The sequence below is a fragment of the Electrophorus electricus genome, chromosome 6, assembly GCF_041902795.1.
Source record: "Electrophorus electricus isolate QZ-2024a chromosome 6, ASM4190279v1, whole genome shotgun sequence".
NCBI lineage: Eukaryota > Metazoa > Chordata > Actinopteri > Gymnotiformes > Gymnotidae > Electrophorus > Electrophorus electricus.
The window spans coordinates 31,746,528-31,886,665 of NC_137502.1; the positions used below are offsets into that span (position 1 = coordinate 31,746,528).

Here is a 140,138-nt window from a genome sequence, read left to right on the forward strand (position 1 = left end):
ACATATTGGTATAATGAATCTGTTACCATAAAATATAATAAGGTTGTGGATTTTGGCATATTAAACAGCAGATGGTGCTATAGCTCTGATTTATCTGTGCACACTTCTCCAATGTGACAAGTCATTTTCTGCACATTGATAATTGCTTTGACACATAAACACACAGGATTTTTGGCTCAATAGCACTTTATATGTCTAAGGTACTTACTATCAGCTCTTGGTCGATTGTTAAATATTATTTGTTAAATATTGTTAAATGTTCTTGATTTATCTGTAGAGTTTCAGTGATTTGCCTAAAGAGATGAGGGACTGGTCAAAGGTCAACCTAGAGACAGACCCTTGTGTGGGCTTCACCAGGAAAGCTGTGGTGGGTTTCATGAACATTGTCACGGTCGAGGCCAACAAGCTTTCGAAAGCAGGTGTGTGCACCTGGAATAACTTTTGCTGGAATAACTTATGTTATTTGGGTGTCTTTGGGTGACTTTACCTGTGTTTAATCAATCTTTTAACACATGTTACAGAGGTGAGAAGGTTACAGAAATATTCAGGTATGTGTCATAATATTCACGTATTTTTGTGTCTTAACACCTATAATTACTGCATATAACAACTGCCACCTTTGTTATGGAATTGGACAGAATGACGCATCATGGCTGATTGCCTGTTGTCTTTCTTTATGAAGTTGAGGTGTCGATGAACCGCCACACTGCTCACCCCCACCTTGCTGTCTCGGAGGACAGGAAGGAGGTTCGGCATACCGGCAAGCTACAGGAGGTCCCCGAGAACCCCAAGAGGTTTGATCGTGTTATCAACATTGTGGCCAAGGAAGCCTTTAGCTCTGGCAGGCAGTACTGGGAGGTGGAGGTCGGAGACAAAACGGAGTGGGATCTGGGTGTGGCCAAGCAGTCTGTCAACAGGAAAGGGAGGTTCACGGTCAGCCCCGCCAATGGCTTCTGGATGGTCAGCCTGCGGAACGGGAGTCAATACATCGCCAACACGCTGCCGCCGACTGGTTTGCCCCTCGTGATCAAACCCCGAAAGGTGGGCATTTACCTGGACTACAACGAGGGCCATGTGTCCTTCTTTTGTGTGGAGTCGGGTGCCCACATTTACACTTTCACAGACACCTTCTCTGAGAAGCTCCATCCTATCTTCTGCCCCGGCCGACCACATGGAGGCAAGAACACTGCTCCACTTATCATCACGACCAGCTGCTGCAGCATATAAACCAATATGGCATGTTCAGAAAGCCTTGCTGTTTTCTGCTGTTCCTTTTTACTTGCTTCTGTCCTTAAAAAGCAAAAGTCAGAACTCTTGAGCATGTTCAAATGAAAAGCCTTTCTAATGACATTAAAATATTGTCTGAACATAAAAAAAATATAAATGATTTTTTTAAAACTTATTTATTTGATTGAATAGTTTTATTATATTATTTAAACTTATTTTTGTTTTTGAATTGTTGCATCTCTGTTTATTTTAGTGAGGCAAATTTATTAGTAATTTATTTTTAATGAATAATGCATAATAAGAAAATGAATAATATTTAAAATGTCTAGTATTCCAACAGAAGTAATTAAATAGATGCTGAGCTCTACTGTATCTAAGTTAATGTTCATTATTTATGCAAATGATTTGGTTTACTTATGAAGTGATTATTAATGGCAAATGAGCACAAATATTTTTGGAATGTAAGGAATACTGTCACTTTCGAAACACTGGAGCTACTGGTGAACTGAGGCAGTGAACAAAGTTAAGAAAAGGGGAGATGAAAGGCCCAAGTTCCCATCGAGGGGGTAAGAAGGCGAGATGAAAAGGGGGCAGGAGGAGACTGGAGAGGGCTGGGCGGGAGATCAGGAGCGCGAGGGTGACAGAACAGTGGCTCATTGTGCTGGACCACCAGGCACTGGGAGACACACACTCGGAAACATTCACGCATTCACAATGCGCTGGCACGAACGCGCACGCGAGCGCACGCTCCTGCCCACAGCCACACAGACCTGAGCTGGCATCGCAGAGGGCAGCTCCTCTCTCTCGTCTCTGCACTCCTGTGCTCAGCCTTACTGCAGCCCCTCGCGGCAAGCCGAGCTCCTCCGTGCACCACAGCGCACCGCCATCACCGCCTCCGCCTCCACCAGCGCTTGCCTCGGAGTGTTCCGAACCAGCGCAGCACCCAGACGTGCAGCCCTCAGTCTGGGGAGAGTTTGCAGAACGAACTGACTTTCAGACCATTATACCAGGTAACATTTTTCCTTTATTATACAACTTCCAAACTGGACACTGGTAATTATACCATTTTAAATGTACTAAATGTTCAGTGGCACCTCAGCAGACACTCAGTGGATATAGGTGGTAATGGTATTTTTATTGTTTGACAGCCTTGTCTCTCCTCCAATGTAGTAGCAGTGTGATAGAAGCCATTGTGAAGATTTGACGTGTGCATTAATGGCTTGAGGAGTGCCTCTTCTGAAATACTCCAGGGCCGGGTGCCGGACATTGAGAAAAGGCATAAACAGATGCTAGTTTGCCTGGCCCACTCTGGTCAGCACCCATGAAAGCTTCCTGTGTTCATGGACTCCTCTTGTTTTTCTGAGATAATCCACTCTCCCTGCCAGGCGTAGCTCAACACCCACAACAGTGTAAAAAGAATTCATTCTATCTGATGCCTACTGAAATCCAGCGATGCGCAGTGTTTACACCACACCCCTAAATATTTATAATGAGATGAGCATTGCAAATTGCCTGATGAACACAATGTGCTATGATTAATCAATTATAGATTTACAATGTATACATTTTTCAGACTAGCTCATATCATCATGGTTATATCATGATAAAGAAAAGTGATTTGCATGGTTGTGGCTTGGATGTTTGTATGAGTTTGAACTCTGTGCTTTTGTCTTTTTGTTCCATAGGTTCAGTAGTTCAGCATTTGGTCCTTTGGTGACAAACTGCAGAACAGGACTGCAGACTCTTGCTGATGTTGGAGGACTTGTTCAGCTTGTCAACTACTGAAAGTTACTCTTTGGACCATTTTTTGGACTTAACCAAGCAGCCATTTCTTGGCCAACACAACACCTTCTAATCCATCCTCACAAACACACGTCAGACGAAGAAAGTTCACCTGTTTTGCCATGGCAACGACAGGTATGCAGCTCCTGGGCCTTGTCCTCTCCATCATTGGCTGGGTGGGCGGCTTCCTCGTGTGCATCATGCCCATGTGGCGGGTGACCGCGTTCATCGGCAACAACATCGTGACGGCGCAGATCACGTGGGAGGGCCTGTGGATGAACTGCATCGTACAGAGCACCGGCGAGATCCAGTGCAAGGTGTACGACAGCCTGCTGGCCCTGCCCAGTGACATGCAGGCGGCGCGCGGCCTCACCGTGCTCTCTGTGCTGCTCTGCACCTTGGCGCTCACGCTTGGCGTGCTGGGGATCAAGTGTACCAAGTGCGTGGGCCTCCCGAGCCTGGAGGCTCGTCTGGCCCGCGTGGCTGGCGTGATCTTCGTTGTCGCCGGCTTCCTCTACCTCATCCCCATCTGCTGGACAGCCCACTCCATCATCAGGGATTTCTATGACCCCTACGTGGCTGCCCCACACAAGCGCGAGCTGGGCCCTGCCCTCTACCTTGGATGGGGCGGCTCCGCCCTGATGCTCATCGGTGGGTCTCTGCTCTATGCAGGATCAAGTCCCCCGGGGATCCCCTCCTCCCCCACCTTCAGCAGCGGTGAGAGCAGCCCTCGTAGGGCTGGGGGATCCACGCAGGTCAAAGGTTATGTTTAACAGCCCACAACAGCAGCACTCAATCCCCAAATCAACTCTGTTAGTTTTCCCCATCGTTATAGATCCCAGTTGATTTTTAATATATTTTTTATTACTTAGTGTCGTCAACCAGTTGTAGCTGATGTGATTGGGAAATGTGAAATGATTTTGTTTTCCTTTATGTTGTCATTCTATAACCCTGTCTGTGTATTTACCCATGTGTAAAATAATAAAGATATCAGCCCTCCAAAGCCTCCCCTAGAAACTGTGTATGTTCATATAAAACTCCCAAACATATTCGTATTGCATATATGAATATATTACATATTGATCCAAATATTTGATACAGGTCACTTCATAACCTTGTCATTGCTTTAATCAAGGCCACACCTTATGCCAGCAACCGAGATTGTAATTCTGAAAGAAAGCTCTGATGTGATGGGATTAAAAATATAAAATCCTAAAGGTCTTTCTGTGCTATGTAAAGACGAGAGCGAGCCAAGAATCACAGGAACCCATGTCCTCTCAGTGATTTTCATTCTGACATCATCTTGAACAGAAATCAGCTTTCCACCTCAGTATGCTATTTGGAATCTGGATGACAATAGAGAGCAATACTGAGAGCCATAATCCGTCCTTCAGAAACTCAGTGAATTCAAATGTGGAATGCAGAACACAGATTCTCATTGTGTACAAGAATGTATGTATGCATGCTGATGTGTGTCTGCAACACAGAAAATTACTACTTTTTGTGACAATTTATATATATAGATTATATTTTTGCTTTTTTCTTCTAAATTATCTCATGACCACTCCCTGTAGTATTCCTTTTTGATTATGCAACTTGGAAATGAAACCCTTTACATATTGTTGTATAATTATTCAAATCACAGTTACTTTCGCTATGCATTGTGTCTTTGAAGCAGATAGCCTTAGCTGTGAGAATTGTATCATTGTATCAATCCTGAAGTCCATGAGTGCACGCTCGGGTCCTGTCATCCCATATGACTGTATTTAACTGTAGGGCTGGGGTCTGCTGCTACGGCAGCGACACAATACCATTGTATGGGACATGGCAAGCACGGTAGCAACAATAGCACACAGTGTTTTGTGTTCGTGCTAGTGAGTCATGTGTGACCTAATGGTACTGAAGGAAGATGCGCGAGATTGAGAAATGCAAAAAAATCCTTCTAAAAGCGCAGGACACATACAGGAACCTCTGTTGTTCAGAGTGACACCAGGCTATGGTTACATTGCCAAATAACTGAAGGGTTATAATGCAAAAGAACAGTTTTACAGTAGTTTTAATGATCGCAGATGTGAGTCAAAAATTTCAAACGTTCCTTAACTAGTAAAATTCTTCCTTAGAAATTAAAAATCTTATTAAAAGGTGTCTTTTTACATCTTTTCAAATAATTTAATAGGTTTCCGATCACACACAATTACATGAATAATGTGAACAACTTGGTATTTTAAAGTATAATTTTTGCGACATTACATTGTAACTAACCAAATATATCGTAAAAACGGATTAACGAGTTTCATGCAAACATTGTATACAACATCTTTTTTAAATCATTTTTTTATTGTGAAACGAGAAACGTACTCGTACCAATTGATTAGGCAGCAGAAGTTATTTTGGACTTTTCCCAAGAGCTAAAGTTCAACCGGAAACGCATCTCACGTGATACAGCTCTACACAGGTGAAAGAAAATAGCCGTTTGGTTGACAAGAGTAGACTGTGTAGTCAAATCTAAAGCACGAAAAATAACCATGGGGAAAGGCGGCGGCACGTTTGAAAGACTTTTAGGTACGTTTAATATTTGTAAATGACGGGTGTAGAGATGTTTTATGCTGACATATTTCCATGAGCTGTTAGCTAGCGCTTTAGGTCTGTTAGCTAACAGCTAAAGCTAAGATGACAGCTAACGCGAACCACAGTCTGTGTCGCTGGTGTGTAGCAGAGGCCTCTGGTACGTCCCACAGTTAACTCCGCTAAACTGCAAAATGGTATTAGACTGACGGTGAAATTTCGACGGTCGTCATGTGGTGACGGTCCAGTTTGTTCCTTGGTGGCTATTACGAGCTGCATTAGCCAGGATCGCCCGATATAAGATGGCTAGTTAGCAACTTAGCGACCGACGATGTTTACACTGTCGCTATAAACGAGCCCTAGTTCGCTAACCGCTAGGACTGAGCCTGGCTAATGTGGCTGTCTTGTGTTTGAGCGTTTAAATACATAGTAATCCCTGATTTGTTATTGGTGCGCACGGATTGAATTTAAATCATTTTCAACAAATGGCGTCTGGTTTGCCACATATAGTTAGCTAGGTTAGCTATATGTTAGCTAGGTTAGCTAACTTGGACAGCTAACTAAATAGCTAATGTATCAAACGGGCTGCCTTGTCGACTAATTTTAAGTGTCATTGATTGATCTAAATGCCTATTGTTTTTTAAACATCATCGTTGATGGCACCATAAGGTAATAACATTGGCGTGCTTACAGAAAATATGCGTGTAAACTTTAAATAAACATTGTGATTAAGATTAGATCTATGTTTTCATTGCCTTCGCTGGTTGACATTGCTACCATTTCGCCATTTAACCTCCCATTTCCTTGATTGCGTTTAATGCTTCTTCGCGTCTAGCTAAATAAATTAGAAACCTTATATTCGGTATTTAGGTCACATCTGGCTACCTTGATATGATGGAAGATCAACTATCTGGACGAGACTTGCACGTCATAATCAATTAAGTAATGTGTTTATGTAAATGTTTTACGTCATAGCCGAGGTCCCCGTGTTTTCCTTTTTTGTATTTCCTTTTTAAATTTTTTTTTGGGTTTGTTTCGTTTTTGTTTACAAAAGAGCTATTTTGTCTTTGCGAATGTGGATTGCGATATTAACTTCAGTTTCCTGCATTGCACACTTTGTAAAGAGGGCATGAAGTCATTCTTGCTTAATGTTAGACCAGTTACTGTAACAAGAAAAGCTTATAGACTTATAAAGAGGTTAATTTGAGAGAACCCCATTTAAAAAAAAAAATTGCATGCCTGCAAACACACTGATGTGTTTTTACTCATAAAAAATGTGTATATTTCATGAACGTAGTGTAGCTCAGACAAACCAGTTTATCATGTCTGTTGGCATTGAGCCATAGTACTGAAAAACACAGATCATCTGTTATTTTTACATTAAAGTTTGTTTTACATTTTTGAAGTGTGAAAGTTTTATGGCAACAGGATTTCCATAAAATGAGTGGAAGTATTAAACAGCCCTTTGCCATCTTAAGAGGAGAAAAGTCACTTCAGCATAATTTATTTTTATAAATCAGACTCACACACAAACAAACTTAGTTGTAACATCATCAGATTAGAGCCTGACCCTGGCCAATACCAGGTCACCATCATGGATTATTGTGGAAAAACAGTACTCATAGTTCATGGTTGTTCTTGGCCAGTTTACTGAAATGAAGGCCTAAGTTCTTGAGGGGTCCTGCAGTACCTACAGATGTTCGTTTCACCATTTGTGGCTACTTGGCTCCTATATGGAGTAACAGTGACCGTGTCTTGGCACCTTGGTGGAGGTAATGTCATCAGTGTGATCATTGTCCACCACTTTTTTGCAGACAAAGCCACTAGCCAGCTGCTGTTGGAGACAGACTGGGAATCCATCCTCCAGATCTGCGACCTCATTCGGCAGGGCGACACACAGTAAGCACCAATGACTTTTCCTGTAGCCATGTTTTACACTGACTGTGTTCATGTGGGAAAATTTTCACGTGAGAGGTACAAGCTTCAGCTGCACACGTCAGAGGTACAAGCTCCGTTGTCTTGAATTCTGTTCTTCTCTTTTATTGTACTCTCTTCCACCCCCAGGGCCAAATATGCAATCGGTGCCATTAAGAAGAAACTTAATGACAAAAACCCACATGTGGCCCTTTATGCTCTTGAAGTAAGTGGCCAATACTTGCACTCAAAGACTGTATGATATGAATAAAAGTTTTGATCTAATCTTTAGGTGTTCTTGACATGGACTATGGATATTGACATGAAAATAGGCCAAAACAGCAGAAACCTGTCCAGTGTCTGTTGGTTTTGCTGCTCGTTTAATGGTGCAAGAACAGGGTTAAATGCTAATGCATATGCTAAATAGTTAAACCTCAGTGAGATTGTGATATATACTACCACTCTTCCTTTAACAGGTGCTTGAGTCAGTGGTGAAGAACTGTGGTCAGACGGTTCATGATGAGGTGGCCAGCAAGCAGACCATGGAGGAGCTAAAGGAACTCCTTAAGGTGGCATTTATTGTAATTTATTGTGGCCTCTGCTGGAATTATGATCCTGTTTCCATGTGGGTCAGAGTATGATGACTCGTATTGCACATTACTTCCTGGTTGTGTCATCATATCACATGTCCTCTTGGCTTCTAAAGTCCAGGCCTCAAAGTGAGGGACACCATAACACAGTTGCTTTAGTGCTTAGCTTTGTTGAAAATCATAAATCAAATTGTTGTAATAAGGTAATTTTGAAAAGGTGAGTTCTTCATTGATGGTAATACCTTCAAACATTTAAATATCAATTTTACAAATTGCAATGTTATTAAAAAACAAATTAAAAAATGTCATGTTTTTATATGTAAGGGATGTTTTAGATGATTTTAAGATTTAGCTGTTCCTTTGGCAGCCTTTAAGGGCTCTCAGAAGGCCTTTTGTAAGTGGTCACTTTGCTTTGATGTGCCTTTACCAACGCTGCTCCAATGCCATCAGAAGCAAACGGAGCCGAACGTCAGGAACAAGATCTTGTACTTGATCCAAGCCTGGGCCCACGCATTCCGCAACGAGCCTAAGTACAAGGTGGTACAGGACACATACCAGATCATGAAAGTGGAGGGTAAGTTCAGCACAGACCTCACCAGCAGGCAGACGAAAGGACTTAATTCATTCTGAATCATAGTATTTCGTATCATGACTTGTGCTGATCGATTGAGGGGTACTGGCATTTGATTTAATATTTATATTATTCGCCTGCACCCTATCAGGTCATGTCTTCCCCGAGTTTAAGGAGAGTGATGCCATGTTTGCTGCAGAAAGAGTGAGTTTCCCGGGCAGAGCGAGCGGGGCGGCTTCGTGGGCTGTGTCACGTGTGTCTCATATGACTGTCGTTGGACTACTGGTGACAGTGCGTGTCCTCCGCAGGCCCCCGATTGGGTGGACGCCGAAGAGTGTCACAGATGCAGGGTCCAGTTTGGAGTGATGACACGAAAGGTAGGCACTTCCAGCAACGCCTTGTCTGGTTAAGCCGCACCGTTTACGCTCGGACCACCTCTTCTGTTTTGTTAGTTTCAAATGCCGCAAGAGCACAGAGGGAACAGAGAAGAACTGTAGTATTTACACACAGGTTTGCTCACAAGACTTGTATTCTGAGAGCTATATTTGTTCGATGGTATTGTCTGTGTTCTTGTGTTGTATCCTTGCATAGGAATGTCCAGGTGTGTCCAAGGGATCAGAGTAGTGGAGTTGAGAAGCAGTTAATTGAAGAGAAAAGTGCACAAGGATCACCTCGAGCCTGGTTCCCACGCTTGACTCATGTGTCAGTTTTATAAATGACTTGTTGCTTTGGTTTTGGCAGAAATGGAGAAGTCTCATAAGTACATGGTTCATTTCTGCTGGTTTGAGGTCATGGTATGGGTTGTAGCTTGTGCATGTCTTAATGTACCAGCATGGCCCATCTCCAAGGCAGTCATACGTGTCTGGTGAGGTGTAGATTTGTGATGGCATGTAGCCAACAGCTATTGTTTAATTAGGGACACCAAAGACGGGGATTTTTCGCATGTTTTGAAACCAGCAGCCTGTCAGTGTGACTTGCTCATGTTGAACACTTTCAGCGCAGGGCTGCGGTTGTCTTGGAAATGGGTACATTTTCATGTTATAAGAAAATGGTGTAAATGAAAAGATGCAAATATGAAAACTTCTTCCCTTTGGCGTTTGGTGCCCTGACGTGTGGTCCCTCTCGCCTCCATCCAGCACCACTGTAGGGCTTGTGGGCAGATATTCTGCGGCAAGTGCTCATCCAAGTACTCCACCATTCCCAAGTTCGGGATTGAGAAGGAGGTGCGCGTGTGTGAGCCCTGCTTCGAGCTCCTCAACAAGTAAGTGGGTGGGGAGTAGAGAGCTGCCCCCCCCAGCATGTGGTTATGCTCAAAGAAGTTCATGTTAAAACAGTCCCTCTCTTTAGTAACAGCTGTATGTGATCGTATCCTTTACGGTTTATCTTTTATGGGCTTCCCCCCCCCCCCCCCCAATTCTTTGCTTTTTACTAAAGCTTTCATGAGGTCCAAGTTAATTGTTTGGGTTCCTGCAAAGTTTACTGTTCACTGCTGAAACACGGCAGACAGAAGCCCAGAGCCGTGAGTGTGTGGGGAGTGTGCGGTGCGAAGCAGTGTGGCATGACCGCAGGGCCGGACATGTCCGCCTGAGCCACTCTTCTGTGCACCGTACTTCACGTCTCTGGCCATTGATGTGTTGGTAGTCTTTGCTGTTCTCTGGAGATTTACCACTCTGCATGTGTCCCCCTGGTCCCTCCTCCTTACCAGCCAGCCCTCCCTCTCTCCCCCTCCTAGGAAAGCAGAGGGGAAGAGCAGCAGTGGTGGCGGGCAGACCGAGCTGCCCCCCGAGTACCTCACCAGCCCCCTGGCCCAGCAGTCCCAGGTAAGGCCAGCTACAGAACGGCAGCACGTGCTGTGCCCTGTGCTTATGCCCTCGCACTCGTACCTTCCCTTGCTAAAATGGCAAAAATCTCTGTGCATGCACAGACCATAAGGTGGTAGTATCTGTAGGGTTCATCGTGAAGCACGTGCAATAGTGAAAAGAGTTGGCAGGAGCCCATTAATCGCTTTGTTAAAACGCCGAGTCACAGTTCTCGAGGTTGCTGGCTGGCAGGCTCGTTTGCTGCCCCCTGCTGGCTGTATGTGTTCCGCACTGCAGGGCCCTCCCAAGTCCTGACACGCAGGCTGAGTGATTTTGGAGCTGCTGTTTGTGACCTTGTTCCAGCCCAGTGATGTCATATGGGAAGGATTAAATTAAAATGGAGAGGAGAGAAATCCTGAACAAATGTAACGTCTCAAACTCTGTCTCGTTGGCTGCTTTCCACTGGCCATAGCCGCAGTGTTGAGTATGTTGCAGCTGTTGGCGTTTTACTCTGCGTGGCCCGTCCTCGGCTGACGCTGCTGCATCGTCTGGTTTGTGTGTGTTGTGTTTCTCCTGTTCTCTCCTAATACGGCTGAGTTTTGCTCTGCTCTCCTAGATGCCCCCCAAGAGGGACGAGGCCGCCCTGCAGGAGGAAGAGGAACTGCAGCTTGCCATTGCCCTGTCTCAGAGTGAAGCTGAGGAGAAGGAAAGGATGGTAAGACAGTCATCCTCTGTCTCTCTGACACACACACACACACACACACCACCACTGTGGCCTGTTTACAGTGAAGGGTCCATGGTTAAAGGCTTTAATGCTACCGTATACCCACAGCGGCAGAAGAACTCCTATGCGGTGTACCCCAAAGCCGAGCCCGTTCCGGTGACCTCCTCTGCCCCGCCTGTCAGCACGCTCTACTCCTCCCCTGTGGTAAGGCTCTGGCCAGAAATGCACACACTTCGTCCCACATAGAAACGTTGCACGCAGGTAAAAGGCAAGAGGCAAAAAAAACATTCATCACTGCAGATGATACTCTTTATTAAATGTTTATACATTCTTAGTGTTGAACTAATGTCACGATGGTCTGTGTTCAGAACTCCTCTGCACCTTCAGCGGAGGACGTCGATCCTGAGGTAAAGTGTTTGCTCCTGTTCAGTACTGAGGAGTAGCAGGATGGAGGAGGTGACTCCATTTTACAGGGTGTGCTGCCTTTCTAGCTGGCCCGCTACCTGAACAGGACTTACTGGGAGAAGAAGCAGGAAGAGGTGCGCAAGAGTCCCACCCCCTCTGCTCCAGCTCCGGTGCCATTGGCTGAGCCTCTGCCAATCAGCCAGCCGGTGGAAAGCCACGCTCCAGTCCAGCCCATCAACATAGTGGAGGTACATTTGAGTGTGTTACCTGGTTTTGGTCATTCTCTCAGGGGTCATTTGTATAAAACTATTCATTATCCCAGAGTACAGGAAGCCAGTTATTTTCTGCTATGTTGAAATGGGATGTCCTATCTTTGCTGGTGCGTGACGTTCCCCTCCAGCAGCAATACCAGAATGGAGAGTCGGAGGAGAACCACGAGCAGTTCCTCAAGGCACTGCAGAACGCCGTCACCACCTTCTTGAACCGCATGAAGAGCAACCACATGCGTGGGCGGAGCATCACCAACGACAGCGCCGTGCTCTCCCTTTTCCAGTCTATCAACAACATGCACCCGCAGCTCCTCGAGCTCCTCAACCAGCTCGACGAGAAGCGCCGTGAGTCCCACCATCCCTTCCCATCATGTGCAGAGAGTGGGGCTCAGCCGGTGGAGGAACACTGTTTTCAGGGAAGGGTGACATGGGTCTTGCAGATAATGGTCACGATTACACAGATCCAGAATCGGCTGCCGTCAGCGATTTAGGTTCCACTCATTTCCGTATTGAAACTGTATCTGGAGTGTATGGACATGACATTAACTGGGATGCTTGGTGTTCTCTCCTTGCACAGTGTACTACGAGGGACTGCAGGACAAGCTGGCTCAGGTGCGGGATGCGCGGGCCGCCCTCAACGCCCTGCGGGACGAGCACCGCGAGAAGCTGCGACGCGCTGCTGAGGAGGCTGAGAGGCAGCGGCAGATCCAGCTTGCCCAGAAACTCGAGATCATGAGGCAGAAGAAGCAGGCGAGTCTGCCGCGCAATTGGGCAGTGTTGGGGCGACGGGGCTCTGTAATTGGATGTGGGGGAGCCACGAGAGCTTAGCTGTGGTTGGTTGCCCTTTCGCAGGAGTATCTGGAGATGCAGAGGCAACTAGCAATCCAGCGTCTCCAGGAGCAGGAGAAGGAACGGCAGTTGCGCCTGGAGCAGCAGAAACACACCATTCAGATGCGTGCACAGATGCCTGCCTTTTCCCTGCCTTATGCGCAGGTCAGAAATGCACAAAACCTGTCTTCCTGTGTAGTGAAACACCATGCCCTCATATGAACTGGGGAAGTGTAGTCTGATAAATCCACAGCACTGTCGTGTGTGCGCATGCACGTTTGACAGTTATTCATACAACAAGCAGGTTCATAACTAGTTCAGTCGGATATTTACTTTAGGTCGTGGCCCTGTAATACTAGCGCTCCCATTTGATCTCACGCTAATAAATAAATAACTTTTTTTTAAAAATCAAATACCGGTTTTGTTAAAGCAGGACTTTGAGCCAATGGTTGATGTGTGCATCATGCAATAGCAGTGAAACATGGTATTTCACCATGTTGTTTGGTGGGGTACTTGGTTCACTTGCGTGCAGATGCAGTCCTTGCCGCCTAACGTAGCTGGAGGGGTGGTGTATCCGCCTGCTGCTCCCCCCAGTTACCCTGGCACTTTCAGCCCTGCGGGCTCTGTGGAGGGCTCTCCAATGCATGGGGTGTACATGAACCAGCCTGGACAGGCCACAGCAGGGCCGTACTCGGCCATGCCCGTCTCTGCCACAGGTGAGCCAGACACTACCACATCCAGGCGTAGCGTCATGTCCCTGTGTAATGTTAAACTATTGGTTCACAGTTTGTTTTAATTGTTTATTTTCTCTGTTTTAATTTGAATTGGACCAATTATGTTTTTCTTTGGATATTATGGATATAGGTGCTGGGTGTATTTATATATAAAAAAAAAAAAAAAAAAAAAAAAAAAATTTAAAGTTTTTTAATTTTACCTTTATTTACTATCAGTAAATCCCTGTTGTGGTTAGTGTTTTTTCAAAAGTCCACAATGTGTGTCTTACATTTTGAGAGGTGATAAATGGAAACTTTGTTCCTTTCTCATAGATCCCAATATGGTGAACGCCTACATGTATCAGACCGCAGGTACGGGTGGGCAACCTGCAGCGCCAGGTCAGGCCCCGCCCACCACTAGTCCTGCCTACACTAGCTACCAGCCCACCTCGACACAGGCCTATCAAGTAAGCAAAGCGCAGTGGGGTTCAAGGCTATAGGTGAGACCAAGGCCAGGATCAAGATACCAGAGACTTGAGACTACTGCTAAATAAAAAATTACTTAATCCGTCACAGTTTCTTGCTAAAGTCTCTTGGCTTGGTTCTGTCATGATGTCCTAAAGTCTCCTAGTCTAAAGAGATTGGTTGTGGGTCTTGACCACAACCTTGGTGTGTCTTGGCGTGATGTGCAGAAATGTCGACTTGCTAGTGACATTTCGGTGTGTCTTCATTAGAACGCAGTGTCTCAAGCCCAGAGTATGCCCCCCATGTCCCAGATGTCCCAGTCTGCCCCCGCCAATGGCATGGCATACATGGGCTACCAGCCTTATAGCATGCAGGTGGGTGTTGTCACAGGAGAACAAGTTTTGGTGGGGTTTTTTGGGCCTACATGTTTCATTTTGGAATTTCTCAATGTCTCAGATTTCTCTTCTGCTTTCCCTGCTGTAGAACATGATGTCTGCTCTCCCAGGACAGGACCCCAACATGCCTCCCCAACAGCAGTATATGCCTGGTCAGCAGACCATGTACCAGCAGGTCTGGCCACATGCATGCCATCTTGTACAGTGCACTAAATTCTTTCTTTCTTTTTCATATCACTCGTCAACTTTGCCTTTATCTGACTCTGTGCAGATGGCTCCCCCTGGTGGTCCTCCACAGCAAGCACAACAGCAGCCTCAGCAGGCTCCTCCAGGCAGTGCAGAGGCTCAGCTAATCTCATTTGACTGATGATTCACCGTGTGACATGGGCCCCAACCTCACCGCCCTTTCCCCCTAGGTCCTGCACACTAGCCTCCCTCCCACTGAAGGTCTTCATCCTGCACAGTCAACCTACTTGCAATATTTTTGGAGCAATCAGGCTTATATAAAAAAAATAATAATAATAAAAAAAAAAAGTCCTGACTGTCAAAAATATTGTGAGATTCTTTTGCTGCCATTATGCACTCACATCTCTATCCCCACTGATTAGAGGTGAGGGAGAAGACAAGACATCTGCAGCGGTGGGAACTCTCGGTCACTCCTCGGTTCAGCCAGCTCTTAGCCTCTTACTGTCTGTGTCTTTGAAACGTATGTAGTGTTTCCTTAAGAAACAAATCTCAAATTCAGCTAGGCATTCTTATTATAGCATTTAAACGAGTCCCTGAATTCTGTCTGAATCAAAAAAAAAAAAGGGAACAAAATCTTGTCCTTTGCCTCGTATTTTTCTAAAGTCATTCTGCATGTGTTTCATTGTGCACAGGTGGGAATGAGTGTATGTGTAGAAATACCTTGCGTAGAAACATTTCGAATGAATGTTTTCTAAGAGGCCTTAGAATGGTTAACAGGTAGAGGTTGGCACAAAAAAACACAAGGACCATTAATTGTTTTGCATCTCAAAGCAGGAGAGATCCAGCAACAGGTCTGTTATCTTGTGTAGAAGTGTATTTAATAGAAGGCTAAAACCTGAGATTAGACTTCCTTTCTTACTCTGAAACTTGATTTAATAGGGACCTGGTTTCATTCAGTACTGATGCTCCTTAGCTTGCCAGTCTCTGAGTCTTCACACAGATTCACAACCTATCAAAAATGACCTTCTTGGCTAATAATTGTTGCAGTTTGACAGCATGGATCTCGGCTTCTGTAGAGGGGACAGCGACCTTGCTGCGCTTTTTCTTTTTACAAAAGAAATGGACTGTTATACTTATGGCATCTGAGAATAAATTCAGTGGTGGGCCCAGCTGGCTACAGGCTAGGGCTCTTACTGGTGTCACAGAATCAGGGCTGTCTTTTTCTCAGAGTTAGTGTCTGCCTGCATGATGCTCTCAATTTCAAGGTGATTGATGGCAATTGCAGACTGAATTGCCAGACCAATACCAGATAAATGAAAGTCCCCGGTTTCTCCGTTTGTATCTGTTTAAGGTGGTGGATGGGCACAGCTCTTGTTAGTTTTGTATAGAGAGGGCCGAGAGCAAGAAACTGCTTTTTATTGGTTCCACTAAAGGGTGTTGAGTACAAACCTAAGTAATGCATGTTAGTGGCATACCATCAACCAGTGACTTCTGTAACCCTTTATAATGCCATCTGTGGACAACCTTTGTTTCATTCTACTTATCTGGCTCCAAAATAATTTTATTATATTTAATAAATATCTCATTCTTTTATTGTGCACATTTTTGGTGTGGATGCTTCTTTTATCCTATCTGACTGAACCACATAAAAATTAATATCAACACGTTTTATTTCATTAAAATTGTGTGGAAAAAAAATATTGATATTGAACTGTAATTGCTCTGTTAAGTAAAAACGAGGACATTGGTGGAGGTCAGTCTGTGTTGTCTTATAAATTAATAGGCCTTGCCCTCCACATTGGCCCGCGTTCTTTCAGCGCAACGGAATTGTATGACATGTTCTACTGAAATAACTTTAATGAGACAAAGGTATTATTTAATTAATATGATACGTTTGTTCTTTAATTTACGAAAAACAATTTTAAACGATGGCGTGGCTTCAAATGTTTACTATATTGCCATATATATTGGGTAACTTTATGCACTCCATTCTAAGGATTCGAATTTAATGCCCCAAAATGATACTGAACTGAATAGCTGGTACCTAGAGAGTTGCAGTTCCACAATACTGTCAATTTACTGTGCAAGTTTATGCGCCCGAAAAGGGCATTAAGTAGTTGTCTGGCAACCCTGAGTCCAGCCTGGCGGTAGTGGTGCATTGTGGGTAGGTCAGGAACAGAGCGGAGGACGCCATGTGCCTTTGAGAGCAAGGGACCGACGAGGTTAGCGAGCTGTGTCGGTTATACGAGTGCTTTACCTGAACGACGAAGCAGAAAACGGTTGTGTGAGCTCCACCGACATGTACTGCACGTTGCATTGTATCCGGACCTCGCTGCGTGTGGCAGCGAAAACGCGTCGGTAAGCGCCGAGGAATGGTCACGTAGCTAACCAGCTAGCCGGGTGGTCTGGGAGCTGACTCGACGACAGTAGCTAGCTGGCCATCATGATAACTGTACAGCAGAAACACGAGTTATCTGTGCAATAAAAGGAGCTTCACGCAGCACCGCATGTCTTTTGTTGTGGCAAGAAGACAGGTCTGACTAGCTAGCTGTGCTAGCAAGATTCTAAGGTAGCTGGGGTAGCATTCGCAGCATCAGTTGTCCCCGCTACGCTCGTCACTGGTGTGTGATCGTAATTTTTGATTAGGCTTCTGTATTAAAATATTTCCATCAACTTTTTTGTCAAGTTGTTTCATACCCGAGAACACGACAGCACGAGTGTCTTATTATCTAGCAGGTTGGCCACGTTAGCTCGCATAAGCGTGAGATGCGCAGCCAAGGTCAAGTGTTGGGAGGTAGCGATAGCTATTGTTTTGATTTTGTCCTCTATCAATGCTGTCGTCCCATGTTACTGCATAATTGGTAAGGATTATCTCAGTCTTATGGTCATATAGGCTTAGATGATAAACGAGCTTTGTTTGGAATACATTTACATTTGCGACATTCGTCAGACTCTTATCCAGGAGTACATGTACAAGATGTATCGTAGATTACAGCTACAGTTGTCACTCTCATACTTTGTATACCTCACAAACTTTGCTTGCTCTGATGTGTGTATTGGGTGCTTTCTGCAGACGTCATCTTCCAGTACCAGCACTGTGTGCCCTGAGGACACTTAAGACCAGCCCGGCAAGTTTAAGTGATGCTATAGCCACACCGCCTTTGGACGGAGCCCCCAAGCAGTATTCTCCCAAAATCCAGCAGCTGGTCAATGACATATCCACTCTAACACTTTTAGAGGTGTCTGACCTCAATGAGCTGCTTAAGGTACTGCCAATGCGGAGGTGAAATGCAGTAAAACTATCACCATTTAATACAGTGGCCCTCATAACAGTTCAAAAACTTTGATTTATCTATTAATTTTCTTCTTTAGAAAACCCTTAATATTCAGGATATGGGAATGATGCCAATGGGGGCAATGGTTGCAGCAACATCTGAAACAGCAAGTCAGGTACAGTTTGGGTTGACCATGCAGATCAATATATGCTCTTGTGAAATTTCCTGCATTTCATGCTAATATTGTGTAAATGTATTGTATCTCGTGCTGCTGTTCTGTAAATGTGTTGTATCGTGAATTTATATATGCAGGCAGTGGAAGAGGAAGCAGTCCAAACAAAGAAACAGAAAACACATTTCACAGTAAAACTGACTGAGCTAAAGGCAGATGATAAAGTCAAGCTTATTAAAGAAGTGAAGAACTGTATTCAGGGTTTGAATCTCGTCCAGGTATGACTTGCACATGGAACATATCCCTTTGGTTGTCATGTGGAAACTCTTTAATTGAAACTGAATTTGATGTGCCAGTTAAATAGAGATTAGGAAAGGCTGAATCTAAATGTAAAAAAAATCTGTTCTTTTTCTGATATGAAATTTCCCCTTGGATTTTTATTGTTTTAAAGGCAAAGAAGCTTGTTGAGGCTTTGCCCCAGGAGATCCGGGCAAACGTATCCAAAGAGGAAGCAGAAAAACTGAAGACCGCACTAGAAGCAGCAGGGGGCACTGTGGTTCTGGAGTAGACACCATCCCACTCGTTCATCTTCATTGACGTCTTTTTTTTATATAGCAATGATAAAGGGAGCATTTGGCAGGAAAACGAATGTCTTTAAACATTACCACTCGATCTACTCAGTTGGGTGTCAGAACTCTCATACTGGTCTTGAGCAGGCTCCAGGCCTGCACATGGTTACTTACACCCTGTTACTATCCTGGCTGTCTGGCTAGTATTCCTAACCGAGGATGAGCTACGGATGTGCCAGTTCAGACTTAGAGGTGCCCATTTGCTCATCTGTGTTGTAGAGAATGGGGACATGAGGAAATGTGGTTCCATTGCCTGTGGTTGAATAAATGTCATGCAGTACTGTGCAAGTGGTGTCATGATGTGAACATGGGATAGTAGTTACCAGAATCAAAGTACAAGGCAGGTTGTTGCTTAGCAACACTTGTCTAACAACTATAAAAGTGAATTCTAACTCAATTTTTACATGCAGTGAGAAGTAAAATTAGTTATTTAAATATTTGTGTAAAGTTTGCATTTGCCTTCACTGGTAACTGAGTTCTACAACAATTAAGATTTCTCAGTGAACTGCAATCATTTATTGCACATTTGTATATTTTACTATTTAGCATTAAAATACAACATCACATTCTAAAGCCACTACCAGTAAGACCGAATGTGTTCAGAATAATGTACAACCAATCCATGTACATAAACTCTGACAATGCTTGTAAATGTGTTCTTAAGTTATGTGCCTAAATTTGCCCAGCTGACTACTGTCTGGAAATGTGGAACTGCTGAATAGGAATCTGCCTTAAGAGGGGGTGCCTTATATTACTGTTTTAGGCCCACTGCAAAAAATACAACAGACTTCGACAATGAAGTCATAATATTTTTGAAAAAGTTGTACGGGATGGCGTTTAGAAAATGAAGTAATATTCCAAGAATTAAATAATATTTTGAGAATAAAGTCATAAAATTACAACATTAAAGTGGTATTACTACCAGGAATTTGTGAGAAGATGGAACTGCCATTAAATAAGTGCAAGGCCAAGTCAGGGGTTACCTAGAGGACGCCCAATTCTGAAGGTCTGCATGCTGCAAATTTATGGTGCCAGGGAGGATAAACTCAAGTATGTTGGGACTGTCCCATATGGTTAACCATTTCCCTTATTCTAAACTAGCAGCATTCCCTGCAAATAGATTTACGATTATCTAAATATTATGACTATTGTCAAATCTACAATAATTTTTTTGAACAGTGGCCCTAAAATGTCATAGCTTTAGAACAAGGTTCACAATTCTAACAACAACAAAAACAAAAAACACATGCAATAAGGTGGGATTCACTACTATGAATCTGTTTAGATTAACAGTGAAAAGAAAATTGATGTGGAGTTATCCATGCTAAGAATCCAAGCTTTTTTCCGTCACATGCAGATTTGTCTAGCTGGCCATTAGCTACCATGACTATTTCAGCTTTATGACGACATTGCTTGCTCATAATGCTGCCTTCAGCAAGTGAATAGTACCTGGTCCAAGTTAGGTAAATTCACACCTGACACCATCTTAAGTTTACCACCCTAACGTTTTGTCTAATATGTTCTGAGCATGTATTTGTATTACCCATGGATTTCATAACTTATAAACTACCTCAAATATTTGTATCTCACCAAACGTTTGAAACTTTTTTTTCACGGCCGTGTGGGGAGTACAGAGATAGGAGACAACTAACACGGTGCTTCAAAGCATGTCGATCATTTACCACCGATGCTGAGCGAAGTTCCCCCACATAAGTATCTGCTCATGACTCATCCAGAGTTGTTCATTAATAGTTCTTGCCCTTCATCATATCATTTTAGATCCACGTGTTTCCATCCCTGATTTATATTTCACTACATGGGTAAAGACAAGATAGAACTGTGTCAGCTGTAAGCTGCAGCAGTCTTGTATCATGTGTTTTCACAGAGTTGCCTTTAGTGTTGATAAAACAGAGGTTTAGTAGTCATCATCTTGACTATTTGGTGATATATATATATATAAAACCCTATATTTTTGTCACGACTCGGCCATTCACGTTTCTGCTGAGGTCATGAATAGCTTGCTATTTTTGTTCGTCACATAGTCCCAGGTTGCACCAAGCTCTTGACGAGAAGAATTTGAATCCTTTCAAGCTCAGACTAGTTGATATCTTGTTCTGACCCAAACATGAGACGTTCATGCGTCTAATTACATAGCTTTACATTCGTTTAAAAGGACAGCGGTGGCTTAGTTACGTATCCATTACGCATAGGTCACCTGGACAGTTTGAATCGTCAAGATCAAATAGACCACTGTTTTCATTCTGCGGTCGATGTGCATAAATTCTAATATATCCATCGATCTAAAACAAGTTAAACCTCCACTTACTTTCCACAAGCACATAAAAACACGGGTCAAAACAGACTTTTACCCACGCGAGCCTTGCGAACTTAGGTACTTGAAGAACATGCACATATCCAGCACCAATGTTTCACTGGCACTTGATACTCCTGGCAGTTGTGTGTGTGCCACTTAAATTCAAAGCAACTGTGGCGGTGACAACTTTTTTCTCCAAAAGCGTGGACACGCCATGTCAGACGCTAAGGGCAGTTGCCAATTCAAGGAGGACCAGTGTCTTTTATCAAGTGTTATTTTAAGGATTATTTTTACGCAATTTGTTGAAACTGTAGTGGAATCTGGAATAGCCTACAAGTTAAACAGCGGTATTAAGTACCTGGAACAAAGACGGACCGACTGAGGGACGAAGGCTCTGTAAGGCCAGTGCTGCAACATCCCGGTGCTTGCAGTCTTGACAGGAAAACGAATTTCTCGCTGGTACTTCGGTGGAATTGCCTCATGTGGCGCCGCCTGCTGTACACACCCGCTGGACCTGATAAAGGTATCCCGTTAACAAAACTGACAAATGACAAACAAATGGTTACAATACCTCAATTTAGTGACATATAATACTCTGCCCGCCATACCAAATACGCAGCTTTCAACTAGAGTACAATTTTAGATAAATTGACAAATTATTATTTCTGTCCTGAATCAATTAATGAAACGAACGCCATATTGTTTTTCCCCTCACAAGCGATCTGCGAGCTCGGAGCATGTCAAAAGTCCTCGTTCAGATTCGTTGCGTCTGGCTTGTCGGAGATCTGAACCCTTCCCCGATTAGGTTCACTTGCACACGCAGCAGGAGGTGAAGTTGAGAATGACCGGCATGGCCTTGCAGGTGCTTCGCAGCGACGGCGCGCTCGCTCTCTACAACGGCCCGAGCGCCTCCACGTGTCGGCAAGTCGGCGCGCTTTTTCGAAAGGCACGTGCGCTCACACCACCTGCGCTTTGAACTGTTTTAGCGCGCACACTCGTCGCTCCAGCGATCGTTTTTCACAGAGCCCAGCATAGGAAAGTATCACGATTGTTTTCAAACCGAATCAGCGTGGGGTTTCGTAGTTCTGGTCGTTTATAGACACAGGTTTACCGAAGCTCATGTGTGTGGGGGGTTTCTAGCTGACGTACTCAATGACCCGTTTTGCCATTTATGAGACTGTAAGAGACATGATGACGGACAAAAAGCAGGAACCCATGTCCTTCTACCAGAAGCGCTTACTATCTGCATTTGGAGGTAAGTGAAGTGATACCCTGCAAAGATAAAAACATTACCCATGGTTCAGTGGTTTTCTTTGCGCTGAACCGCCTCCTGTAAAGTGTCATCTGATTGGCTGGTGGGGTGCGTAGGGTCGGAGAAAAGATGTGCAGCATTAGATCTTAATTAGTTTATATCCATATAAATTAGTACAGTGACAGTACTGGAGCTCTAATAGTTTGTATGCTGTAATCTAGAGCAGTGCTAGAACTCACCTGGTGTTAAATGCTATAATCTAGTTTGCATCTTATAATCAGTGCAGTGCTAGAGCTATTGCTCCACTGGTTTGTATGCTGTAAAATAGTGCAGTGCTAGAGCACCACTGGTTTATATGCTGTAATCTAGTGCAGATGTAGAGATTAACTAGTTTGTATGCTGTAATCTAGAGCAGTGCTCATGCTCTTGCTCTCCTGCAGCTACACTCATGGTCCTGATGGAGTCGTTCGTGTTTGGAGGAAAGATCAGAATGACTTTTTGTTCAAAGAAAAATCTGATTGCCAACACCTGTCTGCGGTATATTGACAGTGACAGTTGTGTTGTGGTCTGTACCATTCAGTTCCATTTTCAGCTCAGGAAATCCATTTTTAGTGGACCTGTTGGGTGCATTTAACTGGAATTATCTTTTTTTGGTCACGCTTGTAATTTAATTTCCCTTATGGATTGATTGTGCTTTCTTAACTTGTCCTGAACCCATGAGCCTGAAAGCAGAGCTGATCTTTAGACATGTCAAATGTTGTCTCCTTGCAGAAGGTGTTAGGAAACTGTTCTCTGGAGGGACCATGGCATCCAGCTGTGATCACCTTGGGGCAGGCATGCTCAACATCTGCCTGTTCACTCCAGTTTAAAAACTGACTGGAGCACAGTCACTTAAGTCCTCTTGTGGTTTGCTTAGCTCTCCTGCTATGACCAAGCCAAGCAGCTGGTGGTAGCCACTGGCCTGTTGACTAACAACATTGTCACCCACTTAATTTTGTTTTGTTCTCTGTTCTAAGCACAGCAAGTAGACTTAAAAAAAAAAAAAGATTTTTTTCTTTAGACTATCAGTAGTGCAAGTGTGGTTAGTTTAGTCGGTTGCTATGAATGCAATTCTTTTGCCCCCTTGCAACATCTCAAAGTATAATGTGACCTGGGAGGATGTGCTCTACCAGCTTTTGGATGTGGTGAAGACCAGGTAGATGAATACAGATGAATCCAAAGGCAAATCCAGGGTAAGAAGACATGTGGTTCTGATTGGTGTTTCCACATGTCTCCAGTACGCGTGGAATCTGGAAGAACCTTATTCGTACTTGACGCTGTTTCTGTGAGGGGGGGGTGATGCATTGTCTGAAGCACACTGCTAAACTTGGACCTAAAGCTTTCTACAAGGTGAAATAACCACATCTTTCAAAGAATCCTGCCACAAGTGTTTGATCAGGCAGTAATTATAGAGTAATCAGGCGCTCTCTCTCTCTCTCTCTCTCTCTCTCTCTCTCTCTCTCTCTCTCTCTCTCTCTCTCTCTCTCCTTTTTCACTCTGAGGCGAGCGCTGATCTTCCCTCGCCGCTTTCTCTCTAAATGGCCCTGGATGGGACCTTAATGGGGCCAAAGTGGCACTTCAGAACTGCCAGCCCTGCCTGTGAAGGGTTCACATGGAGCAGTGGCGCTACTCCGGTGCCACAGTGGTGTGCAACTTTGAAACGGCCTTTGCCTTAATACTGTGAAATGTTAAATTATCTTTGGAATTGATTGATCAAATACTTGGGTTATACTTGGGTGATTTGGCTTGTTTGTTTAGCTTTCAGGTCACCTGACTTTATGCAATTTATGATGTGTAAAAGCAGCTCTGTCTTCTCATCAGATCCAAATGTTAAGTAATTTAGATTTTGCAAAGATATGGACTTAGTACAACTACAGTGTCTGTTTTTATTTAGCTTTGTTTTTTGTAATTTTATACCTTCATGTGTAAATTCAATTGAGCCTGTTTGCTGGATGCGAATTAATCCGTTTTGAATAAATTACAGGGCTAATGGTGAATAGCCACCGGAATCTTTTTAGACTAGTTTTAGGTGTAGATTAGGTCTAGAGTATTGTCTGAGTACTTCCCAATTTCACCAGCAGGGGGCAGGGGTGTACCGCGCACAGGTTGGAGTGTCATGAGGCGCGCATTCGGCAGTGCTGCTTAATCTTACCCATGCTAAGGGCTGCTGTGCTTTTCTTCCAACCTGTGAACTCCATGGCATGTTCAGATAGTTCCAACGCTTTGTAGATTACAGTCATTGAATGGTAAGACTGGAGAACAAAAATTATGATTAGAGCCTCCTGCGGTGTGGTGAAACTGTTCACACTGCCAGTCTTCCTTTCCTGCTGTCAAGTGAACTTGACTTCATACTGTTTTATGATCTCATGCTCATTTTATTAAAAGTACAAATCTCACCCTTAAGTGTGTTTTATACTTGACTGTATAAATAATAGGAATGTCAAACACTGAGTTGAGTGATGCAAGAATCTGTACTCAAAAACTATTATTTGAAAGCAAAAAGTTGCCCAAGAAGAAACTTTGCATATGTTGCAATGAAAAGTAAGTCATACTTTCATCATCTAATTTGCAAACATCGTTTTCCTCAGTCCATACTCCCAAGCCGTATTCTATTTATACTGCAGGGTTATATCTGAACCCCCCAGAGCCTCATTAATACGGGTCTGCTTGTTCTCCCTAGATGTCTGTTCCCAAGGATTTGCCTGATTCTAATTCCATTCAGATGTATTGGGGCGTCCAGTATGTTTCGGTCGCCTTCCTCCATGTTCTACTGAGCCGCTGTCACCTTGTAATTGGCTATATTTTTACCACCACTGTGTTGCATCATGTAAACCTGTGCAAGTGTAACGCACTTCCCCCTCAGTCTATCATTTTAACATTTGTTTGCTGCCATTTTATTTATTGATCCTGAAACAAAATACACACATGTACTCTTAAGTGTATTACAAACATGGAGACCCTGTCATTGTTTTCTGTCACGATGCTCATCTGCATTATTATGCTCCTTTCTCAGGAGATGGCAGCTACACTATGTGTGGTGTGGAGAAGCCAAAATCTATTTTAAAACTCAGTCTGATCCCCACCCCATCCACTTCCTATGTTCTACAAGAGCCATCTTTGGGAAAAGCTTTCCAGTTTCATTATCTAAATTAACCTTTGATATTCAAATGCACTAAAATGAATAATTTAAACAAACTTCACAAAGTAGAGTAGTTAATCTTAACGACCTCCTTCTCTCTGTAATGCGGTTTTGGTCCTCTAATATATTCCTAGTCTGAATTTGCATGCACAGACCTCCACAAATAAAATATTCTTGCTCTGCTTTGTTTTAGTACATTAACCAGGAGGTTGATTTGGACTCATTTGCAGTTGGAGTTATGGCTTGGCAAACCGATGAGCTGGACTAAAGGTAGCTCACAGCTAACCAAGATGAGCACAATTATTCCGGTTCAGCACAAGACTACCTTAAACCCATTTAGCTCACAAGCCAGGTGCTTTCGGCCTCTCCCTAGCAAAACAGACCTTGAGAGCTTGTGCCTCTTTTAGAGAGAGTGCGGGACAAAGTGACTACGGTTAGCAGGACTACGTTTGTAAACTACACAAACAAATCATCCATTACAGCAGAGGGAGGGCAGTGTATATATCGGAATACAAAACAGGATAATTGCACAACAGGGTGATTTCATTCTTGATAAGCATTCAAATGGTCTAAAAGGAAAAGAGCACTTGACTGAGAGGAATTCTCCCACACCCCCTCCCTCTCGGCACGGGAGAGTGAACAAAAGAAAATCGACAGGATCGTGCTGACCAACACGACCGCCGCAGCGGTCCCCATTGACCTTTGACCTCCTCTTGCATAAGACCGACTCACCCTTACTCAATGCTCATAAGTAAGGGTAACTACGTAATGCTCCGTCGCTCCCCGCGTGTCTGTTGCTGCATGCTGCAGGTCAATTGTGTGCCTGTGTGCTGATCGGAGCGGAGATGACTGACCACGCCGCTCTCTGAAAGGAGGGGGGGGGTGAAGAAGGGAAGCAGAACTTTCTGTACCTGCCTCCTTCACTGAGAGCTGGTCCCTCCACGCCTAGCCAATAGAATGCCCTCACACAAAAGACATGAAGTGATTGGTATAGCCGTGAAAAGGTTGCTAGCACTGTCCCCCTGCCAAAGCCACTGAGCTGCAGTATCTCCTGTGTGTCTCAGTTCGTTTGGCTGGCTGAGTCTGGGAGGAACCTGAAATGTGTTCTCAGTGAGAAAGAACACTCTGTCGGGCGCATGTACATCTGTGTTGCCGTAGTGGTTCCGTTTAAGTCTCGCATGCCACGTATCACTTTGGGGCCTAGTAGCACTTATGAATTTTGCATGTTGATATGTGTTTGCATGTATAGATCAATAGTATAGATCAATTTCTTTAGGAGTAGCATGGTAATAGAACTATAGGAAGCCTTTGCTGCTTATCAAGAGTTTATTTTTACATAAACATGAGAATATTACATTTCAGAACACAATACCGAATCTGCATTCTTTTACAAGTGCTTAAAATGTGTCTGCTCTTAATGTCTTAGCAAAGTATTTCCATCTGAAGAAACATCTTTCCTCCAAAAAAAGTGTGTGTGTGTGTGTGTGTGTGTGTGTGTGTGTGTGTGTGTGTGTATGTATGTGTGTGTATGAAGCTAATAGGAAGCTCATTGATGAGTAACCATTAAATCTGTTACTTAATGCAGCATGAACCGGATTCAACAACTTTCAGATGAGGTGCAGCAGTCATTTCAAACACTGTCCTCTAGGCACTCAAAAGGAACCGCTGAAGAGCCAAACCGTGACTGACGGTCTGCTTCATTCCTTTATTGCTAACTGTCCTCCTGTCTTCGTAGTGATCTCTTTGCCAGCTTTTGGCTACTGTATTGCTTTAGCAGATGGTCACCCAGTCACAGTTACCATGCTCAACCGTCCTGCTAATGGTCTGTGGTGGGCTTTAGGACATTTGTGGCCATGCTGCTCATGATTGTGAAGGTGTGGCAAACTATCATTGCAATGTTTTCTAAATTGCTCTGTGCCACCACCATCATTCTTTACGTTGGCCACAATGATGGCCCCGCTGGCCACGGCAATAACACTCACTCAGGTTTTAGTTTAATTCTATGTTCTATTTAATCCCATAGTTCTTTTCATTAGTATGATTAATGCCTTCAGTTGTGAGCATCTTTCATATAGCAAGCAGGACTGAATTACCTTCCCTTTGGTAATGAGCCCTGTGATTCAAGACTTAGAATTGTTTCTTGGCAGGTATGATAGCGTTGCTTGTTTAATTTTTCTTTTAAATAAACGTTAGAATGTCTGGATGTCTGGTTCTCCGAAAGCAGCTAAGACTTCAAATGTATCCATAATTGTATACTGAAATACGAGATGATGTCCTGTCTTCCAAAGAAACAAAAACAATATCATTTTCTCTCCTGTCTGTCTCTATCTGATGCATCGATTCACCAGTGAATGAACCCCAAATGAACATACAGCACAGTCTGTGAAGATCACCTGCCAGCCATACGCTCACCACCCACCTGTGGCCTTCCTGCCTCTCTGCCTTCCCCTCTGCTTTCATATCAGAGAGAGAGAGCAAAAGAAAGAAAGAAATATAGAGTCAGGGGGAAAGAGAAGACTAGAGATGAGAGGTAGGTCTCCGTCACCTCAAAAACAGAAGGCAAAGAGGACTTCTACACCTGCAGGACAGTGCAGGCGGTGCGTTTTATTAACGAATGCATATCTTTAATCTCTGACATTCGTAGAGTGGCGAACAAGCTCGGAAGCACGTCAGATATAGGCTACGCCCAAAGATCGCCGTAGACCTGCACTACACGTGTTTGCAATCAGCGTTGTGTTTCTGTGGAGGTGTGCATCCCAGTCCATGGAACCTTTCCACAATGCCGTGAAAGGGCAGGGTTTGCCGAACCCTGCATGTCTGTGGGACTGCTGTTAAGGGTCCAGGGGGAAGAGGCGTGACTGTGTGACGGGCCCTGGCCCAGAAAAAGTACCCACCCTTCTGCATTCTGGTAATATAGTCTGTGCGGTGCTTCCAGATGCATAGAAAATGAAGAAAACTCATTCGGTGTGCTGGCCTGTGCTGATGCTGCCGTAACAACATACGTAATTTTAGCCCTCCAAAGGCAGTGCAGGAGGGAGAGAGAGAGAGAGAGTGTGTGTGTGTGTGTGTGTGTGTGTGTGTGTGGCCTGACCCGAGTCCATTACACACAACCGCAGACTGTGCAATGTTTGTATTCATGCTTGTTAGGAGGCAATTTCATTCACTTTTACTGGCTTCCTAATTTTGCCCCTGGGCCCCGGTCATAGACGACACCCAAGCGCGTGAAAATTAATACGATCCCTGAGGAAAAGAACATTACAGCCATGTCTGAATGCACGTTCTGCATGTGGATAATAACTCATAGGACACAGCTTTCCCATTTTATTATTAGTAATAAAAAATCGCGGTTGCTAAAACGGACCAGCACCTCTGCTCTGATCGGGCCAGGACAGGAAGATTGTGACGTCTGAAACCCGGCCATTACCACTTCAATATGTTTGTTCTCATTTGGTGACGGAAGGCGGCTGTTACAGAAAATTTGTTTTCCGTGCACCCTGGCCCCTGGAATCAAGCTGGCGGTTATTGTTAGTCATTACTGTAGGTTAGTGGTCCTGCCAGTCGTTTATAATGGAGGTGCCATGCTTTGTTCTCCTCCTCCACCACTATTAGAGCGGGTTGCGAGGTCCCTTCCACTCGCCTTTGACTGGAACTCAGCCACTCAGGTGTGCTTATCAGTGGCTATTTCTATCAAGATGTTAGCAACCCAGGCTAAATTGTCAAGTACCGTTCGCCGCGTTCCGCTCGTGTGGTGCTAAACAGCCACGAGGTATTGCGCATTCTACCTACGACACTTGTCACAATCCTTCTGCAATGTTAATGTTTCTCTCTCAGCAGCTATCACATGAACCCCCTGTCGTGTGAGGTGTTACTTTCAGGCAAATTGCATGCATATTTTCCCAACCACAGTTTTCAACTCCTTTGCTTTGAATGAGATTCTTCTGGATTACAAATGACACTTTGACATTTTGTGTAGTACTGTAGTGATTATGTAAGAAAATTATGCAAGAAAATACTCTATGACAAAAATGACTAACTGAAAAATATGTGATAAATGTTTGCAAGCTTCACAGTTGGTGTCTGTGAATCACTGGAAAAAAATGGGAAAAATAGGATAAGTCCAGAAAATGAAGTGTTCAAGTGTTCCAGTGGGCAATGTTGGATTGGTCAGGAGACAAAGTGTATCATACCACACGCACAACCGAGACCATCAAAATTCAGCATCATAGCGAGAAGGGTGCATGTGAGGGAAGCCACCGAGAGACAAACAATCACGTTGAAGGATCCACAGAGGTCAGTGACTGAGACTGCAGTGAAAATGCAATAGTCAGTGATATCAAGAGGTCTGCATTGAACTGGCCTGTATGGGGGATTGATTAGAAAAAAGCCATTACTGAAGGAAAAAACGCTTCGAAAGCACAGCAGCAGTGAAGTATGGAGAACACAGAATCATGTTGTGATGATGCTTTTTCTCAGTGGGACAGCTGGACAGCATGTTAAAATTGAATGACTGATATACGGTGTAAAATACAATGGGATGCTGCAAGTTAATCTGCTCTCATCTGCTAAAACGCTAAAGCTTTGGAGAAGCTTGGCCTTTAACAGGACAAGTCCAAGCACAAGCCCAAAGCAGCACAGGAACTGTTGAGCCGCAGACATGCGAATGTTCTACAACGGCCAAGTCAAAGTCCAGATCTTAATCCCGTTCATGAATCTGTGTCACCATTCGAGAATCGCACTCCACATGCGTCATCCGTCCAACCAGAACAACCTAGAGCAAACCTTTCAGGAAGAATAGGCAAAAATCACTCCCAAACTGAGACTGGAAAGAGCTTGGCATTGGAATGTAGACACTTCAGAGCTACACTGGCATGACAGACTGCCACAAACCCTGGCACCTTGGCTCTTGGACACCTGCCAGGTGCTTCATGGGCAAGCCCAGCGTGCATCGGCACTACGAGCTGTCAGTCAGTGGATCCTCGTGTATGGGCTCCCCTCTTGGGTAAAGGCGCTATCACATGCACCAAACCCACTTATCCCCCTGGGTAATGGCATAGACACACTGCATGTGAAACTTCTCTGAGACTTTCATCTCTTTCTGTCTGGGAGCATCAGCCCTGTGTCCAGGAGCCTAAGGGGAACCTGGTCTCCTCACTGTCTAGCTCGACAGAAGTTCACTCATTATCTGTGCTATAGCCCGTGGCATGAATACTGACATACAGGTCTGCAACTATGTATGAGGTGCCACCCACGTTTGGATGGAGATTCGTTCTGTTTTGCCCAAGGCTCTGTGTAACAGTTTGCTGCTGGAAGAGAGTGCAACGCCCTTGGGGAAAATAAATTCCCACATGTTCTCTGTCAAATCTTAAGTGCCCACCATGAAACAGCCACAGTTATCTGGCTACTGCACCGACAGAAGCTTCTGAAAAATAACAATGCTTCAAGACGGGAAACAATGCGTACTTTAGCTGGGCTTTCTGTTAGTGTTATTAGCAGCTGCTTCAGGAACAGATGTGGTGCTGTTTCGGCAGTTTGTGAGCAGAGAAAACATGATTATACACACCAGAATAAGCATAATATCGTAGCAGTAGAACAACCGACGATTCAATTTATCATTACTATAAATAAGTTTGAAATATTACGTTATTACGAAAGACCATGACAGAGCTATTTTTTGAACTGGGTATGAATGAAACTAATGTCAATAATCAACTCTATCCACGTTTCCATTTGCTTCTTTATCCCTGTCTGGTAATTGCTTTCATTTCCAAGCAGAACAGTGTGCACATGGTGCATTCATGGGTCAGGCTTAATTGCAATGGTCCCACTTAATCATGTTTCCCCAAACCTCACACATTATTCATAAATAATGAAATCTGCTAAGGAAACGTCATTTTGGAAATTAATAAAACAAAGTCATATATTTTATCCCGCACACACATTAAAATGACAGCTCTCACACATTTTGCATAGCTGTTAGGTGTAAGCATGTCCCCAGCTCTTCACCGAGCTCTGGGTGAAAAATGCATTTCAAAAGGACAGATGCACCCTTGAGGAAACTGTCATCAGAATGGATAATATATATTTAACATGCTCAAACTACAGGTAGTTTACACGTTGACAAAAGAAAAGGATGGGGAAACAGAGCGATAGAGAGAGGGAGAGAGAGAGAGAGAGAGAGAGAGAGAGGGAGGGGGAGAGAGAGAGAGAGAGAGAGAGAGGGGAGAGAGAGAGAGAGAGAGAGAGAGTGTGTGTGAGAGAGAGAGAGAGAGAGAGACAGAGAGAGGGAGAGAGAGAGAGAGAGAGAGAGAGTGTGTGTGAGAGAGAGAGAGAGAGAGAGACAGAGAGAGAGAGAGAGAGAGAGAGAGAGAGAGTGTGTGTGTGAGAGAGAGAGAGAGAGAGAGTGTGTGTGTCAGAGAGGGAGAGAGAGAGAGAGAGAGAGAGAGAGAGAGAGAGAAAGAGAGAGGGAGAGAGAGAGAGAGAGAGAGAGACAGAGAGAGAGAGACAGAGAGAGAGAGAGAAAGAGAGAGAGAGAGAGAGAGAGAGAGAGAGAGAGAGGGAGAGAGAGAGAGAGAGAGAGAGAGAGAGAGAGAGGGAGGGAGGGAGAGAGAGAGAGAGAGAGAGAGAGAGAGAGAGAGAGAGAGAGAGAGAGAGAGAGAGGGAGAGAGAGAGAGAGAGAGAGAGGGAGAAGGGGAGAGAGAGAGAGAGAGAGAGAGCGATAGAGAGAGGGAGAGAGAGAGAGAGAGAGAGAGAGAGAGAGAGAGAGAGAGAGAGAGAGAGAGAGTGGAGGCCTCTCGTGACTCTGGAAGGTTGTGGCTGATGCTGCGTGACGTGTACTGGGACAGCAGGTTATTTTTGCTCATGGAGACAGAGGGCCAAGGCCAGCACCTCCGCCAACAGGCACGGTGGAGCTCCATTGTCTCTTAACTCTTGCCCAGTGTAAACACCTGCCTTGGCTTGCAAACTGATTATACACACTCTGCCGCCAGGAGTGTCCTGTCCAAGCGGAGATTAGCCTTTTCTTCTTTCTTCAGGCCTGGTGGATGGGAGGGCCTGTGCTGACCTACAGTATCTTTACGATTTGTAGCATATACTTGGAGAAATGCCAGCACATGGAAATCTCATGGTCGTACAACCTAGCTACTACTGTGTGCTGTCCACAACATTTTCATCTGGCTCCCTTTCAGAAGGCTTTTGTCTGACTTGTGAGGATGGCTGTGTCTATGACGTATCTATCGCTTAACCCTTCACCTCCTCCTGTGGGGGTGGAACTGGTTCAAGGACCCCAGTAACTGATGGTGAGAACTGTCGACACCCATCATCTTGACACATGCCCCTCCTGCACTAGGTGAAGACCTGCATAGCCCACAGGGAAATGAATCCCAGATATACACACCAGGCTCTAGGGTGTGTTCATAATGCCCACCAGGCTCAAAGGTGTGTTTATAACACCATAATGTCCACCAGGCTCTAGGGTGTGTTCTTAATGCCATAATGCCCACCAGGCTCTAGGGTGTGTTCATAATGCCCAACGAGCTCTAGGGTATGTTCATAATGCCCACCGGGCTCTAGGGTGTGTTCAGAATGCCATAATGCCCACCAGGTTCTAGGGTGTGTTCATTAGGCTCTAGGGTGTGTTCAGAATGCCAGCCAGGCTCAAGTGCCCTGCAGGAGAGAGGTGGATATATGTGCACATACATACTGTATATATTCCCATTCACATTCATATATATTCATATTCACAAGCCTAAACCCTCAAGCCAAGACCAGTTTCTATTGGAAACATGTTATTACTGATTTGTTGGACTAAAACCATTTTCTTCCCCATTTTAGGTTTCATTTTACCCCAGTCCAGAGCATCATATGAACTGCTTGAGAAAATTTAGTATTGTTTTTATCCAGCAGCGGGGACTGAGCTCAGCACAAGTGATGAACAAACATGAATGTGATGAACCCAGTGTTCCAGAGGGACGGAGCTGGCAGGAGCAGTTTACGGCCTGACACCGAGGATCTGCGTGTTGCAGCATAACAATGTAACCATGTTTATTCGTCATTTGCAATGGCATATGTCATACATGGTAACTTCTCTGAGAAAAAAATTCGCTCGACTTTAAGAAACAGTGTAAGAGCTGATCCAGCTAGGAAGGTTAATTCAACACTGGAATTCTCGCTGTGAACTGCGTTGACCTCTTTATTCCAGAAGTTTCAGCACACTTGGCGAGTCTTTCTGTGTGGTTTCTCATGATTTATGAGTTGAGTCTGCATGGCTTTCTAATATCACTGTAATTCTGACAAAATATTCTGTCTTTGCTTTCATTAGTCCGGGCCAGAAAATGTCCTCCTTCTTTGGCTGTCTCTGGTTATACATTGATGGATCTTGCACAAATAAAAATGACCTTTATGCGTTGCTTTTTTTTTCATTTTTAATATAATGTAAGAAGTAACATAGGAATATCTCAGAATTCTAGGATTATGGAAGGTAATTGTGCTCATTTGCTGTAATGACAGACAGCAGCCCAGCCTGTCCAGCTGGCAGAGACAGCTGGACTTCGGAGCACTACACAGGCGGTCCTCTGAAAATGGGATAATTGCTTCATAAATCCTTGTTGCTCTGCTGCGAGTCCTACAAACTGCAACACATGCGCACAATGTTACTCCCACATCCTGCCCACTGTATTCCCCTGTCCACATCAGCCCATGTATTTTCCCCAGTTCACACATCCTCAGACCACAGATTTCATTTCCCCTGTCTCGTGTTTTTCTGCACGGGGCTCACCGCATGCCGAAAGATTTGTTTGAGAGCCAGGTGTTGTGTTTGGTATCAGGAAACCTACATTTTCTGACTGAGATGATTTTGGACGGCATTAAAGTACCGTCGTAAACTCCTTTCAATACAGTGAGAACCTCCCATTTAGGTCCTGAGGCAGTGGCACTGCAGACCACCTGGCTAATGTACTTTTGTGTCCAGGTCTGATTTATTTCCTTGAGCCTTTTGCTTTGAACCTGCCCACAGAAACCTCCAAACGTTTCTGTATAGCAAAAGCATAACCTCTGCCTTTACAACACACTGCACTAGGTTTGATAAGACTTCTGTGTAACGCAGTTAGAGAAACTGGCAAGAAACGGGCTACTATGTGTTGGCGAATGGCTAACAGAAAATGTGCACAGCAGACAGTTGGTGAATGTATGAAATTGTGTGTGAAGCTGACCAAGCAATTCAGGGAACTTCCTTTTAAACAGGAAACGGTGGAATGGTCTATGAAGTGTTATCGCTGGTCCGTTGCCAACATCAGGCACTGGATAGATGTCTTACGACTTGAGTTGCTGGCAGAGTCTCAAAAAACAACAATCACAATTCAAAACTGGCCTTACATGGATTTCTGAGAGCAGGTTTCAAAGCGTAAAGAAGCATTTAAAAAATTTATTTACACAGACTATAGACAGATTTCAGCTCTAAAGTCACAATAGAATGTTTTTTAGGTTTTGGTACTACATGACCTTATAGATCCATCTGCACTCATGCTGCACACAACCAAGCAATGCATTCAGTTTGGTTTTCACCACCAATCAGAATAGGATTACGTCCTAAAATATGTTATATATAGCTTTGGCAAAATAGCGCCCTCTGTTGATGATACTTAAACAGTTGTGGATTTGAAAGTGGTTTGCCCTCTCCTCTGTACTCTGGAGGAAGAAGTCAGCAAATTGTCAGCATGAAAACAAGATTTTCCATCCCCAAACACCTGGAAATATACTCTAACTTTATGATGCTTTATTATTAAGTATATTATTTTATGTACAAGCACCTTCTTATGTTTCTCCCAGCAGTAGTGGTTAAGCTAGGTGGTATGTGTTGCCCTCATTTCCACTTGCATATATGCATACCTCTGAATATTTTTGGGTTCTAGCCTGGTACACATTTCTGCATCTAGTTTTGCCAAATTAGATGCATGACTCCAGCACAATGTATATATATGTCTATGCATGCACATTTATATGTTCATATATTTCTACATTTATATTTGTATATATGCACATTTAATGTATATCGGTATCAAAGGTGGCCAGCTTTTCCTTCATGAAGTGAAAGTAAAATAGGTCTTCTCACACTGTCATGGTTATTAAAAGTGTCTAACATTCTCCAGATGATCCAGGTCCCCATCGTATCAACCCCGCGCTCCGCTAGTGAGAGATAGGGCTGCACCCTGGTACGAGATAATTGCTGATACATTTGAACTTGTGCATAATGTGCGGTCATTCGAGTACAGTGTTCAGCGGAGTGTGTTAACTGAAGCCGGTACAGAGATAATGCTGCGTGCGCTCCTAGTTAAGTTCCTCAGCAGGGCTGGAGTAGGTGCGGGGGCCTGAAAACCAGTCCAGAGACACTGAGTGTATAACCCAGTGTAATGTCACCCACTGCCTTTCAAATCCACATGCAAGAGGAACATGGGCCATGATTTTATTTAGACTGCTTGGGCAAATTGTATTCTTGACATGAAACAAGACAAACTTTTTATTCAGATAACTTTGTGCATGTTGTGAGTTTTTGCTAAATTTGTACGTCCTTTCTGATTGTACATGCCATGCTTGAGCTGCAATATGTCAGGGTGGAAACAGACTTGGAAGAGGACCTCATGTTCTAGGGTCAGTGCCTCATACTGCTTGTCCTGTGCTTGTCCGACAACAGTAGAGGGCAACAATCCAATTCATTTAGCTTCTGCCCAATTCATTAGTGTGTCAGAAAATGACAATTTAAGTGTCTGAGAACCTTAGCTGTTTCAATAAGTCTCCTCCAACAGTGGGGCCAAGGAAGCAGCCAAGCTGCTCAGCCCTCCAGAAGACTTTGGCCAAGAGCAACGTTGACCACACTGTTTTTACCATTAGAGGATCATTTTCTCTCTCGATCAGCCGTTCCTCCTTCTAGAGCTGAGTGTCAGCCCACCACTCAAGAGGAGTTGTGGGTTTCAGGATCAGTGTGTGCCAAACACGACTACGGTTCAGCCTCTGGAACTAATCACAGCAGGGTGTTTTTTTTCCTCTTCATGGTTGAAGACAGACTTTGCCTATTGGTCCATGTGTCCCCCCAGTTCACTTCCTTTAGATTAATTCAACTCAAGAGTTACTCATAAAAAAATAAAACCCATCAACAATGGAAGAGGTTGATCAATATTCACAACAATTTTCCTACCTTCCCCTTGAAGCATCCCTGTCTAAAGATCGCTTTCACTGTGGGTCACGTCTGTGGCGTGGGTGTGAAGTCTGATAGGGAGTGCTGCTGTAGGGAACACTTGGCAAAATGGCCGCTGCCTTCTCTTCATGACAGAACGCAATAGCACCCCCTCCCGATGCAAAATGAGAGAAAAATGCTGGATATGTAGATGTTTTTTAAAAAAAACAAAAAACAATAATGTTCCATATTTAATTTGGTCATACCAAAGAAACAGCCAGGTGAATGTCCGGGAAGGAGGAGGTGTGGTGTTGTGCATTCGTGAAAGGCCAGCGTCAGTGATTTACCTCATAGGATGAGGCAGCTGTTTCGAGTGAAAATGCATGGTCTGTGTCTGGTATTGACTCACTCTGACTTATCTGCAGAAAGGGCTGATGAACTCTGTCAAAGGACAAAGTTCACAGGTAAAGTGGGGAGTGGGGGGTGGTGTGTTTTTAACAACTGGTGCCTGTTGCTCGTATGTCTTTTTGCACCATACCCAAAGGTTAGAAGAAAGTGTAGTGTGCAGTGTGCTCCCACAGGCTATGATTGCTAGTGTAAGATGCTTCCGCTCAGGGCTGCTTTCTTTATGCAGGATAACTTGATACACTGTCACATCCTGTCACATCCAGCAACACAGTACTGTTGACTCACTAATACTCAATGACTGCTGTATGTTGGTATTAACATCAGCTTGGCAGTTTGTAGATAGTCACTGTCTGATCTGTTGCATTTAGTCATTTAACACCCCAACACACATGCAAAGGGTTGAGAGGGTTAAAGATTACTGATTGCCTATTAGAAATGCATCTGTAATCTAATCCAAAGGATTACTCTATTAAAGTACACTGATTACCTTCTGTTACTTTTCAATTACTTTTTAACCCATAAACTACCAAAGGGTTTTGGAACACTATTGCATAGGAACTGCATAGCACTCATCTGAAAAGGGGAAATCAAATGCAGATTTTAATCAGGGATCTTCACTTTCACTGCATTAGCGGTATAACTATGATAAGCATAGCTTTAGCATCTGATAATAACTGTGGTACATAACATGAGAAAAATTTGACAATGACAGCATGGTTCAGCGAAAGGTTTTTTCCTGTCCCAAACTGTAGGGAACTATAAAAGAAACCAAAATGCACCTAAGGAAGTAACACACGGTACATATGTTGCACCTTTAAATAATCGCAGGCTACATGCTGATGATATTGAAGCGCTATAACAGTCACTGGAACCGTTTGCTCTATTGGAACCATTAAAAATGGGGCCGGGGGGGAATAAACCAGGAGTGAGTGATATTATTAAATTGTAATTTGATGCTGATATGGGACTGACATGTGAATATGAGGGGACCAAAAGAGTCTGCTCACTGTGGAGGGGCACAGTTCTCTGGACAGGGCAACTGCCTAGCAGGGTTGAGTCATGTAGGTGTTGAGTCATGTAGGTACGATGTTCTCTGAATGGGACACATTTTCACATGGCCTGGACCTTTTTTTGTCCATGCACATAATTGTATCACCTATGCAATAAATAACTGAAGAAAACTCTTTTTGTTCTTTCCCATATCATTCCACGTCCTCTGTTGCTGTATGTAAAGCTGAAAGTACAACAATCAAGTCTAATCGATCAATGAATTCCAGGCTACGATAACAACAGATTCATTCCACATGGCATGTTTAGGACAGTGGGAGTAACAATAGACCTGCCGGGAGGGTTTTTACGTACACAGAACTTAATTAGATCTGCCAGAGCAAAACGTTTGCTTCCTCTCTGCTTCCATCTCACTGCTGACCCTGGGACAGTCGTGGCCGTCATAGTGTCTCTGCGCACAGTGATTCCAAAAGGACGTTCTGTTCATTTTCCCAACGCGGCTCTACACACTGTCTAGCAGTTATACAAACTTTGTCTCCAAATGCACATTGCTGTTGGATCTTGCTCACAGACCTTTTGTGTGTGAATCAGAGGAGGGATGCATGCGCCCACAGTCTCCCTTTAGTGTGTTTGTTGAGAAAATTCAGTACCTGATTCTCTGGCTTCCTTTAAGATTCAGTGCAGGAACCCGTAGGGGGCGCCAGGACATGATGCTGCAGTGTGAAGGGGCAGATTTGGAACACTGCACTGTGATCTGGAAATACTGCACAGAAACGGAGAGTGTTCATCTTTTAGTGCTCATATACATGTTTCACATCAGTTGCATTTCCGATTCTATCTGCTTCGATCTTGCATTTCTGTCAGAGTAAATCTTTTTTAAAATCCTTACTCTCCACCTATTTCTGTAAACCATAGCCTATTATATCAGTCAGTCCAAGAGCAAAAATTGATTTATGTTGATGATGATTGTTGTTGTTATTATTATTGCATTTAATCATAAACGATGCTTCTCTTAGACATGAAATAGTAATATACGTGATTGTGCCATGTTACAGTGCCTCAGTTATACATATGACTATCAGAGCTGGTGATCTTACTGTTATTGTCACTTATTCCGTTTTAGTTTTTTATATTACCAAGATGTGACGTCAGAGGGATCAAAATAGACCTCTCGCCGTTCTCGCGCTTCACTTTGAACACTTCGGCGCATGCCGGTGTGCTCGCACTTCAGCAGGAATCTGCACGTGGCTCTTAAAAATACGGCAGCTGAATCAAAAATATTGTAATCACAGTTTCAAACGGATTCACCACGCTTGTTTCCATGCAGAACTGGATTAGGTGCTCATCTTGACACCGGGATACTCTCTACGTTTATTCCGTTTCTTCTTAAAATGAGCCATTGTGGCACGGAGATTTTGGACACACGCGGAGTAAAAAGCTGTTCAAGGTACACTGAGTTTGTACTCAGTTCATAAACTGTTGGTTTTATGTAGATTTTTACTGTTTGTTTGCACTGGTTATAACATGCATTGGAATATATTTGGAAAAAACTCTTTTTGGAATATATTTGGAAAAAACTATTATAATTTAGTACACCTATAATTTAGTTCTGGAGTGCCGTAGTCTGCATAGATAAGCCTTTTGGTAAATTAACAGTGGTTAAGACAGGTAAATGCAGGTATACTTATGCTGAAACAGTGTTTCAACAGTGTTTCAAAAGAAGTATACGCTGGAAGAGACAAACACAAAACTTCGAAGCGTTTCAAAGCGTTTATGTCAAATTCATGTTACGCTTTTATAGGCTGCTCCACCGTAGCCCTGGAGGCAGCGTTTGTAAAATATGTAATAAAATTAATATAAAACCTCAGATTTCAGTGTTACGCTTTATAGTAACAACGAAGTCATGAGAGTGTAACAAAATGTACATAAAAATCTTGTAGATTAAATTTGTGTTGAGGACAGCCTACAGTCGTTTTACAAAGAAGTGTGGGATTAACATTGTTTATAACACAGTGATACTGACATTATTCTATGACCTCCGTGGTTATTTGTTCAGACTAGAACTGATCTTTTTGTTTTCATGCATGTTAAACTTACCAAACTTAAAACCATTTCAGAAAGTGCTGTAATTTTCCAGTTCTAACGGTTTTATGATTTTTACTAATTTACATACCAAACTACTGGAGATAAACATGTTGTAATTAAACAATCTGGAACGCTTAGTCATTAGAGTGATAAACATCTGCAGGGTACGCACGTAGAGAGACGCCTAACCGAGTAGTCCCTCAAACTAAAATTTCAATCAACTACTTGATTTTGACTCGCCGGTTTCACACCAGGCGAAAGACACTCAGCGCTTGGAACTTGGACCGTTCACTTTTCCTAATTCATCGTGGCAGATAACTGCCTGGCCTTTGAATTTAAACATCAGAATAACTGATTATCCGTTTGATCCTAGTACACATTATGTACGTGACACATGCTAAACATGTTTAAACATGTTAACGTATACTGAACCCGCATTTTGCATTCTCATTTAAAACTGCGACACTGAATCCTCATTTTGAATGCACATTTTAAACCGAGATACGAAACCCGCATCTGGCATGCACATTTAAAACTGAGATACTAAACCCGCATTTTGCATGCTCATTTAAAACAGAGATACTAAACCCGCATTTTGCATTCCAACAAAAAAACTAAATTCTGCTAACAACAGGTAAATTCTGTCGGTTAGAAACAGTTTTGTCTAAATATAGTTAAAAATGCAAAACATGAAATTTGAACTATGCAAAATATGTGTACTCAGTAATTCGCTTAGAGATAGGCCTAATTTAATTTAAAAAAAATGATTGAAAGGATAGTTTAATCAAAGGTCAGATTTACACCAAGGTCCACACTTACCCCAAACAGCCTTTCTTCTTGAATTTTGCACCGGAGACATAAAGCTAACGTAACTAGCTAACAAGTACTGGAAGTGTATGTTCAGCATTTAGCATCTTGCGAGCTGCATGCCAAATTCATCACACACTTGCCTTACTGTGTCAAGTTGTTAAATAATCACTAACTGATTTACTTATGCGCATTCTCACACTGACGTACTCTTATCTGTAAATAAATAAATAAATAAAGGACAAACATACATTGTGTAGCCTTGCTAAAACAGTAATGGCTCTAATTTTAAAGAAAGAATAATTTTGTTGTTGTAGTTGCTTGGTATCAAACAAGATGCATTTTGAGAAGCTCTTGATTGCATAGGTTATAAGTCAATAGCTAGCTATCTGCATGTCAGTTTATGATTAACAACAAAGAAATGTAAAATGAAAGTGTAGCCAATAAGAATAAAAAGAGAATGATTCTCAGCTCAGTTTCACTGATTGGAGGCAGATTGCATAAAGAAACCAGACAGAATGCAACCACAGATGAGCTAGTTATGTTTTATAACATCGTCCCTCATCGGCTAAAAAGTGATTACTGCACATCCAGAGGTTTTTCTTATGCTCCTTGTTCAAAGAGCCTGGCACACATAGATAGTTTGTGGCTAAAAAAGTGGTTTTCTTCAGACAATCTGTGGAGATGTTTAGACAAATAATCTTTGTGTGTTTTTCTATTTGCAGTGTCTGATGCTTTATAACAAACTGTTGAATAGTCATCTCATGTATTCTACTCTCATGTTTACATTGTCATGCCATCTGCTGCAGAAGTGATAAGTAAGAAATGATTGAAATTGTGTTCCAATTTGATTTATATATTTTAAATGCAGACTGTTATTTTAATGAATCTTTACTGAAAAATACTTAGCCAATTGATATGTTTGGAGAAAAATGTCTGATGATTTAGTCGAATATTCTGTGGGATGCTGATCAGTGTGCAAACGTGTTTCTTAGTTACGTTAGTTTTGTAGCTCCAAGACAAAACAAAAGAAGCAAAATTCAGACACAAACATGATTGGGTAAGTGGAAAATGTAAATGTAATTTTTTTGCTGAACCTTTCCTTTAAGTGAACCCTTGCTGTTTACAAAACATAAACCCTTATAGATAAAGATAAGGTGTTAGTTGTGTTTGTCTGTATAGAAAGTTCAGTAGCCAAAAGTTCATCGTATGGTAGATAACCAAAGAATTACTGATGGGCTCTCCCATTGGAATGTTCTAAAAATAATGGCCAACTGAGGTCCAGATATGCATGTTTGCAACATTCAGAATAGCATCACTAAATGCAGCAGAGTGCTGAATTTACTTACTTTATTTTTATTACTAAAAATATTTTTTAAAATAAAAAAAAAACTAAGAAAGTTAAACTTTTGTAAAGTTAATAAAATCAACTAAAAAAGACCCCAAACAAATAACTACAACAGCAAAAACAGAGGAACTACATCATAAAGAGGCAGCTATTTATTTTCATAGTGCCATAAACATTTGGAAGTCTATTTGCCCATTAAAAATATTGCAGTAAAAAAGTTTAGAATTCTGTTGTCATTTAGATAAAAGTTCAGTTTAAGTGCTTTACATCTTTTATGGTTTTGCAGCTGTGGGCTACTGATGGTTAGATTTTAGATTAAAAGGCATTTTCAGTTTTATAATGTTTTTTCACACAGTAAAACAATGATGCTAATCAAAACCGATATAAGAATGTAGCTGCAGTTGTACTTTTGATTGCGGGTGTTTTCTTGCTTCTTAGAGGTGCTTTCATTCATTCGCTCACTCCCTTTACATTTCATACTGTTCACCTCTTTAAAATACCACCTTCCACACAAATGCAGTAATACTGTATTATCATGATATATTCATTGCTATTTTGATCGTTTCTACACCACATCTACACTACATTGTGTTGCTCTGATGTCTGTTTGCCTTTTCTTGGTTTCACTAATTACTGGCTCTGATTTATTGAGAAAGGGTGTGTGCATAGTTATAAAGTGTACTAAAGTCAGTGTGTTAATAGCTTATATGTCACTGGAAAATGCTCATCTCAATGCGGCTATCTCTGCCATAACCAAACGGTCCATTGTTCCTTCTGACAGGAATGTTAGGTTATGGTGTTGGATCATAAGATGTGATTGACATGTGTGATTGACATGTGCTTTGAAATATATGGAGGCTTGTGAAGCGCCACAAAGCAAGCATTATTCAGGTGTGACAGTGAAAACACAGGCCACTACTGCTTGCCAAGTGGCACTATAATGGAGATACCATGAATTCTGCAAGTTTGATACACGCTGCATTGTCATTCAGATGACACTTTAATTTGTTTTCCTTTTTTGTTTCCCGTGTGATTATGCAGGTATAATTAGGAAAGCATTCTGGGTTCAATTAAATGTTAATAGACTGATATTACCCTATTCACCGCCCACCATGAGGAGAAAGACATTAAAAAGGCTATTCTAAAGTTGTTCATAACAATCCAATCAGAGAAGCCATCCCTCCTTGGTGCTTCGATTTGTTATTTGCTGTTTGCTGTAAGAAACATGAGAATGTCATGTCCATGGTGACCTTAACCATCCTGAAAATAATCTGTTCTGCGGATCCTGTAGCAATGGCGTTTAGGTGGATGGTAGCGCTGTTGGCTTGTATTTTTGTTTTGTTTTTAATCAAATGGTTTCTGCCAGTCTGCCAGTGTAATTCATGAATCAACTGGGAAATTGCAAACCTTGTTTTTTGAAAGATGTGATTAAGGTTAAAATTGACATTCAAATGCAAATGAACCTGCCTTGGTCATGGAGGTCACGGTGTTCAGGAGTATGTGTTTTAGCGCTAGTGGCCCTAATTTGTAACTGTGCATTTTCCTCTGTCATTCATGAAGCTGTATTTACTTTACCAGCAACCGGCTGTCTTACACAAAGTGATACTGCTGTAAATCCCACACAGGTCTGCACAATTATTATGTAATTTCTTTAAAAAGTAGTAGAATAAGAGAACTGAAAAACAAGAAGAAAAAATAGATGACTGCATGGGCTCCAGGCGGTGTTTAGTTCTGTGACCTTGAGCCCCTTGTAAGATACAGTTTCACAGGGTGACATACGATGGGCCGCCTCACAGTGGAGAGTGATGCTAAACATGCTGACTAAGGTATTTTAAAGTATGACTCAGGGGGCCAGTGACATTACTGAAGGATGACAGATGAAACAGAACTGGTGGTTCTCCTTAGTGAGGAATTCTCTTATGGACTTTTATGAACTCCTCCCAAACGACCCGTTGGCCTCATCAGTTGTCGTGTGATGTAAACTAAATCGTTTTAAAATTCTTGGCTCTGCTGTGTCTTGGTGCACATTGTGAATTTGATTGGCTTACTGCGCAGGCTTGTGGCAGATAATTTTTCATAGCACATCCTAATTTAGGTACATCTATGCGTTACTTCTGACAAGAGTTTGCTACTACTATGACCCTCTTATATCACATCCTAATATAGGTACACCTATGCATTACCTTTAACGAATATTTGCGTCACTGCTACGCCAGGAGTAGACTGAAGCTCTGAAAAGTATCTTTTGTTAATCCGAAAGTGTCTTCTGTTAATCCAAAAGTGTCTTCTGTTGTCGTGACTGCGGTCTTGTAGCTTTGATGTTGTTTGGAAGGCTCTATAGTCATGCAGTGCCAAACACATCCCCTCCAGTTACACTGGCTCCTGGTTAAAACTTTCCCAATGCACATCGTCGCATCTTCCACCCACACATAGACTCTCACAGTGTTTGTTATCAATTCTGAGAAATCTTCTGAGTCAGAAGTATAGTATGTATTCACAAACAAAGCTCTGGTCTACATGCTGGGACAGAGGTGGAGGTGGCTATGATGAGAAATTCAGACCGAGATAAAGAGACGTGGTTTTAACATTGCCATCATCAGAGCTGAACAAACACACTACTGGATCAGCTGTGTGCAATATGAAATGATGTTTTCATTTGAATATCTAATAAGTTGTACTGTAATGGAGGCAGAAGGGGTTTGGGAGAGTACTGAGCTGATTGTGAGCGGTGGAGTAGATTACAGTGCGTTACCATCGCAGCATAGTAATAGGTGTTGCAAGCTATGTCTTCCCCAGCTGAACTGTGGGTAATGACTGCAGCGCAGACACAGAGGCGTGGAGGGCCGGAAGCCAGAACTCCAGATTGCACAGACGGTCGCACACTAACAATAGCTTTTTATCAATAAATGTACTTTTGCCAGAGTGGAGATGCCATGGGGATGATATGGGTTAATGGCCTGCTATGCACACGCACACACGTACACACACACTCACACACAGACAGACTTACACACACACTTACACACACACTCACACACACACACACACACACACACACACACACTCACACACACACACTCACACTCACACACACACACACTCACACACACACACTCACACACAGACAGACTTACACACACACTTACACACACACTCACACACACACACACACTCTCACACACACTCACACTCACACACACACACACTCACACACACACACTCACACACACACACACACATTCACACTCACACACTCTTATTGTGCTGTTTTGTCTTTGCCAGTCTGCAGAAGGGCTCACTTCATGACCATCATTCTAATTTCATATATATGGAATTTTGTGCATCCTGCGCACAGGGATATTTAAGCGGTAATGACAACAAACATGTGTTTTAGATTTGTGCCTAAGGGTCACACAGTCATTTGGGCTAATGAGCAGTTTATAGCACAGCTTTGACATTCGCCCGTGTGATAGCGCTCATATTAGGAGCTGATGGGGCCTGTGTGTGCTGTGCATTTATGTGGCCGCCATGTACTCTGCCTGTGCTTCAGGAGCGGACTCACAGCCTGCGAGCTATAGGAAACGGTTACACGCAGCCTACTGGATTAGCATCGAACTCTCTGCTTCCACCAGCTCCAGGTCTATAGGCAATCACGGCCCCTTTTCTATGTGTCTGTGTTAAACATATTAGCTCTGAGGTGATTAGATCTGTCAACGTACACGAAACAGTGTGTGTGCAGTCAGATGCCGATCTAGGATCGGTCAGTCAATCTCCCACTTACACACGTGCGCCCTCTCCCTACAGCCCCTGCTACCCACATGAAAATTGGATTACCGTAGAGGCATCCATCGTGTAGGGGTAACAGGGGCAACCTCTCGGGATGTTAACGCAGTCTGCCCGGGCCACACGGAGATAACATGAACAGGACAGCCTGTGCTTGTTTGTTTGGAGATGTGCTTAACATCTAAAGTCAAGTCAATTTCATTATTAAAACTAAACCTGAAAAACGTGCAGCTAGATTCTCCTCAGAAATGCAGACCTGACACAGCCATAACAACAGATAACATTACGCATCGCATATGCATTATGAAGGCGCATCTACCAGAAGCTTCCGTTCCAGTTGTTGGAGAGTTAGAACGTACATTATGTCAGGGTGCATTATGCATTTTAGGGTACAGTCAAAGTGGACTGCCTTCATTATATTTCTTTACCATACCTTCTTACCTTCTTCCTGAAGGAACAGAGTCAAACCAAGGAAATGCTGGGGTGTTGGGAATCCTCAGACTCCTCAGAGCTTTTCAGTTTGCGTGATTTAGTTTGCATGAGTCAACAAATGGCACTGTCACCGGTAGTTATCGCAGACACCTGTCTGATTCATCTGACTGAGTGGAACTGAACTTGTGACATCCTTTATTAAGCACCTTTTCTGTGAACTCATGTTCTCTGAACTTATCATTTATTTTTGGTCCGCCGTGATATTTTCTAGCACTACTCCTGTATTTACGTGGGCCTTATTTTATACATGCAAGTAATGAATTTTATATATATATATATATATATATATATATATATATATATTATATGCCGTCACAGATGGAGTGAAACCTGTAGCCCTAGACAGTGTAGACGGTGCTGTCTTCTTAGAGAGATTACACTCATGTCAAAGAGATGACAGTCATGTCACAGAGATTAGTCCTGTCACAGAGATGACAGTCATGTCACAGAGATTAGTCATGTCAAAGAGATGACAGTCATGTCACAGAGATTAGTCCTGTCACAGAGATGTCAGTCATGTCACAGAGATTAGTCATGTCAAAGAGATGACAGTCATGTCACAGAGATTAGTCCTGTCACAGAGATGACAGACATGTCACAGAGATTAGTCCTGTCACAGAGATGACAGTCATGTCACAGAGATTAGTCGTCACAGAGATGTCAGTCATGTCACAGAGATTAGTCATGTCAAAGAGATGACAGTCATGTCACAGAGATTAGTCATGTCACAGAGATGACAGTCATGTCACAGAGATTAGTCCTGTCACAGAGATGACAGTCATGTCACAGAGATTAGTCCTGTCACAGAGATGACAGTCATGTCTGGCGTTCATTTTTATTTGTTTCTTTTGTCATTCCTTCTGTTTGCCTTTCACAGTAACATGGTGGAACAGTGGAACAGGACTGAGTTACTAACAGGAGTGAATCACTAACAGAACTGAGTGAGTAATTGGACTGAATTACTAACAGGACTGAGTGAGAACAGGACTGAATCACTAACAGAACTGAGTAACAGGACTGAATCACTAACATGACTGAGTGAGTAACAGGACTGAGTTACTAACAGGAGTGAATCACTAACAGAACTGAGTGAGTAACTGGACTGAATTACTAACAGGACTGAGTGAGTAACAGCACTGAATCACTAACAGGACTGAGTAACAGGACTGAATCACTAACATGACTGAGTGAGTAACAGGACTGAGTGAGTAACAGGACTGAGTCACTAACAGAACTGAGTGAATAAAAGGACTGAATCACTAACATGACTGAGTCACTAACAGGACTGAATCACTAATCACATGGTAAAGCTCAGCACACAGAGCTCGGTGTTCCTGCAAGCGATGGGGACTTTGGGTTCTGATCCCGGATCAGGGGCATAAATTAGTCTATGGTCACGTAACAGCTGTCATCAGTCCTATGCATTAACTCAAGCACACTTCATTCATTAACATGGTTTTACATTAACAACACACATCTTTTGGGTTAGAATCAAATCGATTTGCTATTCAGTGATTTTTATATCATTATTATTTTTATAAATATTTTGAATGCTGTTCACATATCTAAATGCTGAATAATGATGTTTCAGTGAAGAGTTTTTCCTCTTTTTTCTTCACAATTTTCTGCAAAGCAAGTTGATCTGTTGGTTGTTCTTAGAAAGCCTTTACTGTGTGTGATCTCTGACCTTTGTTGTCCCATGAAAAAAAGACCTGATAACAAACGTGAAAGAGATGGAGGTTTTAGTTTGAAATTAACCCAGCTAAATAATATCAGACTGGTTATGTCCAGAAGTGCTAAACGATATGGGGAAACATCTCCTCTGATTTTTTTTAGAAAAATACAATTGCAATTTAGGCTGCAGAAAAAAAAGCTAGCATGGTTAATATTTTTTAAAAATACTGCGTGATAGTACCCATATATCACCAAACCTGAAGCTTGTACATAGGTGGACAAAGTCTTTTGGCTAAAATATTGTTCTTTAAACCCAAGAAAAAAGTTAGAGCTCTTCTTTCCCAAGATTCACTCTGCCTCCATCTAAAACATCCTTTCCTGTTATGAAGTGTGCACAGGTCAGGGGTCAGGTGTGGTATCTGTGGTTTGTGTAAATATCTTGGATCATTAAACGCACTGAATGTATCTCAGCAAATACTTGAAAACACCTCAAAATTACCCAGAATCCCCTCTGATCCACGATTTTCGAACAACTTTATTTTCGATTTTCCCCAAGTTTAGCCATATCCAGTTCCCAGAGCAGTAGGTCCTTCCCATTTCATGGTTCCTCATCCTCCACTGTGAACCCTCATGCTGCATATTTTCCAACCACTGCCTTAACATAATTTTGAGCACCTGCTTTCAGGCACGAACAACAACTGTCAGCCACATAAAATCCCCTTCGGCTGGTACATTTTTTACTGATTGTAGGGGAGCGCCTTCTGCTTAGATGGTTACTAATTGCTTTCTCCAGCCATGCAACCCTGGTTATGAGCCATCACACACAGGGACAGGGAAAGCTCAGACCGGAACCCCAGACGCAGCTTAAATCAGATCCATCATGGGCGCTTGTCACAACACAGTACAATCCATACCATCAAAATCTCACCTAGCATCTGTTAATGGGCAGCTGTGCGCGTTTCGTGCAAGCAAAAAGTGGCACGTTTCCTTTGCCACTGCAATTCAACCCCCCCCCGTCCTTGGGTGAGGTGAACTATGAGACATAGCCTGAGTGTGCTATAGTAAGGGCGGATGAAGTGGTGTTTGTTAGTGTGTTAAGTGGTTCTCTGCAGCACTCAACCCAGAGGGGAAGCCTGAAAGCCCAGATCACAGGCGCACTGAGTGTTTTTCCAGCCCTGCTGTCTGTTCAGCTGGCAAATGCGCAACGCTCAGTCTTGGTGACAGAGCACATGCAACCTGCACCGATACGTGCCATTATGCGTGCCGTGCACTGCTGAACCTCTACTGAACACCATCCCCCTTGCAAGGTTTCATTTGCAACACCTTTTGTGATATGTTTACATAACCGTGTGGCAAAACAATGGGGCTAGTAGGTGGGGAGTTGGACTGGCGAATGGGATATTGTGCTGAAAAAAGGGCATGTGGGAACAAAAGTAACTTGATTTTGTTTTCTTTTATTTTCTTAATATTTCCATGAGTAAATCCTACTGTATTTTGTCTCTGAATGACCTCAGGATGACTGTGGTGGTAAACCCCCCTGCCCATAGCCCCCCCTACACCTGGACCCACAGACCTGACCACTCTGTAAACAAACAGCACGTCATAACCTCACTGCCCAACTCTGAACCCCAAACTCTAAAACCAGAAAAAAAAGTGTAGTGAACAAAACAAAGGTGTTCTGCCACCCCCCCCCCACAAACACACACACTCACACCTTTTCCCAAAGACCTCATATCAGGTTTCCAGTAGGTTGGAGGCAAAACCGGAGATTCTGAGACACTGTTTAGTGAAGCCAAAAAAGCATACTGGGCTTTACTCCACAAGCATTGCACCTGCACAAAGTTGACAAAAATCATAAATAGCTATAATACAGCTGCATATGGTGATGATTATATATTATATGCATGATTATATGTTAAAATACATGTTTAGCCCTTGTTGAGACACTACCAAAGACAGCAATGAAATATTTTTGAACAAAATTACACTTGTTGAATCATCGTGACTCATCAAAACACCTGCAGAGCTCATCTGGAATGTCTGAGATCTGGTCGGGATGCTCACGGTGCAAAATAAAAAAATGTTTAAAATTTGTTAGAGGGAGCATTTGCATATTGTAGCCTTCTGTGATATCCATATTTCAAAGGGCAGAGTTGCTGTAATGATTAACAGAAGATATATTGTGTAGAATCTACCATGCAGCGTTCTGACAGAAACACAGGCGTTATAAATGAAACAGCAGATGTATACGTTTAGAGCGGAATCAATTTCAGAGAAGGTAAGAAGAACAAGCAAATGCAATGGCCAAAATAAAACAGGGTCCTCACCTCCAAGGTTATGGACCAATTTGATCTTGTTATCATCCAAAGAATACCTTCAGTCCTGTTAAACCTCGTTTACCTTCTGAATTAAACAGTAGCTTAGTTTAAAGTCAGTTGAATGTCATTCTTGTTCTGCATAGTCAGGGATCAAAGGCCTTTTAAAAAGACTAACGGTACTAGGGCTGCCCGGAGGCCAATTGTTCAAGCTGACCCTGTCAGCCCTGCTTCTAGAAAAGCTGTCCGAGTCTGTCCTGCGTAATAACCCCCCTGTGACCTGAAGCAGGGCTTCTCTGATGAGCTGTCAGTGTCCTGTTAGTGCTACACTTCCATGAAACAAGTGCTTATTTACCCAGAATTCTGTACGCTCACTGAGCAGGACAAGAGCATGTAATGAGTTGATATGGGTTGTAGGCTCACTACTCTGGTGTTGCTCTGGGATATTAAACTCTAGCTGCCTCATTACCCCCACGTCACTCTTGCCTGCCTGCTTCTGTCTGCACTCTGACTCGAAGGAAATGACATCATCTTTCATGGCCTTGTCCTGATTGCACATGCATGTATGCATTCACGCCACCGTGACTTTGAAGGAGAGCTTGAAGAAAAGTGAGTTTGTTCATTTTATGGCACTGCAGGCATGACAACGGAGAACTGAGTATAATTGCTCGCCTTGGTGGGCTTGATGTCTTAATATTGGGTTGGCAATTTTCATTGTTCCATATCACTGAATGCCAGTGAATAAATCACTTGATGATAATAAGAATCGCTCGATTACACATGATGCAGTCATGCAGTGTGTGAGGTGCATGGGAAAGCTGCTGGAGCCTCTGTCCCTCCTGAAACGGACCTTAAATGGACTCTCCTTTCCTTTGTGGGTCTTCTGTTTTTATTGGGTTTCAAGCACATGAACCGCTGCAGGAATTGCGGTTGTTTTTATCTGTGCCTCGTCGCCTTTGCTCTGTGAAACAGAGCAGCTGGTGCGACTTTTGACTGCTCTGTGTATGAACACGTGTTAAGTTAAAAGCGCTGTTACTCTGGAAACGGCGCGGCACTTTCCATAGGCTGGTGAGCCGGTGCCGGGTACGGTCCAGAGCGGCTCCCGCTGCAGGTGTTAACACAGGCGGTTTTGCTCTGGCCTCTGGCAGGCTGCCCTGACTCTCTCACCGTCGTGCCCAGTTCGGGGGACTGGCTGATGTTTACAACATGCTCTCTGATATTGTACATGCAAGATGACATCGTTCAAGATGATTGTCCTGAGAGAGTGCCAAGAATGTCTTCTTTTTTTAAAATCCAGTGTGCTTTCCCCTTTGTCATTCCCTATTCTACGTTCCTAAAGTTCCTAATGCTCCTAATGTTCCTAATGCTCACGTTCCCTTTAAAAATTAGTGTGGCTCATCTCGGCTGCTCTTCTGTTCCCACTGTTCATCTCGCCCTCTGTCCCTTGTGACCTCTCCCTCGTTCCCTCTCTCCCTACTCCCTCGCTCCCTCGTTCCCTCTCTCCCTACTCCCTCGTTCCCTCTCTCCCTACTCCCTCGCTCCCTCGTTCCCTCTCTCCCTACTCCCTCGTTCCCTCTCTCCCTACTCCCTCTCTCCCTACTCCCTCGTTCCCTCTCTCCCTACTCCCTCGCTCCCTCGTTCCCTCTCTCCCTACTCCCTCGCTCCCTCGCTCCCTCGCTCCCTCTCCAGACTGAGGCCTTGTCCTGCCTAATTAGCAGAGATGAAAATGGACAGGCCTCATGCTATTTTACTCCCCACTGTCATGTGTCACGCGTGAATGCTCTGCTTCAGGTCGCTTCATTATGTCTCCAACCCTGCGCTCTTGCTGCGACAAGCCCGTTATGGGTCTTTAGGAGACTGCCCCACTGTCTCACCACTTTTGGTATTAGATGTGGTGTATGTTGCCTCAAACCAGATAAACACGGCACCAGTATTAAGGAAAGCTAACTTTGTTTATTAATGGACCCCTTGACTGCTGTCAGTCTATGACAAACAAACTTTTAATCTGGGAACTCCAAAGGAGATTAGTCACTTCACTTCATAAAGTACTGGTGTGCTGCCAATAGTTTGCTTTGACACTATTGCATCTAACCCAGACACCTCAGTGTGAACAGGGTGAGCCAGACAAGTGTGCACAGAGTACACCAGGCCAGTGTGTGTACAGGGTACGCCCGGTCAGAGATCAGGATCAGGAATGGGCAAGCAGACATTCATATGTATCTTATGTAACAAACTCTAGGCTTTTTAGATCTCAGTAAGCCAAGTTTATCAGTTTCAATGGCTTCTTAAAATTAGTGTTTTTTCTGGCTTGAAAAGTAAAAGTTGTCGGGGTCTGTATGTCTGATATAGGGGATGAGATATAATCATTGTAATTAGTCTAATAATAAATGTGGGCGTGGGTACTTTTTTGGTGCCTGACATTCATCTACTTGGGCAGTAACATGAGTTTTATACACCTGATACTCTCACAAACACTTTGTTATAATTTTGCCCTTATATGACTCAGTAGCTCTTGTGAAGGCCTGTCGGAAATAAAAGGGTGTCATCGCACCCGCTGCTCTGTAGCAGGCTGTCCATGCACTCACATGTCAGCCAAAAGCACAGAGGCAAAAACCACAACAACAACAACAACCTTCCCTTGAAACTTTCCAACACACTTCCAAAGGTCACCGTACACAGGTCAGCTCACCCTGTGGAGTACTTGCTGGTTTTGTCATTCTGATGGTAGTGGGAGAAACCTGCTCTCTTTTGAGTGCGTCTTCGCTGTAGGATCTCTGTTTGGGCGTGTAGGAACCCTCGCTGTAACCCATGCAGCACTGTGTGAATCCACTCGAACAGTGGGAGTGATTACTCTTACAGTGACAGGTGACTCATGTTGTGGTTGGACTGCACCAAATTGGTGCTGTTAGCATACAACACTCACAGCATGAATGTCTTTAATCAAACTGTTCCAAGCACAGAGAATGTTATAAAGTAAAATCCGTTAGAAACTAGCTCGCACCTGTCTTTTAGTGACATTTCAACTTCATAGTGTGTGTAGTAAGCTTGTAAGTTTATTGTGTAAGCTTGTGAGTTTATAGTAAGCATATGAGTTATTGTTTGTGTGTGTGTGTGTGTGTGTGTGTGTGTGTGTGTGTGTGTGTGTGTGTGTGTGTGTGTGTGTGTGTGTGTGTGTGTGTGTGTGTGTGTGTGTGTGTGTGTGTGTGTGTTTCGTTTCGTTTCGCTGGTGCCTGGTATGATGTGGAGCACATAAAAAGGCACCGCTATTTCAGCCTGGACGTAAGTCTCTTGCTGAAGTGCTTTCTGCAAATGGGTCTCTGCTTCCCAATATGATGGTGCCTGAAGCCGCCTGGCAGTGTTTACATGAGTGTGCAGGGGAGCGTTCTGCAGGGCATTAGAGCATATAACACTGCCTGATTGGTATTGTCTGAATCAGAGAGAACGAGTGAGAGGTAGGGAGACAGAATCATAAAATCCTGAGAAACAAATGCCTGGAGAAGCAAACATAATAATCCATCATAGATTACCTCTCAGGTAAATGAGTAAGCATGAGTGTGTTGTTATACTAGGAATTAAAAGAGAATGATCATTTTAAATGCTTCCACATTTTAAGAAAACAAGTGAAGGCTAGATAATAACAGTGCATGTGAATGTTTAAGAGGTGAAATGTTTTCATGTTTGTTCGCATCTCGGTTGAGTCTCTGAGCAGGAAGGATGTTTTAGGAGTGCACACGTCTATGTAGGTCTGTATCTGAAATACTGCTGCTGTCTGATATCACTGTGATGCCTTATTGATTCCCAGACTTCATTCAGGCCTGTCTGCCATCATTAGGCTACTTTAGGCTGTGTGAAATAATGGTCTGTTTGTAGACTTTATCAGACTGTCAAAACAGCCACTCTTCTTCTGGGTAATAGCTCTCTCCATTACCTGACATAGATATGACGGGAAAGCACAGCAGAAAATCCAGCCGTGTCATGTCTGTTACGTATGTTATTGGAAATTATTTCAAATTTCCTTCTATCTTTTGGCATTTCTTTCCAATTTTAATTAGTTCAGGCGTGTTGTTGTTGTTGTTGTTGTTGTTGTTGCTGCTGCTGCTGCTGCTGCTGCTGCTGTTGTTGTATGGCACGCCCTCCATGCTAAGTGCTATTGTGTGGGAGACTGGGGAGTGTTTCAGAGCCTGGACCCAGTCCTCAGCCAGTCCTCAGGGGAGTCACACGCGAGTGATCCCAGCAGCGGCGGCGAACCACGGTTTGACTAACGCCAACCTTATCGTGCTGCAGAGCAGGGGATTACTGTGGCATTCGCTCTTAAACAAACACTCAGGACCAGTGTAATGTCTTTCCTGACACAAACCCAGACCCGTATTACTGGGATGACACTGCTGGCAGCGCAGAAGCCCGTTCTCGGCGACAGGACAAGACCCCAGGCCCATGGCTCTGGGAGCAGGGAAGGAAAATGTCTCCTCGTATAGGCCGATGGGAAAAGTTAAAAGGACAAAAAAGGTTTAGCTGTCATGAGAGCTGTCGTATAGCTGCATTTTCCAGTACGTGTAATGGAGACCACTGCCCTAGACAGATCTGAGATCACCTTCCTCTAGACCTATACTGTGCAACTCAGAAACATAGACGGGAAACTATTAAAACACTTTCAAGCACATGATGGTTTAAGTTTTCAAAAATCGAGGACCATTTATGGAAACAGACCATACCTGGCACTCCTCCTTCCTAGCTGACATATTCCCTGTTCACCACGTTCACTCTTTCAGCCTCTGCCCACCTCCCCATCACCCCTGTGACATTTTCACCCCACTGTTGTGTCATCAGCCAGAGGGGAGAGGCAGGGGGTAGGTCTGCAGTGGGTCAGGGGGTGTGTCTGGGGGTGTGTCATGGGTGGAGCTGGGGGTGTGACTGGGGGTGTGTCATGGGTGGAGCTGGGGGTGTGTCTGGGGGGGTGTCATGGGTGGAGCTGGGGGTGTGTCTGGGGGGGTGTTATGGGTGGAGCTGGGGGTGTGTCTAGGGGGGTGTCATGGGTGGAGCTTGGGGTGTGTCTGGGGGGGGTGTCATGGGTGGAGCTGGGGGTGTGACTGGGGGTGTGTCATGGGTGAAGCCGGATGTGTGTCTGGGGGTGTGTCATGGGTGGAGCTGGGGGTGTGACTGGGGGTGTGTTATGGGTGGAGCCGGGGGTGTGTCTGGGGGGGTGTCATGGGTGGAGCTGGGGGTGTGTCTGCGGGGGGTAGGTCTGGGGTGGGGCTGGCTTTCCCACACAAAGCAGATCTCCAGGAGATCTATGCGTTCTTATCCCCTTCTGTAGTTTAGCAGTCACTCATCAAGCCACTGTTGAAGGTTAAAACTTTCTCGTCTTTTCCTACCGTCATGACAGAACTTTGTGACAGTTCAGTGAACTTCTTGTGCACTGAATTCTTCTGCATCGCCTCCAAGCAGCTAAAGTGGGCAGTCATGTGTGATATGACGAATGGTCCCTATGAAGTATAGATATTATGGCTACATCATTGTTACCTTATTTGTCCTCAGGATGTCCTTCAGTCTGCACTTGACTGGGAGCAACAATATAAAACCACAAAAAAAAAAAAAACACTTCCTCTGAGAAGCGTATTGGTTGAATTGTGTTAGTTGTCCAGTTCAACCAAAGCTAACAAAAAAGAGAAATGTGGTATTAAGTGGGCCTGCAGATACTGAGTAATGATCAGAGAAATTATCAGAGTATTGAACAGAGTACTGAATAGAGTAATGATCAGAGAATTGATCAGAGTATTGAGCAGAGTAATGATCAGAGAATTGATCAGAGTAATGATCAGAGAATTGAGCAGAGTAATGATCAGAGTAATGATCAGAGAATTGATCAGAGAATTGAGCAGAGTAATGATCAGAGTATTGGTCAGAGAATTGAGCAGAGTAATGATCAGAGTAATGATCAGAGAATTGGTCAGAGAATTGAGCAGAGTAATGATCAGAGAATTGAGCAGAGAATTGAGCAGAGTAATGATCAGAGTAATGATCAGAGTAATGATCAGAGTAATGATCAGAGAATTGAGCAGAGTAATGATCAGAGAATTGGTCAGAGAATTGATCAGAGTAATGATCAGAGTAATGATCAGAGAATTGAGCAGAGTAATGATCACAGTAGTGATCAGACTCTCTATGAGCAAAGGCTGTGTGAGAGGGCTGCAGTCAGAGAATGTTTGACTCAAATTGAAATGTCAGATTTGTTCTGGGTAATTTGAATCCTTCTCTAATAATTTCTAAGCACTGGATATTCTGGTGTGCATTATTAGTTCTATGTAGATCAGTATTATATTTCAACTGAAACATATGGATTAAAACCAGCTTTTCCTCATCCCAGAGACAAGCAGAGGTACCTGAGAAGCCTTTAGGACATAAGGCTACTATACATTCTATGCCTACATAAAATCTCCCTGGTTAATTTTATTATTTAAACTGACACGCCCCTGGAATTAAGTTCTGCTCTGCTTTAAACTCTAAAATTAGTTTTTTGTTCGTTCTTGAACCTCACAGATGCCAACGGTCTGTAATGTGACGGCCATTGTTATGATAGGCCATTGCAGAGAGCTTACCCTGTTATCACCAAGTACCAGATCTGTAAATGTCAAGGCGGGAAGGAAGCGGAGCCAAGCGTGGCCGCTTCACACCAGGTGATCCATACGATATCCGTCGTGTCAGAAGCACTGAGAAGCATTTGATTCGTGATTTGATTAGAATTTTTGTCTTCTTATACACCTCTGCCACAGCTGAAATTGGGTTCTGGTTACTTAAACAAGACTGTTTACAAAAGTCACGTCAAGGATTATCGTAATTTCTTCTAATCACATTTGCATACAAAAAGTTGACTTATTTGTTTGTGTTTACGTTCATTATCATGTGCAAATGTTTTGTGCTGGATACTATAAGCACATGGAACTATCCAAACTAACAACACTCATTAACTCAAAAATAGAATGATCAGAGAGTGCAAGGGTTCACTGAAACACACAAGAATGTTTTTAGGCTGAAAATACATCCACATTCACACCATTTTGTTTCAGTGGTGGAGGTACAAAATGTAATTATTACCAGAGCGGGCCTGTAATTTTAGTGCTGGGCAAATCAGTGATTTTTCCCAGGCACAAATATTACAGTCCCAAGCCAAAAAAAACTTGGAACTTTATTCCGTATTAAATTTACCGAATTTCTCAAGATACAGTTACACTGCTTTAATTGTACATTGGCATGGCTCAGTCTCACTGGTTTAAAACAACTTCTTCCCAAATTAAGTTCAAGTAATTTTTGAGTATGCCAAAGGACATAGCAGACATCATATGAGGCGCACAAGAAGAGTACGTTCACACATCTGCTGTTCCTCGTGCACACGTGAGCGTGGCGCAGGTCAACCCTTTCTAATGGCACTGCCGTGTGAGGATCGAATACTGCCGTCTTCCCCGACCTCTGGAGGGGCTTCACTTTGGGTGCGCTGTAGTGAAAAACAAAACTCAATCCATTCCTAAGGAGCATGGTGCAGAAAGCTTCAGCCTTTCTCTCCGTTTTGTTAAGTTCCTGCCTGTTTGGGGTGGTAACACAGAACAGCGGTGAACTGTTGTCATTCAGGAGCGTGCAGACATCCCGAGCCACAGGGAGCGTGTCTTGTTCAGGAGGCACGGGGTAGGGGCGAGGGGTCTCCGATAATGACACACCGCAATGGCTGAACTACTACAGCAGGCCGTCCTCTCAGCGGCGAATCAGAACACATCAAAGCAGACGTGTGAACATACAGACACGCGCGCACAGGCTAGAAATGATCTCAAGTTAGCACACAGACACAGCTTCGAGCGTTTGTAGCGGTCTTGGGATTAGGGCTCGTCAGTGTGTAGTGTCACAACTACACGTTCATCCATCAAAGAGACCGATTAATGGTACTGACGATCTCGTTATTTTTGTCAAACAGGGCTCCAACTATGTGCACTTGGACAGTCAGTAAAAAAAAGATGCCCATGTTCATAAAGACATTCTGTTAGGTGATAGGCTAGCACCTTAATTATTAGTCTGGATTCTGGACAGTTTGCTCTCTCTCACTCCCCCTATTTCTTGCTCTTGCTCACTCTCTCTCTCTCTCTCTCGCTCTCTCTCTCTCTCTCCTTCTGAATTTTTGTACCTCTCCAGCCACAGAAAAACACTCTTGCCTTCTGACAGCCGCTGCAGGGACACTAATCTTTCGGCAGTCTTGGTCTGAGTGTTGGGGCAGCCAGATGGGTGCACGGGTCAAGTTTCTCCTGTGTATAGATCTCAATCTGCAGAATGTTTGCGCTGCTCATGCCAAGACTGAACTGTCACATTGCAGTGGATCCCTGTAGTTAGTAGACGTTTGAAATGTTTGAATTGTTTTAATATTTTCATTTGTTAAGCTTACATGAATATTAGATATTTGCACACATGACCATATTTATTTGCACTAATACAATGTGTTCTCTCACTTTATCTGTCTCTCCTTTTCCCTTCCGTTCCTGCCACTATGCAAACATTTACTCTTCATAATACATAATAAATCCGTGTTGCATGCTGTTCATAATTTACTCTCATGAAGAGTGGGGGTTTAATGAGGTCAATGGAAAAATGAATATAAATTTTCTCATGTACATATGGTACGTTATTTACATTTGGCAGATATAAATATGAACTTGAATATATGAATACGAACACGAATACAAATATGAATACGAATATGAATATAAATATGAATATAAATATTGATAAACTGTGGCGCCCTGAGAAACCGTCCGTCCACATGTTGAGAATGAGGTGGCGGAGCAGAGACCTGGTGCATGAGCACCCAAGCACTCTCTGCTGGATGTTCTCTCAGAACATTCACAGACACGGAATACTGCTTGCAAGCTCTAAGTCACAAACAAATGGAAGTTTCATGGAAACAAAACCCTGTTGGCATTCCATGTATGTGGTAGGATCATATAGTCTCACTTACCACTTTAGTAGAAACAAGCACCTTAAAGGGGTGCATCTGGTGAGTGTGGTGCGTCTGTGGCCATGTGCAGTTAGTGTTAGCTGTCTGGGAACAGGCCCGCTGTTGGCTGGGTGTCTTTGTGTGGGATTACTCTCAACGTAGCAGGGATAATGATGTGGGAGAAAAAAACCCTCCAGCAACCTTACTGCACTTGATAAACATTGACCAGCTCGACAGCTCTGCTGTGCCTCTACGGTATGGACCTATACGGTGCGTTACCCTATAATACCCTATAGTAACGCAGGTATGGGTAGAAGGTTTGTGATTCTCATAGCCGTAGGGATTATAGCACTGACCTTTACTGACCTCCCTGATTGTTTAACATTTCCCTAATGTTGAATGATTAATTTATTTTGTTATTAATAATAATAATAATAATAATAATAATAATCCTTTATTGTGTTAAGGTGGGTGTTCTGGACATTGGGACTGTTTACCCTTAAAAGCTTTGTGGAAGAGCAACTCAAAACATTAGCTCCTGGCTAACAAGATCACAGCCAGCAAAGTTTGTTGGACACAAATTGTCCTCTGTAACCAAGGTGATTTACCAGTCAACTGAGCATAAGCAGGGTGTGTGCCAGAGTTGGTTGTTTATTGTCCTCCTCTAAGTGTGTTAACAGTGCTCAAAAAAATGGAACATTACAAAAAGTTACAGTGTTACATTTTGGTACAGCAGAGAAACACCTCACTTTGCAAAAGAAAAGATCAGGTGAAATTTTGCAAAAAAGTTGTTTTTCTAAATGCTTCGTAGGATTCACATCGTAATCCGCAGTTGACTGCACTGATGATCTGTCTGACATGCTCGCTCTGTGCTTAGTCACCTGGAGCTTGTCATGATGGTTTCACATCATCGTGCTGGCAATGACTCTATCTTCGCTCCCCAGGTGGCCTTTCCTGTTGCCGCGGCACTGCTAAAATAAACAGACTTCCTCAGCTAGTGCCCAACTCCACTTTCAATTATATCTTGAAGCTTTTTTTCCAGGACGTTCCACACATATGTATTTCTTCCTAATGAAGGTGAAGTGTGAACGTGTCATTCATACACTGTCAGACGAGTCGAAGGGCTCCCGCAAAGTCATTACACAAGTATGACATTTTGGATCAGTAATTTCTCCAGACAGGCCCAGCTTTGCTGAGTGGAAAATAATTAGCCAGACAGTACGGGCTACATTATTCAATCAGGCCCTGAAGCTTACTGATCCATATTGCCTTTGCCTCAGTCTCAGACTCAATCAGTCATTGTTTTGGAAACGAAAAGGAGTGTTTATGAATGAGTTAATTTAACGACCAAAGGGAAAAAAAAACCTTGGCTAATGAGGCAGAACCGAAAGAAAGCTCTGCCCTTCACAAAGTCCTCTCTGTCCAGGACCTGTCCTGCGTCCTGACTTACCTCAGAGGAGTGTGTCTGGAATGTCACCTGTTCGGTTTGCTGGCATGGAGCTGAGCTTAATGACCCGACAGCCTTTCTGAAAAACACCTTGCCGTTTCTCCCTCTGCCTGCTGCATCATGTGGCATGACCAGAGTGAATTAACACACGGGGGTCTGAAATAAAACCATGGCTGCTGTGATTTTAAGCCAAAAAGACCCCTGGCTGTAATTTAGCTGTTTAAGTAAATTGGTTGGATGGCAGAGTGCCACGGTTTGGTGACTGCGTGACCAAGCCTTCTCTGATGTCCTGCAGGCTCCACTCTATGTTGTTGCATTACAGCGGTGGTAAACACAAGGTATGTAGGCATGCCACATGCTCACAGCGTCAGCAGGAAGACAGGACATGTCCACGTGCTTGTCTGCTCTGCTTCATGTCAGACTGGCTCACGCCTCGCTCAGACGTCCGACAGATTGACAGCACAGTCATGAAGTCTCTTGCAAAGCTGTGGTTTCTGCATTTCTGTCAGATTTTTATCTTCTTGTTTGCAGTGCAGAATGCAAAAGATCCCATTCGGTTTCAGCCTCAAGCTCAGTACAGCTTAGGTCGCGTCCCCTGACCTTCCAGTTAACTATCAAACCTGGTGGCTCTAATGAGCCAAGCTTTCAGATCTGCCCTTTGTGTAGTAGACAAGACTTCCTTACCCAGTGAATGCACAGACACCTGAGGCTGTTTTACATACATGTTGCTTCTCTGACTCACTGCCTTCACAGTGGCTGCTGTCTATGGTACAGAGGCAGAGCTTCTCCTGGCCATTTACCCCTGTAGTCATTCATTACCCACATCCAAATGAACACTTGGTTACTTTGGCAGTTCTCTATCCACAAAGACCTCCATTCCTTCCAGGAGATGCAGCTGCGTTCATGGGGCACACAAGCAAAGTGCTGGCTGTCTGTCCACCTGAGGGAGTCCCTGTCCCGGCGTGTCTGTCCACCTGAGGGAGTCCCTGTCCCGGCGTGTCTGTCCACCTGAGGGAGTCCCTGTCCCGGCGTGTCTGTCCACCTGAGGGAGTCCCTGTCCCGGCGTGTCTGTCCACCTGAGGGAGTCCCTGTCCCGGCGTGTCTGTCCACCTGAGGGAGTCCCTGTCCCGGCGTGTCTGTCCACCTGAGGGAGTCCCTGTCCCGGCGTGTCTGTCCACCTGAGGGAGTCCCTGTCCCGGCGTGTCTGTCCACCTGAGGGAGTCCCTGGCCCGGCGTGTCTTTCCACCTGGGGGAGTCCCTGGCCCCAGCGTGTCTGTCCAGCTGAAGAAGTCCCTGTCCCGGCGTGTCTGTCCACATGAGGGAGCACCTGTCCCAGTGCTGTTTGTCCACCTGAGGGACTATCTGCATTGTTAACACACTTGGAAGAGAAAAATAACTAATAATAAATAACCAACTGTGGCACACACTGCTCAGTCCCCTTATATTGATCAAGATCAATAAAATAGTTTTATTGTTGCATGTGAATCAAGGCAGAGTGTAAATCCAGAGGGATTCCATTCCACCTGTTACTGGAAGTGTTGGTTTATGCATCTCTGTTTGCATCATGTGCTGCTTGTCTCTTACTGTGTGTCACTGAATGAGCGCTGTTCTGTGGCCATGTTCCGGGTCGTGTTTTCCGACCTGTAGCCGATGCCTATCCAAAGATGGACAGTGTATTGGAGATAATAGAACTTGCTGATCTCCAAGTGATAATTACTCTGCTAGACCATGAAAGGAATTGAGCCTGCACACCTCGCTGAAGCCACAGCTTCTGGAAAAAGTCTCTGTACTTTCTTTAAAAAAGAATCAAAAAAGTTTAGGTCATATCTAGAACCACAAAACCATATCTAGAATCACAGAACCATATCTAGAACCAGGCTGATCCTGAGTCAGGCTGGGGTGGTGAGCTCAGGTCATCTCCAAGCTGCCTGGATGACGTGGTGAAAAAGGTTCCTCAGCGCCCTTGACTGCCGAATCAGCCCTGCATATCGGGTGATGGGCTGCTCCGTCAGTGGAGTCAGTCTGCCTTCCTCATTTTCATCATCATCATCACTCTTTTATCCTCTCATGTTCTTTCAGGGCTGAGCTGTCTGGATGTTTAATACACTGTCTGGTGTGCCTAGGCCTGTCGCTTCTTTTGAAGTCAATCAGTACTTGCAGCGCACATCCATGTGAATTAAACGCTTAACCAGATGTCTGGTCTCCTGGCTGCGATTGCACTCGCTCACATCTCCCTGGATCTCGCTCCAGGCATTCTTTCAGTGTGCTCACCGATAGCAAGCGTTGGGATTGTTCACCCGGCTACCTACCGAGAGACTCAAAGCGCGGACCACTCGGCAGGGCGGCACAGGAAACAAAACGCCGTAATTTCGCCTGGCTCATCCAGATGCACTAGGGTCTCTCGTAGTTGGCAAAAGAGGGGGCCGCAAAGCTAATTGTGAACAGGCTCTTCACAGAGGCAGTACATTGTATGGCTCCATGAGGAGAGTTTGTTTTCCTCCTGGTCTCACTTATTATCCCTGTTATGAACGGCCGCTAAAGAAGAGAGGGCCCTTGAGCGGGCATGTTCAGTGGCTGTTGTGCCTCACCTGCGGGTTAGCTGGAGCACTCTACGCTCGTCCACGCTGTTTTCCTTTTGAGGGTGCATCGTTATTATCTCCTGTAATTATGTTCTGGGCCGGAAATAGCAAGCGTGCTGGCAAGCGGAAAAAACAATGTTCCGATTTTGAATGCCGAGTCGAAGCAGAAAAATGGCTCCGCTTCACAGTCGGGTTCCAGTATGCTTGAGTTTATCTGTTAGCTATGCTTAAGGGTTCAAATCTGGGCAGTGCCATGTGGCACCTTTGGCAAGGGGTCAAAAGAATCTGACACACAGCGTCTCCCTTTATGAGTGACCCAGTGGCATGGCATTATGCCAAAGGCCGAGCTAATAATAAGACTTACCTGTCAAACCAAAGCCAAAGCCACTAATAAGGATGAGCTGCAGTGTTAATACCCAAGTGTTAGTACCCCGGTGTTAATGCCCCTGCATCCATCGTCTTCTGTTTCACGGCTTCACAGAGTACAGAAAACCTGCAACTGCAGTCTGGCTGAGCTGTGGGGATGGGGCTAATTACATCTTCTTCTCACCCCCGCATGGTTGCAACAGGGCAGGTGCTCATGATTGCACTACCTTTTCCAGAAGAAGCTCACCGGACCATCTGCCCTCTGACCTTCAATTAAAAACGCCTCTGCACACACAGCAGTGGGCTTGTCTTAGCCATCGGCAAGCTTGATCAGACCAAACAGCAGCTATGCTGTGCAGCCTGTCTGGGTAGGAAGATCACAGGTTAGGACACCTGTGTTTCATCATTTATGATCCTTGGGGAGCCCCACAGTGCATTCACACATAGGTTTCTATTTTCGTCGGATTGCCTTTCAGCCCACCCGGACGCTTGCGCCACAGGCGGGCCTCCCCACAGCTGCTGCCAGTGAGACGGAGCCTCGAATGCTGCAGGGGTCAGTACGAGGGTGTCAGAGAGGAGGCTGCATCTGTTGCAGGAGGTGGGGGGAAATATGCAAATGAATTCCAGATATAGCATGAGTAATATTCCACCCACTTACTGGCCTTAGACCCCCCCCCCCCCCGAGCTATTCCAGTTGAAAGATAAGCAGCAAATGTTTTTTTCTTTCAATATGGTGCGAAGACTCTGAACCTGATTCTTGAGTTCCACCCTGAGTGTGGATCAGAAGCACCTGTATGATGTCACACCTGTATGATGTCACACAGACGTTGGCACGCGTTCAGCAACTAAAGGCTTTCTGATAGGTCCTTTATTCCTTCTGTTGCCTTATTTGTTGCAAGACATCACACGAGACCCTGCTGCCCTTGAATTGTACTGGTTTGTCTGGTCATAGTGAGTAGATGAGCTCGTCTGGTCGCCTCCTTCTCTCTGCTGAAGGAAACTCCGGTGTGCCTAACCCATGCAGAACTGTCGGTGTGCATGCGTGTGCGCATGTGTAGCACATGTATGTATGTATGTATGTATGTACTTATATGTATTTGTCCATTTGTAAAGTTGGAAGACATAAATAGCCATAGCTGCATGTGGCAGTGGTCTATATTAGTGCACGTATACAGTGGTCTTACTCATAGTCTCTGCTGGTGTGTCCTGTTTGCTGAAAAGGTACTCACCACAGGTAAACACACAATTCCTTAGTAGCACCTCATTCAAAGGGTTCCTTAACCATTAGGCTCATGTTTTGTTCATGCTGTCTTCAAACACATCAAACGAAAAGCCACCAAAAACAAAAACTACCAAAAAAAAAACCCAAAACAGCCAAAAAATGACACCATGCACAGTAATTCAGCAGCGCCAGTCACCTTGTGCTGCCTGCAGACTGGAACAGAATGGAATTTGAAACGTTTTAGCCAAAAATGTTGCCATGCTAAAGATGTTTTTTGCAGAAACGTTTCAGATTTCGTTGCGTTCTCCGACTTCGGGAGGAAGCAGGAGATGGCATGTGCTGTGGGCCGATGGGCAGGTGAGTGACTGTCACCACGTCATCGATCACAGGCGCGTGCTCACACACACACACACACACACACACACACACACACATACCTCTCACACATACATGCTCATCTGTGCACCTTTCTTTAAGAAGTTAAGAATCCTTGAGTCTAGCTGTTTAGATGTAACTAAAAGGATAAGCAGGCTTTTTGCCTGGTTCCCCAGTAATGTGTCTCTTCTCCTCTCCGTGTGGGATCACTTCCTCATTGTTGCTTCACTGATTGGCCTGGAATCAGTGGACTCTGGGGCAGTGTGTCCTCTCTCATGTACTGCTTTCAAGACAATCCCTAGACTTCCATAAGCAGACAGGGACAATTGTAATCTATGAGGAGCCCTTATTTGGATCAGTGCACTGGTACTGCAGGACTTTTAAGTAAGCGGCTGCACTGTGTGGATTTTAACCGGGCAGGAAAACGACATCAGAGGTGCTCTCAGGTGATGTGTCTGATGTGTCTTAGGCACAGTGTTCTAATTACACCCAGAGACAGTGAATTTAACGAGGTGTTTGTACTTTAACCCCTGTTAAGTGCTGCACGGTGCTCCTATGCTGTACAGTCCGATCAATGGGTAAAACTAGTTATGCTCAGACCGAAACTGCTGTTCTGCAGCTTTGTTAAGTGAGTCTGCATGTGATGCTGTGTGTGCCATTTCCAGCGCAGGCACCGTGGGGGCCCCGGGTGAAGCCCTCTTATGAGGTAAGCCCCAGCTCATCCACCCTCTTTCACCCCCACCCTCTACTGCCGAGCGCCCAACGTTATATCCAGCTGAACAGCGAAGGGATGTCACAGGTGCTCCTGCTTCAGAGCCTGTTCATACTCTGCTCCTTCACCCAGGTTAGCTCTCTCTCTCTCTCTCTCTCTCTCTCTCTCTCTCTCTGCTTAATTATTTGTTCTATTTGTACTTTTTGTACTTTTTTTTATTGTCTATCTTCTATATATCACTCTTGCTGTTGGTTTCTTTCTCTCTCTGACTCTCTCTCTCCCTCCATTTTCACCTTCATCTTTGGTTTTCCATCTTCAAGCTCTCTTTTCAGTTTTTCTCATCTCGATCTCCTCGCTTCTCTTTTTCTCAGACACTCGTTATAGGGTTTTCTCCCTTGTATAAGCCTAATTAGTGCAATCGCTGTGTTTTGAGAACAGTAGCCATGCTGCAGAGTGACTCCAAAGAAACCCAGTTCTGCACTCTTCAATATCACAGTGCACTGTGGGCCAGCAGAGCAGTGCTAGTGCAGCAGACGTGATGCATGACCAAAACACACGTACTCTGACCCACACCCTGACCCACACTCACACGTATCCTGACCTACATACTCACATGTATCCTGACCCACAGACTCACATGTGACCTGACCCACAGACTCACATATATCCTGAACTACAGACTCACTTGTATCCTGAACTACAGACTCACATGTGACCCAAACTACAGAATTGTGTTGTCATGGCTGCGTTACACAGGTATCCTCAGCTTCGTTCATGAAGAATTTAGTGACGAGATGGATGATGTATAAAGATGAATGTCTCCAAAATAACAGCAGAGAATCACCAGTCACAGGTAAGCTTTTCTCTTCAGCCTTTCATTAGACATTGTCTGACTGCCATCACCACAGAACCCTGCATAACTTCTGTGCGCATGCTGGCCAGATCAAAGTCCTGTAGCTCTTAGTTTGATGTACCTGGTCAGGGGCTGCAGACTGTTGCAGGAACATGTCGCCCCAAGCCTTTGTGGCCACAATGAAAGCTGCAGCTCATTAGAGTATAGGCACATCACCTGAGTAGGTAGGATCACCTGAGGCTCTGCATGAGGGATATAGGGGCGCCCCTGCTGCAGCCCTGTGCCCTGCAACTGAACACAGGCCTTGTCATTAGGCTGGGGATATCTGACTGCTGATTGGTTGGCACTCTTCGTCTGAGAAACCTGACACTCTTGACCTATTGACAAGGGACAGAAGTCCAGTCACCCAGGATTAGTGGAAAGGGAGGTGTAATGAGATTTTCACAGCTGACTATCCTCCACCCGGGGCTCCTCTGATTTATGAATGGCTTCTGTCGTCCAGGTCTTGTGTGCAACCGGACGTTTAATAAGTACGCCTGCTGGCCAGATGGGTTGCCCAACACCACGGTGAGCGTACCCTGCCCCTGGTACCTGCCCTGGTACAGAACAGGTAAGAATGCAGGAATGCAGGAGAAGGGAGCGAAACCGTGTGTGTGCGTGTGCGCGCGCGTGTGTGTGTGTGTGTGTGTGTGTGTGTGTGTGTGTGTAGAGCATGAATGGGGGCTGGGTTAGTGTGTGTGTGTGTGTACTTGCATTTCAATGGGAATCACTGCTTTTTTACAAGTGTTCTGTACATGCAGTTTGTGCACCTGAAAAAAGCAAACACGTACATGCAGGTAACGTGATCTGGAGAACTTACATTACACAACATACTTTATAAGGGGTTATACAAAATTCATAAAGTAAGTATTTATACAACTTAAGAGCAGTGTTATTTGAGGATCACTCAAAGCACAAAAAGTGGCAGGTGTTTTCTGCAGGTCTTTGAGTTGAATCCAGGTGTGTTAAAACCCATACTGTTTGCTACAAGAGTGAACTTGGAAACTATGTTTTGAAGGAAGATCCCTGTGACAGAGTGTGGTGAGAAGCAACATTTAGTAAGGGCAAATCCTTCCTCACTAGTCGCCTAACAGTCCACGGCGAAGAGCTGTGCCAAAATGAAACATAACCAAAGACATACTACAAACTAAAGTGAAACATAGAACACAAGCAAAACACTGGGATAATACGAACATGGAACTCACAGTGGTAACAAGAGCCTTATCCACATGGAGAAATTCACAACACACAAGGATGGCAGCAAAGCCACAACATACTCAGAAAGTTGACAGAACAAACAGGGAAACACAGGAATACTCAGAGAAATCAAGAGAATACAAAACAAAAACATACTGGGATTACCAAGACATGAAACAAACCAAATAACTCATCTCAGCCCAACGGGAACCGTAATGCCATAGGGGGAAAACCATGACCGTCTCAATATTTTTTCTATAAATAAAACCGTGAAACATTAGTTTTGTTTTGTGCTTAAAGAGAAAATATGGTGTATGTTTATGTGTGTGCATGTGTATGCGTGCACGCACTGTGTGTGTTTATTCCAGTCCAGCAAGGCCTGGTGTATTTGGACTGTGACGCTGGGGGACAGTGGGCGAAGCAGTCGAACGCCAGCGAGTGTGAGCTAAATGACCCGGTCCAGAAGGACATGGTATGTCCGACAAACATTTGATTGGTATGTACAGAGGTTACGGCAGAAGCAGCATTGCAACTCCCATGGGCACAGAAGGAAACTAAAAAGTTCTATGTTTGTTTCTGGGTGTGTGTGCTCTTGTGTGTTTATAGCAGTACTACGGGAAGGTCCTGGGTCAGTTCCGCACCATGTACACTGTAGGTTACTCTCTTTCACTGGGGGCACTGGTCTTGGCACTGGGCATCCTGGTGGCCTTCAGGTAACAGTTACACACACCCTGGCACTCCATCTCACAACAGTCCACTGCTCTTGGGGCCAGACATGTTCCCTCAACAAACCCCAACTGGCCCATAGGGAAAAGGCTGCTATAACACACAGATCCAGTGATAAAAGTGTCTGTGCTCTCAGATGATATCAGCCGCAGGTGCCCTGAGTCAAACTTACCCAGATTCTTAGTCTTTGGTGACTACAGGCATCTCCTGTACCATTCACTTAGGTTACTGTTGCTGGACTGATAAAGGTACCAAGAACGGACACAAGACATTGAAAAATATATTTGCCATCAGTTTTTTAATTTTTAAAATTCTCTCATTCTAACAATATCACTAGATTATTCCTGTTTTCTATTAATGATTAATTATTATTTGCTGGTGAGAACTTTGTGGCATTTTTGTGGCAATATTATTGCATTGTTGTTTTTGTTGTTATTACTATGACATTATACATTTCGATTCAGAAAAGGAGGCTGGGTTTGTCTGTCAATGAGCCAGTACACCCCTGTAGCAGGTGGTTGTCTGATGACCTTTCATGACCTTGTGGTTCCTTACAAAATAAAAAGGTTTTGCTCCCCTGCCCTCATCACTGAGTTAAATAATATATATTCTGTCTCAGTGGGGATTGAATGATTGATTGACTGATTGATATCTAAATCAATTGGTAAAAAACCTCTCAGTCAGTGGGCTTCACTAGCACTTGCCTCACAGGGGCTGTGATGTACTTCCAGGAAGCTTCACTGTATGAGGAACAACATCCACATGAACCTGTTTGCTTCCTTCATCCTGCGAGCCTCGTCCATCCTCATCAAAGACGTGCTGCTGGATCGGCCTCACCTCAACATTGACCCGGATATCACCACGGACCTGGACATGGAGCAGCTCATGAAGAATGAAGTCAGCGTGCTGCTTCATTGTTTCTTCACTGGTTGGGGGGGGGGGGGGGGGGTTGTTGGCTCTAACAGAGCTTATGACATCTTATAACAGCTTATAATGGTCAGAAAGAGTCTGTGTAGATCAGAGCTAACTGTGCAGTCCAGGACTGTTGTGACCTTTGACACTGTTTTAAACTTTGTCTATCACTATTCAGTCATGGTGACCCACTGTGTTGTTAGAATGGTTGTGTTGATAGTAGGCCAGCAGACAGAGTCCCTAAGGTCATAGGTTGCTGAGGTGAAGGGTCCGTGAGTTCTGTAACTGAACGTCACTGAGTAACGACCTTTATACTCTTGAGTAAGTTGTTTTAGATTACTGTGTCATCAGTTTGTGGATTTGTCAATTTGGGTAAAAGAGTCCATTAAACAACACAAGCACGTTTCGGTGTCACTCGTTCAAGGCACCAGGACCTTTAATAGCGTGTTGTTTTGCAGACTGCCATCGGGTGCCGGGTTGCCATGGTGATGATGCAGTATAGTGTCATAGCTAACAGCTACTGGCTGTTGGTAGAAGGCATCTACCTGCACAACCTGCTGGCTGTGACCTTCCTAACCGAGGGGAACCACCTCGGCGTGTACCTGTGCATTGGCTGGGGTGAGGGCTCCAGAGCATGGAAACATACAGTGACTTAAAACGTGAAATGATCTTGAACATTACCAATAAATCTAATACCTCAAATAAGAGATGGTTTACCCTAATCATAAGACCGATGTTGCATTTGGTGAATATTTTATCTCTTTCAAACATATTCATTAAATTTCTTAAATATTATGCTTCTGTATGTTTGAGGCTCATTTTCGTCCTTGTGGCCAGCTTGTAGCGAAGGTGTATGAAAGAATGCTGGTGGCGAGGGTGGTGTGGGTGGTGTGGGTGGTGGTGTGGGTGGTGTTCCGTGGCATCTGCTGTGTCTCTCATAGCCTTCCTTCTCTCACAGGAGCACCGCTCATCTTTGTCCTGCCCTGGATCATTGTGAAATACCTGTATGAGAATGAGAAGTAAGTTCATACCTATGCCCATATGGACCATATCAGCACTCTGTGAAGTACCGCAGGGGCTCGGGGGCAGCAGCGCCCGGCCGGCCGCGTGTAGCCTCACTGCGCTGGGCCTGTCTGGATGGTCTTATTGCCCTCGTGGCCTCTGTCCAATGTAACCCAGTGAAAAATGAACCAGTGAGCCCGTCCCTGTGTCTGCGCATGTGGACGGGAGGCTGGAGGTCGACACTTCAGCTTCTCCATCTGCAGCTGCACAAGAGGTGCGCAGGGAGGGGGCGGGGCCAGCCGGTCCGCTGTGTCAGTGCTACTGGGCACGGTGATGGTATGCAGAGAAGGTTCTTTACTTCGAACCTAAGGAGGCGTTTTATGCATTTTTGACATAGTGCATAGATCACGTGGCCTGTGTTATTCTCTGGATGGGTTTCGAGAAGTGCTTCAGCTGGACATGTTTTCATCTAAGGACATCTTAGAGACAGGGCTGCTCAAAATATGTGCTCATTTTTTAATGGTAACAGAGAAGTCTATCGGGTTTTTAAATCAGTGACATTTGGCAGAGGTTTGTGCAATTTGAGTAATGTCAACCCTTTAGTGTTTGGATTTGGATATTTAGACTCTATAACAAAATAAAAATAACAGTAAAAACTGCCAGGATAGAATCCTGTATTAACAAAAATTAAGAGAATGTTTTATCTCTAAGAAGGCCCTTCAGTGTATATGTGTGTGTGTGTGGCAGTGGGGCATGGCTAAGCGTCCTCAAAGGGTGGAGAGACAGCCTGGGTGAATCAGCATCTGCGTCTCACTGAAGTTAGCCATAAATGTCAATTTTGTCACTTCCTTCAACGAGCCTCAGGTGCAACCAGTTCTAGTCACCCGCCGGTTCCCCTGGCCTGTGTTTCCGCCCCTGCTGCCCCTCTAGAACATGGTGCCCTCCCCTATAGCTGCACTGAGCTACCCAGATGCTTTTATCTCTTCTCCCGCTGCCACTCCAACTATCTGCCAACATGGGTCCCGAAGTCCCATGAGTCTCAGTGTAAGTAGTGGGAAGGGTTGAGGCAGTGAAATAGCTTAGTTATTATCTGGTGATAAACTACTGTCAGTAGTACTAATACTACTGTCTGTAGAGAGAGAGTGTGTGTGTGTGTGTGTGTGTGTCCGTGTGACTGGACATGCATGCGGGTAACACCTGCTCTTTGATCCATGTTATTTCTTATCCGTCTCTAGCTGCTGGGAGCAGAACTTAAACATGGAGTACTGGTGGATTATTCGCTCTTCCATCTTGCTGGCGGTGCTGGTGAGTCACCCTGCTGTTCACCTACTCCCGTCCACCCTCCTGCAGGCAGCCTGGATCGCACTGTCCTCTGATCTGGAGGATATCGGTGCATTATGCTCAACTTATTAAGCACCTCTCTTAGCTGAACTCTGGTCGGCATGACGCAAACACACAGAAAAACACGTGCACACACGCACACACACATGCACGCACGCACGCACGCGCACACACACACACACACACGCGCACACACGCACACACACGCGCACACACGCACACACACGCGCACACACGCACACAACAGGAAAGGAGATGTCATAAAGAGAACACAATCTATTTCTTACACTCATCTGCACAAAGTCTTCTGCATCAAATTACATCTCACTTGGCAAAGCTTTAAACCATTCAGATTAAAGTGCTTTCCGCTATATAGCAGATGTGAAGTTTCAGCTCTTGGGTAATCCTGAAGCTGTCATTTTGATAGATTTTCATGTTTCTGTGGATGAAATTCAAGGGATTCTGTTATTACTCTTGCATTCTTGCATTAGCGTTGTCATTGTCTCTGAATGATAATAGCTCAGAGACATCATTTGCATGCATTTCTTTTCTGCACAGTCGGTGCACTCTGGAGTGCTCGGCGTCTGACAAGGTCCGCCACGCTTGAGAGGGTCCGCAGTGTTTTCAAGACATTTCAGCCTCTCGCCTATTTTGAACATTATTTAAAAGAAGTGTCACTTCCACTCCCAATCCTCTCCCCTCCCAGTCCCCTCAACCTCCCCACTGAATCCCCTCCCCTCCCAGTCCCCTCAACCTCCCCACCGAATCCTCTCCCCTCCCAGTCCCCTCAACCTCCCCACCGAATCCCCTCCCCTCCCAGTCCCCTCAACCTCCCCACCGAATCCCCTCCCCTCCCAGTCCCCTCAACCTCCCCACCGAATCCTCTCCCCTCCCAGTCCCCTCAACCTCCCCACCGAATCCCCTCTTCTCCCAGTCCCCTCAACCTCCCCACCGAATCCCCTCCCCTCCCAGTCCCCTCAACCTCCCCACCGAATCCCCTCCCCTCCCCTCCCAGTCCCCTCAACCTCCCCACCGAATCCCCTCCCCTCCCAGTCCCTTGCCCAGCAGTTGTGGCTGAATTACCGTGGCGCTGAGCACTAAGAGCTCAGTGTGTTATCCCAGCACAACATAGCACTGCTGAGCTGTTTCTGGAAATGTCTGACCCGGATCCTGCTTCTGTCTTCTGTCCAGATCAATTTCTTGATCTTCATACACATCATTAAGATCCTCATGTCCAAGCTGAGGGCACACCAAATGAGATACTCCGACTACAAGCTACGGTGGGTGCCGGGCGGCTTCACACAGCCAGGTTGCCTCTGAGAGCTGTGTCATCTCATCCTCATCACTTTCCTCTCACAGGCTGGCGAAGTCCACCCTCACACTCATCCCCCTGCTCGGTAGCCACCTGGTCCTGTTCTCCTTCGTCACCGACGAGTCTACCTCAAACGGCGCCAACTCCCTGCGCCTGACCAAGCTCTTCATCGACCTCTTCTTCAGCTCATTCCAGGTCAGACAGGAAGGCCCTCCACATCCTGCAACACTGACAGTAAGCTGTTTATGCAGCTCGGTATTAAACAGGTGACACTAAACCAGGCAGCACGCCGTGTGGAGCGCAGAGAGTCCGAGTAAAGACCGAAACAGTGATGTGTTCTCTCTTAGTTCAGAGGCACCAAGAGCACGTCCAGCTCCCAGCACAGAGCAATCTCGCCGTAGGTGTCTCGCTTTGTCGGGTATAACCACAGCGAGAAAACAGGCATCGCAATCACGCCGACTCACCGACAGGCGGAGAACGACAGCAGCGTGGAACACAGCGGCGGTGTGTGGCGGACACGTCACCCAGTCAGTGGAAATGTCCTGATTAAAAAAAACAACAACAAAAAAACCAACAATCACAACAGTAGTGAGAAGGGAGGAGGGCAGAGAGATGGAGTGAGAAAAAGGAGTGAAAAAGCAAGAGTGGGAGAGAGAAAGAAAGCAACAAAGAAGAGAAAGATCCCACGTTCATGATTCACATGTACCGTTATGGGAATTCCCACCTCAGTTCCTAATTATAGTTGGTGCCATTCAGAGTGCGTGCATAGTTAGTGAGCCAGTGTTTCACTATCCGGTCTTTGCTTCACAGTCCCGGTGAGATGCCTTCAGCCACTGATGCACTGTGTATCTGTCTGCTTTGTTAGCCTTTGCTTCAGTCACCCAAAGAGCTTTCGATCACACTTCACACAGTTCGGTGCGTTAAGCTTCATGAATGAGAGCGCAAGACCGAGAGCCGGTGCTCCCTCGTCCTCGTAGGGCACGTCGCTGGGGGATGTGTCCCGCTCCTCTGACTGGTTTCTGCTGTGTTCACAGGGGCTGCTTGTCGCCATCCTGTACTGCTTTGTCAACAAAGAGGTGAGTCAGATGCACTCGCCTTCCCTAACGTCGGCGTTCATGAGACGTCTCACAGGATATAGGCAGCATGGAAAAGTCTTGAGTCCACTATTTTATATAAAAAAAACAAAACAGAGGAATTTGGTGCTTGGGTAGTTATAGAGGTATGTGGTGCTTGGTTTGTTTTTCAGCACCCGGGAGAGCAATGCGTTCTCTTCCTGCTATGGTCCCCTGACGTTGTTATAAACAGCTGCAAAGCTGTTTTCAACAATTCTTTTTCACAGCTGGGGCACATGCAGTAGCGATGATAACACACAGAGGACTGGGCTAGCTAAGTCAATATTAGGTGTTAATCTGTAAGACACTGTAAGAGAGCATATCTTACCATTTAAATAGTGCCAAGCAGAATATTTGGATTTATACAATTATTGGATTATACAAAAACTTCAAAACCAACTATGAAATGAGATTTTTCTCAGTTTGGTTCAAATTATGTAAAAAGTTGTGGTAAACAATAAGGGAAAAATGACGGTTGTTGACTGTGGGACTCTAGTGTAACTGTGTTCGGCTGGAAACGAAATGACACACTAATCAACTCTTTTTTTTCTTTTCTTTTTTTAATGTCTTGTATGATGCTCTTAGTGCTAAAGTTCAAAACAATCTAAACAATTAAAGTTTATCTTACTTATGATCCTTGGTCCCCCTGTATTGTACAGTGACGTTGGCTTTCTTGTGGTCATCTCTGCTTTGACATTTGCCCCTTCATTGGGCATGTGTGCCACTGTGGTCAGGTGCAGTCTGAGATCGTGAAGCGGTGGAAGCGCTGGAAGCTTGGGAAGGACATTGAGGAGGAATACCGACACACCTACAGCAACACAGTCCACGTGCCTACTAGCGTGCTTGTGCATCACGCTCCTGCAAAGTCAGATGTCACCCACATGACCTCTGCACTCCCCTGCCCCGAGGAGAAAAACCTGCTGCGCCTCAGCTGCCAGAACGGCACAGGGATCCGGGAGAAGGGCTGCCTGCAGTCCATCTCCCCGCCACAAGAGGGCGCCCAAGTGGAGGAGCCTACGCTGGGTCACAATGAGAGCAACCTGTGAGCGAGAGTTACGTGTGCGTTGCAGACACGCTCGTCTCCCTCACTCTGGCCCGGCGGCCTTGAGCCAGCTGTCCGAGCGGCAAGGAGACATGTGCGTGTGTGTGTGTGTGTGTGTGTGTGTGTGTGTGTGTTGGGGGGGGGGGGGGGGAGGCGGTGCAATTGTGCACGAGTGTGCACGTACGTTGGGAGAGTGCATGACCGCCTTTGTGGACACTCCACTGCTCAGCAGGACAGGCATGTTGTGTGCAAAGGTGTTTGTTTTCACCTTCCATTACATTTTCTGAGGTTACATCACCACACCTACACCACACGTCGCAGTCAGCTTCTGGACAAAACCACAACGGTAAAAAAAGAACCCAACTCTAAAACCTCAGAAGACACATCAATGTGGGTCCTGCCTTTAGTCTCTGTAACTGCTGATGGGGACAGTTTGGGTTTGGTTTGGAAAACTGTGGATCTAACTGGCTGCTGGTACATAGGTGAGCTATAGGAAATACATATGGAAAAAGGGAGAGGCTACTTCATGGACAGGTACTGTGGTGTGCCAGGACCAGCCCGACTCTCCTCTTGTGAAGTCTAAGACTAATCAAAAGTATGGTTGCCTAAACAAGTTCTTAGGATTTGAAAAAAATTATTCATGAGCACAAACATCTCCAGAGCTTAGTTATCCGAGCAGCAGTCTGTCTGCAATGGTCGCCTTACCCTCCGATGGAGTCTCGGAAACAAATTGTGCTTTTTTTGGCATTTGTGAAATGGGTAATGCTTAAGTTTTGCTGTTGGTTTTTGTTTGTTTTTGTGTTGTGGTTGTTTTCCCATCATGGCCTCTTATTGATGACAGATGTAATGGGAAAGTATAATTAAGGTGCTCTGAATGTGTGTTATTTCTGTCCAGTTGCAAATCCTGTGGATTTGGTTTGGGGAAAAAAAAATCACTTTTTCCAGATGTGACTGAGCAGTCAAGGTTTTGAGTTCATGTTTGCTAAGAGGCTATCATTACCAAAAGCAATGGAAAAGAGAATATTCAGCATTTAGCATAATGCAACGGTGTAAGCTGCACTTGAGGCAGATGGATCCATGCACATATTTACTCACACACACACACACACACACACACACACACACACACACACAGATGGAAATAGATGTTTATTTGATCTTTACACAGCATCCTATAATACAAAGACATCCATGGCCATATATACTCATACACATGAACACACACACACACACATACACGCAGCTGTGGATGAAAAAGCTAGACTGGGCCACACACTTTTGTTTTACAGTCTAGGAGAGACAAACTCCCAGCACACTGGGATATCATGGGGACACATAGAAACATACTGACTGGCACATGAGCAGCTCACTGTCCAAGCACGTGTGTCCAATATGTGTCCAAAGGCATGTCCAAAGACGTTTCCAAAGACGTTTGTCAGGACATGTGTCCAGAGATGGGTCCAGAGACATGCTCGTGTCAAGGAACATTACGCTGTCTACTCCCAAACACACAATATAAAACATGTAGCGCGACTGAAAGGCGCCGACTGGATGTTACAGTCGGGCTTGTTGGCAGACCTGAATGTTTTTGGCAGATGCTACAGATGCTACATTCTTCACAGATCCATAAGTCATATATTGCCTCTCTCTGCCTGTGCTGGGTTAGAATACCACGTGTTGGTTGGGGCAGTAATTAACACCATTTACCGGTTTCACCACTTTTCAGTTGTTTGAATTTTTTTAGTCATGCTTGTGTAACTTCTAATGCGGGCCTAGAGTGAGAGGTTTTTAGTTATGCTAGGCAGCTGCGCTGAAAGAATGCTAATCAACCATCACGAGGAAATATCAGAACAAACTACACACACCACAAGGTGATCAAAATGGTTCTCTTTTTGTTATTTGGAAAAGATGAGGTGGGATTGTTTTCATACTGGTCTAAAGATCTATATTTGCTCCAGTCCCAACAGATAAGCACACTGCTTAAACTACCTGTGCCGTGTGGCTTAATGAAACCTTGCAGCCAAATGCAGCCTGTGTGCCATCCAAAAAGATACTTGCATCCTTCATCACCGACGACGAGGAGGATGAGGATGGCAGCAGGTGAATCTGGGGGCTATTTGCACAATGTTAATTTATGACTGTGAAAAATGTAGATATATGGATGTGTGTCCATCTTGAGATTTGTTAAGCCTGATTTCCTTTTCTTTATGCGTGGCATGTGTTTAGTCATGAGCACATAGTTTGGGGAGGTGCTGTGCTTGTTTGGGCCCTTGGCAGGGTCCAACTTTGCCATTAGGTGTGCTCGGAATAGCATCGTTCTTGTGCGCTACTAGATACTAGAGGGACTATGTTTCCCTGTCGAGCTCCCTTTCATCTGTTCTGAGAGCAAACCAGCTAAGACTCTTATAATATTTTTAGGTGGAGAACTCATTAGTTAGTTAGTGTAGTGCAATATTTGACAAAATTCAGCTAGAGGTTCTAGAAAAGGGACACTTTATTGCCAGAAAGGATCAAATGCCATAAACTATTACATCTGTGCTTATACGCAAAAGCAATGCAACCTTGTCTTCATAGATCAAACTAATTTAGCCTGCTTACAGAACTCCCATCATTTAATGTTAGCCATACATGCAGTAAGGCATTAAAGAGACATAAATGAAACACCAATGAGACATTAATGGGACATCCCTAGCTCTGGTCCCCCTCTGGGCCTCACTGTGAGTCTCGGGCCTGTGTCCTATGACCAAACTGAACTGCTGCCAGAATGCAGGACTCCTGAGCCCATGTAGGTCTATGCTGGAGCTCCTCTGCTGTATTAGCGTAGCCCAACTTGCTTCCCACGTGGAAAAGAAAGATGGACCGTGTATGGAGTGCCAGTATCTTACTGTCACAGTGGCCATATTGTCAAATATAGTGGCCGAGTTGCACTTGGTGGTTAGACATCTTTAAATGTAATGGGACGTTGTTGTAGATTGATTCCATTTTGATTTTAGCATACATGCACCCACGGCTGGTCAGATGGGTGAACTCTGGCTGGACAGACTCTCGCTGTACATGGTTAAGCCTCTGTGCTTGTGTACTGGTTTTTGCAAAAGATATTGTGTCAGAATTGTAAAATAAATAAATAAATAAATAAATCTATGTATAAAACATTCATTTGTGTTGTTAATTTTCCATTACACTGATTTTGAAGAATAGCTTGTATTGGTAAGGGAATATGACTGGGACTATTTCAACATTAAAATACCATTCCTCTGAGCACCCTGATGTAATTAGCACAGGCAACGAAAATACATGTGACACTGCAATAACTCAAAGACATTAAGTACATAGCTCCCACGTAGTGGTATTCTTAGTAAAATTGGGTGTAAAACCAACATCCTGACCGGCTCAAATTTCAGGCTGTGGGGAAAAGGAGAGGCGCAATGTCACCGTGCCAAACCCCCTGTTTATCTCTGCTCCCTATAAGGCCATGGGCCGAGCTTCTGTCCTGCTCTCCACGGAGAGGAATCTGTCGGTTTCAGCGTAAACACAGAGACTTATGCTGCTTCTCCCTGCCTGGCTCCACTCGTTCCACTCTGTCTGCAGATCGGCCTGCCCGGAGCACTGAGGAGGGAACCCAGGCTGATTCCTGCCTGCTGGGCGTCGCGCTAACGGCACAGTCAGGGTTTAAGCAGCAGTTATTCCTCCACTGACAGGTCATTCGTATTTGGTGTGTAATGTGGTCTGGGATTATGCTTAATCTGTGGCCAAGGAGAGTTTGCTGATGAAAGAGGTTCTTATGTTTGCTTTACCTGAAACGATTTCCAATTTCTACCGAAAGGAGAATCACAAAGTGGGTCCACAGTGCAGTCATTATTTCGTGCGTGTGGGCACGCGCGTGTGCAGGGTCCAGTGACCCATTTTAGCATCCTCCAGCCAAATCTGTTCTCACGTCAGGTCTGTATGCCTCAGATTTTCAGAGTGACAATCCATCACTTCCTCCTCAGACACCTTCCGCTATTCCTCACTGTGGGAATCCTCTCACTGGACACTCATTAGAACAGCTCTATGGTTGCCAGTCTCCTGGAGTCAACCTCAGCAGTTCTTCAACATGTGCCTTTAACAGTTTCTAACAAGCAGTTTTTCTCAGTTCTCAATAGTATGTAAAAAGGGACCACAAGGGGACTTTTAGTTATAGTGTTGCGAGTAATTTTACATGACATACCCACTGTGATACTAAGTGATGATATAGGGACACTAACACTACATAACATTCACTGATGATCTGTACTTACTTAATGGAAAACAGACGACTAACACTAAAGCATAAGTACAGAGTGAGTTATACAGTAATTCATATTTACACTTTAGCGATGTTATATAAAGTGTTATTCAAATAACAAATAGCCAATCATGCGGACATATAGACATCAATTTTATATGCACATTATGTATTTCAGCACCCATAGCTTTTCAAAAAGAATTTAATAAACAAACGTGCTCAGTTGGCTATAATCAAACTTTTCTTTGCAACAATAGCAAAACCAAAGGAACAAATGACAAAACTATTGCAATAAGAATAACATCGCACATTCAAAATTTTCCCATACCAGACATTCATATCAAAGAAGCCACATTTATGAACATTGCAAAAATATACACATTCCTTTAATAAAGGCGATCCGAGCCACTGGCACCGTCCATTTTACGAGACACGTTGAGACAAACGTTTTCTTAACACAACACCTATACTTAACATACATGCTATAGTACAACAAACATACGACGCCACACAAGAGATATATACACACACTCAACGATTACACACAACAAGGATCAGGTGGACGACACAAGAGGGCGTGGCACTACAGACTAACGAACACACGCCCAGAGACGTTTGAGGAGGAGGGAGGGGCTGTATCGTGACAAGTAATGTGTGAGGTATAGTCTAAGCATATTGGGTTGCACCCATAAATCAGTAGCTATTTTCCTTTACAACCAACGAGCAATTTACTCAAATGCAACAATCGTTCATCCATTATGTACTCCACTTAAATTATTTGTACAAATTAATTTCTATCCTTTGCATGGATGTGAAATGCACTTCTGCAGTCACTTCATTAACTTGTTTATGTCAGTGTTTTGGACCATTAATATGCCCCACAGATCAAGTGGTCTTATCAAACGAGACTGAAACGCAACGCTGAAGTCAGATTGCAGGCCCTTATTGTCTCCTCGTGCCCGTGACGTCAGAACAATAATTGACTCATAACCCTGCAAGAGCACTGATGAAGGGGACATTTTACATGCGCTATAAATATCTCTAGTCATTGCTATCCTTTTTTTTCCAGCCCCTTATCATGGCTTAATGGAGTCGTTCATAAAGTGTAACGTATCCCTCAAACTCTGGCCTCAATCACATTTAGACAGTCAGGCTTATAAATTTCTTCTGTAAGGTTCTTCCTCCAGCTCCCTCACTAGGAACCCTCACTTATTGTATCGTATGCCAAGATGCGTGGTTTGGGTTTTGTTGATAAGAGCTAATAAATTAACTTTATCTCTTTCCAATGTGATAATCAGTGCAAAGGGAGACCAAGACCACCAACACGAATAATTTATTTCCATTTTAATCAAGCTTAATCTCAAATGGGGATGATAATGAGGCGTCTCTCATGAGGCAATTGAGTGAGTGCTTCACTGGCTGAGCTTGTTTGTTATCGAGTATCTGATGATTTTCATCCAGAGGCAGAGGGTCCCTGAAACGTCTGAGATTGGAAACATCTTAGTCAGGGCATTACATTAATCTAACGAAACCGGTATAACCAGTCAAACCTTAGCGGGATCAATCAGAGAAAGATAGATGGATGGATAGATGTGTGGACAGATGGATGAATGAATAGAGGGGTGGATGGCGTGTAATGTTCTTTAAAAGCTCCTCTTTTTACATTCAAGCTCCTCTTTTTACATCGACTTCAAATACAAACATAATGTATGGCAATGTCATATATTTTCAGCCCCTCCTTTATGCAACCCTGCAGCTTAAAACTCTCATTAAATATAGATTTGTCCTTTCAGTTACCATGGTTACCCTGGTTATCATATCTGATGCTTTTGATAGAAAGGTGTACTGAAAGGTCGAATCGTCCCTCGCTTATTTTTTAAATAAAAAACTTAAAACTTATTTTTTGCTCTCTAGGAGCACACATTAAAAGGAAGTCACTTCAAATGAGCGACTGGATGTAATGGTTCAGACACTTGCAGGTGTCATGGTTGCCCACTCCCTAGCATCCGGTCACCTTGGTTACCCTGTCTCATGTCTTTGTTTTTGCATTGGTTCTGTTCCTTTGTTTCATCTTCTCCGTTTCTGTTCCGGTCCTTGTTTTGGTTTTCACTGTTTTCATTAATTATCACCTGTACCTTGTTAGCCCTCATCAGTCTGTGTATTTAAACCCTGTGTTTTTCCCTGTTAGTTTGCTGGTCTTTGTTAATCCATGCCACTGTGTTCATAGTTGAAGATACTGAGCCATGTTGAGTTTATGTTGCCTGTGTTATTGTTCTAGTGTTTCTATTTAGCCTGTTTAGTCATTTTCCTGGTATTTACTTGCTGTTTCTCATCATATTTCCTGGATCCCTCCATGTTGGTAAATTGACCCTGCACTGTGACTATGACTCTGATTATGGATTTGCCCCTAATAACTCTCGCTCTTGTCTGCACACGCGTCCGCCTCCTAATTGCTCCATGTTACAGCAGGAAGCATGTGTGAGCTAAAGGAGGGTTTCATAGATTTTCACATAGGACACTGGGCAAGAGGAACATCACACACAACACAGGCAAACCTGGGCAGGCAGAGCAGAGTCAAAAAAACAGTCCAACATTCACAGGGCCAAAGAGGTGCAACACAGAGCAAGCACAAGGAAAAGAATCAAAAGTACAGTCCAAGAGAACAGGAGAAAACGGGGATAACGGGAACAACAAGGATATGCAAACTGATGCGACCTAGAAAGTAGGATTGTAAGCAAATGACTTTGCACTGAGGAGCGGCTGACTGCTGCTTTTATAGAGTCCATGTAAATGATGTACAGGTGTGTAGGCAGGCTGTGGCCACTGGTTAATAGACCAGTGATGCCGATCCCCAGAGAGCCAGCGAGAGATCTGGCAGGTGGAGCTAGAGGAATGGAAGGTTGCAGTTTGGTCACCACGGCGACTGAGACCCAGAAAAGGCTGGTGTTCAGCCTGGCAGGTCTTCTGAGAGAAGAGCTCCAATATCCGCAACCTCCTATTTCCTGTCATCTACGTGTGACTTCCCAGAAGTCAGCACTCAAAATACATTCCCTGAGTGAACATCTTACTGCCAGACGTTTCCTGCAGTTAAGACCTCATACAATGGATGATATTACGCAATGGTTCTTTTTGTCAGTGTGTTAACACCATGAACCGCATAATAGACTAAACATCTCCAGAACTGAAATGGTGAGTAGTGAATTCCCGGATCTCCTGGGTGTCAATGGAATTAATGGGATAAAAGAAGAAACAGACAGAAAAGAATAAATGAAAATACAAATATGATTCATTTGCTTCTAATAAAGAGCTTCACGCTTCCAGTTATTATGAACTGAACACGATGAACCTAACAGAGTGAAAAACACAGTCTTTCAGATCTAATGGCATATAATACATTTCTATTAGGTGCCTATGGGCCTTATTTAACTCCAATTGTATTCTGTTTTTCAGTTATTGGGTTTGTAGAAGCTGCAGCTTTAATGTACTGCACAGTTTCATGACAGAGTGACAAACGTTTTTTTATTTGCACACATCAATAAACCTGTCCGGGCTCATGAAAACAGATGACACACTATATGTCCAGCCCCCTTTGCATGTCCACTCCCTGTCTGCCACAAACAGGGCCACTCACCTCAGTCAGGGGCTGTGTGGGGCAGCTCTCTCGTCCCCAGCGAGAAGTGTCTCACAGGGTCTCTATTTATCCAGCGCCTTCCACAAGAGTCCTGACGTGAACAGCAGCTTCTTGGAAATGAGGGATTGGGGAGAGATTTTCCTATGCTGCAAATAATTTGTTTGTCCAGTTTGGCCTCTGGGGTGCACACGCATGTCTTAATGATAGACTGGAGTTTTTTCCAGGATATTGAGGGAGAGAGTGTTGGCTGGAGGCTAAATGAAGCTTGAATGAATGTGTTTGTCAAACAGACTAACATCATTATCTGGGCTGAATGCATTTGGCAGTGGAGAGGCACTCGGCATTCAGCAGAATGCATTTGGCAAAGGAGGCCCACACCCAGCTGGGCGAGTCACAGACAACGAGTGGCTGAACCAGATCATGGGCTGCATTCAAGACACAACAGCAGGTCAGCGAAGTGAAATCAACGCAGTGATCCCAAGTGCACTTCGAGTGGACAGCCTGAGGACAAGCAGCTGTGGGCTAACTTCTCAGGAAGGTAGAAGAGTGCTGTCTGGATGGAATGCATGTCGGGGAGCCCTCACCAGACCATGGAATAAAACAGTTCTTATCTCTTTTTCTGTCTGTCGGCATTCGCTCTGTGAATCCAAATGCTCTGCGGTTTTGTTGGGTTGCATTTTTGTTGTCTGGCCAGAGTGTCTCCTTCCGTCTGTGGTGCGGGGGTACTTGAGCAGAGCCTGAGAGAGTGAGATGGTGAGAGAGGGTGAGAGAGAGAAAGAGACAAAGGCGAACACATTTTGAATAAGCTGTTGTTTTGCTGTGGAAGAAGTGAGAAAGTCAAATTGGCCGCACACATTCAGCCAATCTAGTAGTCAAGCACATCAGCACAGCACAGCATGGAAACTCAAACCCATTTCTGAACTGGGAGAGGACTGGACCCATCTGCACTTACACGCAGCGCTCCAGGGTACGGTCACTTCTCTCTTCACTGCCTTAGTTGACCATACCCTCATTCACACTGCGATTTTTCTATGAACTCATTAAAACCCTGCTCTGTAAACTGGACCTCAGGCACAATTAGAACCTAATTGTGTGTGTCGTCACAGAAGGAATTTGGGAGCATGTGCACCAACCGAGCTACTGCATGTCCTAATAAGGTGCAGAGCTGCGTGACCTGACCTGGTTGCTGCAGGCCCACACAACAGCTTTTCCTGTGTCTCAAATAAAGAATGTTAAAGCGCCTTACTGAAGTAAAGCTGGACTCTGATACTCATGACTGCATACAGCTCTCTAGGTCTGAAGGACTTCAGAAGTAATGGTGGACACTGGTGACCTGATTCCAATCACCTGGTTCTGTGGAGACTATAGACACAGTCTGTATGTTAAATCAGACAGAGGAATATGTGGTAAATGTTGACGTGATTAAAGGTTTCCTTCGTAGACTAGATCTGTGCTTAAGAAGACTCTCTCTCTCTCACACACACACACACACACACACACACACACATACACACAGACACTCACTCACACACACAGCAATTAGCAGTTACAGTCTCTTCATTTTAAATGATTATTCATTGTCATTTAATTATATTTTACAGTTCAACCATCTCTCCGGTCCCCAGTCCTGTCCACAAAGATCTGTTCTAGACACAAGCTTGTTCTGAGCCTCCACCAGTCTCAGCTGCCATGGCTACTCCCACCACTCCCTGATGCCCACCTGCTGTAGCCCACCACACCTCCACCCCAGCCAACTACTTCTCCATTGCCCTTGATTCTTGTTCTCTTGTGGGATGGGTTTCAGACACGTGCACACCATCAGGACAAGACTAGGACTTCTAGAAAACTGGACTAGACATTAATTGCTTATTTTAAAATCTTATTCATTTATTTAGTTTTCTAATAAAATTGTTACAATTGCAGTGCCCTTTGTCGGCCAGAGGAGCATTGGCTCCCCCTTTGAGTCTTGGTTCCTCTCAAGGTTTCTTCATCGTGCTCTAGGGAGTTTTTCCTTGCCACTGTTGCACTTGGCTTGCTCACTGGGGGGCTTGGACTTGGACATTTGTAAAGCTGCTTTGTGGTAACATCTGTTGTAAAAAGCACTATATTAATAAATTTGATTTGATTTGAATTCAGATAAACACAAGCTTGATTCAACTCTTGAGAAATATAACTATAACAAGCAAGAGAGATTTCACTGAACGGCAAATCTTGCTGTCTGCCAGATAAGTCACGCATGTTTTGCTCTTTGGTCTGGACAAAATCCTAGACACAGACTTTCCTTTAGGGACAAGACTGAGAATCACTGATCTAGTGAATGACCCATGGATACTATGGTCATAAACCAGTGCTGCAAGAACCACAGATGGGTCAAGTCAAATTTATTAATATATTGCTTTTTATAACACGTTGTCCCAAAGCTTTACAAATGTATGGGTCCTGATCCCTAATAAGAAATACAGCAGTGACAGCAGTGAGGAAAAGCTCCCTGGGTGGAACTAACCCTTGGACAACTAACCCTGGGAGAACCTGGGAGAACCTGGGAGAACCTGGGAGAACCAAAACTCAAGAGGGAGCCTCCAAGAGGCAGCCAAGCTAGTACCAGTCCATACTTGTTTATGATATTTTTAGTGCAAGTAGCCACTTCAGTGTAGATGTGGAGTCACAGTTACTCCAGTGGGTCTAGGGTGGAGTCTCAGTTTCTCCAATGGGTCAAGGGTGGAGTTTCAAGTACTTCAGTGGATCTAAGGTGGTCAATGTAGATGTGGAGTCTCAGTTACTCGAGCGGGTGTAAGATAAGAGTCTTGTTTACTCCAATGAGTCAAGGGTGATGTTTTGGTTAGTCTAGTGGGTCTAGGGTGGAGTCTCAATTACTCCAGCAGGTGTAGGGTGGAGTCTCATTTACTCCAGCAGGTGTAGGGTGGAGTCTCATTTACTCCAATGGGTGTAGGGTGGCATCACAGTTACTCAGCTGGGTATAGAGTGGGTAGGCTGGTTCTGAGATGGTGACACCGGCGTGTCCACTGACGAAACCAGATCATTTTCAAGATGGTAACAATGCAAGAGAGGTAAAGAGGACCAGCATCTCCTGCTCATTAAGGGATGTACCCTCCTCACCTTCTGAGCACTGGACATTAACTGTGTGTTATAGAACTGCTTACACAGAGAGCTCCCAGCTATAGGGCACGACCCTGTGAGCAGTGGCATTTCAGAAAGGCTTAAGAGGAACAGTAAGACATTTTGCAGATGTCAAATACTTCCTTACTAATACATTAAGGTTACCCCAGAGAGACTGGAAAAACACACTAAGCCATTTTTATACACACTGTTGCACATTCCCATGAACACATACGCACACACACACACACACACACACACACACACACACACAAACATACACTGTTATTCTAGACTGCACCCCCATGTTGTCTCTGGAGCAGTTACAGTACCAGATATCACTCTGATTAGGGACTGATATAATCAATTACCACCTCATTAGTGTTGTGTCTGGCAGGTGTGTGTGTGTGTGTGTGTGTATGTGTGTGTGAGAGTGTGTGTTTAGCCAAGGTGCAGTAACTCTGTGTGCTCCAATTACCACAATAAGGATTTCAGCACCATTGACCAGTGTCCAAAATCAAGCATTGCAGAAAGTTAAACAATACCAAATCAACCAATGGCATTCTGATGATCTTTAAATTACACTGTGCATAAGAGGATAAAATCCCACAGGAGCTAGTTTCATATGATGCATTGTGTACAGCAGAAAGATAAGCATTATGAAATCTGAAAACAAAGACATTTCCTTTCATTCTATGGCAGAATTAAAAAAGAGATGTATTATAATCTGCACATGCAAACCGTGCCTGCATATGACATGTTCTAGCTTGGGGCGTTGTCACTGAACTGCAGACAAGAGAAAGCACTCCGAGAGCCGCGTCAGGAGTTCAGAGTGGCTTCCGCTCTGCGTTAGATGATAAGACCTCCATTTTTCTAAAGAGCCAGGACACAGAGTCCATGAGAAGGAGGAGAAGGTCCTGTCATGGAGATCTCAGATGGGCAAACAGGGAGAATAGGCAGTTATCTAGGAGAACATAGTGGTAGTTATCTAGGAGAACATGTAGGAAGTTATCTAGAAGAACATAGTGGTAGTTATCTAGGAGAACATAGTGGTAGTTATCTAGGAGAACATGTAGGAAGTTATCTAGAAGAACATAGTGGTAGTTATCTAGGAGAACATAGTGGTAGTTATCTAGGAGAACATGTAGGAAGTTATCTAGAAGAACATAGTGGTAGTTATCTAGGAGAACATAGTGGTAGTTATCTAGGAGAACATGTAGGAAGTTATCTAGAAGAACATAGTGGTAGTTATCTAGGAGAACATGTAGGAAGTTATCTAGAAGAACATAGTGGTAGTTATCTAGGAGAACATGTAGGAAGTTATTTGGGAAAACATAGTGGTAGTTATTTAGAAAATAGTGGTAGTTATCTAGGAGAACATAGTGGTAGTTATCTAGGAGAACATAGCAGCAGTTATCTAGGAAAACATATAGGCAGCTATCTAAGAGAACATATAGGTAGTTATCTAGAAAAACAGGTAGTTATCTAGAAAAACATAGGTAGTTATCTAGGACAATATATAGGCACATTTCTAAGAGGGAGTCAAGAGGAAGGTGCTTCAGGCGTGGTCTTTCTTCTCAACTTCAGTTATTACATAACTTCATTTTGTTTGTACAGCCTCTTGCTCTGGGTTCTGATTTTAAAATTGATACTAGGGAAATCCCCCAAGGGTTGTGATGGGGGCAGAGTTCTACGTGCTATCCTGCAGGTCTCATGAGAGCTGGACCTGTTCTTTCTCGCTAACTTCACTCCCCTACAAGCCAAAGTGCTGGTCATACTGTAACCCTTAAATTCGCCCAAAAAATAGATGATCAAGTCAAGAGTCAAGAGACTCTACCACGCTTTGTTATGCTACTTTCCTTCAGCAGCGCTTCATATCAGCCCTGTCTAAGCAAAGAGACCACCATCTTCTCCATCATATCAACCCCATCGCTGTAGTAGCACCGCCCAAAAAAAATTAACATAGTGTGTGGGGAAACAACATCTGATCTGTCAGGCGGAGCAGTAAAGTCTCCCTGGGATACCTCAAAACTGTGCAAGGAGGTTTCACATTTGAATTACGGTCACACCAGATGACTTAGCAATCTCTCTCAAGGCATGGGTGCACTAACTGTTTTTGCTCCAGGTATTGCAATTTAGTGTTCTGTGATTTGATATTAAACAAAGTCTTTGTTGCCTCAAGAGATTCATCATTCTGATATGCACTGGACAACATGGTGCAGAAAGTAATTCACATCAACAAAACTTGTCGTCATCAAGAAGCACACTACTGTACTTTGGCAATAAACAAGATGAAGGTAATGAAATTGAAATCAGAATAATGCATATATACATGGTTTGCTTGTGCTGGGTTGTCATGCACACCGCTTAGAATATCACCTGGCAGCTGGAGACAGAAGACAACGGTGTTCAAGTAAGATTTATTACCACAGCAGGCCGTCGAGCCAGCGGGACAGGAAGAAAATGAGTGAGACAAAGAACAAAATAAGAAAAGCAACCGTTCCACAGAAGCGAGGTGGGGTGCGGAGCACACGCATGTAGCAACCGACCTGTGACGTAGAAATAATTTCAGAGACCCTTTATTTAAATATATGGCACTGCAAAACAACATTAGAGTGAGCTGTCTAAACATGGGAATGTTTACACAAAGTATTCCTTTAAGAGACTAGCAGTGGTGAAGCATGCCACACTGAATTATGCCAATTGCTGCGTTTCACCTTCTGATAACAGTGCGCGTTGGTTTTTGTGGGATACTGAACATGGCGTTACTCTCCACACGTTGGACCGTAGCCACATTGCTGAGTGTTATTCACTGAGGCTCACTCATTCTTTTACACTACTTCATTAGCCTGGTCTAAATTGGCTGAGCAAACATTTGCTGTGTTCATGTTTATATTTTTATTTTTATTTATGATCAGTTGCAGTGGACAGCTATTTAGAAGCATGTTCATGAAAGCTTTGGGAAACATCTTTGTTGTGGTATATTGTCTTTTACTTTTTTGTGCATCTTCTGCAAGAATTAGATTTAAAATGATTACCACCCTCACACACCTGAAAGACGCATCACTTGCTGTCTCTGAGGGATGTTAGGGTTTGGCTGATGGCCAGGTTTGCTTGATCTGTGGCTACACATCCTGGCTGCTTTATACAGGCTGCTGTTTTCACCTTATTTGCAGAGCAGCACCACTGCAAATCTCTTATCTAATAAAAAGAGAGATAGGGGCAGGAAATGGAAAGTTCATGCTGTCATATTAATCATGCGATCTCTATGTCTCTCTCTCCCACTCAACCCTCTGTTCGAACATGTACTTCTCTCCTGTGTTGGTGAGGAGCTCTGCTTAGCTGCACTCGTCCCCAGCCTCTCTTCGGGCCAGCAGGCCTGCTCAGACAGACCTGTGCAAGCAGATGGCCTTGGCAGGATGATTATATGTGATAGTTCCACCTACACTGAGAGCTCCTGGCAGGCCTGGTACCCCCATGGGTAGGTTCTCATACTGCATACCAGTGATAAACGAGAGAGCAAGAGAGAGAGAGAGAGAGAGAGAGAGAGAGAGAGAGAGAGAGAGAGAGAGAAACTGTTATTAGTCACTACACTTCAACAGGAAGATGAAACAAGTCTGGCAGCTATATATGTAGCAGTCTACATGATTCAATTAATAGTAAGTTGTAAGAATTTGTTTAACATATAGTAATGGTGTTACAATAGTTACATGGTTACAATTTAAAAAAAACCTGTTATTTATTGTATATACTTAATTAATTCTCAAATTCATTCATTATGTTTATAGTCTACCTTAGATACATAAATTACTTTTACTTTGTCAAACTGTTTTCTGACAGTTATGCCAATAAAGCACTAATGGAAAGATGTGAGAGAAAATTGAATTAGACAAAGAGAGCCTGTGTGTGTGAGAGAGAGAGAGAGAGAGAGAGAGAGAGAGAGAGAGAGAGAGAGAGAGACTAATTTATGTTGTTATTTTCGGTTGGCTAAATTAATGCGAGTTATTGATGTGTCCATTAGTAACGCAGACTGTGCATATGAAAAACGCTAGCCTCTCGAGCCTAGCGTCGCATTAGCGAGCTCGGCCAAACGACAGCACGTCTAGAGAGCCACCACTCCAGCGATTCTAGAAACAGGATGGTCGCCAAAGTAAGCCTTGATTCCCTGGCTACCTTTAATCTGCAGCGTTCCTCCATTCACAGCTGCTTAGTTTTAAAGGTTTCCATGCCATTATTGATGCACGCGGAGAGACTTGCAGGAGCTGAGGCGAACAGTAGATTTGGCCCGAGACGACGCCAAACAGCTACCACTGAAGCGCCGTCGCGTCTCTTCACCGTGCAAAAGCGTGCGCGTCGACAGGACAGACCCGCGCGCAAGAGCGCCGAGGCGCGTGGGAGTCTCACGCACGTGCACGGTTTGGGCTCCATTCTCACAGATAACGCGCGGCCCGTGACAGAAAAAGCGCTCGATTGACGCTTGCACGTAGGTTAAGGTGCATGTAATTTCAGTTTTACAGATTAATCTGTCGAATCGGATTTAAATGACCTGGATTCATGAGTGTCGAGAGGATTATGATTTTTAATTAATTGTATGATTTATTATTTGTTTTGCTCTTAAAATGTGCGGTACAACTTTTTTTACCGTTTAAAAAAAAGGCATCACGTTCTGATGGAGCCTATAATTTGCCATCTATGAAAAAAACGAAAATATCTCTAATGCTCTGAGTTTAATAGCACGTGTAATCACGTAAATAGAAATCTGCGAGAGCTCGTTTGCAGTAGTCTGCATTTTAATGCAACTTACATTACTTCTTTACAAACGTAAAGGGCTTGTTGTCTTAACTGGAGGACAACAGAAACAGTCTCATGAAACTGTTTAATTAAACGAGTCGTTTTTGGTACACCACAGAACACGCCATAAATGGTACCTCATGAGTTTTCAAATGCAGTGTTGCTAAAAACCTATCTGTTCTTGGCTTTATATTATTAATCAGGCGTCGTGCTTGTTCAAAAAGAGCGAGGGACGACGCCAGCAGATGAAAGCTTTGTTCGTTCCTTCCCTCTTTGATCCAATGTCCGGAACAGAAACGCCATCTCAACATCCCACGTGGCTCTCTTTGCAATTGCCGCCGGCTATGACAGCACCACCACCTGACGGTCTGGATTCTGTGCGATTGCATGGCTTTTCCTACTCATGAGTCGACACGGCCGCGCGCTGGGAGCGCTCCGAGGTGCCTAACCGCGCATCAGTCTTCTGCCTTTACCAGGGCTTAGCCTCCCCGGGTTTGGTGACGCTGATGTTTTGTTATCTGTTATTGTTTCCACATTGACAAATAGAAATCCAACTACACGTTGTATAAAGAGATTTATGCAAAAGATTTATACAAAAAAAGAGACTAGAGTTAAGTATATAATAAACGCTAGTTATACCTCTTTAGGTCTTTCATCATAAAACCATTTTACCCCAAATAACCAGATAAAATTGATGTAACAGATGTGCGTTCTCATTCGCTGGGTTATTTTTGGATAAGTGTGAAGAGTTATAGAAACCGCGAATAATAGTCAGAAACATAAACTCCACTCAGTGAAACATGACTGTGCTCAGTGAGTATTGCGAAAGATGGGAAGAGGACCTCATTCAGAAGGGGACGTTTTATGTGCTTAAACGTGGAGGAGTGGGACACTACGGTGGCCCGGAGAGTCAAATAACAAAAGCAGTTACTAAGTGAACAATAAGACTTCATTAAATGAGAACACAAATACATTAAGGCACAGCACATTCACATTAAGAGTAAACGCCACATTATACAAGCATATACAAAACACTGTATTTGTGAAAGAAATCTAAAGCACTGAAATAGTAACGCAATCACATTAGCATAAAGCCAGCACACCAACAGTATTAAAACAAAAGTTTTAATTTAAACAAAACTAAATACATTAATAAACATTGCATTTGAGGTGGCTCACTGTAGACATACTCCTGGCCACTAGGGGACGTTTTCCACATGACCGTGTACGGACTGAAACATGAAATCACCAGCAAAATATTCGCTGTTAACCTGTTTACACTTTTGCTATAAATGGTCAGAAAGCCTCCCTTTCTTTTAAAATGTCACGGAACCTGTACCTTCAACCTGACTCTCTCGCTTTTTTACATTTCTTCAGCTTCATGTTTTCCTTTATTAACACATAAACTGAACGTGTGCAGAGCCCTCAGTGGCCAGGAGTTTCGAGTGAGCTCAAACGCATCACTTTTGAAAATGTTTATCATTTTGGGTAATGCTGTTGTAATGTGGCTTAATGCTAATGTGATGCCACTGAATGCCTCCTTAATGTGTCTGTGTTCTCACCTAATGCATTTGTGCTCTTGACTTTTGTTTACTCCTTAAATGTAGTTTTGATTTGAGTCTCTGTGCTACCGTAGGGAGGAGACCACAGGAAAATCATTAAATTGCTCTTTTGAATCTCCCAGTCAGACATCAGCTTCATGTGTTCTCAAATTTCAGAACTCTCCAAATAAATAAAGAAATAAACAGAACTATAAATAACATTTCATATTTAAATGTCATTTTTCTCTGGTTTTTTTTCTAGTTTTCTTTTCCATTTTTTTTCTTGTCCTTTGACAAGTGGATGTTGGAAACGTTTAGCAAATTGTTTATTCCCAAGTTATTCCCAAATTTTGCCAAACAAGACTGGCAATTTACATATACGAACTAATCTGTTTTTCAGTGAGAATCTTCCTTCTAAAATGGAAAACAGGTAGTAGATACTTCCATCTCTTGATTCTGTGCTCCTGTGTGTACACAAGTAGCCAAATTGTGCTGAAAAGGACGTTCTCTCACACCGTTCTCAAACTGAGGTTTCCTTGTTCCACAATAAACCTGGCAGCCCATGAAATGGCTGTCAGACCTTCCCAGAGCCCTGACTGCAAGGAATGGTTCCACATAGTCTGGAAACTGATATTTTGTTTTCAAAATCTGAGAAAACCCCAGGGAGTCTTATGTGGTGTATACACTCTTGAACTGTATAGCAGATTAGATCAAATCAACACTTAATGTAGTCCTATTTTTTGTAGCTGACTAAGCACTGTTAGCAGTAGATGAATGGACTGTACTTAAAAACAGAACAAAAACGTATTACAATTGCTTGGCAATGTGGGATATGTAGTAGGAATAACTACAGTGGTTAACAAAGATTTTGTCCCATTCAAAATACTTGTTTCTTCCAAATCTTTTTCAGAATTTCTAAAATATCACCCAAAATATCACCCATAAGTTTGTTGTTGTTGTTGTTGATGTTGTTCCAGTATACTCACATATCATCATGTATAGTATGGAACAGCAGTACTTAGTCAACATATGTTGCCAAACTATTGCTGGACACCGAGACTAAATATAAGTGAAAATCATGTAGCTGTATATTTTACAGGTAGGTTTGTATATATTTGAATATCAGCCTTATGAATTAATATATCCATGAAGTAATATATCTAACAAAATTGTTTTTTATAGCACTGTCACATTTTGCCAGGCATCCTGCTGGAGGGACATGCCCACTGCTACACATGCACACTCATACACACACACTCACACACACACAGATACACACACCCCTCTCACCTTTCCCGCTCCCAATCTCCTGATTATCGATTCGTTTGCTTTGGCTAGCTCGCCACTGTGTTCGTTTGTCATAGAATTTAGCGTAAAACATGCTATAAGGTCCACCTCTTTTAATTTGAGGTCCAAAAAAGTGAACTATTGTGTCCCCAGTGCTATAAAGTATACAACGCATGACTCAGGTCTGCTAATCATTAATGTAGCGCATGCCAAACTTTGTGACGATCCGACAGATGCTGTGAAAGATAAATAGTCTCTTAGGAAAATGTCTCAGCAAGCTTTCACAGGGGCTCTAGGCGTACGTTTAGGGCCTGCATCAAAAATCTAAAATTATAAAAGTGCCTAAAAATTCAAATGCATGGTAGAAATGAATTGATGCATATTGTAAGTTATAGAAATGTCTTTCAAAATGACATGGATCATACAACACGTGTGGTGGAAATGTCATTTCATGGCCACTGCAAGCTGGATATTCAAACACCCATCACTTTATAACAGCAGTCATTAATGCACAGCTTGACTTTAATCTTCTTTTTTTTTTCCTTTTTGGATCTAATTCATCCAAATATAGTAACTGTGAAGGGTCAGTGTTTGTGTACTTTAGCTCAAAAATCTGTCTGATTACTCCTTTTAAGTACGTCACTGCAATAACCACACGAGTGCAGATTCAGATCCTTTACATGGGCTTTGTGGATGCGATGGGTCTTTTTGCTTGCCAGTAAAAGCCTTGTCTTTGTTCAAGACAGAGAAGTGGTGTTTGAGTACAATTCAACTTCAATGATCTCTTGTCCCTTTGGACAGAACATTATGTTACCATAAGGGGTTCCACGAGTAGATGAACTCCTATTTTCTATCCATCAGCATGGATACAGATACCTCTGTCTGGATTTGTGCTTATGAAAATATGAAAAATAGTTGGCAATGATTTTTAAAAAATATTTCACCTCTTTTTTTTTTACTTTTCAAACATGAACATCGTTCTGTGGTTTCATTTCGGATGAGTAGTACACATGAGAGCACAAGGCACGTGAAAGTAACTTAAAGAAAACTCTAAGCAAGGATCGCACATTCCCCATTTTAATACGAGATCACGGAAAGCTTTGTGTAGATTTTTCACGCATCTGTTTGGGCGGTAGAGGAGCCAGGAGCAAGGCCAGAATGCTATTTATCTTCTGTGTTGTTGTTTCTCACCCTATAGCTTTAAATTGGAAGGGCTAGCATTAACATGGATGGCACAGGTTGGCCGGTGGGTTGAGCCTTTCTGCTTCACGGTTGTAATTAATCTTTTGAGGCTTTGGCGTGACCTTTTGGATGCTGGCCAGGTGTTCCCACAGGCTTGTGAAATGCGTAAGCATGTATTCATGCACAAGATCTCATTACATTAATAGTATACAGATAGAAGCCAATGTTTGGTTGGTAAATACTGGTTTTGTTTATTGGACTGTTTGTTTCACTTCTTTCCCCAAAATCCAAGTGCATGGCAACTCACTTCTTTAACTCAAAGAAAGCTGTCAATACCCAGCCTTTTCTTTTGAAATTCTCAGACTTCCTGCCTTTTTAAATAGTGAAATAAGCAATATCGAGAATCCCCAGCAGTGAAATATGTACTTTCTCACATCATCTACACTGCATGTTCCACCACAGGGTTTGTAGTGCAATGTTAATAATTCAGCCTAACTGTGGCGCTGTCAGCAAAGCAGCTTACTAAAGCGTCCTTCTTGAAGTTTGCGTCAGACAAAAGGGGGGGGGGGAGTCAAGTAATCAGCTCTGTGAATGTTCTTGTCAGTTCTGAGTTGGAACAGAACTGACAGCAGACTTACAGTGTTGCATATGTTCACTGCATTGTTGTGGCATGCAGCATGTATTATTCTGCTCCCTATATGAGTGAAAACAGTGCAATATTACTGAAGACATTTACACTGCACTGCATCAACCTAAAGGGAGTGTTTATAAGAAACAGTAAATAATTATATAATTAGAGTACCACACAAAATAGCAGATCATGAAGCATATGTGTTCTAACACTAAAAATAGGGCACATAGAATATATTGTGATCAGTACATGCTCCTAAAGATATAGGCGCCCCCCCGTCTCTCTCTCTCTCTCTCTCTCTCCCTCTCCCCTGCATGCACTCTCTCTTGCTCTTCCTCTACTTATATGAATTTCTAGCAACTGTAATTAATGCTACTCAGTGGAACAATATGATAAAATGATTAATATATCTTTTCTCTGCCATTTCACTCTGGCATCTTCACGTCTTGCTGTGGACTTCAAACATAATGTGAGAAATGAGACCTGGCTTTGGCTAATTATATCTACTGCCAGTTGTGTTTTACATTCAAGCAGAATGTCTGAGTTAAAACTTCAGGAGATTCTGACATTGTCTTTAGTTTGTGTGCAGTTATTTTGATAACTATTTTGGGCAGCTTTGAGTTGTTAATGCTTTAAGTTATTGCATCGTTTTACAGCGCTTTTTACATTGCTTTTATTGTTTTCTGGGGTAACGCTTTCAAAGGTTTGGACACATCTACTCTTACCAGTTTCTCTCTCTCTCTCTGTCTCTCTCTCTGTCTCTCTCTCTCTCTCTCTCTATATATATATATATATATATATATATATATATATATATATATATATATATATATATATAGTGGGGTAGATCAAGGTACCAGCAGGGTGAAGGTTATGGGTTTCACTCCCAGGAAACCCAAATACTGTCAAATGAACAAATTGGCAAGTCGCTCTGGTTAAGGGTGTCTGCTAGATGTTAAACTATACTTTTGTATATACTTTTAGTTTATTATTGTGCACTACTTTTTAAAGTTTGGTTAAAAGAATATTTGACTTGCTGTAAAACATTATTCTATGACATCCTTCCAGAGCTGTGTGTGTGTGTGTGTGAAGATACTGTGCAGTGTTCTATGACATCATTCCAGAGCTGTGTGTGTGTGTGTGTGTGTGTGTGTGAAGATACTGTGCAGTGTTCTATGACATCATTCCAGAGCTGTGTGTGTGTGTGTGTGTGTGTGTGTGAAGATACCGTGCAGTGTTCTATGACATCCTTCCAGAGCAGAAACTGAAAAACAGGCCCTTTTCTTATTTATCATCACAGACCGACTGAAAGACATAAATTTGAAGTTCAATCATGCACAAGCCCAGACCCGTCCATCAGCCTGGCATAGAGCGAACACCTCCCCTGCTTCAGAGTCCAGAGGCAGCATGATTTAGCGGCATGAGCCTCTGCTTGGCATTCCAGACGGTGGTCTCACACTCTGCACAAGAAATTCATTTCATGAAGCTGCTACGCGATACACTCTTCAGCACTCGGGAGCGGCTCGCTGTGAGTTCGCGTTGCCTACCTCTTCATGCCTGAGCTGTCATTGCACAGAGATGCTTCAACTCCACAATAAAAGCACTTGTAGCTGACGCTGGCATACTATTACAGGGCCAAAGAGCTCTGCAGTATCACCCATTCTACTGTCTGTGTCTGTGGAGATTTCCCTGACTTAATACACCTACTAGTATACTAGCAATGGGTATGTGTAATGTGTGTCGGCCCGAGTGCCGCAGGGCGTGGAGCAGGACGCGCAGACTTCCTCGACAGGGACGAACATTTATTGCATAAATGACAGCGGCACTCACACGTATTACAAATGATAAACATGAACCGATTTGACATTTAAACAAACACGATGCTTTCACGAGGACGAACAAACATTAACACGTTACATCGACAATGACCAACAATGCCGCACACCCTGAGGTGAGTTTAAATACACACAGACAAAACAAAGTACAGGTGTGTGCAGGTGTGGCCACAAATTAAAGTCCTCCCACTGCACGTGGCTGGCCAAACCACGTGCCTCGCGGGTGGCGAGTGCTCCGTGACAGTATGTCAGAAACACCTGAATTATTAGGAAGGGTGTCCATCTATCTTTGATCTTGTAGCGTAAACACCAAGAGTGTAGGCTTGAGGAGATATCCCTGCCACAGTATCCAAAAAGAATTCTCACCAGGAGCCAATAAGTCTACACCATGAAAGAGACTGGTCAGACCTGGCAATGCGGAAGAGCACGGCCAGACTGGCCGTGTTTTTCAGTTAGTAAACAATTAGAAATGTCAGGGATGTTGCCAGATTTTCTCTTTTTTTTTAAACACAACTGTAAGTTTCTGCTCATCTTATTACGAGGTAATGAGTGTGTGCTATTCACTGTTCAGCGCAGCTGGCAACAGTTTTTAGAACAGAAAGCTTGGTGGTTGACCCAACGACTAAACAATCACACCTATGTTTCAAAATAAAAGTCTAGGTACTATTTTGTCATTTGTTCAGTTTCTCACAATATTTCAAGGTAAACTACCTAAATAAATTCACTGTTACCCAAATGTAGTGAAAATAAATCTTATTCAAAATGACAAATTTCTGTATTATTTATGTTATATTAACTTAATTTTAACTTAACTTCACTAAGATGTACCATTAAAATCTGTTAAAAATCTGTAGTATTATCAATTCATTTTGTGTGTGTTTGGTTGTTTTAGTCTGTGTTCCTAAAATTGCATGATGTATCGAAAGTAGACCTATGGAGACACATTTGGATCATTGCTTTATGTTACATCATGCACAATGTGTTATCATTTTCTAACTTAATATTTTTAAAAAATCTATTACAGATGCTACAGTTTCTCTTCACTTTGTCGGCACATGCTGTAGCGTAGAGGTGGAGTAGAGACACAGGCCTGTGTGCTAGCACGTACTGTAGTGTAGGGTGGAGTAGAGATGTAGGTCTGTGTGCTAGCACGTACTGTAGCGTAGGGTGGAGCAGAGACACAGGGACACTGAGACACTTTGTGCTAGCACGTACTGTAGTGTAGGGTGGAGCAGAGACACAGGCCTGTGTGCTAGCACGTACTGTAGTGTAGGGTGGAGCAGAGACACAGGTCTGTGTGCTAGCACGTACTGTAGTGTAGGGTGGAGCAGAGACACAGGTCTGTGTGCTAGCATATACTGTAGCGTAGGGGTGGAGCAGAGACGCAGGTCTGTGTGCTAGCACGTACTGTAGTGTAGGGTGGAGCAGAGACGCAGGGACACTGAGACACTTTGTGCTAGCACGTACTGTAGTGTAGGGTGGAGCAGAGACACAGGGACACAGACACTTTGTGCTAGCACGTACTGTAGTGTAGGGTGGAGCAGAGACACAGGGACACTGAGACACTTTGTGCTAGCACGTACTGTAGTGTAGGGTGGAGCAGAGACACAGGCCTGTGTGCTAGCACATACTGTAGCGTAGGGGTGGAGCAGAGACGCAGGTCTGTGTGCTAGCACGTACTGTAGCGTAGGGGTGGAGCAGAGACGCAGGTCTGTGTGCTAGCACGTACTGTAGTGTAGGGTGGAGCAGAGACGCAGGTCTGTGTGCTAGCACGTACTGTAGTGTAGGGTGGAGCAGAGACGCAGGTCTGTGTGCTAGCACGTACTGTAGCGTAGGGGTGGAGCAGAGACGCAGGTCTGTGTGCTAGCACGTACTGTAGTGTAGGGTGGAGCAGAGACGCAGGTCTGTGTGCTAGCACGTACTGTAGCGTAGGGGTGGAGCAGAGACGCAGGTCTGTGTGCTAGAACGTACTGTAGCGTAGGGTGGAGCAGAGACGCAGGTCTGTGTGCTAGCACGTACTGTAGTGTAGGGTGGAGCAGAGACACAGGCCTGTGTGCTAGCACGTACTGTAGCGTAGGGTGGAGCAGAGACGCAGGGACACTGAGACACTGTCTTGAGGCAGAGCAATCATGAAGGTGCTAGCACACGGAGAGGGAGTAGGATGAGAGACAGAGAGAAAGAGAGGGAGGAAACAAGAGAGAGAGAATGTGAGAGAGAGAGGAGGTAAAAAAAATGAATAAAAAACAGACAGAAATAAGATAGAGTCAGACAGAAAGAGGAAGGGGCAGAAATGCATGCAATGAGAGTGAGGTGATCCATCTTTTTTAGTGTTAACTACACCTCATTTCTCTATGCCCTGATGGGACCTGTTCCACTGCTCAGTAAAACACGGGGGGTTGAAGCGAGCACTGCTTCATGGTCACACGCACACCTCCACCCTTACTTAGGTTCTTCAGCACGTCCCCCCTCACCTCTCTGTCTTTTATATGCTAAAACCTGCCAAAGCAACTCCATTGTGCACCCTCAGAGAGAAACGGCCAGGACGTTCAGGTCTAAAGTCCACGCCATGCCCCTCACATCTTTGAAAAATGCAAAACGGGACACTGAGTCCTATAAATGCCTCACCAGTGACTGCGGGTGATTAGACGTGTCCTGTCAGCCGTCTCACATTTTGAGTAGCCATATGACTCAAGAACAGGAGAATAACAGTGCTACCCTCACAGCCAGTGCCTCTGCTGCCGCAACCTTCTTCTCGGTGTGGTTCGGCTGTATCGTGGGCAACCCAGGTATGGGAAAGGGGGGCCTGAGAAGAGTGAGTCTGTCTCCGCCCACATCCACCCGACACACAGTGGCAGCGCGGATCGCTGCCGCCATCTTTAGCTCTCTGTGTCTCTAAATGTCTCTCACATGCATCAAACCAAGAACCCGCACATCAGTGGGATGAAGCGCAGACACTCACGAGCGCTGATTACTTATGGTGACCTGTTTGGACTCGTTTACTCTTGTGTGTATATTTTCGAGTGTATTAGACACGCCCCAAGCTAAATGTGTAAAGATTTTAGCAAATTAACTTGGATCTGTAGCATGCTGTGAGCATTCATAACTACTTGACTCATAGTAAAAGAGGTTAAGTCATTTAAATTATTCAAATTAAACCTCTTAAATGCTTTATTGTAATCGACAATCACAATTATAATAGCATTTTGTGCTTTTCAAATAAAGCTTGTTCATAATGCTTTTTGAAAAGCTGAAGTGAATTACACAAATCTGCTCCAGGCGATACTCTTTCCCAAGATCTCTGTGTTTTCCTGTCGGCTGATTATGCATCTCTGTGGCGATCTCCATGAGCAGCCTGCGAGTTCAGGAGTTGGGTGCAGACACCGACATGGGCACCAGCCATGCCTTCCTGAACCTGCCTGAGCTTTAAGAGGGGATGAGGAGTGATGTGTGGGGATGGGAGGGACTCCAAGCCCCCCCCGACTCCCTCGGTCCCGCGTGGGGCCACTGAGCACTCTGGAGGGCGTCAAGAGAAATCTAGAGGGGGGAGAAGAGCCACAGCATCAGAGCTTTCATTGTTCAGCATCACCTGCCTCACCTGATGGGCGGCTACATAAACACGTCCTGCCAGATGGTCACGTTCACAGCCTCAGATAAATACGGGCATCTCAGACTCTTCACACAGAAACGATCTGGCAAATTAGCTCCATCATGCAGGCTATGAAGGTCTCCAGATTAAAGCTCCTAAATGTGGTTACAATTAGATTAGAGTGAGAGAGAGCAATTTTAGAAGAAAGCATGGTAGAATCAATTATTTAATTTTTTTCATTAGTTCAGAATAGGATGGGGGAGAAAATGAATCAGAATCATTGCTTTTTACATTTAGATGGTTTCAGCTACTTGAAATATTTTATACATCAATAGCGTAGGTCTCCATGTGTCCTCCATGTGTCCTCTGTGTGCTCATTAAAACTAGATTACACACGGGTAGCATGGTCATTTAGGACGTAGATCCTGGAAATATCTTTGGAAAGTATTCATAAATTTGTAAATATTTTGAATGTTGCATGTTATTCATAAATATTTCTAATTGTCAACCTAGATTTGTAAAGCCCTGGTGGAATATAATTTCATGTTGATGTTATACCTATGGTTCTAGTTAATATTTTATTCTAGTTTTACCAGTTTACCAAGTTACTTAAGTTAATGCCTCAAACATTACAAGTGATGTTGTATGATTGACTGGCACCAGGTTCGGTTCAGGGCGTTGGGTTTCATGGGCGATGGTGTTCTTCTCTCTCTTAATGACGCCTAAATAAATGCCTTGATGACCCATATAAACACGTTCGGCCCTGAGCAATCACCTCACTGCTGAATTTCTGACAAATCACCATGTCAGACTTTTCTCTGGGGATGGTGCTATGAGAAGCTTCTTCAGAAGGTCCTCCCTCTTCGTGATATTTCTAATTCCTCAGAGCTTAGCAAAGTTTATAAAGCAATCCATGATGCTGCATTCAAATTCTTCCACCTGCTTTTTTCAAGCATCTCCGGAGTGGCTGAAGAGACTGAAGTTTTTGCGGGCTAAGGAGGTCCAGACCTGAAGTGAGTGTACTTATTTTAAGGTGAGTTCTGGTTTTGCTCACCTGAAATGTAAGCTGTCCTTCGTGGATGCTAAGAGCTTTGTTTCTATGCTTCGCGAATAAGACGCAAATGAGAATCTACTGCGTGTCCAATGAGAAAGTGCAGCTTTTGCGCATCATTAACATTAATAGCCCTACGTTCATTTTTATATGATGACACATTTACAGCCACGTCATCATCATCATCATCATCATCATCTGAGAAATATTAGTTTATTTTAATTCGTGTTAGTTTTATAACTAACGATCCACTTAATGCATTGACGCCTGTTTGCACAGAGACTCATGTGTGCTGTGTGGTATTCTGAATTTTTAGGATTCATTCAGTAGCTTTTACGTTACTCAAAGCTTTCCATTGCTATCTTCGCGCGAGTGAAACTGGATTTCTGCGTGCTGATGTGGCTTCGACCCTGCTGTGTTTGACAGTCCTAGCTTCCTGTAAATGATTAGTGTACAGTAGTGCCTACACCGAGACGTTCTGTTTAATCAGCTGCCCGTTATCTATGTTAAACTGGTCGCAATTCCCCGAGCAAAAGAAATCAAAAACATTGCTGATTAAGAGCGTCATCTCCAGAGAGCCTATTTAGCAATTCGCGGGCACATCACCCTGAAGCTAGACGTGTTTATTAGCGCCGTGAGGGACAGAGCGTACAGCTGCAGGTGCGCAGGGCGGCGCTGACACGTCACGGCGGGTATAAAAGACCCACACGGGGCTTTATCACGATGTGTTTCTGCATGCGGTCGCGATGTACGTTGCTTTAAATTATGTTACATTTTTAAGCAGTTGTGATCCAATTTTTAATTCCAGTTTCATTTTTGTTTTAATTGTATTTAATATTAAGAAAAAGAAACCTCGTTTATTTATTGATGAAAAAGGTTTTAAAAGAGTATCAGTAAGCAAAAAATCTTTTCACAGAAAATGGGTAGCATTGCAACCCTCAACAGGTGCCACTGAGTTATGACGCGATGGTGCGTTACATATTAAACACATTAACTGGCGCATACTTATATGTGCTAATGAGAGTCTTTCCTTTCTTTCACTCCTCCAGGCTTGCGTTTTGAATCATTCCCTGCACCCTTAAAAATCTCTGCCTTCCTGCTTACTACCTATTTACAGGGCAAAGCTACAAAGCCACAGTGAAGTTTTTTAGGTGTGTGTGCGCGTGTGTGTTTGTGCAGGCGCGCGCGTGCGTGTGTCTGCGTGTGTTCTTGCTGTTTGTGCAGAGGGTATTCCCCCGTGGAGCTTCCCAACACGTTCCAGGATAACAGAATAACAGCCCTGCGGGAGCGCTTGTCCAGTCTCAGGACACTCTCTGCACTTTAAGCCCTCTAATTTATTTTTCTAACAATGCAGTGGGGTGCCCTTATCCACAGGCTGCTTCTCAGGTGTTACTATAGGATGAAGAACAGCTGCAGCAGGCAAAGTGGCTTTTATCACCAGTTGGATGAAACAAGTTGGTCTAGTAGATGTTTCCTCTGTTAGTGAGATTCAAGTTAGATGTTGCACTTCAGAGCAGAACAGGAAACTGGCACAACAACATATTAAAGACTAAGTTAGGAAGTTGTCTATATCTGAAGAACTAACGTAGTGAGGCCTTCCCAATCTTTAAAAGGTCCAGGAAAATTATGTATTAGTACAGCATCCTCAAAGTCCCTGCGATAGATGATGATGGCCATGAGGATGAGCACAGAGATGAGAAGGTGAATGAGTAGGCAAGTGTACAGAACTCTTCTTCACAGCTCCACTTCTGTAAAGCAAAGTAAACTTGACCTAATCAGTCCATATTAGTGTCTCAACCTGTCACAGCTTTTATTAGACAATGCTCGATGAAAAAGATTATGATAATTACTATATTACTATATTATTTATTACTATTACTATATTTATTTCTACTCAGTTCATCAGTGTCCATTTCAGTAGTATCATCTCCACTGAAGCCATGCAGGCCCGATACGCCTTCTACTCCAGAATGAACTACACCCTCCCCTCCACACCTCCACCCAACACCACCATCCCAGAACCGGCCAACACCACCAGCAAGCCTTTCAGCGTGTTCGACGGCTGCGACAACATGGTGGAGGGCATCGTCTTTGACCTGGCGGTGCAGACCTTCAACATCGTAGTCGGGCTCCCAGCCAACATCCTGGTCATCGCCATCCTGATCCGAAACCGTCGCGAATCATCTACCTCCGACATCTTCCTGGGCTGCCTGGCCTTCATGGATGCCTACTTCGGCCTGATGGTGCCCGTAAGCTTCCTCAACCTCTACCACTGGCGGAGCATGAAGGCCTGGATGGCACTGAAGTTCTCCTACGGCGTGAAGGACACGAGCGGACCGCTCTTCCTCTCCTGCATCTGCCTGGACCGCTTCGTGGCCGTGCTCTTCCCCATTGCCTTCGGCAGGCTCAAAGCCACCACATACCGGGCGGGACTTGCCGCCCTCGTCCTGGGCCTCACATTCGCCTACGCCTCAGCCAAGACCGTCGGCGGGCTCCCCAACTTTGAGAAGGTCTTCACAGCTGAGGTGCTGGCCACCTTTACGTGGATGGTGGTGTGCAACACCTCCATCCTCTGGGCCCTAAAGCGCTCGCGGGGCGCAGGCAAGGACGAGATGCACCCCATGAAGAAGAAGGCCTTCAAGGTGGTGCTCTCGCTCCTGGCCATCATCGTGTGCAACTACCTGCCGCTGGTGGCCGTGTTCCCCTTCCAGGACCACTACTCGCCCATGGCCTTCACCTGCTACATCCAGCCCGTGGGCTTCGCCTTCCTCAACATCAGCAGCAGCATTCAGCCGCTGGTCTACCTGTCCCGTCTGGAGAGGGTACCCTTCCAGCCCGGATCCTTCACCAAGATGTTCTGCCGCAAGGAGAAAAAACAAGCCTCCCCAGCATAGGGGAGACACCATGTGAGATGTGGAATGGCAAGTTTCTGGAAACATTTTTTACTGGAGTATATATACCTTAAACAATATATCTGACATCCAAATAATATTGCAAAATATTATTTTGAAAATTTTAATTGTTTATTTGTTTGTTTGTTTGCTATTATTTCTCTGTCTGTTGGTTTGATTGGTTAGGACTGACTTTAATAATGTATGTTAGGCTACTGCGTCTCTCCATCGGTCTTGCAGTAGCTTTTGTAACTGGATTATGGCGCCATCGTGTGTTCAATGCAAATAAGTGTCATTGTTTTCCAAATTAATTCTCGTTTGTCTCTGCGTTGCATTTGTAACCCTATCTTTCTCTGCAAATAAATACATGTACATATTTAACATATAGAATTAAAAATGTTAAACTGGAGAACATATAAATGCGTCCCTGCTCAAAGTTTCTGTATACATTGCCCTTATTTTCCTTATTTGCTACATACTGCGAGGTTTACCAAGTGTATGGTTTCTAGTTACTGGATGGATGGTAATACTTAAGTATCAATAAAAGATGAAGTGTGAAACCTTCACTGTCCACTCTCAGAATGCTAAGATTTTTGGTTGATTACAACAGGGACACGATCAAAGCGCTTCAGCACTGAATATGACGTGCAGGGAAAAGGACGCCAAAGTCAGACCACAAGCTTCGTTACAGTGGGACTGATGTGTCTTAGACATACTTAGCGCTGCCGCTCTAACCACTGACCCGGGGTCAGTTCTTAACATAGCACTGCTGCTGTGCGAGGGTGTCGGAGCGCCGCAGCGAACTCGCCCTCTGCGCCACACCCCACCCTCGAACACTAAAAAACGTGTTTTGTCGCTATCGCTATCTCTTGTGTTTTTAACTAAGCCCTCGTCATCTCAGCGTCTTTTGCGCTTGATTGTTGTGTCCTTGCTCACCTTGTCCGTGCACATTTACGTCTTTGTGTTTCTCCCGCGTGTTTCGAATTCTTTCTCCGCTACAAAAACGTCACTGACTTTTGTCTAGTGAATGTCTTTACGTGTTGGCTTCATTTATTTACACTGGAACAGACAAGACCCGTATGCTGCTTCCCTCGAGGTGGTATGTACGTAATCCAACTTTGACCCGGTCGGCGGAGCTCGGTAACCGGGCCAGCTGGCTCGCGCACGCACAGCACGACGGGCCTGTCGGCAGCTGTTCCGTGCAGCTCCCCGCCTCCCCGCCAGGGCCTAAAGCGCCACTCCGCTAGCGTCCACACCCAGTCACAGCGCTGCGCAGTTAATTTAGGGGTTTTCCTACTTGAATGCACCTGATTCAGCTCATTAGCTAATTACCCCCACCCCCCATGTAATCGGTCTGGTGTGTGCGCACAAGGAAAACGCTCATGTGAAACACGGGATAAATCCTGCCACACTCCTCGCTGCCAGCCTTGGTTATGCTCCAGGACTGCACTAGCACTACTGGATACTGCATGATGAATTGTGTTCCTCTGTGTATCACTGTTGAAAGAAACTGGGACTTTAATCTCTCAGTCCTGAACACTTTGTCCATCATACTGCATAACTCTAATACAACGGTAGGCAGGTTGTGATCGAGACCTAACCGCCATGGAACTAGGTTCCAGCGTTAGTCATCTGTGACTTTACAAAGGTGGAAAATCCAACCCAGTGGTGTGAAGGCAAAGACAGTAGACATCTGTTCATGGGGATAGCCTTTGAAATATTCCCTATCACCATACCTCCTTCATGTCTGGCCCATGATCTATAGTTATCTATAGAGCTCTACAGTGCTCATCTTACCCTGTGTTCGTCCCACACACAGACCAGCAAGGTTGAAACTGGGTTTTTTAAATAAGAGTAACAGCATGAATATATTCAACATCAATATTATACACATAAATTTATTTTGATGAAATTCTACCAGTGCAGATCATTTGACATGTTCTTTGTAGAGATAAACTGTGTCTAAACACCTTTCTGTTAACCATGAAGAGTAAAGGTTGCTAAGTTGCACACAGCATCAGCACCACAAAACCACTAGTTTGTGCCAGCCACCGTCTTCGACTTTATTCTTAATTAAAAGAAAGATGTGCTTCATCGATACATGCAGCTTTATGAATCAAGAGGTTGGTTCTCCTTCACCGAAATGACCACAGGCTTCGGCAGAATCTTCAGAGGCCGATCGCTTTGCGTGTAGAAGTACGGCAGCACCTTCTCCGTGAACGTGTGTGTGAACACATGCAGGATGTGCCCGTCGGAGGGACTGGAGAAAGACACCTGTCCCGCATCCTGGTCCAGCCGGACGGCCAACCTCCGCAGCTTCCTGCCGACCAGCAGCGTCCTGGGCGGCGACGCCATGGCCCGATATGTGCCGTCGCGCAGGCACAGGGTCCAGAAGCCGTTTTCCGGGCGCGCAGCCACCTCCGCATCCCGCCGCACAGACGCGCTGGCCACGCCCACAATCCAGTCCTTGCTGCCGCCCACCTCCACCTCCCAAGTGTGGGTGCCTCCGGCTACAGCAACCGAGCCCAGCACCTCGGCGCTGACGCGGAAACGCTCGGGGCTGTTGGGAAGGGAGCGGGACGGGCTCATATAGCGAACACATGTCAGGTCCTCTGATAGGCTCAAGCAAGGATGGGCGGTGTTTGGGTCCAATGTTACGGGAGCTGAGCAGGCAATGCAGAACCAGGCCAAAATAAAGACATGTTCAATCATACCGCCAAAGTCATAAAATATGTGGTTTTATGAATTACTTATTATTTACATTGCTGGCATTTAGCTGATGCTTTTATCCAGAGCGACTTAAAATTATGACTGAGTACAAACTAGAGCAACTGAGGGTTAAGGGTCTTGCGCAGGAGCCTAACAGTGGCAGGGCTTGAACCAGCAACCTTCTGATTACTAGACAATTACCTTAACCACTGAACTACCATTACCAACTAGCAGCTGACCTGTGTCTGTTGAGAATGTATTATTTAAAAAATGTATTTATTTGCAAATTGAGTTTACTCTGTTTTGACAAAAACCTGTCGATGGCTCCTCAATTAAGGAATATCACTGCCCCCTCGTGGTTCTGTAGGGTACTCACAGTAAGGTGCTATTCCTTGCATCTTCTCCCAGACGTGGAATTTCAGGTTACTCAAATGCTTGGCCTCGTCTATTAATGATCCACAAAATCCCTCTGGATCCGGGAGTGAATTCTGCACTCTGTAGAAACAATCACAAGTGTTTCATTTAGAAGTTTAGTGGTTTAACCTGGTTTAGTCTCTTGAAGATCCCATAATGATTCAATGTAATTGGCCATCTGGTTTTGAGTATTAAATAACAGATGCTTTCAAGTAAAAGAACATGTGGGTGAGCTTCTATCTCTGTTAGTGAACTCAGATGTTTGCCAGGCTAACTGTTACTCTGTTCCAGCAATTCCTGAGGCCAACAGAAAGTTCTGAAGTAGGGAAAAGTTTCTACATACCTCTCCATGGTGGATTTGAAATTCTATAAAAGTAAATAAAATACAGTGAACTGTGATTAATACATGGAAGTCAGAATTATGGCTAAGGAAAAAAGACATTATGCAATGACAATCGGCCCACGCACCTCTAAAACAATGATGAGCCCACACCTCTAAAACAATGATCAGCCCACACCTCTAAAACAATGATCAGCCCACACCTCTAAAACAGTGATGATCAGCCCACACCTCCAAAACAGTGATCAGCCCACACCTCTAAAACAATGATGATCAGCCCACACACCTCTAAAAAAATGATGATCAGCGCACACCTGTAAAACAATGATGATCAGCCCACACCTCTAAAATAGTGACAATGAGCCCACACCTCTAAAACAAGGATGATCCACCCCCACCTCTAAAACAGTGACGATAAGCCCACAGCTCTAAAACAGTAACAATCAGTCCACACCTCTAAAACAATGATGATCAGTCCACACCTCTAAAACAGTGACAATAAGCCCACACCTGTAAAACAAGGACGATCAGCCCACACCTCTAAAACAGTGATGATCAGCCCACACCTTTAAAACAATGATCAGTGCGCACCTATAAAAGAGCAACGATCAGCCCACACACCTCTAAAACAGTGATGATAAGCCCACACCTCTAAAACAGTGATGATAAGCGCACACCTATAAAACAGCAACGATCAGCCCACACACCTCTAAAACAGTGATGATAAGCCCACACCTCAAAGACAATGCAGGTGAATGACAAACATAAACCTACACAGGAGCACGCCAGAAGGAGTGGCCTTACCTGCAGCATCTCTGCGTCATCTGCAGCCATCTCCTGCTCCGTGATCCTGATGATGTCCACAAGAGAGGCCATCCTACTCCTCAGATCTCTATCTCGCTCTTTCACGGCGAGGACTCTCTTCTCTTCTTCTTCCTTCAGCGTGGACACCCTGGCTTCTTCCTCCTCTCGCAGGAAGTGATGGAACTCCAGGAATTGATCTCTTATTCGTTTTTCTGTTAGCTGGGTCTGACACTGAAACACACACACATCATAATATTTTTGTTTTTTCCATGTGTTTTTTTTTTTCTTGTAACATCAGTTTTGTTGTAATTAGAAATAGTCTTACTACCTTGATATGCTCCAGTGTCACAGCTGTAGTGATCCTAAGTTTATTTATTGCTTCCAGTTTATCCTTCAGGATCTGCAGTGCTGCACTGAGTTTGTCCTGTGAAACAATTTTACAAATGAGATCTAGACTCAATTACTGTAATGCATTGTACAGTTTTTAATAAAAGAACAAATGAGTACTTTCAAACTAACAAATTATTTAAGCATAACTTAGGCTTTCTCCTCCCAAAATTAGAAACATAATGTTCCTAATTCAAACATGTGAACATGTGGACTTTAGTGCACTTTTTCAAAAACACAACAGCTTGAAAGTAGCTTTTTCTGCATGCCAGGAATGCAAAATTGATGCTCAGGAATGCTTAGGCTATGTTTCTCTGGCAGAACCCTCCAAGAGTGTCAGACCAGACCTGATAAGATGCATTTTCTCAGACCAGCTGCTCAAAGACTGCAGAACAGGGGCAAGTATTCCACAGCATACAATGTAGCACAGAAGCAGCGACACAATGCCCCAGTGTCAGGCTGTACCTTACGGTCCTGCGCGGCCACCCCCGCCGGACAGCACTCATGCGCTTTGTGTGCGTTGGAGGCCTGGCACATGGGGCAGACGGGCAGCTGCTCATCTGCGCAAAAGAGCTTCAGTGCCTGGCCGTGGAGGCGGCACGCCGTGCCCACGCCTGCTGCCGCTGCCGCCGCTCTGCGGCCCTGCAGGACGGCCTCGCACAGGTTCTTCAGGGCCAGGTTGCAGGGAGGGCTCCTCCTGGAGGCCCTGCGCCTGCACACGGGACAGTCCCGCATGCGAGACACCTCCCAGAAGCGCTGCAGGCAACCCCGGCAGAAGCTGTGGCTGCAGGACAGCAGGACCGGGTCTCGGAAGATGTCGCAGCACACGGGACACGACAGGTCCTCCTCTGGTAGGCTGGACGACATGCCGTCTGCACACAGGTACGGAAGCTTCTCTCACGTTCAGCAAAAAGGTCCTGTTTTGATCCCTCGCATGTGTGTTGGCGTGGGGCATCAATGAGAGACAAGCTAGGGCATCGGCACTTTGACAAGCTTGTCCTGCTTGGCCGGTTTGCTGAGGACTCCGGGAGCAGACGCAGCTCGGGCTGTTCAGGCATGCAGTAACAACAGAGAGGGAGGCGGGGCACACGGGACCTGCGACAGGAAGTCAAACCTGCAGAGGCTCGGTGTGCAGTGCTTCAGACCCTGATAGGGATTAGTGAGGTTTTCCCCATTTTTGCAGTTCTGATAAGAATGTCATTAATTTACGTTTGTTTTTTCAGCGGTCATGTTCATTTGCACTATCTAAAAATCTCCTTTAATGTAATAAATTTCACAGAAATGAAACTTTGCTTCTGCCTTGCATGGCTTATGTTAGAATATGCAGTCTACCTTGAGAACAGACATATGGTCTGTCAACAGTCGCATGAGCCCATAAAACCATGATCAAATCCAGTGCTGGTGTTTATGGGATGCACAATGGACACCAGGAGGCATAAGTTAACTTCTTGGGTGGGGCCAAAAGGAATTTAAAACCACACTGGAGGCAGTAACTGCCAATGCGTCTTCTCTCCTGCCTTCATACTACTAAATAAAGCTCACAAGCCCAAACTGTTCTAAAGCACTTTACGTGGCTTGGGCTGAGATCCAGCTCACACAGCAGGGAGGGAACTGTAATTGTATTGAGTAGCATTAGCATACGCTGGAATACTTCAGTGCCTGGAGTTTCACACTGCAGGCCCGATTCAGTGTTACTGCTGGCTAGATTACTGCAGGTCTGATATTTCTGCTTTGTTATCTACTGCCAGTAATTAAAGTTGTTGATTAAAGTTTTCATTGGACAGCACTCAGAAAAGAAAAAAAAAATCTTTTTTTCTCTCCCTGTTTTGTTGTGTGTGTTGTACAGATGTGGTAACAGCATTGTAATTTGTCTGAACATTCAGACATTTAAACTCACCAGCCGTTTTGTTGGAATCACCTACCTGGGTGTACAATTACAGTCTGGCCTTTCTGTTACCACACAGTTGGTGACAGCCATTAGCCCATTAGCAATGGTTACAGCAGATATAAGCATAGCTATGAGGCAGATCTTTTAGTGGTTGTGGAAATCGGTTAGTAGAAATTGCCAAATGTTAATGACAAAGCGCATTTGTAAAAAAAAAAAAAAAAAAAAAAAGTCCAGAGATTAACTGATAGTGAAAGGGTATTTGTTCTAATCATTCCAGTCTAATCAATCCAATAATTTTTGTCAGCATTATTTAATATTAAATATATTCACATTCGACTTTGATAGCCGTTCACTGAGATCCGTTTGTAATTTAAGTCCAAATCACAGCATCCTATCCGGTTTCTCCACGAGCGTAAGGTCCTCCTTCTCTCCTCCGGTCTTGGTTACCATGGGGATGACGTCATGTTGCACCACAGCTTCAGCCCAGTAGCCGCGAGAGAGGCGGGTGTAGTCTCACGCTATGAGAAGCGCACTCACGAGACTCAGCCCTGTCCTTTAGCGCTCCGCAGACCGCCATCAAATTCTCCATCCCCGCTCCTTGGCTACCATTTGCACGATGCGTGAAATAGTGCACCTGCAAGCCGGCCAGTGTGGCAACCAGATCGGAGCTAAGGTAAAAGTCAAACGGTGGTTGTTTTGCATGAAAGTAAAAAAGTAGCTTTGGATCATAGAGTGCGTGCAAAAAAATGCTGTATGGCTGTTAATCCGCCCTCAAGAATTCTCTAGAAAGCCGCAGCGTAAAATGGAGGATGCTTCTTAGTCATTTTCGCACCAACTGCAAATTATTTACGATGAACCGAGATTATACTATGCGCAATTTTTCAAAATGCAATTCCTACGTGGAAGCGAGGCGCAGAAGCGATTTAATGCGCGCAGCGTCTTTTTGTTAAATGTCCAGACGTTGCGCATGAAAAGATTTGAATTCATCCATTCCTTGACGTAGATTGGATGGTGAAAAAACCTCTTTATTTTTTCTGTTTTTATATCTAAAATTATCGTCAAGATATTTGGATAAATTAATTTAATATATATTTCAGTTTATGTTAATAACTGAATATGGCAGGCTATTTTACTGTAGCATCAACCCCATCTTGTGTAGTGATCAGTTTTACTTTTGATTGTGCAAATTACAATGTACTCCATCGAAGATATCCATTTAGAATTTGTGACCTAAATTTCGTAATGGCAGTACAAAAATGACAGCATCACTACACGACACATCCTATTTTTTCTCTCTCTCTCTCTCTCTCTCTCTCTCTCTCTCTCTCTCTCTCTCTCTCTCTCTCTCTCTCTCTCTTTATAGTTCTGGGAGGTGATCAGTGATGAGCATGGTATCGACCCAACCGGAACGTACCACGGAGACAGCGACCTGCAGCTAGACAGGATCAGTGTTTACTACAATGAGGCTACAGGTAATCAAGTTCAAGTTCGGTTTATTCATCACATACATAGTCATACACAGTATAACTCGCAGTGAAATGGTGGAGAGTGCTCTGTCCAAACTGAGGAAAGGAAACAGGGGTGCATAGAGACAAATGTATATATGCAAGATAATGGCATTATTGTGCAGTCATACAGACCAGTCACAAGAGGGTGAAGTGGAAAGTGTCTGTACACAGAATAAAAGATTCAGGTTTTCAAACAACTATAAAAGTGGTCATGGCTTGGCAATTTCCCATAGTCTGTTGGGGTTTTTTTTCTGTTCACACACACACACACACACACGCAAACACCGTGTGTTGTTTTTGTATGTGTGTTTTGCTTTGCGTTTTTTGGTTTTTTTTTTTACAATTTTGTTTTGGATTATGGTGGCATGACTTTATGCATACACAGCCCCCATGATTGTTGTAACAAATAAAAGAGCACAGCGCTGTGCATTCTAGAAAATTCTAGTATATTTTTAATATTTTACACAAAAAAGGATGGAAAACAAACATTTTGGTGCAACACTGGAACTGGAGATATAATGAAATGTAATGTGAGTATAGAATGTCAAAAACACAATGTAGGTGAATTTAATAAATCTCACAGAGATAGAGCCAGAGCCAAATTTACCAGAATTTACTAACTTGTTTAACATTCTGAGCATGACTCAGAACTCTCTGCTTGAGAATTTTTTAAACCATAGAAATCCACTTATGATTGTATAATATTTTCTTTCTGTTTTGTTCAGGTGGGAAGTACGTTCCCCGAGCCATCCTCGTGGACCTGGAGCCTGGCACCATGGACTCGGTCCGATCTGGGCCATTTGGACAGATCTTTAGACCCGACAACTTTGTCTTTGGTGAGAACACTGTTTATTCTCCCGGTCACCATTTGCCCTTTTGCATTGTAGACACACTGCTTCACGTCTGCTCTCTTTGATCAGTATTCTCTGCAAAAAATAAAGTTTAAATAAAGCAGTTGCGTTAAATTCACCAACATTGTGTGCAAAACATTCTGTTTGTAGGCCAAAGTGGTGCTGGAAACAACTGGGCGAAGGGTCACTACACGGAGGGGGCGGAGCTTGTGGACTCTGTGCTGGACGTGGTGCGTAAGGAGGCAGAGAGCTGTGATTGCCTGCAGGGCTTCCAGCTCACGCACTCGCTGGGCGGAGGCACAGGCTCGGGCATGGGCACCCTGCTCATCAGCAAGATCCGCGAGGAGTACCCCGACCGCATCATGAACACCTTCAGCGTGGTGCCCTCGCCCAAGGTGTCCGACACGGTGGTGGAGCCCTACAACGCCACGCTGTCCGTGCACCAGCTGGTGGAGAACACGGACGAGACCTACTGCATCGACAACGAGGCGCTCTACGACATCTGCTTCCGCACGCTCAAGCTGACCACTCCCACCTACGGCGACCTCAACCACCTGGTGTCGGCCACCATGAGCGGCGTGACCACCTGCCTCAGGTTCCCCGGGCAGCTCAACGCCGACCTGCGCAAACTGGCCGTCAACATGGTGCCCTTCCCCCGCCTGCACTTCTTCATGCCGGGCTTCGCCCCCCTCACCAGCAGGGGGAGCCAGCAGTACCGCTCCCTGTCCGTGCCCGAACTCACGCAGCAGATGTTCGACGCCAAAAACATGATGGCGGCGTGCGACCCGCGCCACGGCCGCTACCTCACCGTGGCCGCCGTCTTCCGCGGACGCATGTCCATGAAGGAGGTGGACGAGCAGATGCTCAACGTCCAGAACAAGAACAGCAGCTACTTCGTGGAGTGGATCCCCAACAACGTCAAGACGGCCGTGTGCGACATCCCGCCCCGCGGCCTCAAGATGGCCGCCACCTTCATCGGCAACAGCACGGCCATCCAGGAGCTGTTCAAGCGCATCTCCGAGCAGTTCACCGCCATGTTCCGCCGCAAGGCCTTCCTGCACTGGTACACGGGCGAGGGGATGGACGAGATGGAGTTCACCGAGGCTGAGAGCAACATGAACGACCTGGTGTCCGAGTACCAGCAGTACCAGGATGCCACGGCCGAGGAGGGCGAGTTCGAGGAAGAGGGCGAGGAGGAGGTCGCCTAAATCTCGGCCGGGGCTCCGCCCCCTGCCCCGCCCCAGTCAGTTGTACACCATGCCTGTAACACTGTAACACAGGTCTCTGCTAATCTCCGGTCATACTCATGGAAAAGTGACATTTACAATGAATAGTGCAACTTTTTCATTTGACTTTGTGTTTTGGTGTCTTGTGTATGCATTGCACTGTTACCCTCTTACATCACCTTACAGAGGGTCAAGCGGGTGCTTTTAATTGTGAAGCCTTCAGATCTGAGAAAACCCTCTGTTCGAGTCACCGTCTGAATAAAGGCCAGTACTCTACCCCCAGTGATGTTTTCCCTGTTTCTTCTGTATTGTCAACAATTTAATACAAAGGCTTTGGGCTACTTTTTTTAAATCGATATTTGCTTGCATTACCTGCAAGGTAGGTATCCAAACCTTAATCCCTAACAAAAAATAAACATCCTTGTGAATAATCTAAATATTAAAAAACATGATCACTAGACGGTGCAGTTTCCCCAAAACTATTTTCAAGACAAATATGTTATATAATCAAAGATGTGAACTATTTTTTCAGTCAGCAGCATTCTAGCTGACATCCTTCAGCGGTATTCACAAAATGCTACACGTTATCAAAGAAGCCATTACCAACACAACAATGTCCAGCATTCTTCAGCACAAGGCACTTGCCACACTGAACCCTTTAGCGGAGCCGATCTGGACGACTTTAGTCTGTACCTCACAACTGTGTAAAGTTATGCAAAGGAGCTTCAGAAAACAAACAAACAAACAACAACAAAAAAACAGTAGCGGTCATGACGCTGAATTTACTAAAAAGCTGAAAGAATGGAGTGAGGGTTTGTTGCACTCCTTAACTTCACAGAGTAAGTTCTGAATGCAGGCACTTTTTGCTATATAATAATAATAATAATAATAAAATCCATTTTATTTTTTTTGTAATCAGTGAAATACTTTACTAGAGTAGAATAATAATACTTATAAAACTCCTTGACAAAATGTCTAAGGCTGTGAGAAGCAGGCTCAGGTCAGTGATTCTCTCCTTTATCAGTGTTTAGACAAGCAATTTTTTGAGACAGCTGCAGTGTACGTTCACAAACATGGTCCAGACTATCACGGGAAATGCTGGACATAAGGGTAAGCTACGATTTGACTGCACATAAAAATAAGGACTTAATACACAGCACACATCTACTCTTCATGACTGGAAACAAGGAATGACAGGGAATGAATGAATGAATGAATGAATGAATGAATGAAAGGATCAAATATCTACAGGTTAAAAAGAATCTGCGATAAGAAAATAATTCAAGTATATTCATTATGTGTTTGATTAAATTTGTAGTATTTGATTAAATAATGTATTTCCTAGATACAATTCATTGCTGTACTGTGGGAGTTTTCAGATAAATATTGTTGCACGTATTCTGTTGATGGTGAAAACTGAGGTAAACAATCACTGTTGGTATAAAGAACCTGATGAACACTTCATCTCTGACCATCATGCTTCCAGCATCGGCATTGCTAACATTAGATCAATATGAGTATCTGGATAAACGTCTTTAAAATTATAGATTTTTTAAAAATTATATGAAAAACATTTTTGAACTACACAACACATACTTCATCAGGCAAATCAAAGCAACTTCAATCAACGCTTAAAAATCTGAAATGAAATTGTAACAATATACTCTTAAGAACAGGAAAAACCGAGTGCGTCGTGAACTGCCAAGGTAAGTACCTCTGGAGGCTCTCCTTATAGATGCTGCTGGCACTTTGTACCACATCTATGAACTAATCAGCCCAGATAGCTTTGGTCATTGTCTGTTCAAAGCCAGACTGTTTGCAAGACCACTTGCATACGTTTGTGCCTGCCCGTACCCTAGGATCTCTGCAGGGTTTTCAGATGGACTAGTCTGGTAAAGCAGTCTGTGTTTGTCCGCAGGACTCCTGCGGGGAGCGTTTTCTAGATTGTCTGAGTCTTCCAGACCAGAGCCAGGTGTTTTAAGAAGAGCGTCCGTTCCCATCTTCAGCTGTGCAGAAACGCCTCCCAGTCCCACTCATGTGCTTCTGCGATTCATTAGAAAATAATCATGTTCGTTTTGTTGGAAATGGACTCTTCCCCTACGGTAGCGAGAGGGAGGCAGGTGTGGTGGCGGGCCAGGCCCAGGAGCAGCACCATGGCGGGGGAACGGCAGCTGGGAGTGGCTGCCGGGCACCTCAGATGAGTCTCTCCTCCTTGGGCAGCTTGAGGGTGTTGGGCACCTCCACGCTGCGTGCCCCACTCTGCTCCTCGGCGCTGGGCTGGTATGTGCCCTCTGTCTGCCGCTTCTTCTTCACCACGCAGAAGAGGAAGATGAGCAGCCCGACTAGCAGCAGCACCACCACCACCACTATGGGCACCACGATCGCCACAACATTGGGCCCCTGTACACAGGCAAGGAACGGAGGTCAGTCAGCTGGGCCACTGCAGTACTGGTGAGACTCACACACGCACGCACGTGCGCACACACCAGCCACACTGCGCTTTTATGATAACTGCAAAGACATCTTAGCGATATTTACTCACAGGGCTGGGAGTTGTAGTCGTTACTGTGGTAGGTTCTGTGAAAAACAGGGAGGTGATGAGATAAAGACACCAACTCAATCTGTCACGTGTGCATTGTACATTACAAATCCACTCAGTCTAGTGGCCCACTGTTCTCAACGTCATAACTGCCACATTCGCCATGACAACTGTTTCACTGCCCTGTTGGTCATAATGTTCATCCAGTCTGGAGAGTCGGAGCTGCTCTAATGTCTTAGCCTGACGAGGGACTTCACAGAGTTCTAGACCACGACACGGCTTGCTGGGCGGGCAGCTTTAAACAAGCAGGAGAAAACAAGAAGCCATGCACAAAGAGTGCCCCTGGGAGAGGAGGCCTGGCCAAAACTACAGGATGATTCAGCATTCAGCAGGGCCAACCTGCCTAGTGCCCTGTAGCTCACCTGGTAGAGCTGGTAGAACAAGGTTCTAGCAACACCAAGGTCATGGGTTCAGTTCCCAGGAAGCACATATCATGTCATACTGATAAATACAAATCACACTGGATAGGAACCTCTGTCGAGTGTGACGTCTTTTACATTGAACACACTTACGGCAAAAATGTTGAAAACACAAAGTATTACGTAAGCATGTGTTTCATCAGAAGTCTCCAGTTTATAACTTCAGCAGATACTCAAACAGAACACCTCAACTGAAGTAGCATATGACCAAACACATTCCCACTGACTTCTTATTTCTGTTATCTCAGTGCACCTTCATCCCTCTGTGGATGATTATTTACTCATGTAAATGATTAACATCTCACTTTCCTCTTGCCTTCCTCTCTCTCGTTGGCCGTTTCTTTGCTGCATCAGCGTCTCCAAAATATTCCAATACTTTTTTCAACTGATATTTTTAAGTTACTGTAAGTTTTCATATTAGTGATCGCTAAAATAATAGAGCAACACAGAAACTTGGTATATCTGATTAGGAGTCGTGTGCAGGGACTTCCATGGGACAACATTTCCGTCTAGGACAAGGCTTTACACAGCTTGACTGGGTACAGCCGTAGGCTTATCTTTTCTTCTTTCTCCAAGCATCTGTGTAAGGGGCGTACTTAACATTTCCTCTGTCAAAACGGCTAGCGTTTCTAAAACAAACCAGCATGTATGCGCTTGTACGAGCTGCTGTAGACAATATCTGCTCATGTTCACTGAGCTGTGGTGTTGTATGTTCAGGTCACTCCAGTGTAATTCTGCTCAGGTTTTTTCCTATTTGTTTTGTGTGTGTGTGTGTGTGTGTGTGTGTGTGTGTCTGTGTCTGTGTGTGATTCATAATTCAGGCTTCTTCCCTTGTAAAGATGCCCTACAGTTTCGGAAGAGTGTTGAGCTAGAGTGGCGGTTGTGACTCACCCTGGGCCGACGCAGTTCCAATAACTAGAAGCAAAGCACTCCCTGTGGCTAACCACACCTGCACCATTGTGGCTGGAGTGGAGTCCATTTGTAGGCAAACGCTGCCTTCATCCACCCAGAGGCTCAGGCCTGGGGCGCACTGATCAGCAGCGACCAACACACCATGGCAAGCCCTGACAGGACCACAACACTGGTGGCGTGCTCTGAGAAACAGCAGGACAGAGGACACACCTAGGTTAAGACGTAGTTTTGCTTTGTTTAGGTGAAACCTCGTGATCAGGTGTTCAGCTAATAACTCCAAGTTTGAATGATTTTAAAAGAACAGGAAGATCTGTTTACACTGATCCAAACAGAACCTTGGTTCCTTCCATTTACTGACAAAATTTTCCAACAAAGCAGAATTATGCACGAGTCACAGCTACAAACACCTAGGGGAAACACTAAAAGCCTATTAATGTGGATTATTAATGTGGATTATTAGTGTGGATTTTACAGTGTTGCTCTTACAGAAATGCAAAATAAAGGTGATGCTCTACGTGCCTCCGGATTAATTTAGTTTGCAACGCACTGGGCAAATATTTGCTCTCTGTCACAACTATGAATGGGAAAATTCACGCATACAGAACACAACAGGTTACAGGTAGACTGTGAAATAATCTGTGTGACGGTTTACCTGTCCGCGCACTTTCCAAAGACGTTCGGGCTCTTCTGGTTTCAGTAGGAAGGTACATCCAGTTTGACCGATCATAGGTCGCTTCCGCTTCACCTTAACAGTTGAATTCGTTTACTAAAGCGAATCTGCCTCCACACTCGTGTTTTGTGTTAACGGGCATTTTGCTTGTGGCCAAACGCTGCTCGCCGGCTTCTGTCCTGGTCCTGGTCGACTCGCGAAACACATACGTACTCACGGGTATGTCGAGATCATTCAACACATACGTTGATGTTTTTTTTTTTCTTCCTCCTAAATTCCCACTGGTGATCACATGGTTTGGGCTCATATTACAGTACCTGAGCTCAGCTACAACCTGTGGCTCGAGACAGACGTGCCATTGTGCGCGTTCAGCTCGCGTAAAAATCCACCTGCCCACTGGAGCGACGCGTGGATTCCATTCTGCACTGAACAATAGTCGGATGTATTTTAAGAACCTTATTCTGCTGTATTTTGAAAATACTCGGACTATTTTAGTTTAATTTGTAGTTCTTTGTGTACATGATACTTATTGTCCTATACCTATTGTATATTGAAAGCTAAATAGATTTCCAAATATCTATTTAGAACTCTACAACCGAAAAAAAAATATTACTCGAGGGCTTTAATATGTTCGGCACATTTATTTCCTACTCAGTTGCCGAAGCAGCCTCGTTGCTTGTCAGGTACTGCGCAACTCTCGCTGCGACCTCCAGCTGGAGCCTATCCGGTCAGGCGGTTAATCTCAACCCTCCGAGGGCTCAAAAATGTTTGACATTCCACAATACCGTTAATCCATCCTCCTTCTGGACAATATTATTAACCAGTTAGCAACTGTTAGGCAATAAGCGCAAAGATTTGTTTTTACAGATATAGGCCTCTTGTAAAGAAGAATGTATTAAGAACTGTATTTTGGTGGCGGCTATTTATTTTCCAGACTTATAGTGGGAAAAGGCAAAAACAACTTCTGATGAGTTCTTGAGAGTGAGTAAGGAAGAGAGAGAGAGAGAGAGACAGACAGACAGACAGACAGACAGACAGACAGACAGAGACAGACAGACACTGATATGCTTGTTTGGATTTGACCTAGGATTTTCTTAATTTAAGTAAAGATATTCACACCTAATTTGTTCTTTCCCATAAATCTTTTTGGTCAGCAGTCTCAGGTACCAATCACTACATGTTAAATAACCAAGACTTGTTATTGGCTTCTTACTGATGTAAGCGTTTTGCTACCTTCAGAGGATTGTGAGCCATAAAGTACACAGATAAACACGAATATCCTAAGGCAGGAATCTGCGACATTTTGTGATATTTAGGTTTTATTTAGCACATGAAAAAGTAGTATTGTATTTCATCTGCTTCACTAAATTTGAAGTTGTTAAACATGTTGACATCTAAAAATTAATTGATTGAGTTAGTTAACTGGTTGCTGGTAAAACAGATATTTTCGGATTTATTCTGTTTACATTAGTCTAATCCCATTTTCTGATCCAGCACTTTCAGTAATTCCGATGATTAACGTCGCAACAAAGAAGTGGGATGCACCGGACGCACAGCTGTCCAATCAGCAACAAGTAAACCCAGGACATCCGGTTAGCGAGCCAATCAGCCTCTAGTGCAGCCTCTCTTTTTTACGCTCTAGTGAAATTTTCTGAACGTACTGGCGGGAGAGCATACCGTAGGTTTTTATTGTCGATTGAAATTACTACAGCGTCGCGCTGCACGAAGATACTATTTAAATTAAAGCCTTTGGTCGTGTAGTGGTCTATTTTAAGTTATTGGGAAGAGTGAGTCAAGAGCGACATCATCTTGGCATCGGACCCCGAGTGCCCGCGGAACAGCAGCTAGCTGTAGCTAAGCTAGCGCTAGCTGACGTTACTTCTACTTCCACTTGCTGAATTTTTCAGGCCTTTAAAAGGTCATTAAAGAATTTTGGGGCTTTTTTCCTCTATAATTTCCTCATCTCTTCCCTTCCTGTTTGTGGCGGCCGTAATTTTTATTTCTGGCTTGATTTGGCTGGTGAGAGCAAATGGCGAAGGTGCAGGTGCTAAACGTCGCCGTGCTGGACAACCCGAGCCCCTTTGGAAATCCTTTCCAGTTTGAGATCACGTTTGAGTGCATGGAGGACCTTCCAGAAGGTGAGCGGCTTTCTGGTGGAGTCTAACATCTTTTACTCTCCGAGCTGACTTGCCTGTGCTGTCCTAGCTAGCTAACTAGGTGAACAGGATGGCGCGATGTTGAAATAACGCTCCTAGTGTCTGAACTCTAATTCTCTACACACGTAATGGCCTTGATTTGGTGTAGTTAAAGTAACACGTGTAAACTACAGTCTGTAGAAACACTATGTGGTGAGCTTATATCAATTAGGTATGAAACCCAATCTCTGAACTACCTCGGTCGGTTTATGGTTTCGCTAACTTTGTTGGGAATCGTGAGTTTGTTTGTCGCAGGTCGCCAGCCAGCCAGCCAATACAGTCCAACCCTGTGTTTCTCTTCCAGATCTCGAGTGGAAAATCATATACGTGGGCTCAGCCGAGAGTGAAGAGTATGACCAGACTCTTGACTCGGTCCTGGTAGGCCCAGTCCCCGCAGGGCGGCACATGTTCGTGTTTCAGGTCAGTCGGAACACCCTAAAGATGAATGTCACGTGTAAGCCTGTTGAAAGGAGACCCTGATTGCCTCGTTTGTAACTGTAAAATGTGATATATTAGTTCAGTTTAAGGTCTTTTGCTCTGGACTGTATGAAAACATTTTTTAGTTTGCATTTTGTGGGGAAAGAAACTCCTGCCCCGGTTGAAATGCAGTCATGACAATGGGGAAATGTGAAATGCAATACACACGTGACATTTCTGTTCAGTAACAACACGCAGAATAAGTGCCAGAATGAAAATCAAATCTTTTGGCATATTACTGTGGGTGTGACTGTTGTCTTCATCACGTGCACATGCAAATGGCCAGAGTTTGCTGCTCGGCCTCTTTACCAAAACAATACATGGAGATGTGCTTTTTTTTAAAAAGCTTAATTCATGTCAGAATTGAATACAGTCCACCTTGAAGTGTTTTCAAGGCCCAACCATATTGTGTTCCACTTCGAAACGCACATGCCTCATTGAAATGCAGTCATTACAATGAACACAGTGGACTGCAATGCAAACAGGACTGCATTTATACAGTGATTTGCTGAAAACGTGGCAGAATGTAAGGTAAAAGGTCATTGCATTGATAGGCGCTCGATCGCTAAGAGAATAAAAAAAACTATTTATGAATTTATATTTAATGAATGAAATGCTGAAATCGTGTCACCACTGAATGCAAACCACCTTGAAATGCAATCAACTGTATTGCATTCCACTGTGTGCTGTTGTGACCATGCCAAAACAAGATACACATCATTGTATTTCAGTCAAGAACAGTGTGCTATTTGTAACACAATGAAAATGCAGTCACTGTCCAATCGCAGCCAACTGCCGAACTTGGGGTGTGGTCCATCAAGTGGAGCCGTACAGACCACAACACATACCGAATGGCTCACATTATAAAAATGCACCTTGATTTGGCATAGCCTTTGTTACATTTTAAGGGCATAAATGTTTCTCACTCAGTAACAGGTCAAGAATTATTTCAAATTTGGAATATTTAAAACGAATTCTGGTAAATAAGTTTTAAAAATGGAGATTGTGGTTCATTGATTCCTACAGTGCTTGGGCCAGTGCATGATAGTGTTTCTCATTGTCATCATGAGAGAAAATGTAACTCTACTCTTGGCACTGTCGTGTGCACCACCAGGCGGATGCGCCGGTCCCTTCCTTGATACCCGAGAGTGACGCCGTGGGTGTGACTGTTGTCCTGATTACGTGTACGTACAGAGGGCAGGAGTTTATCCGCATTGGGTATTACGTCAACAACGAGTACACGGATGCCGAGCTCAGGGAGAACCCACCCCTCAAACCTGACTATGGGCAGGTAAGGACGTGGGATGTCTCTCTTTGAACTTCATTGAAGGCTTTAGGTAAAACTTTTCATTGTGAATCTGGAAAAAAAACAACAACAAATGCTAAGACAACACCAACGGTTTACATTTATTGTCTTTTTAAGACTTGTAAGAAACTTGGATTTACAATTCTACATTTTTCAATATGGGCTCCCTGGGAATCAAACCAGTGACACAGGTTGCCATCATCTCGCTTTACTGGCTGTTCCAGTAGACATTTCAGATAGACCTTATATGCCATTAAATGCATTTTCTTATTACACCCTTTGTCTGTGTTTCTTGGAAGATTTGTTTATTTTAATAAATGTGCAATATTAAAAATATTTGGGTCAGCCTTATGCCCAGTACTTCACTTTTAGGGGCCCTGCTGACCTCTGTATAATCAGATCTTCTTCACTGTTTTTTCCTCAGCTCCAGAGGAACATTTTGGCCTCAAACCCACGCGTGACCCGCTTCCACATCAACTGGGAGGGCGGTTCGGAGAAGATGGAGGATTCTGAGAACGTCGACCCTGCCCCTAACGCCATGCTGCCCCCCGCATGCCCCCCAGGCAAGGCTCTCGGATTAATGCCGGACAACTCCATGGACTGTTTGTAAAGCCCTGTGGCCCTCCTGTAAAACAGTCGCCACCTTTAACAGTGCGCACGTGAGATCCCCCAAGGCCACATGCCAATGACACGCTGACTCTGAAAGCCTCACTCTCGGCTCTGGAATTGGGTTTCAGTCTAGGTCCTGATATGTTCAGTATACTGGCTTAAACAATCACTGGCACCTTTTTTCTTTCTTTGCCAAGTTATGTACCATCAGTTTCAGAACATTTAGTCCTGCCCTGACTTCGCATCACCCAGTTAAATTGACTAATTCTACCTGCAGACTCGAGCCTATTAGCAAACCGAGGAGGTGGGCACACAGTGCTGAGAAGGACTTTTCCATTCCCACCCACTACGTCTGCTCACTGGGATGTGGTCTGAACCAGCTGGAGCCACGTTAGAGCCGCTACAGCATTTGACATTAAACCACTATCCATCAGACTGACAAGTTTTCAGAGTTATTTAAGAAGGCTTAGAAATATCGTGTCATGTCAGTATTGAGTAGTAAGGGCTGTGGATAACATGATTCACCACTTTTAACAGATGGTTTGCCAATGGAGTTGTATTATACTGTATATATGATTTTTTTTTTTTTTTTTCTGTTTGTATACCAGCTCTCCAAATAAATAAATATCTTTTGTTATAGGGAAAGCTGTTTTTCTTGCTATCTGGATGTTCTCGTAAGAGTTCAAACAAGCTTCATTTAATCCAGAATGCAGCAGGAAGAATTATTTTACTGACATACAAAGCTCTACAGGACCATGTTCCTCCGTATCTAAGTGAATTTATTTGCTATTAAGAACCGTCATGTCTTGGGTCACAAGGGACTGTTATCTGTTAATACCTTGACTTATGCAAGTTGGCAGGAGGAGGAGCATTTTCATTCATATCCCATCAAGTGTGGAAATGATGTTTTTCGTGTTGTATAAATCATGCAGATGTTCGGGTTCTTGGACATGGAGAGTTAAGGTAGACAGGCTGGTGCTGTCATCCTGCCACTCGTGCTCTCGCACTAATTTGTTGACACTGGAGATGACGCAACAGCTGCTTCTTGTTTCATCTCATGCTGATGCAAGCTTGACCCGGAAGATGTGGCCCTGCTTACCTGACCACTGTGGACCTTCCAACTGTACCTTAACCAGTAATGGGTAATGGCTTATCTGTAGGTTCCAAATTCTCTCCTGAAAAGGTCAAAGATTGTGGATGCCATGGAGACTTCAGTGAATAGCCAGTCACCACTGCCATCAATTCTACTATACTGTTTAGTTGATTACTCTCTGGACTTAATAGTGCTAATTGGTTCTCACTGTATAATCTGAGCACCTTTGTGAAATGTTAGTCTTATAAAGTTTATTTAAAGTTATTAGTAAAAGAGACTTTATTCATTATGTGTTACAAAGTTGCTATTCTGTGTCAGCTTGAAGGTGATGGGTTCCCCTTCTGAGGCTTGGTTCCTCTCAAGGTTTTTTCCATATGTTCTCCGGGAGTGTTTATTTGCCACTGTCACACTGGCCTGCTCATTATGGAACTGGAATTGGACTCTGTGTATATGTAATTTCTATAAAGCTGATTTGTGGCAACATGTAAAAAGCGTAAAATAAATTTGAGTTCTGTTTAATTTAATTCGTGGTTGCAGTGACGGCAATGCAGTTGTGCAAAGAAGGGATGCGAGTTTAATGCCTGAGAGATGAAGAGTGTAAGTACAGCTCTGCTTCTTTTCCCCTCCTCTTCATTCATAAAAAAACATCAGTGCTGTGTTATGCAGGAGCTCACCTCCCTCGCCATTTTTGGAGCAAGGGGTCCTGCTTGCTTGCTGTTGCTAGGCAACATGGATTATTGCTGCATCTATGACAAGACCTCAGAGTGTTGCTGCCTTAATGCTTTTTTTTGTCTCATTTGATCTCATTATCTGTACTTATATTAGCCTTGATACTTAATTTCATCTCAATTTTGACTTTTTACTTCACTAGTCTAATACTTGTGTGCTAAGACAAGTTACAATGGTGTTATTAAACATAGTTCACTGGGGTAATTATTGATCCCCTTAGTGCAGTTTTATGCAAGAACGTGCAAGCAACTAAAAGGTTGTCAGGTGTGATGCCCATAACATGATTTAAACTAAACGACCTTTCCCTTTTCATTGAAAACTGATTGTATTGTGGTCAAATATAATGATGCATTGCTCTGCGTCTACCTAAACAAAATAATGTAGGTTGTATTTCAACCAGTCATACGATCTCACCATTGTAGCCTTGGACAACACATCACGTTTTAATATTCTAGACGTAGGGTGTCCGCGTGCCGCAAATTCTGACCAACATTCTAAAAATAGGCTGTCCTGACGTCACGCAACCAATCACTGATTAGTCTGGTGGGAGGGGTCTGCAAGGCCATTTGGTTCTCTACATCTCTGAGAGTCATCTCCTACTAATGATTAAACCATTTCTGCGTTCGGTAGGTAACATGTATCACAAAAAAGCCCTACAAAAATAAAATTATATTAAATGAAAATGAAAATAGGTGACGTTATTTGTCAGTTTGTGGGGGAGGAATCTAATCGTACCGACCGATATCAGTTGACGAATCATAACGCCTCCTGCCCTAAACGATTGGTCGCGCATCCAATAGTCGGCGACATGTAGCAAAACGTCACGTGTAGAGTGCCCAATAGCAAACGTTCAGAGGCGGGCTCTGTGTAAAACAGGAGTTCCCAGTAGCTGTGGCTGGGGGATTAATGGTGGGGTTTGACTGTCGAATTATGCCAACAAGACAGTTACTGTTACAAGACTCGATCGCTGCATGAGCCTGAAACGTTCGCGGTAACGCCACAGACGACATTTAAGGAAGCGACCGGCCGACGGGAAACACGGCTGTGTCGTGCAGTAAGGAGGAAAAGTCGAAGGCCTTTGGTGGGAGCGAGAAAGGAAGAGAGAGAGAGAGCGAGACTAGCCAGTTAGCGCGCACGCGCTGTCCGCTAGCACGCGCTGTTAGCTAGCTGGCGCGCGTTCGATAGCTAGCTCGGTTAGCTAGGTTAGCTAGCTACCATTAGCCGAACCTGCTGGATTATTATCGGTAAAGCGAAGCTTTAGCAGCGGACACGGTGTGTGGCGCTTGGCGAGTCGACTAGTTATGGTTACGAACAACTCTAGCTAGCCAGTGCAGCGCTACCAGAAATCGTATGTTCACTTAGGGACGAGGTCTGAAGACTTGTAAGAAAAGCCGAACCGAGGGATCTCCTACCTGGCCTGCAATCATGGGCAACGCGCCCACCGCCAAGAACAAGGGCAACGAGATGGAGAGCGGTGAGTGTCTTTCTGGAGACGATGGACTGTCTGTCTAGATAGACTGTGGAACGCACTATGGAAGTACGTGGTTTCGGTACATTTGGCGTTGTATCGCTTGTCAAGAGTCACCAAATGATCGTGACATTTTGAGGATGCTGTATGGTTGACGGCCTCGAAGGCCTGATGTGGCACAGATGTTTCTCCATCTCCAAACTCTTCGGGGAACAGAACAGAACTTCCCGAGTGAATGGCGCACCATAAATAATTTTTGATGGGCATCTTGAAAACTTTGCTTAAAAGCTTTTGGATCGGATAGAAACTAGGAAATTCCAACAAAAACCTTTGGTAATATGGTATTATGTTTTGGTGCTTCAGTGTGAAGATTTCCCACAATACTGATGTGTGTTGAAGCTCATCAAATCTCCAGCCAATAAGATTAAAGAGTCCTGAACTCTTATAGGGTCCTCTCTTAGTTTCTATTTGCATTGCTTCTTAGAAGTGCCTTGCAATGAGTGGAGTTTATTTATTGTTTTGGAAAGATTTCAGAAAGGACACTATCTGTATGTGTGTATGTGGCATGTTGGCATGGGTCAGTTGGCATTAGGAAGTGCTGATATGAGGAACCTGAGGTATCAGGACTTTGCTGGCAGTTAGTGAGAAGGACATGGAGCTAAGCAGTTCTCTTAGGATATTTCTTAACTGCCGGCCTTTTAACTAATATTAAGGCCAAATGTTAATGCTCACCTGTTTTTTGAGGTGTTTTTGGATTAGAGAGCAAAGCTGCTCTTGGCAGAGTTGATGTTGGGTCACATGGTCGCATATGTGGTTACAATGCAGTATGTATTCACACGCCAATTTGGGCGAATCACTTTTATTGGTGCAGTAACACAGCTCTGTTTTGTTTTGTCAGGCAGTTCATGGGGTTGCTATGGACAAAGAGGAGTTGACTTGTAGCAAATGCTGTAGTTTCTGGGTACTGTAGTGCAAACCTCACTCTAAGACTTTGAGCTAACTTACTGTGAACTAAAGGCCCACTGCTATTCTTAGATGGCTCAGTGGAGTATTCAGGTGTAACTCCCATTGCATAAGTAGCTCTTAGAAAGCAGTTTTGCTTTCTCCGTGTGTGTTTGAGGGGGATTTAAGTTGAGAACACCTGAAAAGCTTGTAATTCTATGATTGGGCAAAAGCTCATAGGACTAATAGTGGGTGTGGGAAGGGACGGGTGTGGGATTGGAGGGTGGGGGAGGAGGACTCCCCCAAATCACTACTGGAGGAGTTGTGAAGGCGGGTTCATATGATGACACTCGTGGAGGGGGGAAAAAACCAAACTTTTTTTTTTTTTTCCCCGGGGGCTGGTGTCTGGCGGCAGGGAGTCCCTTGAACATCATGCGATGACTCGAGTTCAGAACAAGACCACTTTGTGTGCACCCTGAGATGCAGCCCTATGCTGCCTTTGCTCTGTTGTTTGTGGTGGTGGTTGTTTTTTAAACTCCAAAATAAAGGCTAAGAGGCGATTTGCAACCGTATGGCCTGAATGTTTCCAACTTTGCTGCCAGCAAGTAAAAAAAGGTATGATTTTTCAGTGTAGCCCACCACTCCCTGTGGTGTGTAATAGTCTGTAACGTCTACTGAACACCCGCATGGCTGGAGGTAAAAACCAAACTAGAGTAGCTGGCTGTTCCTTTGTGTGTGTCCCGTCTGCCCACCAGCCTGGCAGGCAGGGGTTAGTGGCGGTCGGTCTCGTCTGAGCCGTAGCTTCCTGGCAGCGTGGCAGGACAGAGATGTGTGAAAGGAGCTTGGCTAGCCGCTGCTTGAGCCCATGTGTGAAGAGCAGCTTTCTACTGGCATGCAGCTGAATGTCATTTGAACGAGACTGACAGATTCACTTGTTCCTGGGACATTAATGTGAAGGAGAAGGACGAACGCCTGGCTGTGCTCCACTGCAGCCCCTGTTTAGGTGGGTGGCGGCTGGAGTTTCTGCCCATAGTGTGCTTCTCGTCCTTTTCGCGGGTGGGATGCCCTGATCCCCAGAGACAGGTGCAAAGACTGCACTTGGAGCTGCTGCCCCGTGTAAGGCTCACATTCCGCTGCAGGCACAGCCAGAGAGAACAACATGGCTGCTCCCTTTGGGCGGGGGATGGTGTTGGGGGGGGGGGGGGGGGGGAGATAGAGGGAGAGAAAAAGAGAGAACAGTGACTTTGGCTTACAGCACCGCCTGAGGAAGTCTCCGGGCACAGGAAGAGGGTGGGGGACAGGAAGTGGAGGGACTCAGCCATGTGACCTACAATGGGACCCTCTGCACACACATGGTGGAGTGAGGACTGTGTGGAGTCTCGTGCAAGAGGAGGTACTGCCTGAAGTACCTTTTGGTATGAGCCATGAGTGCTGCCAGTTTGCATGTCCCCTGTCCAAGCTGGATATTGACTCGAGCATGTCCGTGCTGCAGAGACTGGTGGGGAGACTGTTCCAGCAGGTGGGACCCTGCCTTGGGGACTCGGGCAGTGGCCCGGGCCGTCACCACCGGGTCCGGGATAAGCCAGAGATCTTTGTTTCTAGTAAGTGGTTTATGCAGTTTGCTGTAATGGGCAGGGCCTGATGCTATGCCCAGTGACTGTGATTGGGTGGGACTGTGGAAGGATGAGCCGACCAAGAGAGAGGGTGAAGCAACATGTATAGTAATCTCTTGTTCTCTAGTACTTGCAAGATTGGTCACAAGTTAGCCAATATTTAGGAACATATTTTTATTAAATTTATTGTTTTTGTCTTGATAAGGAGATACATCATTCTCTGCTGACGAGACCCTGTAAGATGGAGCTGTTTTTAGGTATTGGATTGGATTAGGTAATATTTAATACACTTTGCTGTGGAAGCTCGTTGGACTGATGTGAGTTTGGCAGCATGCGTATACACACACACACACACACACACACACAAAGCTCTTTTTATTCACCACCTAATGTTTGCTCTGTTGCCTGGCGTTGACCGCGTCACACAGGGTTCCAGGGAGGCTGTGTGACTGTCTCCCCGGTGACCTTTCAGTGGCTCCTGATTTGTGGGGACTCGGCACTCTTCTGCTTCGGCGTGCAAGCCTCAGAAGACTGTAGGATGCCTGCTGGGGCTGTACGTTATATTGTTTTTAAATTGGTATCATGATGTTGACGTCTGAAAAATCAATATTGCTTAAGGCTACATTATGGCAGTTGGCCTTCTGACTTTATTCATTTATTTATGCTTTGTACATCCTGAACAACCTCAGACATTCCAGATGTCTTCTGCTTATTCCGCTGCTTATTTTGACGAGTCACAGCATTCAGACAATTCAGCAAACATTATTCCTTTGGACAAAATTATTCCGGCCGGTTTTAACCGTATTGCAAGGATTATACCTTCTTACAATTACTTGCCCAGTCGTAGCAGTGTCATCAAACTCTGGCCTTTTTGACCTTTCCCCTGATACCTCGTTTGAGATTTGCTTACTCAGATTGCTTTACTGGCAAGTTCCATAGCCCACATCTGCCTGTTTGCAAGTGTGGCTGTGATTTGACACGCTGTCAAGGCGGGGCTCTTAAAGTGTCTATAAATATCCCTCTACGCTACAGTTCATTTTGGCTTGCATAATGGCAGCTGTTTTATTGTTTGCCTGCCCTTCGCTTCCTGGACTTCCCTTAAAGAGGTCATGTTTCTTCAGACCGTGCCAGTGGTGGGGCCCACTGGAACGCGTTCGTTTTCACTAGTCTCCACCAAGCCGGTGTGCTTGGGGCCAGATAGCATCAGGGCTAAAAGCTGCATTGCCTGGGGCTCTTTGCAAATAAGGGCTGCTTTTGATTTTTGTGGTTGTGTGTGTGTGTGTGCGCACGCGCGTGTGTGCATACTGGCGCTCAAGTAAACTCCTCTTCAGTGCAGCCCTAGCCGACGCTGGTGGTGTGAATTCTGCAGAGGCTCGTAGGCCTGGGAGCTGAGCCCGCTGATGCAGTTGATCGATGGCAAAGTGGCAGCGTGGAGTCTGAGCACCAGCAGGGATGGCCATCTCTGTGCGCACATCCACATCACGCAGATTTTACCAAGCACTCAGGCAGTACTGAGATCAACACTCACTGGCTTTCGCCTTGACCCCTATCGGTCCAGTACAAGCACTGTTTATCACCTCGGGGGCTTGCTGGAAATGATCTGTGCCATTATGGTTTGGCTCCACCCCTGGTGACCAGGCCTCTCTTATGGTCAATATAGTGTGTGTGTGTGTGTGTGTGTGTGTGTGTGTGTGTGTGTGTGTGTTTGTGTACGGGCATGCTTACGAGAGTGTTTGCTTTCTGCTTTGTGTGTCCTACATTACGGCGACTTTGTGTGCAGAATAAATATTGATACAAACGGAACACGAGTCCGATTGATCGGCCTGGGTAAAATCTGTATAGACCTTCAGCAAAGGCAATGCACCGTTTAGCTGACGCCATAGAGGGAGGGGAGGAGAGAGAGAGAGAGAGAGAGAGAGAAAAAAGGGTGGCGACTCAGAGAGGAAGAACGGCACGAGAGAAATCCAGAGCGCGGAGCTTGGTGGTAAAGTTGATATCCATACCGATCGAGCACGGATCTGCACCAGAGGGGACCATGGAACCGTGATGCTGCTTGTTTAGGGTGGGGTGGAGTGGGGGGGACAGTGCTGACGTGCAGCTGCAGGAGCACAGAGGGATGCAGGAGCCTTCGTCTCGGGCAGCTGAGACGGTGGGAGCCTAGGACGCTCCCACGCTCCCTGAGGGAGGGAGCGAGGGAGGGAGGGAGAACCCACCGTGGCAGTCTGCTACTTCCCTCTGGTAGCCATGGCTGCGAGTTGAAAGAGAGGCCAGTTTAAAGACAAGCAGCACTCCCCTAATGCCGTTGGAGCTAGAGCCAGAGTGTTGGCGGGAGCTGTTGAGTTTGATTTCAGGTGAGTAACTGCAGTGAGATGTAGTAAAAGATGTAGAGAGAGTCAAAATTGTAATAAAGTACACAAGGTTTCCAGAGAATTGGAGTGTTTCAGATAGAAGTCCTTCAACAAAAAAAATGTGTGTAAGTGTGCAGTTAAAGCCAGAATGTGGGGGTCTTTTTTGTCTGTACTGTGGTTTTTGGAGAATCTCCTCTAAATATTCTGGATAAACTTTGGCCGCATGCTGCCCACCCTCCCCGGATTCTATAGCCCTTATCTGAATGGAACAGAAATGAGAATGCAACCCTGTCAAAACTGTTTATTTGTTTGTGTGTGTGTGAGCAGTTCTGATAGAGGAAGGGGTGTGGCCGCAGAGAAGGCAGCAGGAGTTAGTTTGGTGAGTGTGTGCATGTGATACAACAGCAGCCTGAGCTGCTGACACACTGATCCACCCCCGAGCCCCTTGCATCTTTACTTTGGCCACTGAGCGCCACGGGGGCACGTCCCCGCCTGCATCTGCGCTCCATTGCTGAGGGGAGGGGTTTCCGTTACCCCTGCTAGCTTGGCCCCATGTGCTGGAGAATTTTTGGCCCCTCCCAGGAGGGCCCATGGCACGCAGAACCCTTGGGAAGAGGAGGGGGAGGGGGATTGCTGCACACTGAGTTCCCACACGGCCGTTAGCTTAATAAAGATAAGCAAGCTTGTGTGTAGTTCTGCATGCAGAAGGGTGTGTGTGTGTGTGTGTGTGTGTGTGTGTGTGTGTGTGTGTGTGTGTGTGTGTGTGTGTGTTTACAGGTGGGCACACCTAGTTACTGATGGAGTACTAATTCGGGGTTCAGTTGTTTTTAAGGCTTTGATGATGCTCTGCTGTGTAGACAAACACACGTACACACAGTGCCAGATGCTATTGATCTCAGTCTGCTCTTGTTGTGTCATGGTGGGAACAGGAAGTGTTAGATAACTGCTGTCGATTTGGTTTTAACAGCAGAGGAAGTGAGAGAGACAGAGATAGTTACAGGCTTAAAACACCCAACAGAACCAAAAGGGGAAGTAATCTCTCCATAGACCACAATAATGCGCTAGCGGTCAGATTCCAGATCATTAGGGCCTACTCAGAAACTCACACACGGTCCCACAGTCATCCCAGAAATAGCACCGAGTTCTCTGCCAATGAGGACTTTAAATGTCCATCTTGTGTGTTTTACATGTGTGCTCTTTTGTTGATGTACTCACAACCGGCCACCTGGCAGCAGCGATTTTATGACACCTTATTAGAAAAAGCCCAAACTTACACTGGCAGCTGATTGCACTGTTAGCAATGTTCCCTTTCCAATAATTCGGCAGTTTACCAAAAAATAAAAAGTCAAATGATGTCATTGGTGTGACAGTGACGTGACAAGATTGTGTTCCTGCTTATTCCTTGAAGGTAAAAGCCCAGTAGTGTATTACCCATGGTAAACAAGTTTAATAATATTGTAAGAAATATCAGTATTCTGCTGACCGATTGACTGGTAGCTGTGTTGTAAATGTTGTACACCAAAAAACATTTGTCTGGAGAACCCAAATGCAGACAATGATCTTGTCCTATATAAACATAGCTTGTACGAGGTATAACTGGCTTTTGACTCTTTATACGCATCTCTCTGTGATGATTTGAACAGGAAACTTTGCTTTGTTTGTCTTTCATAGTGAAGGAGTTTCTCGCTAAAGCCAAAGAAGATTTCCTCAAGAAATGGGAGAACCCTGCCCAGGTAATCTTGGCCCCACCTTTATGGAAAGATCTGAGAAAATGCATACATCTAGTGTCAAAGAAATGAGAACTCACACATCCAGTATTAGATATATGGTTGGTTGTGCGTGTGCGCCATTGGTGAAAAGTAGGCACTGTGTTTGATACGTCACCCTGTGTCAACTGTAGATTGTGATTGTTCAACTCATTGTTCATAACGGATTGTTCTTAATTGATGTCTAACCTTTTCAATTGTCTTATAATATTATAATTGTCTTATAATATTATAATAAGCTTAGTGGCTCAGGTAAAGGTACTGGACTAGTAATCAGAAGGTTGTCAGTTCAAGCCTCACTGCCACTAGTTTCCACTGTTGGGCCCCTGAGAGAGGCCCTTAATTATAATTGTAAGTCACTTTGGATAAAGGGTTTAGCTAAGTGCTGTAAATATAACTGTGCTGAGATCGATGTTCTTTTGTGTATGGCCTCCGTTTTAACTGAGCTACCTCCCGTCTTGCCGCTCCAGAACACAGCGTCCCTGGAGCAGTTCGACAGGCTGAAGACGCTCGGCACAGGCTCGTTTGGCCGCGTCATGCTCGTCAAGCACAGGGAAACAGGCCTGCACTACGCCATGAAGATCCTTGACAAACAGAAGGTGAGCTGGCGTTATGGAACCGAGAATGGCAGGCAGGGGGCGCTGGCTGTTATGGGTCCAGTCTGGGAGCTGAGAAGTGTTTGTGTGGTTGTGTGTTTGATTGTGGGTATGGTGTGGCTTCCTGGCTGTTTTGGCTGTAAGGGATTGGAAGTTTGTTGGGTGTGGCTGATTGGCTGTTGGCCAATACACTCATTTGAGAATGTAGAGTGTAAGGGCATTTTAGATATAAGTGTTGGGATGGTTGTGGTGTTGACGGTGTCACTGAGAAGCTGTTGGCTATGTCCTTCAGGTGGTCAAGCTGAAACAGATAGAACACACACTGAATGAGAAACGCATCCTACAGGCTGTCAGCTTCCCTTTTCTCGTACGGTTGGAGCACTCCTTCAAGGTAGTGTGTGTGTGTGTGTGTGTGTGTGTGTGCGCGCGCGCGCGTGTGTGTTCGCGTGCGCACGTGGGCAAAAGTTAGTTACCCCATAATCACTTTCATTTTAATTATTATTGTTGTTTCTTCAGTGTAATAAGGACTGATGTTTTGTCTAATTGTGTCTTCTTTGATCTGGACTCCTCAGGACAATAGTAACCTGTATATGGTAATGGAGTATGTTCCAGGAGGGGAGATGTTCTCTCACTTGAGGAGAATCGGCAGATTCAGGTAAGCCGGAGCATCACGCCGTTACCTCACTGGGAAGATTGCTGATGAATCAGATAATTTAAAGATGTCCTCCTCTCTCCCCTTCCCCTCTGTGTAGTGAGCCCCATGCTCGCTTCTATGCTGCCCAGATAGTTCTGACCTTTGAATACCTTCACTCTCTCGACCTCATCTACCGAGATCTGAAGCCTGAGAACCTACTGATAGACCAGCAGGGCTACATACAGGTAAATGCGCATACACAGAATACAGAACGCGCGCACACACCGGCAGACAGCTCAACTGATAGATCAGACACAAGCATCAGCACGTGTGCACTTGGAAATTTGCATATTTAAAGTGTTGAATGACAGCTCATTTCAGTCCTGTTCTGCTCTGACTTGCCTGATTCAGCACCTCAGTTAATTATCAGGGGCTTTGGGAGTTTAAGCAAGTGCGTTGAGGCTCCTAATACACTCCACTGCACAGTGTAAAAACCACTGGTGTATACTGTGACACACAGAAAGTGGCCTCGCACTCAGTCATTGCTGGTCAGAGACATAAATACACATGCTTAAAATCAGGGCGTCTTGAATATATGAACCAGTCAACAAATATTTCAACCAGCCTCCTAATTTTTAAGTACAAATGGAAATCTGGGTCAGGCAGATCAAGGGGATTGCAGTATACAGACTTATTTAAAGGTCTGTGAAGACAGTTTAACCTTATGTATTTTACAGTGTTTATAAGGCAAAATGTTGCTACTTTTTTACATTCAGAATTTTACATGCTGACATTTTACTTCAGTGACATTAAACTAGCTTCCAGGAAATGTTCTCCAAGTTTTGACATAAAAACACGTTCGGCCCTAAGCGAGAAGCTAAGATGAAGCCTCACAGCTCTGGAGCCCTCAGGTGTCAGTTTCAGAATGTTAGCTGCAGAATGTTAGCTGCAGTATTGCTACATTGCTAACCAAAAACCAATAAGAATTAGCATGACGCAAAACATATTTTAGAGCAATTTATTCTAATTAGTGTTACATAACAATTGAAACACAACTGAGGCACACTGTTTGTATGGTAGCTTTTTGTCCACTGTAAACAAATTCAGCATGTCCTCAAGATGGAGATAAAAACACCACTTAGCTTTTGATTTCACGCTGTGCCCCTGCTGCTCCCAGGTGACAGATTTTGGATTCGCCAAGCGAGTCAAGGGCCGGACCTGGACGCTGTGTGGCACGCCCGAGTACTTGGCACCAGAGATCATCCTCAGCAAAGTGGGTAGTGCCCACCGTTAACGAGCCCCAAGAGAATCTGGATGCTGCAGCTTTGCCCACTTACACTCGCGCGCTCTCTCGCTCTCGCTCTCTCTCTCGCTCTCTCTCTCGCTCTCTCTCTCGCTCTCTCTCTCGCTCTCTCTCTCGCTCTCTCTCTCGCTCTCGCTCTCTCTCTCGCTCTCTCTCTCTTTCTTGCTCTCTCTCTCTCACTCTCTCGCTCGCGCTCTCTCTCTCTCTCTCTCTCTCTCTCTCTCAGGGCTATAATAAAGCAGTGGACTGGTGGGCTCTGGGGGTGCTGATTTACGAGATGGCTGCCGGTTACCCTCCATTCTTCGCCGATCAGCCAATTCAGATCTACGAGAAGATCGTCTCGGGCAAGGTGAGTGGAGTAAAGCGATTGGCTCTTGCCACCTCACTGCTGTCCAACATCAGTTCTGGCGATATGTATAATGTCCAACAGAGACTTTAAAAATTGGTAGTCAGCAAAACACTTGAGAACTTGTATAAATTAATTTGGGATAATCTCCACCTCGCCTAACGTTTCTCTGGCTCTTTTCATCTCCTCCCTGTCCAGGTGCGATTCCCCTCCCACTTCAGCTCGGACCTGAAAGACCTGCTACGTAACCTGCTGCAGGTGGACCTGACCAAGCGCTACGGCAACCTCAAGAACGGCGTCAACGACATCAAGGGCCACAAGTGGTTCGCCACCACCGACTGGATCGCCATCTACCAGAGGAAGGTCCGTGCGAGAGCTCTGCCTGACCTGACCTGAACGTACTGCTTCACAGGAAGTCTCGAGTCAGCTAGAATATCATTGGCTTCATTATGATAGTGTAGGCAGTTGTAAACTCCGCAATAATAATAATAATAATAATAATAGTAATAATAATAATAATTTGTGGTCAGGCAGTCAGTGTAACACCTCTGTGTTCTGCAGGTGGAGGCCCCCTTCATTCCCAAGTGCAAAGGTCCAGGGGACACCAGCAACTTCGACGACTACGAGGAAGAGGAGATCCGCGTCTCCTTCACAGAAAAGTGTGGAAAGGAGTTTGCGGAGTTCTAGACCCAGCCAGGAGCAGCGGAGGGGAAAGAGCGACGGAGTGACGTAGACGAGGGTGGGGGAGGGGGCGGGGGGCAGCGGAATGAGAGAGATCATAGACTGGACTGAGCTTGTATTCAGTAACAACATCAAAAACACTGATGTAGACCCCCCCCCTCCCCCAAACACACACAGACGAAGAGAGAAGGTGGAAAAACAAACAAACAAGCAAACAAAAATAACACATCCTAGGAGAGAGAGCCAACAGTGTTGCCTTTCAAGATGGTTCATCCTTTTCAATTGTACCCATTTGTTTCTAGCTTGTCCCTTCTGGTTTTGTAGCCGGGGTGCTCCAGGTAGAGCTGTCCCTCTGGTGGACAGCGGGGCGTGGTGGTTCATCTCCGGCACTGGGCTGGGTTTCGCTTCTGGTAGGTGCAGCAGCTGAGCCTGGCTCGGTGTCCTCCACCCTGCTGTGTGGTTACCTCTGTTTGTTTTTCTTTTTCTCTCTTTTTTGGGGGGGGGCATTCTGAGTCATGCCAGCCCGCCTGCACTGGCGGCGATTGAGTATGGCGTTGTCGTGGCGTGCCCCACCTTTTCTTGTGCCAAGCTTGGCTACATGACCACCCCATACCACCAACCCTTTTTTTTTTTTTTTTTTTTTTAAGGCCGTTGCAGAATTCCCACTGCTCACGCGATGTTCACACCTGCTCTACACGTTATTGATCAGGGGAGAGTCATTCTTGGGGTGTTCTTTCTTTTCAAGCTTTGATGTGTGACTTTTTTCTTTTCCCCATTTTGCTGCCTTTTTTTTTAAAGCACACGTATACCTTCCGTCTTAGTCACACAGAGGCTTTCCCTGCAGCTGAGAGTGCTGGGACACTTGGTTCTGACCACGTGCTTGGTTCCAACCAGCCCTTCGGACGACCCTACACAGCAGTGGGGTTTGCGGCAGCCGCAGTGCAGAAGCTCGGTGGCATAAAATAGCCGGCAGTGTGCGCTCTCACTCATTTGTAGCACATGCGTGTGCTGGGCGGTGAACTGCAGTCACGACACTGTTGAATTTATTTATTTTAATCTTTTTGGTTAGTGTCTGAGCATTTGAAGGCTAAATGGGTTTTTTTGCCCCGAAAACAAATCCTCCCTTTAAATGACAGAATGGAAAAGAATGTGAAATTTTGTTCAAACACAATGCGCATGTTGGTTGGAGCTGATGGATGTGCTAACTGTAAAACATCCAATATAAAATAGGTTGGGGGTGGGGTGTACAAATGGTGCATGTTCTTATTTTCACCCCAACATGTTAGGGGAGGTGTGTGCTATTGCACTGAGGCTCTGGTGTGTTCCTGCTCCAGATATGACCATGCTCCCTCACCATGCAGTTCACAGTCTGAGTTCAGAGAGCTCTGTTCTTACATTCTCACAGTGATCGGTAAGGGATTGGGGGGGTGTAGTTTTGCTTTGTTTTTGTTTTTTTTTTACTGTCTTTATAATGCCCTCTGAGAGAACCTTTAGTCAACTTTCACATTACATGCCGCTATGTTTCTGCGTTGTTTTTAACTGAAACACTTCAGCCCAGATCACTGGACTATGCTTGTGCTTCAAATTTTGTTTTTGTTTTTTTTGCTGACTGCAGAACATTCTCGTAAATGCGCTTGATCTGTATAGAAGAGAAGTAGGCAACGTTCCTGAACCCCCATGTTTAATTTATGGCCTGTGAGAAGCTAAAGTTCTATGACAACATGGGAAGGGGAGGGGGGACCCCTCTCTCTCTCTCTCTCTCTCTCTAACTCTCTCTCTCTCTCTCTAACACACTCATTCTCTCTCTCTCTCTCTCTCTCTCTCTCTCTCTCTCTCTCTCTCTCTCTAACTCTCTCACTCTCTCTCTAACACACTCACTCTCTCTCTCTCTCTCTCTCTCTCTAACTCTCACTCTCTCTCTCTAACACACTCACACTCTCTCTCTCTCTCTCT

At 44.4% G+C, this 140,138-nt stretch overlaps 11 protein-coding genes and 1 long non-coding RNA gene across 24 annotated transcripts in view; 9 read left to right on the forward strand and 3 right to left on the reverse strand.

The window, feature by feature from the left end:
• btr02 (bloodthirsty-related gene family, member 2) overlaps window positions 1-2,966 on the forward strand; it is a 5,038-nt gene extending 2,072 nt beyond the window's left edge. For both annotated transcript variants that reach the window (XM_081716474.1, XM_027026786.3), the window contains 4 exons: window positions 278-419; window positions 522-548; window positions 683-2,237; window positions 2,913-2,966. In XM_081716474.1, coding sequence (XP_081572600.1) covers window positions 278-419; window positions 522-548; window positions 683-1,227 — 714 coding nt within the window. In that variant the 3' untranslated portion in view covers window positions 1,228-2,237; window positions 2,913-2,966. The remainder of the gene's footprint in view (window positions 1-277; window positions 420-521; window positions 549-682; window positions 2,238-2,912) is intronic.
• Window positions 2,967-3,131: 165 nt separating this feature from the next.
• Window positions 3,132-4,012, forward strand: cldnk (claudin k). The gene has a single exon (XM_081716477.1). It carries the CDS (start codon window positions 3,132-3,134, stop codon window positions 3,780-3,782), a length of 651 nt encoding a protein of 216 aa, XP_081572603.1. The 3' UTR covers window positions 3,783-4,012.
• A 1,420-nt stretch (window positions 4,013-5,432) lies between these two features.
• hgs (hepatocyte growth factor-regulated tyrosine kinase substrate) lies at window positions 5,433-16,033 on the forward strand. Of its 5 annotated transcripts, none has more exons than XM_027026756.3 (21): window positions 5,433-5,571; window positions 7,389-7,473; window positions 7,639-7,714; window positions 7,965-8,057; window positions 8,529-8,652; window positions 8,801-8,853; window positions 8,958-9,026; window positions 9,786-9,910; window positions 10,355-10,469; window positions 11,065-11,163; window positions 11,281-11,376; window positions 11,541-11,579; window positions 11,664-11,825; window positions 11,978-12,191; window positions 12,424-12,596; window positions 12,699-12,839; window positions 13,207-13,390; window positions 13,721-13,854; window positions 14,122-14,226; window positions 14,336-14,422; window positions 14,519-16,033. In XM_027026756.3, the coding sequence occupies exons 1-21, from the start codon at window positions 5,535-5,537 to the stop codon at window positions 14,612-14,614; spliced, it is 2,307 nt and encodes a 768-aa protein (XP_026882557.2). In that variant the 5' UTR covers window positions 5,433-5,534; the 3' UTR covers window positions 14,615-16,033. The 5 variants fall into 5 exon arrangements, with proteins under 5 accessions (XP_026882557.2, XP_026882559.2, XP_026882560.2 ...); XM_027026758.3 differs by having other exon boundaries at window positions 11,981-12,191; XM_027026759.3 differs by having other exon boundaries at window positions 10,382-10,469.
• Window positions 16,034-16,575: 542 nt separating this feature from the next.
• On the forward strand, window positions 16,576-18,797 carry mrpl12 (mitochondrial ribosomal protein L12). Its single transcript, XM_027026783.3, has 5 exons — window positions 16,576-16,791; window positions 17,507-17,699; window positions 17,806-17,883; window positions 18,021-18,158; window positions 18,332-18,797. The coding sequence occupies exons 1-5, from the start codon at window positions 16,733-16,735 to the stop codon at window positions 18,446-18,448; spliced, it is 585 nt and encodes a 194-aa protein (XP_026882584.2). The 5' UTR covers window positions 16,576-16,732; the 3' UTR covers window positions 18,449-18,797.
• A 20,241-nt stretch (window positions 18,798-39,038) lies between these two features.
• Window positions 39,039-78,697, forward strand: gcgra (glucagon receptor a). 2 transcript variants are annotated; one of them, XM_081716478.1, is made up of 15 exons: window positions 39,039-39,280; window positions 65,203-65,279; window positions 65,963-66,141; window positions 66,766-66,862; window positions 67,365-67,472; window positions 68,467-68,570; window positions 68,705-68,811; window positions 69,556-69,721; window positions 70,195-70,354; window positions 70,695-70,755; window positions 71,974-72,043; window positions 73,271-73,359; window positions 73,439-73,586; window positions 74,426-74,467; window positions 75,238-78,697. In XM_081716478.1, exons 1-15 carry the CDS (start codon window positions 39,225-39,227, stop codon window positions 75,547-75,549), a joined length of 1,776 nt encoding a protein of 591 aa, XP_081572604.1. In that variant the 5' UTR covers window positions 39,039-39,224; the 3' UTR covers window positions 75,550-78,697. The 2 variants fall into 2 exon arrangements, with proteins under 2 accessions (XP_081572604.1, XP_026882563.1); XM_027026762.3 differs by lacking the exon at window positions 65,203-65,279.
• LOC145658626 (uncharacterized) lies at window positions 72,031-74,342 on the reverse strand. Its single transcript, XR_014124283.1, has 3 exons — window positions 74,116-74,342; window positions 73,856-73,933; window positions 72,031-72,171 (listed from the first exon to the last, which is right to left on the reverse strand). It is a non-coding gene; the product is annotated as an uncharacterized LOC145658626 (long non-coding RNA).
• A 25,794-nt stretch (window positions 78,698-104,491) lies between the features above and the next one.
• Window positions 104,492-105,355, forward strand: LOC113587862 (G-protein coupled receptor 183-like; the record flags this gene model as incomplete). Its single annotated transcript, XM_035525466.2, has 1 exon — window positions 104,492-105,355. A coding segment is annotated over one exon (864 nt), but the record flags the coding sequence as incomplete, so codon positions are not given.
• A 1,929-nt stretch (window positions 105,356-107,284) lies between these two features.
• Window positions 107,285-111,045, reverse strand: LOC113587854 (E3 ubiquitin-protein ligase TRIM35). Its single transcript, XM_027026767.3, has 6 exons — window positions 110,472-111,045; window positions 109,948-110,043; window positions 109,620-109,850; window positions 108,819-108,841; window positions 108,438-108,556; window positions 107,285-108,015 (listed from the first exon to the last, which is right to left on the reverse strand). The coding sequence occupies exons 1-6, from the start codon at window positions 110,871-110,873 to the stop codon at window positions 107,462-107,464; spliced, it is 1,425 nt and encodes a 474-aa protein (XP_026882568.2). The 5' UTR covers window positions 110,874-111,045; the 3' UTR covers window positions 107,285-107,461.
• A 1,351-nt stretch (window positions 111,046-112,396) lies between these two features.
• On the forward strand, window positions 112,397-115,761 carry tubb4bl (tubulin, beta 4B class IVb-like). Its single transcript, XM_027026768.3, has 4 exons — window positions 112,397-112,567; window positions 113,258-113,366; window positions 114,128-114,238; window positions 114,404-115,761. The coding sequence occupies exons 1-4, from the start codon at window positions 112,511-112,513 to the stop codon at window positions 115,459-115,461; spliced, it is 1,335 nt and encodes a 444-aa protein (XP_026882569.2). The 5' UTR covers window positions 112,397-112,510; the 3' UTR covers window positions 115,462-115,761.
• Window positions 115,623-121,344, reverse strand: crb3a (crumbs homolog 3a). The gene is made up of 4 exons (XM_027026784.3): window positions 120,062-121,344; window positions 119,389-119,591; window positions 118,022-118,056; window positions 115,623-117,879 (listed from the first exon to the last, which is right to left on the reverse strand). Exons 2-4 carry the CDS (start codon window positions 119,474-119,476, stop codon window positions 117,673-117,675), a joined length of 330 nt encoding a protein of 109 aa, XP_026882585.1. The 5' UTR covers window positions 119,477-119,591; window positions 120,062-121,344; the 3' UTR covers window positions 115,623-117,672.
• Window positions 121,345-121,736: 392 nt separating this feature from the next.
• asf1ba (anti-silencing function 1Ba histone chaperone) lies at window positions 121,737-126,283 on the forward strand. The gene is made up of 4 exons (XM_027026782.3): window positions 121,737-122,217; window positions 122,579-122,694; window positions 123,866-124,042; window positions 124,482-126,283. Exons 1-4 carry the CDS (start codon window positions 122,109-122,111, stop codon window positions 124,665-124,667), a joined length of 588 nt encoding a protein of 195 aa, XP_026882583.1. The 5' UTR covers window positions 121,737-122,108; the 3' UTR covers window positions 124,668-126,283.
• A 1,071-nt stretch (window positions 126,284-127,354) lies between these two features.
• Window positions 127,355-140,138, forward strand: part of prkacaa (protein kinase, cAMP-dependent, catalytic, alpha, genome duplicate a) — a 14,666-nt gene continuing 1,882 nt past the window's right edge. Inside the window, exons 1-11 of one of the 7 annotated variants that reach the window (XM_081716481.1) lie at window positions 127,355-127,962; window positions 133,187-133,238; window positions 134,531-134,592; window positions 135,096-135,224; window positions 135,514-135,612; window positions 135,794-135,876; window positions 135,974-136,100; window positions 137,033-137,128; window positions 137,385-137,507; window positions 137,703-137,867; window positions 138,066-140,138. The exon at window positions 138,066-140,138 is cut by the window's right edge and continues 1,882 nt beyond it. In XM_081716481.1, the coding sequence (XP_081572607.1) occupies window positions 135,162-135,224; window positions 135,514-135,612; window positions 135,794-135,876; window positions 135,974-136,100; window positions 137,033-137,128; window positions 137,385-137,507; window positions 137,703-137,867; window positions 138,066-138,191 (882 nt within the window). In that variant the 5' untranslated portion in view covers window positions 127,355-127,962; window positions 133,187-133,238; window positions 134,531-134,592; window positions 135,096-135,161 and the 3' untranslated portion in view covers window positions 138,192-140,138. The other 6 variants (XM_081716480.1, XM_027026771.3, XM_081716479.1 and 3 more) reach the window with 6 other exon arrangements.

What these genes read in the sequence shown, in the direction of transcription:
- mrpl12 (XM_027026783.3), top strand. Translation starts at nt 16,733, where the DNA reads ATGTACTGCACGTTGCATTGTATCCGGACCTCGCTGCGTGTGGCAGCG. An exon ending in GTGGCAGCGAAAACGCGTCG is followed by an intron (nt 16,792 to 17,506) that starts GTAAGCGCCGAG and finishes TGCTTTCTGCAG; the next exon opens with ACGTCATCTTCCAGTACCAG. An exon ending in CATCTGAAACAGCAAGTCAG is followed by an intron (nt 17,884 to 18,020) that starts GTACAGTTTGGG and finishes TTATATATGCAG; the next exon opens with GCAGTGGAAGAGGAAGCAGT.
- tubb4bl (XM_027026768.3), top strand. Translation starts at nt 112,511, where the DNA reads ATGCGTGAAATAGTGCACCTGCAAGCCGGCCAGTGTGGCAACCAGATC. An exon ending in TTACTACAATGAGGCTACAG is followed by an intron (nt 113,367 to 114,127) that starts GTAATCAAGTTC and finishes TGTTTTGTTCAG; the next exon opens with GTGGGAAGTACGTTCCCCGA. An exon ending in ACCCGACAACTTTGTCTTTG is followed by an intron (nt 114,239 to 114,403) that starts GTGAGAACACTG and finishes TTCTGTTTGTAG; the next exon opens with GCCAAAGTGGTGCTGGAAAC.
- LOC113587854 (XM_027026767.3), bottom strand. Translation starts at nt 110,873, where the DNA reads ATGTCGTCCAGCCTACCAGAGGAGGACCTGTCGTGTCCCGTGTGCTGC. An exon ending in TTCAAATCCACCATGGAGAG is followed by an intron (nt 108,557 to 108,818) that starts GTATGTAGAAAC and finishes TTGTTTCTACAG; the next exon opens with AGTGCAGAATTCACTCCCGG. An exon ending in GCAAGGAATAGCACCTTACT is followed by an intron (nt 108,016 to 108,437) that starts GTGAGTACCCTA and finishes TTGCCTGCTCAG; the next exon opens with CTCCCGTAACATTGGACCCA.
- asf1ba (XM_027026782.3), top strand. Translation starts at nt 122,109, where the DNA reads ATGGCGAAGGTGCAGGTGCTAAACGTCGCCGTGCTGGACAACCCGAGC. An exon ending in CATGGAGGACCTTCCAGAAG is followed by an intron (nt 122,218 to 122,578) that starts GTGAGCGGCTTT and finishes TTTCTCTTCCAG; the next exon opens with ATCTCGAGTGGAAAATCATA. An exon ending in GGCACATGTTCGTGTTTCAG is followed by an intron (nt 122,695 to 123,865) that starts GTCAGTCGGAAC and finishes GTGCACCACCAG; the next exon opens with GCGGATGCGCCGGTCCCTTC.
- crb3a (XM_027026784.3), bottom strand. Translation starts at nt 119,476, where the DNA reads ATGGACTCCACTCCAGCCACAATGGTGCAGGTGTGGTTAGCCACAGGG. An exon ending in TGGAACTGCGTCGGCCCAGG is followed by an intron (nt 118,057 to 119,388) that starts GTGAGTCACAAC and finishes TGTTTTTCACAG; the next exon opens with AACCTACCACAGTAACGACT. An exon ending in CGACTACAACTCCCAGCCCT is followed by an intron (nt 117,880 to 118,021) that starts GTGAGTAAATAT and finishes GCCTGTGTACAG; the next exon opens with GGGCCCAATGTTGTGGCGAT.
- cldnk (XM_081716477.1), top strand. Translation starts at nt 3,132, where the DNA reads ATGGCAACGACAGGTATGCAGCTCCTGGGCCTTGTCCTCTCCATCATT.
- hgs (XM_027026756.3), top strand. Translation starts at nt 5,535, where the DNA reads ATGGGGAAAGGCGGCGGCACGTTTGAAAGACTTTTAG. An exon ending in AGCTAAAGGAACTCCTTAAG is followed by an intron (nt 8,058 to 8,528) that starts GTGGCATTTATT and finishes CAATGCCATCAG; the next exon opens with AAGCAAACGGAGCCGAACGT. An exon ending in ACCAGCCTTATAGCATGCAG is followed by an intron (nt 14,227 to 14,335) that starts GTGGGTGTTGTC and finishes TCCCTGCTGTAG; the next exon opens with AACATGATGTCTGCTCTCCC.
- gcgra (XM_081716478.1), top strand. Translation starts at nt 39,225, where the DNA reads ATGAGCCATTGTGGCACGGAGATTTTGGACACACGCGGAGTAAAAAGC. An exon ending in ACCCGGTCCAGAAGGACATG is followed by an intron (nt 68,571 to 68,704) that starts GTATGTCCGACA and finishes GTGTGTTTATAG; the next exon opens with CAGTACTACGGGAAGGTCCT. An exon ending in TCTTCTTCAGCTCATTCCAG is followed by an intron (nt 73,587 to 74,425) that starts GTCAGACAGGAA and finishes CTGTGTTCACAG; the next exon opens with GGGCTGCTTGTCGCCATCCT.